This window comes from Bombina bombina, chromosome 5, assembly GCF_027579735.1.
Source record: "Bombina bombina isolate aBomBom1 chromosome 5, aBomBom1.pri, whole genome shotgun sequence".
Taxonomy (NCBI): Eukaryota; Metazoa; Chordata; class Amphibia; order Anura; family Bombinatoridae; genus Bombina; species Bombina bombina.
In genome coordinates this window covers 864,345,327-864,489,505 of record NC_069503.1, presented here as the reverse complement: position 1 = coordinate 864,489,505, position 144,179 = coordinate 864,345,327, and the positions used below count along the sequence as shown (strand labels likewise).

At 37.1% G+C, this 144,179-nt stretch overlaps 1 protein-coding gene across 1 annotated transcript; it reads right to left on the bottom strand.

The window, feature by feature from the left end:
* Positions 1 to 65,079: 65,079 nt before the first annotated feature.
* DSG2 (desmoglein 2) lies at positions 65,080 to 143,832 on the bottom strand. Its single transcript, XM_053714998.1, has 15 exons — positions 143,385 to 143,832; positions 113,679 to 113,714; positions 109,343 to 109,471; positions 108,889 to 109,050; positions 108,246 to 108,390; positions 97,445 to 97,611; positions 95,712 to 95,846; positions 91,146 to 91,331; positions 90,096 to 90,400; positions 89,484 to 89,626; positions 88,455 to 88,682; positions 87,614 to 87,841; positions 83,661 to 83,786; positions 70,402 to 70,754; positions 65,080 to 69,292 (listed from the first exon to the last, which is right to left on the bottom strand). Exons 1-15 carry the CDS (start codon positions 143,430 to 143,432, stop codon positions 68,204 to 68,206), a joined length of 3,480 nt encoding a protein of 1,159 aa, XP_053570973.1. The 5' UTR covers positions 143,433 to 143,832; the 3' UTR covers positions 65,080 to 68,203.
* Between the last annotated feature and the right edge of the window lie 347 nt (positions 143,833 to 144,179).

Sequence of the window (144,179 nt, the reverse complement as noted above, 5' to 3'; positions counted from 1 at the left end):
GAGCGTGACTGAGCCGATACCCGCTCCCTCTACGTTGCCGCCTAGGAAGAAACCTTGCATCTGCCGGAGGATCCACCCGGCCACCTTGCACTCCCGCACCTACATGGTCTTGGTCTAGTATCGTGCACTTTTCTGACCGCTTGCCCCTGCTGCATGGAGGGTCGGGGCTCCGCTCCGATGCGACAGGGGAGATACCACCTGCGATCTTCAGAGACAGAGGACCTGCCGACACCCCCGGTGAACCAACTACCCATGTCAGAAGGCCTTACCAAGTGAGTCCGGTGGTGTGCGGCGGTCGAGACTGATCCGGCGGTGGCCAGCCTGGGACTGAGGGGTTTGCGGCCTGCGGAGGTGCCGGGATCATTTGGCGCGAACATCCGCCATCTTGGGGCCTGTGCCTACACAACATCCCTGCAGCGCGGCCCACCAGCTAACGATCCCTATCTGTCCGGGCCCTTGCTGAAAGTTGCTGCTACAGAGAGGTAAGAGAAAGCGGCTAATAAGACACCACACAACACCTCTCCTTCAAATGTGTTCCACGCCACAGTGCGCCACTAGTCAGACCAGGCCCCATCCAGCCTCCTAACGTACATTACCATAGGGACACATGCTTGGAAGGGGAATCCTCTCATCTTCTGCATAAACCCATAAAGGCTCTCACAATATCCCCTCACAGCTGACTTTATTATTTCTACTAGTCTGTGGGGAGTGCTTCTGCCACATTTGTGTCCCCTCCTTTTGCAACAGGGAAACATTGGAGACTGTTGTTTAAAAGCAAAGTGAAGCTCTGACCTACTGTTCAGCATTATTATTTCTTTCTCTTTTCCCTTTGGAGAAGGAATTTCACTGGCAAGCAAAATTTATGTTTCAGTCCACCTGGCTGCATCACAACAACAACAGGTTCTCAGCAGACTATTTAATTCTCCTTATTAATAAAAACCAAACCTTCCCACTGGTCCAGAACTAAGACCCAAGATTACAACTGCAAGGCTACACCTCAGGACTCTTTTCAAGTCCCTTAAAGCACAGTACCTACTAGGTGACAAACCTTGGTCTTAATTAATGCTGTTCTCATGAACTGCTGTTGTGTCTTATTGTGCTGCTGCGTCAGCTTTTGTTTCTCTGCAGCTCAGCTCAGAGTGGAGTGTCATGTTGTGTACTATTCAATGTGGTGACCTTGCTTAACTTACTCTTTTCCTTTCACAGGTTGGTTGATATTTAACTTGTTTGGATCCGGTTGCTCCTGCCCGTTTGCCGCACCTTTGTAACTCTCTGACTAGTAGTGAGAGCTTATTTAGCTTCTCACCTTGTGCGCTGACTGACAGAAGCAACTGTTTCAGGTACTCTGGGCTTAGTCGCCCATATGTGTGTTGTTTTTAATTTCTACCACTGATCCCCTCCTCACGGACTCATCCTTTCCGGCCTGCTTACGCGGGCTGGTCACCACCACTCTCCTTTTCCCCTTCCTCCGGGTCGTATCCCTCCTTCCCCGAGTCCGAGGGGCCTATCCCCCTCTTCAGACTTTCAGAAGCATCTCTCTACAAGTATAAGGGTAATATTAATAAGATGCCTGCCTGGCCTCTCTCTCCCCCTTAGCTGGCATTCTTTTTTTTTTTGATACATACAAAGTCTTGTGGGGCAGTATGTGGCCCATAAACGCCGCTATGGGGAGATAGAGATTACGGGTGGACGGCTGGCCCTACTCCGTTATGTAACACTACTGTGCATGTGTATTATCCTCTCTTTATTTTTATCAGCCTGTGGGGTTCAATAGCCCTCTCATTTATCTCCAATTTGGGCTCACTGGTTCAGCCAGAGGCTCTCTCTCCTCTAATGAAAATGCCACACAACGCCAGGAGGCATTCGAAGCCGCCAGGTTCTGTGAAAAAAACAGTCCTGGATCATTTCACGCAACACCCCAAAGACCAGAATGAGGACTCTAATGAAGGTCTGAGTGAGTCTGAGTCCCTGGGAGATAGTTCCCAACCTGACCTCACGCCTCAAGTGAAATCACAACACCTAATAACGGAAGCAACACTTAAAAAAATGCTTGCAAACCAAACTATCTCCATAACCAAAGAAATCCAACGCAATCACGCTGAACTCCGTAAAGATATCTCTGAGATAGGTGACAGAGTAGACTCCCTGGAAAGAAAACAGGACGATCTTGCCACTGACCATACAAATCTATTGTCCTACTCAGAATCTCTTGCGGATCAAATCAGCCAGCTGGAGTTCAAACTGGCCGATGTGGAAGATAGGGCACGCAGAAACAACATAAGGTTTAGAGGAATACCTGAGGATATCCAACCGGCAGAGATACAAAGTTTCCTGAAAGATCTTTTTAAAGAACTGCTGGGTCCAACAGAGGGGCTGACAGACACCATGGAAAGGGCCCATAGAGCCCTACGTCCTAGAACTGTCTCTCAGGAGAAGCCGAGAGATGTCATAGTCTGTTTCCACAGTTTTATCTTTAAGGACAGACTCATGCAGGCAGCCTTCCGGAAGCCGCAAACATCTGATAGATTCAAAGACATACAACTGCTGCCCGATCTATCCGCACATACTCTCCAACACCGGAGATACTTCCAGCCAGTCACACAGATTCTTCATAGGGAAAACATCAAGTATAGATGGGGTTACCCTACTAAACTAATAATCACAAAGGACAACAAATCTATCACCGTGACCTCTCTTTCTCAAGGGACTTCTCTCCTTGGCCAATGGGGCCTCATGGCAATAGACCCACGGGGTCCTCCAGCTGTACAATCTAAGCTGAGAGTCACAGCCCCCGAATGGTCGGTTAAGGAACAAAGGCCTAAGAGGATGAGAACACAGCAATCTACTGATGAAACCCGACTAGAGTCTCCACCCTCCTGAACATGAGACAACTTCTGTTATTTTTTACAGGTCTGATAGGATATAATATGCTTCCCCTACTCTCATTGCCTTATATTGATGTGTTAACAAGTAACGGAGTAGGAGCCATAGGGACTGAAAATTGTGACTTCTCACTCATATATGCCCACTTGCTATTGTTTCATGTTTGACTTATGTGTTTTCACTGTCCATTGCCTCCCGAGGTTTCAGGCTAGCTTTTTCAGCCCACCTAGTCTTACATAATACTGACATGACACGATATAATGTCCTCACCTCAGCTCATTCTATCTTAGGCTGACACGCAGACGTGTTACTGAGTGAGGTCTGCATTAACTGCAAATACGAGTTTCACAGCGCTCGTCACATTCTGTCGTTTCATGTCAGCCTTCTGAGCTCACCATGCTATATACTTTCTCAGGTACGACTCGACAAAATGTCCTCACCCCAATCTTCTCACCCTCTGTTGTTATTATGTAGTGCCTTTGAATGGGGTCCGCATTATCCACTTTATGCAATCTTTAATTATATGAAACCAGGTTCTTTTGCTTTGTGTTGGCATGTACATGTTGATAGTTCACTGTATCCAATGATTCCTATCAGGTTCCTGTATTCACCTTAGGTAATTACGCTTTTGTCACGCCCTCTTTGGGGCCCACAGGTTTACATTTTATTGCACTTTGTTTCATTCTCCATTATCTAGTTACTTAGCTAGCGGAGTGGGGCTGGACCTTCCAGCTCCTCTCACACACCTGCTCTTAGCTCCCCCCCCATAGGTTAACCCACACCAGGGTTCCGCCTAGGTGGACTATTTCCACCTGTGTTGTCAGTACATTTCCACCCCACATTCTGAATAACCCTCCCCCCCTCCCATTCCCCCTATATACCTCGGCCCAAGCCTTTAACCTAAACCTTCCGGATATTCACACTACCCGCCCACCCCCCTGGGCTAGAGGTGAACTATGTCCCGACTACGAGTTTGCACACACAATTCCAGGGGCTTAAACTCTCCCTTCAAAAGGAGCCTACTCACTCGCATGCTCAATCACCACAACCCTGATATTGTGTTTCTTCAAGAAACGCACTGGCTGTTAAATACTCCCCATAGATTTCATTCTCGTTCATACACGACCATAGAATGCTCTTCATTTACAAAAAAGGCTCGAGGGACTGCGGTCCTGATTCACAGAAGGATAGCGTATGAGGAAATTGAGGTAATAAGGGACCCCCAGGCTAGATACACCATAGTAATCTGCAAGCTTGATCACGTCACGCACACCCTAGTTTCAATATACCTTCCCAATTCCCAACAGCCCGCTTGCCTTAGAAAAATCCTGAGATTAATTGACCACCACAAACAGGGCAGAGTTATAATAGCGGGAGACTATAACATGATTTGGGACACTAAACTAGACCGCAAGACGTTATCCCCAACCAAGATCACCCCCCAACTAACTCTCCTCTCCACACGCTTTAAATCCATCATGTCTGAATTTGGTTATTTTGACATCTGGCGATCATTACACACCACAGACAGGGACTTCACCCACTTCTCCCAGGTACACAAAACCTATTCTAGGTTAGACCATATTTTCTGTTCGGCAAAGACTCTGGACTCAGTACTCCAATCTAGTATTCCCCTCTGCTCTTGGTCAGATCATGACCCGGTGCTTGTAGATCTTCACACTAGTGACCCCTGTCTTCACAAAAGTAGGTGGTCTCTCCCACATAACATCCTAGCAGACATCCCCTTCAGGGAAGAACTACGCAGAGACCTTATAGAACTTATTCGATTTAATGACAATGGTCAGACATCTGATGATACCCTCTGGGGCGCCATCAAGGCGGTCTCCAGAGGTTATATTATCCGCAAGCAAGCTCGCCTTAGGAAACTTGCTGGACTCTCCTTAGCCCAAGCCCACTGCAAGCTTCGGCTACTTGAATCCTCCAATAGAGCTAAAGTCTCTGAAGATCTGACCTCCCAGATCTCAGCCGTACGCGCACATATTAACCACCTAGAGTTGAGGCGCACCCAAGAGAAACTTACAAAACTTAAGCAATTATTTTATTACAAGGGCAATAGGGCCGACACTCTGTTAGCACACAAATTGCGTCAGCGGAATAGCTCTTCCCGCATACACCAAATCATTCACAACAACAAGACTCATAAACTACCCTCACAGATAGGGGAATGTTTCTCAGACTATTATTCTAACCTATACAATCTTGAGGGCAATGAAATTAAAGCCCCTGCCTCTACACAACAGATTAAAACATTTCTGGAGTCCCTAAAGTTGCCGTCCTTAACCACGGAACAACAAGAGTCACTGTCCAACCCATTTACCCAGTTGGAAATCAAGCAGGTCATCCAGCGCCTTAAACCTCTTAAGGCCCCTGGCCCAGACGGGTTCCCCGCACAGTTCTACAAAACTTATAGTCAAGAACTAATCCCGCTCCTTCTTAGATTTTTTAATACTGCCAGGCAAGAGGGTAGTTTCAACCGAGAATTCTTGGAGGCTGAAATCATCATGATTCCCAAGCCAAATAGGGACCCCTCCTTCTGCCCCAATTATAGGCCCATCTCGCTTATAAATGTTGATATAAAAATTTATTCCAAACTTCTCGCTAATCGGATATGCAAACTTCTGCCCACCCTGGTCAACCCAGACCAGGTGGGATTTGTACTTCATCGTGAAGGGCCTGATAATACAGGCGCCTTATCAATATTACCTGCGAATTGACAAGAATGAACAAGCCCTTCTCGGTTATCTCTCTAGATGCCGAGAAGGCATTTGATAGAGTTAGATGGAGTTACCTGTGGGAAACTCTTGTCGCCTTTAAATTCCCATCTGACATTTGCCTCGCGATCCGAACTTTATACTCTAACCCCACGGCAACGGTCAGGGGGGTAGGGTTCCACTCGCCCTCATTCCCCATTTTTAATGGCACGAGGCAAGGCTGCCCACTCTCTCCGCTCTTGTTTGCATTGGCAATCGAGCCGCTAGCGGAAACAATACGTACGGACAGAGACATAGTAGGAATCACCCTCTCTGGCTCCAGACATAACATCGCCCTGTTTGCGGATGATGTGACTGTATTCTCTGCAGATCCGCTCCGCACTATACCTAGACTTCTGAAGATTCTTGAGATCTTCGGCTCCCTTTCCTTTTATAAGCTGAACACCCCCAAAACGGAAATTTACTTATGGGGCTTCCCCCAACCATATGTCTCAGCCCTCCAGAGTCAGTTTGACTTTAAATGGTCTAGCAAAGGGATTACCCACCTTGGAGTCCGAATCTCTAACGACTTGAAGCAGATGATTAAGGATAACTATTTACCCCTCTTGGCGGACTTGCAAGGGCTAAAACATGTCTGGGATCATAAGAACATCTCTTGGATGGGCCGCACAGCGTCCCTTAAGATGTCATTCCTCCCTCGGCTCACCTACATTTTCAGATGCCTCCCAATCAGAATTCCCACTTATCTTTTGTTGCAGTTCCAAAGTGAGTGCACAAAATTTATTTGGCAAAATAAAACACCTAGAATAGCCCACGGAACTTTGCAGTTTCCTGTCCAACTCGGTGGCCTGGCTTCCCCATCCATAGTAAAGTACTATGAGGGTGCTATGCTCACGCACATCTCTCAGTGGGGAGTGCTTCACTCACAAGACAGGTGGAGAGACATTGAGCAAGCCTCATTACCATTCGATATCTACCTAAAAGACCTTATCTGGACTCCGGTCCATAGCCGCAGAACCCTACAGATACATAACTTTGTAGTATTGGAATGCCTGGCAGTATGGGATAAGATCCGGCACCGTAAACTAATCGCGCCGCACCCCTCCCCGATTACTTCCATTCCAGGCCTCTTTACAGGTCTTACAGAAACACACCCCAATACGTGGGCTAGGCTGGGCGTAAAACTTGTTTCAGACTTTTGGTCAGAAACTAACGAGGATGGATATCTATCACTGTCTAAAGACAGACCAGGCGAAGACATCCCACCCTACCTCTTATTTGAGTTTACAAGGATCAAGAGTTTCCTCTCTAGCTGGGGTTTCTTTCCCTCTGCTCCGCGTCAGCTTACCCCATGGGAGACTGCTTGGAAAGGTGGACGTAGACTCCACAAACCTCTTTCAAGACACTATTGCTTGCTAGACGGTACTGTGCCCCCAGACTTAGCCCCACATTTACGTAAGTGGGACACCATTCTTCACTCCCGAATCCCGGCAGATGCCTGGCAGAGGTCCCTCACCTTAACTAAAAAATCATTACATTGTGTGACAATGTTTGAAACATATTATAAAGTTATCTCCCAATGGTATTTGGTCCCTGCTCGGTTATCTAAGATGTTTTCGACATCTTCTCCGCAATGCTGGAGAGAATGTGGCTCCCACGGAAATATGCTTCATATATGGTGGGAATGCCCTAAGTTGACCCCCCTGTGGAATACCTGCTTCAGTACTCTGTCTTCTTTAGGGATTCAGCTGCCAAAAACCCCTGCCACTGCACTTCTACACCTAAATTTACAGGCCCTTCCTAAACACCAGCAGATTCTCTGCGTTTATCTCCTGTCGTCGGTCAAAACTAACATCGCCAGGCACTGGAAAAAAATCTCCCCCCCCCGCTGGCCTGACACCCTCAAAACAATGGCATACTTACACGCCATGGAAAAGGACATATTTTACAGTCTGGATAAAAGTGACCTTTTTGAATTGGTTTGGGCGGACTGGACAGATATACATAACACCTCATGGCTTCCCCAGGTTAGAGATTAAGATTCCTTGCACTAGGCGCCTCTAGCGATCCCTTGTAGCATCCCCCCCCTCGCCCCTCCCCACCTCTCCCTCCCATCCTCTCAGATGAACCCTCTCCCCACCCCCCCCCACCCCTTTTTTTTTTCCTTCTTTTACAGCTGTTTGGAAAATGTACTGGCTCCATTTCTGTGTCTTGAATACCTCAGTTGTAATTTTTCCTTAACACTTTTCTACATGTTTTGCACTGAAATTTGCAGGGGTCCTGCGAGTCCCCATTTATTGTTATATATTGTTAAAAAACAAATAAAAACTATTTTTAAAAAAAAAAAAAAAAAAAATTATCAGGACAAAACACCCAAAACACTAAATTACAGAAAATAATAAACAAATTACAAGATTTTTAAACTAATTATACCTAATCTAATCCCCCTAAAAAAAAAAAAAAAGTCCCCCCAAAATAAAAAAAGCCCTACCCTACACTAAATTACAAATAGCCCTTAAAAGGGCCTTTTGCGGGGCATTGCGCCAAAGTAATCAGCTCTTTTACCTGTAAAAAAAAATTACAAACCCCCCAACATTAAAACCCACCACCTTTAAGGTCACTTAAAGGTACCTTTAAGTGACGTCATCCAAGATGGCGTCCCTTCAATTCCGATTGGCTGATAGAATTCTATCAGCCAATCAGAACTAAGGTAGAAAAAATCCTATTGGCTGATTGGAACAAGCAATAGAATGCAAGCTCAATCCTATTGGCTGATTGCATCAGCCAATAGGAATTTTTCAACCTTAATTCCGATTGGCTGATAGAATTCTATCAGCCAATCGGAATTGAAAGAACGCCATCTTGGATGACGTCACTTAAAGGTACCTTCATTCAACAAGAAGACGTCGTCAGAAGAGGATGCTCCGCGTCGGATGTCTTGAAGATGGACCTGCTCTGCGCCGGATGGATGAAGATAGAAGATGCCGTCTGGAGGACCACTTCTGCCGGATTCGTTGAGAACTTCGGCCCCGTTGGGTGAAGACTTCTCACGGTAAGGTGATCTTCAAGGGGTTAGTGTTAGGTTTTTTTAAGGGAGTATTGGGTGGGTTTTAGAGTAGGGTTGGTTGTGTGGGTGGTGGGTTTTAATGTTGGGGGGGTTTGTAATTTTTTTTTACAGGTAAAAGAGCTGATTACTTTGGGGCAATGCCCCGCAAAAGGCCCTTTTAAGGGCTATTTGTAATTTGGTGTAGGGTAGGGTTTTTTTTATTTTGGGGGGGCTTTTTTATTTTGTTAGGGGGGTTAGATTAGGTGTAATTAGTTTAAAAATCTTGTAATTTGTTTATTATTTTCTGTAATTTAGTGGGTTTTTTTGTACTTTGGATAATTTTATTTAATTGTATTTAATTGTATTTTGTTTAGGGAATTTATTTAATTATAGTGTAGTGTTAGGTGTAATTGTAACTTAGGTTAGGTTTTATTTTACGGGTATATTTGTATTTATTTTAACTAGGAAGTTATTAAATAGTTAATAACTATTTCATAACTATTGTACCTAGTTAAAATAAATACAAACTTGCCTGTAAAATAAAAATAAACCCTAAGATAGCTACAATGTAACTATTAGTTATATTGTAGCTAGCTTAGGGTTTATTTTATAGGTAAGTATTTAGTTTTAAATAGGAAAAATGTATTTAATGATAGGAATATTTATTTAGATTTATTTAAATTATATTTAAGTTAGTGGGTGTTAGGGTTAGGGTTAGACTTAGGTTTAGGGGTTAATACATTTAATATAGTGGCGGCGGTGTAGGGGGTGGCAGATTAGGGGTTAATAAGTATAATGTAGGTGGTGGCGGTGTAGGGGGGGCAGATTAGGGGTTAATAACTTTATGTAGGTGGCGGCGGTGTCGGGCTGCAGATTAGGGGTTTAATAAGTATAATGTAGGTGGCGGCGGTGTAGGGGGGGCAGATTAGGGGTTAATAAATGTAGGTGGAGGCGGTGTAGGGGGGCAGATTAGGGGTTAATAAATATAATGTAGGTGGCGGCCGATTAGGGGTTAATAAGTATAATGTAGGTGGCGGTGTTGTAGGGGCGGCAGATTAGGGGTTAATAAGTATAATGTAGGTGGCGGTGGGCTCCGGGAGCAGCGGTTTAGGGGTTAAACACTTTATTTAGTTGCGGCGGGGTCTGTGAGTGGCGGTTTAGGGGTTAATACATTTATTAGAGTTGCGGTGGGCTCCGGGAGCGGCGGTATAGGGGGTAAACGGTATAGTATAGTGTGGGTGTTTAGTGACAGGGTACCAATAAAGCTGGGAAAAGAGCAAAGAGCAGCGAGATCGATGACTGTTAGTTAACAACAGTCCACTGCTCATCGCCCCGTACTTGGTGTGCGGCTTTTTGACAGCTTTTTGATAATTTTGGAGAACATATTCAGGTCCGCGGCAGCGATGTTAGGCGATCTTAGGCGAGCGTATTGGTGCCGTCGAATGCAAGTAAGTTGACAGCTTGATAAATAGATGCCTATATCTGTATTGTTTGATAGCACTAAATCCAATATAGCTTTACTCCTAGTTGGCTCCTCTATTAGTTGTGACAAGAAGTTATCCCTGAGAACATTTAAAAAATCTATCCCCCTTAGCTGAATTGCAAGTTTTATTGTTTCTATCAGGGTAATTAAAATCTCCCATAATTACAGCTCTGTTATTAGCAGCCTTACCTATTTGGATTAGTAGTTGAGTTTCCTCCTGGTCACTAATTTTGGGGGGCTTGTAGCATGTTCCTAATAATATTTTTTTAGGATTTCCCCCCCCCCACTCTTTATTTCAAGCCACAGGGTCTCTACATTGTCACTGGTATCATAAATATCTTCCCTTATTGTAGGTTTAAGGTTAGGTTTAATATACATGCAGATTCCTCCACCCCTTTTATTATTCCTGTCCCTCCTAAATAAAGTATACCCCTCTAAGTTAACTGCCCAGTCATGTGAATCATCCCACCAAGTTTATACTGATAACATCATAGTCCTCTTCTGCAACAAGCAGGGCTTTGATAGCTAACAAAACCATATCTTCTCTCCCTGCACCACCTCTCTAACCAAGAGTTCAATTCTATAATACGCTGAATTCTTGCCAACTTCCTGTCCATACACAGGTAAAACAGCAGAAAAGGACACAGATGCAGCCACATGATCTATACAACTCCCTACTTAAAAAACTCCTTTTGTACAGCAACATCATTGCTAGCCAGATCATTTGTACCTAAGTGAACAATAACATCTAACTCCATGTCTTTTCTAGCTGCCTTCACAATTCATTAAATACAATTTAAATCTCTGTGAGCAGTAGAACCTGGAAAACATCTAACCTCTCTCAAATCTCCTTTATCATCATCTATCTGTACATTTCTTAAAATGGAGTCACCTATTAACAAAGTCTTACAGAAATTTACATTTGCAGTTCTTACCTTGGATTTCTTGTTTGCAGATTCAGACACCAGAAACTCAAATATATATATATATGGGTTACGAATGTGGTAGGAATGGTAAAGGAAAATGCAAGTATTCTTGGAGCTCTACGTGCTCCCTAAAAACTCTTAGTAGTGAGTCTAAACAGTGTATTCTGAGGCGTATACTCTAAACAATCAAATATGTGTACCTTGTTTAGAGATCGTAGATCATGCAAAATGTAAAATGGCAATCACACTATTGTATAAAAAACAATGACATATTTATTTCATAAAATCTGTATATATATATATATATATATATACATACAGATTTTATTACATAGATTTGTAATTTTTTTTACCTGATTTTAAAGTTGCTTTCTCCATTGAAGTCTATGAGGAGAAGACGTTAGTGTGGTATCCCTAATTCTGAAGTTAGTGCACATCGACTTTTGTTTGCACGCAAACAATTTACTTTCAACTTGTTAAAAGCTTAGTTCTTGTGGGATTCGTGCATGAACTAAAGCATTAAATAGTGCGCCACTGTTAACTAATACTTTTGCGTGTGAGTAAAACCTGATGCACACTTACTTTAGGACCTTGGATATCGCTCGTGTACTATCCTAACAGGAGTTATTAATATTTCCCATTCCAATGCTCTTCACATACAGGAAAATGTTGTTATTATTTGAAATACATATGTATATATATATATATATATATATATATATATATATATATATATATATATATACCTATATTTCTATTAAATACAACTTGAGAAGAGAGGATTGAACATATATCTAAGTCAATCAAAGGGGGACACTGGCTGCACTGAAAGTCTATCAAAAGCCTTTATTATCAAAAAACTCAAACAGTTTTAACAGGCCGTCTACCCTCCACCCTATTCCTAAAACCGTGCAACTATACCCTAATAAATTACATAAACATTAGAACAAGCCGGCCGGCAGACAAGCCAAATTGCAACCGTAACTAATTATTACAGCTGTGATGTTGTGCAACCGTGAAAATATGAACTATGTATCAATATCGATATCCAAAAGGTCCATTTAAATTTACATGGGGCCCCAAAAATTGCAATTATACTGCTTGTTATGGATAGATAAAAGTCCAGGCACTTAGTGTTGAAAACACGCTCTGGTAAGTTCAATTCCTCCAGGTATCAATGCAATATGGTAACACCTTTCTGCTGTACTTGTTATGCTGTGCATATAACTGGCTCCATCGGCAACTGAATCATTAGGATAAACAACGCACAATGTACTATGGCAGGACAGACCAGGCCGTCCACCGCAAGACTGTCCAGCCTTATACAGGAATAATATCAGCTGTACATGCTTTCCAGTTTGATCAACCTGAACAGTTCTTAATTTACTTTCGGCTTCTTCACTTGCTCACCGCCATGTACGCTTCAGCGTTGTTGTTCGATTTCAAATTCCGCTGGCTCGTTCACAGCTGTTCACCTCCTGTGCATGCTCAATCATGACGCGTTTCTCCCCTCCCACATGGGGCTGAGTATCGGGGCCTCATCAGATGTATTGGTTGAGGGGTGTGTATCTGCTTTTGTACTCTCATTAGCTCAAAACGTCCACCCCTTAAACAGCACTCACTTACTTGACAGCTGGTTTTAAACAACTATTATTTACTACGGTTTTAAAAGTTGCACAGTATCGGAACTGATCATTACTATATACACTATTTATAGTTACCACATCATAGCTTTCATATGCGTAGAAATCTATTGCAGTTTCACATTAGAGAATTAGCTTTAGAAACATTGTTTGTTGTTTGAACTTAGCACATTTGGATATGTGATCTAATTAGGGACATGCTTTTTTGCAGACCCGACCACATTAATATGGACTTTCCTCTAGGAAACCTGAATCTTTAACTCTTTGGATAACCACAGTAGTAGATTTATTACACATCTTATGTCACATGAATATTCAAGTTTACCATCATATCAACATATATCTTATCGATATGCATTTAGAGGTTTTTTGTAAAGTGTTTACTGGATCTACGTTCTGAAAACACATTTAATTCTCAAATTAATCAAAGGGGCTTGCATCATTGCTTTTGTCACAATAAGACTAAAGGGTGTTTTCACCTCTTATATCGCTTATGGATATTAAAACATCTTATCTATATGACAGTATGTTCCTATATGCTTAAATTTAAAGGGATTTTTTTACGATTTGGTGGTCACAGAAAACATGCATACTCTATCTTTTCATTTAGGCCCATTGGGCTTAGTGTGTTTAATCTGAAGATCCACCTTGATTCATGTTGCAAAATAATTCTATCAAGATGACCTCCTCGTTTATTTTGTTTTAAGCACTCAATGCCCATAATTTGCAATTTATTATGATCTGAGCTGTGAAAAGTCTTAAAATGTCTTGCAACTGGGCTGTCCATGTCCTCATTTTTAATGTCATCTCTATGTTCTCGTATTCTGCTTTTCAGCTCTCTGGTGGTCTTTCCTACATAGAACTTGGGGCATGGACAGTTCAGTAGATATATGACATTTTTGGAAGTACATGAGATTCTTTCCCTCACATAGTATGCCTTGCTTCCTGTTTGGGTACTAAAAGTATTAGATCTCTTCATGTATGTGCAATAGACGCAATGCCCACAGGGAGCGCTACCTCCTCTGTGTTGTCTGTCTGTTAACCAGTTTTTAGGTTCCTCCTTTTTAAATTCACTATGAACCAACATGTCTTTGATACTGGGAGCTCTCCTGGCTGTCAGTAACGGGTACTCCGATATGCACCCTTGGAGTGACATATCATTAGATAATATATGCCAGTGGCTATTGAGAATGTGTTTCAGTTTATTCCTGTGTGAGTTATACTTTGTAATTAATCTCACCTGTGTGTCACTATTGTTCCTCTTTTTTGAATAAAGGAGATCACTTCTACATGTCGTCCTAGCTCTCACCCAGGCCTTCCTGATTATATTACGTGAATATCCTCTAGATAAAAATCTGTCAGCCATTATTTGTGCTTGTTCTTCAAACACCTTTGGTGAAGAGCAACATCTCTTCAGCCTTAGGAATTGGCCTATAGGGACACCTTTCTTTTGGGGCTCAGGGTGATGGCTACTTGCTTCCAATAAACTGTTGGTTGCAGTTTTTTTGCGATAAATGTTTGTATGGAGTGTGTTATTTTGCTTGAGAATTTCTAAGTCAAGAAAAATGGCACTGTCAGGACTAATATTATATGTGAGAAACAGATTTAAATCATTTTTGTTGAGGATTTTTACAAAATTGTGAACAGATCCTTCATCTCCTTTCCAGAGGATTAAGATGTCGTCCACGAACCTGAGCCAAAGCACAATGTGCTTATCGACCCATTCATAAAGTTCGTGGAATACATACTTTGTCTCCCAATAGCCTAGGTGCAAACATGCGTATGTCGGGGCGCATGTTGCACCCATGGCTGTTCCTCTCAACTGCCTAAATAGTCTGCCATCAAAAGAAAAAATATTGTTCTTTAGAACAAATTCTAATAGGCATAGAATCCATTCTGTATTGTCCCTGTACTCATCCCCCTCAATTCCAAAAAATATCTGGCTGCTTTTAAGCCTGCTTGATGAGGGATGGAGGAGTACAGGGACTCTACGTCGAGAGTCACCAATAGCAAGTCCTGTTCAACTGTGATTTTGTCGAGCTTTTTTAAAACGTCACTTGTGTCGCTGATATAAGACGACAGGGATTCGAGGAAAGGTCTCAGGAAATAGTCTACGTATCTACTGATACCTTCGGTGGGTCCACCAATGCCCGAGATGATTGGGCGACCTGGTGGACATTTTAAGTTTTTATGCACCTTGGGTATACAGTAGAACGTTGGTAAAATTGGATAGGGGTTAACCAGTGACTGATGTTCTTTTATATTGATTAGACCTTTGCTTCTTGCCTTATTTAGAAGAAAGATTGGTTCATTACATGACCTGTCATAATCTTGATAGGTTACTTTTTCATATTGTTCTTGTACTGACAATTGTCTATTTACCTCCTTTACGTAGGCATCTTGATCTTGGATGACAATGTTGCCACCCTTATCCGATGGCTTGAACACCAAAGCTTTCCTTTTTATAAGATCTTGCATGGCTTTTCTTTCACTTTTATTTAAATTATCACTGACTACCCCGGTGACACCTATTTTGTTAATATCTGCCTCTACAGATTTTACAAAGGTTTGTATGCTGGGAGACAGGGACAATTGAGGCATGAACTTTGATTTTGGTTTAAAACCAGTTTTCATAGGATATTCTTTTTGTGCCTGTTCATTGTCCTGGTCTCCCAGCAAAGAAACCAGATACTCTAAGGCTGACATATCTACTTCAGAAAAATTAGGGTCTATATATATATATATATATATATATATATATATATATATATATATATATATATATATATATATATATATATATATATATATATATATATATATATATATATAGGTATAGATATGCATTTAACATTATCAGATATATATAGAAATCTATATTTAATAATAACAATTACATTTTTTATGTGAAGAACATTGGAAACATATGCGTAACGCGTTTCAGGTTTAATACTTTAAGTATAATGCGGGTAGGAGAAGAATTTCGGCGGTAAGAGCTGCTCGGTGCTAACTTGCAAGTTATTGTCAACGCTCACCTCCCTATAGCCCTGCTATTACAGGTTTGCAAAAACCCGGCGTTAGCAGGCAATAAGTGAGCGTTGAGAAAAATTGAGCTACATACCGCACTCCAATACCAGCGCTGCTTTGAGCTGGTTTACCGCACTCCAATACCAGTGCTGCTTTGAGCTGGTTTTACATGCTCGTGCAAGATTTCCCCATAGACATCAATGGGGAGAGCCGGCTGAAAAAAAGCCTAACACCTGCAATAAAGGAGCGTAAAGCTCCGTAACGCAGCCCCATTGATTCCTATGGGGAAACAAAATTTATGTTTACACCTAACACCCTAACATAAACCCTAAGTCTAAACACCCCTAATCTGCCGCCCCCGACATCGCCGACACCTACATTATACTTATTTACCCCTAATCTGCCGCCCCCAACATCGCTGCCACCTACATTATACTTATTGGGGGTGGCAGATTAGGGGTTAATAAGTATAATGTAGGTGGCAGCGATGTTGGGGGCGGCAGATTAGGGGTTAATAAGTGTAGGTGGGTGGTGGCGACATTGGGGGTGGCAGATTAGGGGTTAATGTCGCCACCACCCACCTACACTTATTAACCCCTAATCTGCCGCCCCCAACATCGCTGCTACCTACATTATACTTATTAACCCCTAATCTGCAGCCCCCAATGTCGCCGCCACCCACCTACACTTATTAACCCCTAATCTGCCGCCCCCAACATCGCTGCCACCTACATTATACTTATTAACCCCTAATCTGCTGCCCCAGACACTGCCGACATCTACATTACACTTATTAACCCCTAATCTGCCACCCCTAACATTGCCGCCACCTACCTACACTTATTAACCCCTAATCTGCTGCCCCCAATGTCGCCGCCACCTGTATTACACTTATTAACCCCTAATCTGAAGCCCCTAACATCACTGCCACCTACCTACATTTATTAACCCCCTAATCTTCCGCCCCCAACGTCGCCGCCACTATACTAAAGTTATTAATCCCTAACCCTAAGTCTAACCCTAACCCTAACACCCACAAATTTTAATGTAATTAAAATAAATCTAAATAAAACCTACTATTAATAACTAAATAATTCCTATTTAAAACTAAATACCGTAATTACCTATAAAAGAAACCCTAAGCTTGCTACAATATAACTAATAGTTACATTCTATCTTTCTTAGGTTTTATTTTTATTTCACAGCTAAGTTTGTATTTATTTTAACTAGGTAGACTAGTTAGTAAATAGTTATTAACTATTTACTAACTACCTAGCTAAAATCAATACAAATTTACCTGTAAAATAAAACCTAACCTGAGTTACACTAACACCTAACCTTACACTACAATTAAATCAATTACATTTATTAAATACAATTAACTAAATTACAAAAAAAACAAAACACTAAATTACGCAAAATAAAAAAGAAATTATCAAATATTATATAAATATATAAATAACTAATTACACCTAATCTAATAGCCCTATCAAAATAAAAAAAAACCTAGCCTAAACTAAATTGCCAATGGCCCTTAAAAGGGCCTTTTGCTGGGCATTGCCCCAAAGAAATCAGGTCTTTTACCTGTAAAAAAAATACAAACAACCTCCCAACAGTAAAACCCACCACCCACACAACCAAACCTCCCAAATAAAATCCTAACTACAAAAACCTAAGCTCCCCTAAAAAGGGCATTTGTACGGGAATTGCCCTTAAAAGGGCATTTAGCTCTTTTTCCGCCCAAACCCTAAGCTAAAAATAAAACTCACCCAATAAACCCTTAAAAAAACCTATCACTAACCCCCAAAGATCCACTTACAGTTTTTGAAGACCCGACATCCATCCTCAACGAAGTGGAAGAAGTCCTCAGTGAAGCCGGTAGAAGTCTTCATCCAAGCCGGCAGAAGTCTTCATCCAGACGGCATCTTCTATCTTCATCCATCCGGCGTAGAGCGGCTCCATCTTCAAGACATCCGGCGCAGAACATCCTCTTCTGATGACGGCTCCTTTAAGTGACGTCATCCAAGATGGCGTCCCTTGAATTCCGATTGGCTGATAGAATTCTATCAGCCAATCGGAATTAAAGGTGAAAAAATCCTTTTGGCTGATGCAATCAGCCAATAGGATTGAGCTTCATTCTATTGGCTGATTGGAACATTGGAGCTTGCATTCTATTGGCTGATTGGAACACTATATATAAATATATATATTCTTTAGAATATTTAGAATTTTTAGAACCTCTATAATTATTATTTACATTAATTATTATAATTTTATAAATACATAACGCATATTAATACAACTCATGATGGGTTATCACACGAGTGTACTCCTGTTGCGTTTGCACAAATTTTATATTTAATATTTCCATAACCCAATAAAAAATATTTTGTGATTTAGACAGAGCAATCCATTTTAAAAAAGTTTCCAATTTACTTCTATTATCAAATTTGCTTTGTTCCTATGATATTCTTTGTTGAAAAGATACCTAGGTGGGCATCTGGAGCTCTACGGGGCAGGAAATAATACTGCCATCTAGTGCACTTGCATATGGATAAGATTCTTGCAAAACTGCTGCCATATAGTGCTCCTGAAATGGGCCAGCTCCTAAGCATATGTCCCTGCTTTTCAACCATAGATACCAAAAGAACAAATAAAAATTGTTAACAGAAGTAAATTAGAAAGTTGTTTAAAATTGCATACACTATCTGTATCATGAAAGAAAAATGTTGAGTTTCATATCTCTTTAAGATAACTAATTCTTCATGTGCAACGTGACTAAAAATGTAACCAAATTCTTCATGTGCGCAAACCAGACACTGAAGACCTAAAGGGGTCAATTTATCAAGCTCCCTCAGACTCAGCGGAAACAGAAGTTATGAAGCAGCGGTCTAAAGACCGCTGCTCCATAACTTGTCCGCCTGCTCTGAGGCGGCGGACAGAAATCAACCCGATCGAACACGATTGGCCGCAAATCTGCAGGGGGGCGGTATTGCACCAGCAGTTCACAAGAACTGCCGGTGCAATGATAAAAGCCGACAGCATATGCTGTCGGCATTTATCAATGTGCGGCGGACATGATACGCTACATTGTATCATGTCCGTACACACTATAATAAATATACCCGAAAGAGTGAAACCCAAAGCGTTTTACACATATTTAACATTCCAATGTTGTTCACGTAGAATTTTTTAATTTTTTAAATATGAAATATATATATAATAATGTTAATGTAATATATATATATATATGTATATATAGGAATAGATATACCTGTATAGGTATAGGTATATACAGATATATACTGAAATATTTATTGGAATGTTACATATTTATAGTAAATACACAGTGAAACACATTATTAAATATTATTATAGAATTATTATTTAGGTGTATATATATATATATATATATATATATATCTCTTTGCAGTCAAATACCTGGTCATGTACCATATACCTTTTGAAAATTTTTATTAATATTGATATGATTATTTTTATCAGATAATGTTAATATGAGTGTAACAGTATATTTTATGTATTTATGTTGTGTTTGGTGCAACTTTTATTTTATCCCTAACCCTTTGTGCAAGGTCTTCAGTCAGCTAACAAAATGCGCATTCAATTCGATTGCACTTGAGTGAACACGTTTACTTATATCTAATATTGCATGTGCACAAACTTTACCATTACTCTTGTAATCTAGGACTCAGTGGTCAGCATACAGACAAGATCATAGTCTTTGTTCCTTTGGGGCCTATCTTCCAAGCTCCGAATGGAGCTTAGGGCCCCGTGTTTCTGGCGAGTCTGCAGACCGCTGCTCCATAACCCTGTCCGCCTGCTTTGATGAGGCGGACACCTCCCTCCTTGCGGCCAATTGGCCGTGAATCTGCAGGGGGTGGCGTTGCACCAGCATCTCTTGTGAGCTGCTGGTGCAATGCTGAATACGGAGAGCGTATTGCTCTCCGCATTCAGCGATGTCTGTCAGACCTGATCCGCACTGTCGGATTAGGTCCGACAGACATTTGATAATTCGACCTCTTTATCTAAACAAAGGAATTTTCACATAGTAAAAATCATTTTGCATAGGCACATTTGTAAAGAACTTCAGAATTCTGCTGATCTTCTTAACCTTCTGGGTAAATTTGTGCAAATATGTAGATATGTAATGCAAGATTCTGTGCTAATTTTCTTTTTATTTCTTCACTTATTATACACTTACTCATTCTTTTTTTTGTATTTTCTGCTTTTCTTAAGAAACAATGCTTTAAGCCTTGCTGAATGTACCAGAGCAACAGATACTGGAATTCCTTTGAGTTTAATTAAATTGCATACCAATCTGACAGCGTAGTCCCTGAATATATGAGGTTTTTTGTAACAACTGCTTACTATTTTGCATTTCCATGTAGCCAGTAAAATAAACACATCATGAATAAAGAAAACAGAACTTTGGTCAGTCAATGGCAAACAGAAGTGATTTTAATTCATCATTACCATTGCTTGTTTTTTTGTAAATGCAAATTTATCATTGAAAACCCTTCTTTGGATCTACCCAAATAATTTATATAACCCAGCCTCCATTAATTAATTATTTAAATATAATTTAAATAAAAATAAACTAACAAATAATAGATCTCTGGACTGAAAGATAATACAATAAAATGGTATATCACCTGATGAAATCAGTATTGAAGACCAAATATCAGGCTATATAACAATTATATACTGTATATAATTATTATATATTGTAATATATATATATATATATATTGATCCAACGATAACCTGCACAACAGAGCGCACAAAATGATCCTCGGTCCAATATTAGGTAGTAGAAGGCTCAATAGGAGGGGAGGGCGGGATATTCAAATCCCTAATCACCGGCTGTGGCAGCTAATAGTTCAGCGTGTCTGTTCCACACGCTAAAAAGAGAATCCAGCATCCAAAAAATGAACCACAAAAGCGCTCAGAGCCCAAAGTGAAAAAGATAAAAAAGTGTTTGTTGGGACATTTTAAAACAAAAAGCGTCCTCTAGGACTGTTTGTAATCCAGGTTGAATTTGCAGGCACACAGAGCAGACATGTTTCATGCTCAGGTAGCACTTGTTCACTGCTTACCTGTGCACCTGCAAAGGCCTGCCTTTTAATTACAAAAATTTAAAGTGATACATCACACAATTTTAAACAACCTGAATCTAAGTTTCTAAGTGCTTGTCTACATAGCCTCTTTACACAGTATACATGGGAACATATATATACAGTCCAGGTGTGTGCACTCTCACCAGCCGTCCACAACTGCCAGGGTGATATAAAACTCTGTAATACTATTTTGAAATAAGCACTCACTGGACTTCAGCCAACTGTGACAACAAGTATATTCTTTAATGTGACGTTTCGGGACCCAAACAGTCCCTTCCTCTGACAAACAAGTGAACAAACCAAACCTTTTATACCTCTTTGTGACCCTCCTCTTACAGTTCAGCCAATCAGAGCTGTCCTAGTGTATATTCAATTAGTGACATCATCTGCCTATGCTATACACATCGTTAAGTGTTAAAAAATCATCAGATATTGTGAAATTCATAATGTGAACAAATATACAGTGAAAAAATGATATAAACAAGATAAACATTAAGGTTGATCCCCTCTGATCCCATCACAGCAGTTTGTATAAGAAAATTACAGGAAATGTAAACAAACTTGATATGCAACCAATAGGGAGCTGGCCAATAGGAAGCTGACAACCTTGTCACACCCCTCCGTATTACCATATAATATCCTGTACAAAATTATATACATACTGTTCCCATCTCAGTCTTATATGAGTATGGATGTTTACAAAATCAATATCAGGCAGACATATCACCTGTCCATAGACCCAAAAGAGCACCAAATTGCGACCGTACACCAAGGGGTGTGTCACTTGTGTTCATCACTCACTCTATAGTCCCGCCCATAGGTGGGCATGTAAAACATTTCCCAACAAATTATGCCTGCACCAAACAACCTGTATTTATTGCATGTGCACAAAACTGTCATCGTTATAAAACTCTCAGTAAGTGCCTTCAGGAGGTAAATAACACCATTTCCATATGTCTGCCATAACCACTGCTTAGCACGCCCAGAGAGCGTGCAGCTGGTCATTCAATACCGCCTCCTCTGGGCGTGTAAAAATATACATTGTAGTGGCCCATGTACATCTCCCTGCATCAATGTGTCAGTGCTATTAGGAACAAAACATCATCTCGATGAATTTCACAATATCTGATGGGGTTTTTTAACACTTAACGATGTGTATAGCACAGGCAGATGATGTCACTAATTGAATATATACTAGGACAGCTCTGATTCTCTGAACTGTATGTAAGAGGAGGGTCGCAAAGAGGTATAAAAGGTTTGGTTTGTTCACTTGTTGTTTGTCAGAGGAAGGGACTGTTTGGGTCCCAAAACGTCACATTAAAGAATATACTTGTTGACACAGTTAGCTGAAGTTCAGTGAGTGCATATTTCTAAATAGTATATATATATATATATATATATATATATATATATATATATATATATATATATATATATATATATATATATATATATATATATATATTGGTGTATGTATCAAAAAGACACTGGAATCTTTTAAAGAAAACTGCATTAGGCTTTACTTGTACAGATGCATCAGCAATATTTAGAACATACCAAAGGACTTGTAAAACGATAGTCTGCACACATAGAGGAGGAAAAACACAATAGAGAATAATAAAACAACTTCCTTCCTGTAAAAAGAATGAACAAGATCACAGATATAAACAATCAGCAATCTAAACTGAACAGCGCCATCCACAGCATTAATGTTGTTCATACATGTGGTTTGGTACATGCTGTTGTATTTCCCAACACCCCTTCTCAATGGCATGTACATAATTACACTACATTCAGTTTCTTTTGAAGAAAACAATGCCGTTCCTTTGGCAACGGTTTTGTGAGTGCATCTGCAGTCATCTCTTCCGATGGGCAGTATTGAATGTCAATAATACCTTGTTCTTGCATGTCCCTGAGTAAATGATATTTTACATCAATGTATTTGGTTCGAGGATTCACTCTTTCTGATTGTGTCAACTTTATACACCCTTGGTTGTCTTCAAGGATTGGTATGGGTTTAGACACATCCAGTCCCATATCTAGAAAAAGTTGACAAATCCAAATTGCTTCTTGACATGCATGTGCTGCTGCTATATATTCTGCTTCCGTTGAAGAGAGTGCAACAGTCACTTGTTTTCGACTGGACCAACTTATTGTTCCTTCTCCATACTGGAAGATGTAACCACTTGTAGATTTGCGGTCAGTGGCATCTCCGGCCCAATCAGCATCAACATATCCAATTAGTTTTGAGTTTGATGTTGCTGGCAGTCGCAGCTTCATCCGAATTGTTCCTTTTAGGTACTGTATCACCCTCTTTACTGCATTCCAGTCGCGTTGACATGGTGTAGCAACTTTTCTACAGAGTATACCTATTGCTGCGGCAATGTCTGGTCTTGTCACGGTGGCAATGTATAGCAATTTTCCAATTGCCCTGCGGTAACTGTCATTATTGGGTAACAAGTTTTCTATTCCGTTGTTTTTCAGGTAATCTGGTTCCATAGGTGTTTTCACCTCTTTTGCATCTTGCATGTGAAACTGCTCTAATATTTCTGTAATTTTCTGACTTTTTGGTTAAGAAGATAGCTTCCATCCTCTTCCCTTTCTATTTGGATTCCTAAATAATGAGTGATGTTCCCTAGTTCTTTAATCTCAAAGTTCTGTTTTAATATATGAACTATTTGGTCACAGTCCCCTTCTTGTTCAAAACAAGTTATGATGTCATCAACATAAATTAGGATGTATATCCATTTGTTTTCTTGATGCCTTGAATATAGACCTGGATCTGCTTTGCTTCTTGAGAATCCTTGTTTCATGAGTACTTCATTCACTTTTTCATTCCACATTCTCGCAGCTTGCTTTAGTCCATAGATGCTCTTTTGAAGTATGCATACAAGGTTCTGTTCCCTCTCAAATCCAGGTGGCTGTTCCATGTAGAGATCCTCCTTGATGTCTCCATATAGGAAAGCAGTTTTGACGTCCAGGTGCCTCACTTGCATTCCCTTTCCGGCTGCAATGCTAAGGAGCGCTCTGATGGTGGAGTGTTTTACAACTGGAGTAAAAGTTTCATCATAATCTTCTCCAAATTTCTGTGAGTATCCCTTTGCTACTAATCTTGCCTTGTATCTGTGGATATTTCCTTCTGCATCGTATTTTACTTTAAAAGTCCATTTGCTTCCTATAGCTTTGCGACCGGGGGGGGGGGGGGAGCTTAGTGAGTGTCCAGGTTTTATTTTCCTGAAGTGATTTTATTTCTTCTTCGGCTGCTTTTCTCCATTGGTTGGCTTCCCTTTTTGGCAGTTTTTCTATATCTTCCCAGGATGTTGGTTTGAGTGTTTCATGTGTCTTAGCAATGTATGACAGCTTGCGGGGTAGTATACCTTTCGTCACCCGAGTCGATTTTCTGATTTCTGGTTGTTCAGTGGGTTCTATTGGTTTGTGAGTAGCTGTCTCCTGTACAGCTTCACTTTGGTCAGCATCTCTTGCTGATTCAGTGGAGATGTTCTCTTTATGGCTTTCGAGGGACATTTTTTCTGATGTATGACTTTCATCAAAATAAACACTGCGGCTTATTGTGATCTTGTTGGTCTTTGGATGAAAAATTCTATAGCCTTTTCATTTGTTCAGTGTAGTCCATAAGAATGCCTTCTATGGCTGTGTTTTCTAATTTGGAGCGTTTCTCACTTGGAACATGGGCATATGCTTTACATCCAAACACTCTAATATGTCCCATACTAGGTTTTTGATCCATTCCACATTTCATATGGGGTACTCTCAATAGTTTTTGATGGTAGCCTGTTCTGTAAGTATGTTGCAGTCATTATTGCTTCACCCCAGTACTGGTTAGGTAAATTGGCGTCTGAAAGCATGCATCTTGCCATTTCTATGAGGGTGTGATTTTTCCTTTCTGCAACACCATTTTGCTCAGGAGTGTATGGTACAGTTGTTTGGTGTATAATGCCTTGTTTCTTCATGTATGACTCCACTTCCTTACTCATATATTCCCCTCCGTTGTCGGTACGTATTGTTCCTGGTTTCCATTGAAATTTATTGCTGAATATAGCTATAAATTCTTGAAGTTTCTCTGATGTCTCACTTTTGTGCTTCATCAGATATGTGTTGTGTACCTGGAATAATCATCAATGAAAGTCAGTAAATATTTGTTCCCGCCGGGTGTGGGGGTTTTCATTGGTCCACACACATCACTGTGTATGAGTTCCATGGGGTGAGTGGTTTTTCTTTGACTGGCTTGTGGAAGTGGGGTACGTGTGGCCTTTGCTTTGATACAACATGTGCACTTCATGAGCATGTCACAAGGCAAAATTATCAAGTCTTCTGATAACCCTTCCTTTGCAAGTGGCCTCTGGATTTCGATGCCCTAATCGCCTGTGCCACAGGTGGATACATTTGTTGTGTGGATTATGAATGGCTGTTTTGGCTTGCTTCCTTTCAGTGATAAGTTTGTACAGGTGTTCGTTCAATCTTCCTTTTGCTAGGATTTGTTTCCTGTTTCGAATTGTGCATTCATTGCCTTGGAACTGAACTGTGAGTCCATTGTTAGCAAGAGTTTTCACTGATAGGAGACTTCCTTCTAAACTTGGGACGTACAGAACATTCTTTACTAGAATGCTTTGCTTATATCCTGATGGTGTGATGCAAGTCAGGAACCCTTGACCATTACCTTCAGCTGTAATACTTTTCCCATTTGCTAGGAAGACTTTATCTTTAGTATTGAAATCAATTTCTGTGAAGAATGTCTCGTCACTTGTCATGTGACTAGTTGCCCCTGAGTCAATGCACCATCCATGTGGTGTACTATTCTGAGTTACTTTAAAGCTGCCGCTCCATGATGCAGCTGCAGTTTGCTTTGTGGCTGCCTTAGCTCTCTCTCTTGTAGGTGGTTCTAACCTTCGCTGCTCAGCTTTCCAGATTGAGCAGGTCTTTTTCAGGTGACTGACCTTTTTGCAGCGAAAACACATTCTGGTTTCTTTGTTTTGTTTTGTGCCTTCTTGTGCCTTCAGAGCTACCTCTGATCTCTCATTTTCTTCACTATGCATGTTTTCCTTTCTTCAATTATATTCATCAATTAGTTTTCCCTTAGCATATTCTAATGTTAGTTCTTGTTCAGGTCTGGTTTCTAGAGAGTTGATAAGGGCACTATATGACTGCATAGTAACAATGCTACTATATGATTGTCTTTAATTTCTTCTCCAATTGCACATAGCTGTTCCACAATCTCTAGCATAGCATTCACATGTTCACACATTTCCTGGCCTTTTTCCAGCCTCATCTTATATAGTTTGCGCAGCAAATATAGTTTACTATTTAAGTTTGAACGCTCATGCAGTTTTTGTAGTGCAGTCCACATACCTTTAGCTGTGTTTTCTTTTCTTATGTGAATGAGTTGATCATCCTCCACTAACAGGCTTATAACTGCTTTTGCTTGCCTGTTTTTCTTGTCTCATTCCCCTGGATTATCAGTGGGTCTGTTTGTATCCAGCACCTCCCATAAATCATCTTTGGATAACAGCATTTCAAGCTTAAACTTCCACAGCTGGTAGTTGGTATTGTTTAACTTCGCTATTGCATATTTCACATCTGAACCACTTGCCATCTTTCAGTAAATTGGATGCAGCTCTTGTTTCCTCACACAGTATTTGTTTGGATCATAGATGCAACACTTACTGACTTGTAGTTTGTTTTTGTTTTTTCAGTGTCTGGGCCCATAACCTGTTGGTGTATGTATCAAAAAGACACTGGAAGCTTTTAAAGAAAACTGCATTAGGCTTTACTTATACAGATGCATCAGCAATATTTAGAACATACCAAAGGACTTGTAAAACGATAGTCTGCACACACAGAGGAGGAAAAACACAATAGAGAATAATAAAACAACCTCCTTCCTGTAAAAAGAATGAACAAGATCACAGATATAAACAATCAGCAATCTAAACTGAACAGCGCCATCTACAGCATTAATGTTGTTCATACATGTGGTATAGTACATGCTGTTGTATTTCCCAATAATATATATATATATATATATATATATATATATATAATTTTTCTATAATGCATTAACCATTAAGATATGCATTGTATATATTATAATTAGACCTAAGCAATTACTAAGTAGCATGTTGCAGGGTTGCAGGCATTAACTTTACCTGTCCCTGCTTATTAATGTCTTAATACTGGCCAACTTTAATAAATAATTAGATGACTAAAAGTAGTTATTTCTCCAAAGGAAATATGCAGTTCTCTGCTTTTGCTAAACATGTTTAAGAGCATATGCAAATCTCAAAAACAAGAATATATGAATTAAGAACTTTGTGTATATATTGTAGTTTGATAGAATTTGTTTTAATTATTTCAACTTTAAAAATTACTTTGGTAAATAAAAAAAGAAGCAACAACAATAGGAATTATTTTTTTGCCTATAGTTATACCAATTTTTTTTTTAAAAAGATTTGATTAAATCCAACAGGGTACAAAAAACTACTGTGAATTCAATACATTTTCAAAGAGGAAAGTGAATACCCTTTGATGCACATGACGAGATATACTCCCGCATCGCAGCCTGTAGGCAGATGACGAGCCCTTTTTGTCATGCATAGGGAATCACTGATCAAATTATGTTTTCACTGATCCCTCGCATTACAGGCTGGGGATCGTTGGTTGCCAAGTGGGTGGCACTCCCAGGCTTCATGGGAATGCTGGTAACGTCACCTTGTCACAAAGGGGCTGAACCAGGATGTACCCGTAGCTGTCAGGGAGCTGGATGGGGGAGGTTCTTCAAGCTCACCGAACTCTGCTTCCTTGAAAGCTACAAACCTCCAAAAACCCTAATTTGAAAGAGAATCTAAAAATCTTATTGATTGATCGTGGATGAACCATTAAGGGAATTATGTTTTATGTTTCTTAAAAAATTATTTTATCTGAATTTTTGGATGTATAGCTGGTTATGGGCCAAACATAACGCTGCTTTGATACGATTTAACTCGGTTAAAGCTCAAACACATGAGTAAATTTAATAAGAGATACTATATGTGGAAGACTATACATAATTTATTTTGCTTTCTTTTCCTTTTCTGAGGTATTGCTGCAGAATATTTTGTACAGGTGGTGCTGGTTGTGAGACTATCACAACATCGCTGATGAAACGATTGAGTTCGGTGAAAGCTCATTAATGTGTGAGTAGTGTGTAGAAAGTTTTATAAATAATTCCCCTGTAAAATTTAATTTCACTATTCTCAGTATATTTTAAATTTTTCAACCCAACAGAAAAACCCAGCCATTATACTACAAAATTCAAAAGGCAAATTTAACTAAAGGGTTACCAGTACAAATATCAAATAAAATAAAATGACATTCCTAATTATACTAATTAATATTTAAAGATGTGTGACCTGCTAAATATCAATGTAAATGAGCTTTAATCTGACCTAAGCAATACTTTTGTAGCATGTTGCAGGGGTAAGTTTAATTTCACTATAGAGAAGCACACAAATTTCACTATACTTTTTTTTTAAGATAATATTTATTTAAGGTTCGAAAGAAAGCATACACATAATATGGATCAATATAACACAGTAATAATAGTGGGTACAGACATCATATGACATAACATTTTAAGTGTGTAATATATATTTCTGATAGGAAACCCATAGACAAAGTATGAAAACAGTATGCTTAATGTTCTAAATACCTCCAGAGTGACAAATAAGGTCACTTTTGAACCTTAACAATAATTAATCAAGGTATAGGAGGTTGTTTCCAACATAGAAGACCACTTATGGATCTCAGATGACAAACCCTTTTTTTTTTTAGTAACATACGCTTTAGTAACAATCTAAAATGGTCTTATAATATAAATGTACAAAAACTTCTAGTATCTGCCTATTCACTAGGGGAATGCAATGCTACAATGCCAACCCTTTATAGTATTCTTACTGTGGTGTAGAAAAAAAAAGATCTTACCTACCATTTAGTACTGCTGGTTAGGTTACAATATGTGATAAAGCTTTGCTAACCAGAACACAGACACAAAATTAAAAGACTGTCCAACAGAATATTTTGGTTAAATGAGCTTATAACTGTATGACAGTTAATGCGGCACAGTTGATTACTAAAGTTTTAATTAAACAGGGTAACGTGACTTCACCAGGGTTGCTAAAGTCTACATATATGCAAGAAAAATATTTTCAAGTTAGGTTGATAGAGATAAATGCACAATTTAGCATGCCTTCTATGACATTGTAAATAAGGTAGTGGTTGTATGGAGTGAATTAACTTGCTCAAATGTTCCCAGTTCATAAAAAATTATATGAGAATAGGGAATAACTTGGGGAATCATTTGACTTTACTAGGTATACTAGAGTATACTAGAGGCATATTATGAACATCTATTTTTATTATAGTATAACAGCTAGTGACCAACAAGGAGATAGTGGAATTAAAATGAAACAAATACTCTTAAATTATAGTATGACAGGAATATGAAAAATAAAAAATAGATAGTCACATTGGCTTGTGCCTTAAGAGTTCTAAATATGGCAAAATGTTGTTCTTCCATAGTTAGGGACATAGTGGGCTTTGCAATTTTAATTAACTACCTGTTTCTATCAACGGGGATAGAAGGTAAAAGACATGGGCATAATACACACAAAAACAATACATATTAGATATAAATGATGAAGTTCAGAGCAAAGGCAGTGCTGACATATCTAACATAGAACATAAAACTCTAGCTAAACTTCTGATATATGCATACAAATATCTCTTCCTCCAGGCATGCAGAAACATTTGGTGATCTACTAATATACATACAACATAACTCTATTGTCTTTCTCCAGCCAAATAACTAGTTTATGATCTTGAGCTTGATGGCCATATATGAGATGATGGGGAGCTATAAAGCAATAACATAGGGAAATAAACAGAATTATCCAACTCCGGTTTTCAGAGGAGACCAACAGCTCCTTAGGAGATCAAATGTTCTCAAGGGGGGCCAACAGCTTCTCAGATGATCTAACAAGCACAGACCTCCGGGATCCCAGTAAGGTCGTAATGGAATAGCAGCGGTCTAGAAACAGGATGATACCCGACCTGTTGGGCCGCAGATCTCAATGTGGTCAGTATTTCCAATTCTCCAGTGCTCTGGACGAGAGCTTCATCTGAGGTCGCCATAGCCATAGGTTGTATCTTCTCCTGACTTGGCCAGCTTATGTTAGTGAGATCCGCACAGACTATCCCTAATGCTGTAGAGCTCTTCAAGCTAATCTCTGTGCTCTCGGGTACTATGGATTCATCCCGTACGTCCGGCGTCTCATTAGTCAGCTTTGGGTCTTCCTGTGGGGTGCAAGTGGTGAGTCGAAAATATTGGGGCTTCAGAATATTGCGACTCCCTTGCTCTAATGGAGTAGAGTTAAACAGAGTAGGTTGCTCAGGGATGCAGTCATCTTCTTGTGCATATATCTTCTGTAGTGTCTCCTCGAAGGCAGCTTGATAGGCACCAAGTAGGCATTGCAGCTCTTTGAGAATAATTGCAGTGACTTCCATTATTGGAAGTTTACTTAGCTTTAGGCAGTTTATAGCATTAGATGCGTGAAACAGTGCACACAAGGCGTTGCTCGACAGTGGAAACCACAGGGTAAGCCACTGGGGGGGATTCGTATTGAGGCCTCTACCTCATGAAGAAAAAAGGCTCCGGATTACGTATGCAAGCAGCGATCCTGTAAACAAAGACTTCTCGTAAAAGAATATCCTCTCAGGATTAAAGTTCTGTGAATTTCAAGTCAAGATGATATCTGTGCCCAGAGAATTTTCAGGATTTAGTAGGAAATCTGCAGCAGATACCTCTAGATCCAAAGTGCCGCAAACTGATTTCCTTCATCACACCGGTAGGTCGGTTTTGCTTCTGCAGACTCCCATTCGGGATATGCTCTGCTCCTGAAATCTTTCAAAGAGAAATGAGTTCTCTCCTAAGAGACCACGTGGGCATGGCAGTCGTCATGGACAACATCTTGGTTTATGGGTCTACATTGGAGGAACATGATCAGCGACTGAGCTGCATGCTGCAGACTATTAGAGAGTGCGGGCTGAAGTTAAATAAAGAGAAATGCCATTTTAGGAAAGCTGAGTTATGTTACTTTGGGCATATCATCAATTGGGATGGCATCAAGCCAGACCCCGAGAAAATTTGTGCTATTGAACAGATGAAAAGTCCTTCTGATGTACATGAGCTCAGACAAATATTGGGCCATGTAAATTATGTGGGCAGGTTCCTCCTAGATTTATCCACTATACTACACCCTATCACAGAGTTGCTAAAGAAAGATGTTGCCTGGATATGGGGACTTCACAGGAAGAATCATTTATGCAGGTCAAATCCCTGCTGGGGTCTGCCCCAGTGTTGGGGTTCTACGACCCTTCCAAAAAGACTGTGGTTAGTGCTGATGCGAGCAGTTATTGGTTTGGGGCCGCCCTCCTGCAGTTGAATGAAAACAAACTACAGCCCATCGCCTACTGTTCCCGTTAACGGCTGCTGAGTCAAAATATGCCCAAATTGAGAGAGTGCCTGGCGGCAGTTTGGGCCTGTGAGCGCTTTCAGTGTTACCTAGTGGGTTTAGAGAAATTTAGTCTGGAGACTGACCATAAACCGCTAGTCCCTCTAATCAACTCCTATGATATTGACAAAACACCCCTAAGATGCCAGAGACTTCTAATGAGGCTTCTCAGGTTCAACGTTCAGGCAGTGCATGTGCTGGGGAAACAACTGGTTGTGGCGGACACACTGTCCAGGCTCCCGCTGGCTGCTGGAGAGTCTTCAACGGAATTGGATGTGAAAGTGTATGTAGATTCAGTTCTGGCCTCCAAGTCCATCTCTTCAGGGAAGCTAGAACAAATAAAGAAAGAGACATATTCAGATACAGACCTTCAAGAAGTTATAAAGTACATAAAAGAAGCTTGGCCTGGGAGTCAGGCAGCCTGGATGTCTTTAAGTTCTTACCAGTCAGAAAGGTTGCAGCTCACGGAGCTGGATGGGTTGGTGCTGTTCCAGGACCGCATTGTTATTCCTGTTAGCATGCGGCAGGAGATGTTAAACAGGATTCACGATGGCCACTTAGGCATTACAAAGTGCAGAGAAAGGGCAGCTACGGCGGTATGGTGGCCTGGAATCAGTTCCGACATTGCAAGCCATGTGTCTAAATGTGCCTTTTGCCGGGAACACCGGCCTACTCAGAGAAGGGAGCCCTTGATTTCTACTCCGCTGCCTGCAGGCCCGTGGCAGAAAATAGCTGCTGATTTGTGCGAACTGCACGGGAAAAAGTTCCTAGTCGTGATCGACTACTATTCCAGGTATTTGGAAATTGCATCTTTGAATGAAATCACAAGTCAAGCTGTTATCACTTGTCTCAAGAGTTTGTTCGCCCGGTGGGGCATACCAACGGAGTTGGTGAGTGAAAACGGAATGCATTTTGCTTCCACAGAGTTCAGTTCTTTCAGCAGAGAATATGATTTTATACCTTCCACGTCAAGTCCACATTACCCGACGGACAACGGAATGGCTGAAAAGGCAGTTCAAACAACAAAATTAATATTGAAGCAATCTGAGCCATACCTGGCCCTCTTGTCCTATAGGGCGACTCCCATTCAAGCCATGGGGTTTAGCCCGGCACAGCTGATGCTAGGATGCCAGATTCACACCACCTTACCCTCTGTGGGTGTCTTCCAGTCAACTAGCTCTCTTCCTCGGGAAAAGTCCTTAGGAGGGATGAAGAGGCAAAAAGGGGCTATTGATTCTTCTATGACAGGAGACATTCTGTGAGGCCCTTGCAGGAGCTGAATGTGGAGCAAAGTTTCAGAATTAAACTGGATGATGAGAAGAAATGGAAGACGCCTGCTACGGTAATTGGACGCTCTCCAGAACCAAGGTCTTATGTAGTCCTTACCGATGTTCAAGTCAGGATGTAATTCATGTTGTTTATATTTTCTGTAACTTATTTGTTATATACTATATAAAACTGTTGTTGTATACCTTGTTATTTGTTATATTCAAATGGAAAAAAATGTGTATGCTTTGTCCTTAGAAAAGGGGGAAGATGTGATGAGAGTGGGAAGTGATGTCACCGGATTGGGGCGGGGCTTAGGTCAGTTTGTCTGTGTCGCAGTTACTTAGTGAGATCAATGCTACCAGATGTATATTTCCATGCTCTACAATAAAATAGAGTTGTACCATCTTTGCTGTGTCCTGCATGTGTCCTGCATCTCATGACACTTTTGTCTTATGTAAAGTACATACTGCAGAGCAGGGTGAGAGTGAGATAGAGTAGTCCCACTAAATATATAAACACTGCATCACTAATACAGAGGTTGTTAGCCCTTTAAAATATATATGTGCCTGATAACCCCCAAAGAGGTTGTACATTAGAGAGCACTTGCATTAACCTGGGAGCCAATGTTGTGTTGGGGCTCTTATAACATCCAGAAGCACAAACATTTATAGTGCGCTGCATTGTCAGATCTGATGCAGCTTGTTTTTAATATGGGAGCTCCAGATCCATGCTGCGTAGGCTGCACTTGAGTATATGAGCTCTGTGTTAGACCAGCGGCCGCTGAAAGTGATGCCAGGAGAATGTGCTCCCCTATGAATCCTCATTAGCGTGCTCCTCATTGCTGAGGAATTTGACATTTTTAGAAAGAGTCTGCTTGGTGAACACACTAGACCTCACTTACAGTGCGGCCATCTTGGTCGATCACCGGCTCCGCCCCCCACCAATTTATTTTTATTTGGGATTATAGCAAGTTGCTGGAGTGATTTGTGATTTATATTAGATTCATTGATTAACAAGTATTAATTAAAAGATCCAATGCACAATTATGGGTTCCTTTAAGTTATACATTATTCTTAGGCATATCCATTGCTAATGATATTAGTTCTACATTTTAATTTTACCTTTGTAAATTTACTAAAACTGAAGGATACATTAAGTAGTACTGAAAATCAAGTAGCACAGGCAGGGCAGAGACTTTTCAAATAAATGCTAATTATCGGTTTGCAGATTAGATAATTGAGTACTGGTCAGCAAATGAGGAGAACAAGACATGAAACAAAAAAACAGGCTTAAACTAAAAAGGCTCAAGGTGGCATGGCTACTGACAACAAGTTAACTGAAAAATACGTTATGGAAATCAAGGTACTGGACACTAAAGGGTCCATTTATTAAGCAGCGGATGCTGCTTCAGAGCCCCATCGTTTCAGGTCCGCCTGAAAAGGAAGTTAAGCAGCAGTGGTCATAAGATTGGCCGCCAGTGAGCAGGGGGCTGCATTGCACAAGCATTTCACCAGAAATGCTTGTGCAATGTTAAATGTCGAAAGCGTATGCTGTCTTAATAGATCTACCCCTTAGGCACTTGATTGATGTGGTATTGAGTAAGAATTTACTTTTCAGTAATACACTGGTCAGAGGGATACTATACAACAGTATATTGAGTGGCAGGTTTCTTGACAGCAGTATACCTGTAACAAACAGCAAACCGCTTTCCTGGCCAGGCATGTGTCTTCACTAGCGTCCAGTGGAAATGCTGTTGTTTCACAAATGTCAGGGAGCTTAAATCAATGGCTGAGAAGCCCACTTCCCAAAATCTCTTACTAGAATACTGCAAGTTTAAACGCACTGTAGCAAAGTAGGAGACAAGGGTAAGAAAGTTATATAACCAAACTGAACTCTCTGTCAAAATTGCATTAACTGGTAGCCTACAATGCAAAAGAAACAACGTAATATTGAAAGACAAACTAAGAGTTACTGTACAGACTCAGTGCCTAACAAATTATATTTATATAAATTTGGTCACATAATCCAGACAATGCAATACTGTTCTAGGTAACGGATGTGCTGGTTTCACAAAATGGGGAACATCTATTGCACGTAACATAGCAGCAACACTGGAACTTAAAGTGATTAAAAAATGTTTTCATCTTTAAAGGGACAGTTATGTCCAAAATCAACTTTCATGATTCCAATAGGGCATGTAATTTTAAACAACTTTCCAATTTACTTTTATCTCTAATTTTACTTAGTTCTCTTGGTATTCTTAGTTCCAGTGACATGCAGTAATAGGAGGCAGGGGAGGCACCCCTGGTTGCTTGATAATTTTCTTAGCTGATTATGAGCTATCGCCACCCAGTGGTGTCTCGCCAGGCCCATACCCCACTCCAATAGAGGAGGTTCTCAAAACCGCCTCTATGATGGAGCTAACCCAGACAGCCAATCAGCTGTCAGAGCTGCCGGGTTGAGATGTGTTGGGCTGCCTTGGGCGTGACGATTGCGTTGGTGCGCGGGAACAGTACGTGAAACAGGAGGGAGCTGCTGCAGTGCCGAGTTCTCTCACATGTAAGTGAGTGTGTCCTCCTGTGTCATCGGGGAGAGCAACTTTTTTTTTTTATATAATAATATAACCACCGGTGGTTTTTCTGGACTGTGATACTTTTGTTTTTATTGTTATCAACTTAAACTGTTCGTTTACATGTGTATTTGTATATTCATTTATTAATATAAATTGCCTTTTACCATATTGCTTGATGTGATTGCTTTTTAGCTCTCTTTTTCTCCCAGACTTTTAGATTTGCATCTTTCCATAGGATTGATTATAGAGGCCGATCCTCTTTAAAAAAGCTATATCGCATTAGGAATTGTGTATAGATAACCCCCCTTTATTTTTCTGTTACCTAGGAGTCAGCACTGATTGGCTAAAATGCAAGTCTGTCAAAAGAATTGAAATAAGGGGGCAGTTTGCAGAGGCATAGATACAAGGTAATTACAGAGGTAAAACATGTATTATTATAACTGTGTTGGTTATGCAAAATTGGGGAATGTGTAATTAAGGGATTATCGATCATTTTAAACAAAAAAATGCTGGTGTTGACTGTATATACACCATATATAAAATCAGTCAAAAAAAAGTGATTACATTTTTTAAGGACGCTTCCTTTGGAAAATATTTACTATTTAGAGATTGCGCCGTTCCTCCGCCCGCATCTAATACTTTATTTAGCTGAGTGATGACGAATCTGGCTTCACCCGATCATTGCGTTTCCCACAAGGTGAACGACGATCAAATATAAATACAAGTTGTAAAGAAAATGTCCAAAATACAAAAGCATTTTATACCAGAAATCAAATAGAAGCACTCACAGCGAAATCATAAAAGTCCCAGAATACAGCACAGAAGAAATACTCAGAACACAATGCTACAAAATAATACAAGCAGAATAAACAAGCAGCGTGTGTGTATATATAGATAGATAGATAGATAGATAGATAGATAGATAGAGCCGGTGAGGTAGCTCCGTTGGTAAATGCCCTGACTACAAAAAAGCCTGTTAAAAAGATCCAAGGTCACAGGTTCAAATCCTGGCAGGGCCGACTCAGCCCTTCATCCTTCCGAGGTCGATAAAATGAGTACCATTAAATTGGGTAATAATAACAACTATTACTATTCAGCTGCCGATTTGGTTAATTCCGAGAGCAAGCGCTTTGAGTCCCACTGGGAGAAAGGCGCTATATAAATACTAGTTATTATTATTATTATATACTGTATATATAAAGAAAAAGAAAGAACTAATGGCACCACCTTGTGGGATAATAGTTAGCCTATATTAAGAATTTTATATATATATATATATATATATATATATATTTTATATTTTTATTTTTTTTATTATTTCTTGCAGAGGATTTTGTTTTGTATCTGCAAATATGAGTAAATAATAGTAAGTAAAATACAAAGGTCTCCACATAACTGAACAGTTGGATGACAACAAATAAATTGTTGTTTATAAGACAACCAGTATTTAACCCAAGCTTAAAGGGACATGACAGCCAATTTTTTTTCTTTCATGATTTAGAAAGAGCATGTCATTTTAAACAACTTTCTAATTTACTTCTATTATCTAATTTGCTTCATTCTCTTGATATCACTTGCTGAAAAGCATATCTAGAAATGCTCAGTAGCTGCTGATTGGTTGCTGCACCTAGAGGCCTTGTGTGATTGGCTCACACATGTGCATTGCTATTTCTTCAACAAAGGATATCTAAAGAATTGAGCAAATTAGATAATAGAAGTAAATTGGAAAGTTGTTTAAAATTGCATGCCCTATCTGAATCATGAAAGTTTAATTTTGACTAGACTGTCCCTTTAATATGTATTCGCTTAGAGTCACTACGTGGCAGATGTATCAAAGCTCTTTCTTGAGTCAACAGAGATGGTACCATGTTAATCCTAGCAAGATAAGTAAAAGATCTATAAATTGTGCATGATTCTGCACAGTGAATGTTTGAAAGAATAAAACTAGATTTGATGACTGAAAGAAAATGTAAAGGTCATTCTAATGTCAAAAGCATAATATAATTTTGCATTATTATCCCTTGCACAGCTCTTAAGCAGAACATTCTGGCAAACCATTTAAGAGCAGCAAACACATGCAGCCACATTCACTGACTCTACTGTGCTCAGTAACTGCAATGTTTTGTGGTTCTTAAATTCTGAAAATTGAGTTTAGCAAAAAGCTTAGCTTCAGTATGTGTTTTTCCTTTTTGATGGAGTTAAACACATAGTTAAACAGAAATGCAATAACACGCTCCAACAAATTAGATAATTGTACGTTAGTATTAAAATATCCTTTTAAGGGGAAGCCATGCTTATATTCTTCATTGGAGATGGGTTGAAAGTATTTCTGTTTTACCAATAAATCCATAAAACTGATTAAAACTCAGTCCAGAGAATGCAAACAAGGTAGCTGGAACAAGATGCATTGCAAGGCTGAAATAATCTAGCTATTCTAGCTTAGTCCACTAAATGACAATGTAGTTAGAACAAGAGATGCTGCAAGGCTTTAGCAAACTATTAGAGATTGAAAAGAATACAGTTCAGCAAACAAAACTGGATAATGTGCAGGTATTAAAGTAGCAATAAGTAAACTTGTAGTAGTATACAATAAAGTTGGTCAATAACCCAGGAAGTCATTCTGGCAGCAAGAGGATAAATGGAATTTGTTGTCATCTTGCAAATTATAAATTCAATGTGAAAATCGGGCAGTATCATATACATGACATTGACAAAGTTAATTTCTCTCCCACTTTGGATAGATAAATAGATGATAGATAGATAGATAGACACACACAAGTTGTAAACATGTATCCATGTTGTGTTCCAAGCTAGATTTTTTTGTGGTCAAATTTTTTATTTTATGTAATAGATTTATTCTACTTTAGCTTGGCTGCCATTTACGTCTTGAGTGGCAGCTAAGGGGTTAAATACCAGGCAGAGCAGTAGGAGATAGGAGGGGCTTGACTTCTTGAGCTAAAATGAATGGCCAGTGCCTGGTTCCTATTCCCTGCTGTATTTGTAGGAGAGCTCCAGTAACCCTGCACAGACAGCTAAGTGTGAGCAGCAGACCCCCCTATCCCGCTCTCCTCTTGCCTAACAGCCTACAGGATACAAGACAGAGGAGCAGTAAATTAGCTTAGAAAACTATCAGTGAGTGCCTGTGCAATCCATATGAGTGTGATCCATGGCAGACAAGCCCCCTAGGATGCTGGGCCCGGTCACAACTGCAACACCTATAGTTACGCCCTTAAAATGATCCACTTTTGAATTTTGAATAAGCTTGCAGAAGCAATTACGGCCATTTGCTCTGTGGAACCTGAGATTTTCAGTAGTTCTTACTTAGTAATGGTAATATAGATATGTAAATAAGAATTATATTCTTTCATAACAGCTGGCATGCTGGCTACATGGGAAGATAAGGTTAGAAGGACATCCTCAGCATGTAGACCAGTTATAAAGCAGCGGTCTATCTGCCTGTTCTGAGCAGGCGAACAGACATCACCGCAATTCAATCCGATCGAGTACGATCGGGTTGATTGACACCCCCCTGCTGGCAGCCGATTGGCCGCAAATCTGCAGGGGGCGGCGTTGCACCAGCAGTTCACAAGAGCTGCTGGTGCAATGCTGAATACGGAGAGTATTGCTCTCCGCATTCAGCAAGGTCTGTCAGACCTGATCCGCACTGTTGAATCAGGTCCGACAGACCTTTGTTAAATAGGCCCCCTAGGATGAAGTCTAGGAATTTGTGAGATTTACATTTACTCGTACTTTTTAGATAGGAATGCACCGTAAATAGATTAAATAATCTCTTGATGAAACTGTCGTGTAATATCGAATGGCATATGGTACATTTGAGAAAAGCACTGAACATGTTTGGATAGTTGCATAAAGCACATATGTTGCTGGAAATTCTATTCCCCTGGTGTTGCTGTTTTATAGTGTTGCTTGCTTTAATGTTGGATGCAATATATATACTGTGTATATATATATATATATATATATATATATATATATATATACACACATTATAATTGTAATGTTTCTAAAAGTTTGGAAGATGGAGAAGTGTGGATGTCCAAGATTCTTGTTGGATTGGGCTGAGTATAAATTCTGCCTCCTGATTCCTTCTCTCTTCCTTCCATTAGCAGGTACTGATTAGGGCACCAGTGTCCCGTCCAGGTGTATAGATTTGCAATTGTGAAAAGCAGTCTTTATCAGGTCAGTGAACAACTGATCCTTAGGTTCAATTGTATACAAATTTAACATCAGTTTAAACAGTTTGTTTACTTTTGAAAACACATTTTGTTTACATATTTAACTTTTTTTTTTTATATGTGTGAGATTGACATTTCTCTAAATGGTTAGATGGGCTTCCTCATATATTATTACATATTCACAATCATATTCAAACCTTTATATTTATGGCATAATATCTAGGTCACAAATTCCTGTAAAACTCAGTAACTGAACATTATCATTAGGTGTTGCGCATTTGCCCATAATAGCTATGAATCTGAATAGTTGTTGATTTTGTTAACAACAGGAATTCTAAGGCAGCAAGGCACTATGTAATTTCTGTGGAAAGGTTTATGCAATTTCATTATTATTGACATCTAAATGATTCATTAACATAAGAATGGTGCACTGTAGTTCCTAATTCCATATTATATTTACAGTAATGTGGCAGGACGTAGAGACATCTTGTGGTCAGTATGGAAAAGAAAATTAGCTCTTTGTTTTCTAGCAAGTCAACTCTTGATTTTAATTTTATATAACAGTAATCAAAGACTGTCATGTGTCTTATGCACTTACTTTATTACATTGGTTAATGTTAGACATGGGCATTCAGATTTAGTTTAATGTAAAAAAAACTATTCTATAAATGATAAAGAAATGACCAATTAACAACAACAACAAAATAATAATAAGAGAAGGAAAGCATGCAACCTAAAAAGTGGTTGATTTGTTATTGAAGTTAAACCTCACTCCATAAGCTCTTCTGTAGGGGGGGGGGGGTGATATTAGTCAATAAAATACAGCAGTATCCTTGTTAATTTATTGATTCCTTTTTATTTTATTGTCAGCAAGTATGTATGGGAAGCTTTAGTTTTGTCCCTGGCAATCCTGACCCCATTACAAAAAAAAAATATATGTTTTGTTGCTGGCTTGTAGTATTAGCTACTTAGCTACTACACTGACTTTATTTTAATTTAAGCTGTTATTTCCCTATAGGAAATAATGGACTATTGGATTTTTGTAAACAAATTCTAAATGAAAATGCAAATTAAATCACAAATGTTTCATCTGAAACAACTTTTTTACTGTGCAGATATCTAGTTAATAATAATTGGTTAACAATAAGGAAGAAGGAAATACTTTCATTGTAATGTAGCCTCTTCGGATTCGGATACCTCCATATTCCTTTGCACTGTTTTCCTTGTTTATTTTTCATTCCTTCACAACGTCCTTCTTCATTCTATTTACATTTCATCTTTTATTCCAACCACAAAAACAAATATCTCTTTTATTTATCTTTCCTTACATTAAAGTTTCACCTTTCTGTGATCATTATATACATATAAATAAATACTACATCCTCCATTTGCACTATTTCCACTGCTTCCAGCTTCAGGAGGTACCTTTAAAACCTTCCTACTCATTCATGCTTCCCCCACAAGCAAGCTACAAATCAATCACATCCTGTTGATTTATTTGTTCCTCCAACACAGAGCTTCATTTTCTGTCCCCTCTGGAATGCTCAGTCTACATAAAAGTGTCTTTCCATAAACTCTCATTCTTGAACTCTGTTAACCTCCTCCTGAGCATCATAGCAACCTAGGTCTATCTGCTACAGAAGGGAGTGACAATAACAACTATTGTCTTGGTTACAAAGTCCGAAAATATAGGCATTTTACTTTCTTCCCACTCTATGATTCAATGTTTTGCCACTTAACATCCTTCCAATTTTACATTTTTAAGCAACTTTCCAATTGACTTCTATAACATTTTCTTTGTTTTTGGTATCCTTTGTTGAAAAGCAGGAAGATACGTTCAGGAATGTGCACGTGTCTGCAGCACTATATAGAAGCAGTTTTCCAAAAATGTTATACATTAGCAAGGACACTAGATGGCAGCACTTTTTTTCTGTCATGTAGTATTTCAGACATGCACGCATTACCTATCTAGATATATCTTCAAGAAAGAATAACAGAAAGTGATAATAGAAGTAAATTGGAAACCTTTTTAAAATGATCTGCTGTCTGACTCATAAAAGAAAAATGTTGTGTTTCATGTCCCTTTAAACTAAAAGCACATGCAATCTGCTTTCTCTATGTTTTCTCATTTATTTAACTGTTATATTTTCCTTTTTTAGGCTTATGATTCCATGATTTATTACTTTATTGCCTTTCTTTATTATGTGCTATTAACTGGTACCCATTATTTTATGTAATTTCAATAATTTAATTGATAATGCAGAGTCTGTAGCATAAAATTATTTTTTATCTTATTCCCCTCTCTCCATAAGAATGAAAAAATTAAATTACTCAACAATACATAGTTATGCCCAACTTTACACATTATTGCTATAACATAGGAACCTAACAAAACAGCATTTATGAAGTCAGGAGAATGTTAAATCCAGCACATATGCTGAGCATTGGTTGCGCTCGGGCAGGAGAAGGCATTGTCCATGAAAACTACCGCTCCAGTCCGACGCTGGCTGTAGACGCCACCGGAAGTCACAGGGGGAAGACAATAGGTGTGAGGAGGCATTGCACAAGAATCCTGTTGTGCCACAATAAATTTTGCCTCACAATAAAACATCGCAAGTGGATATTGCAGGCAGATAGGTTCACTACTTGCGAACCTGTCCATCTGCAGGATGGTAAATTTGCTCCTTTATTGTTGTTAGTGAAAATCTTACTTTCTATAATTTTCATATACTCTGTGAATGCAAGAAACTGAGACCACCTAGGACGGTCAGCAGGTTTCCTAAGAGGAAAATTTATAAAACCCCAGGATTAAAAAAACAAAAAAACAACTACTCAAGCAAACAAATTCAAAGCGAAGTGGAAGGGGTGGTAAATATTGTCTTTGGAACTGTGACATAGAAGACAATACTTTATTTTGAAATAAATCTTGTACTGTATCAACTCCACATTCACTCCACGAATCTGGATGGGAATTTTGTAATGCGCATAATAATCCCCTAAAGGAATGAATATGGGACGGATGGGTAAATTTGGAATTGTTCCAAAACTTAAAGGGACAGTCATCAGCAGATTTTTTGTTGTTTAAAAAGATAGATATTCCCTTTATTACCCATTCCCCAGTTTTGCATAACCAACACAGTTATAATAATACACTTTTTACCTCTGTGATTACCTTTTATCTAAGTCTCAGCAAACTGCCCCCTTATTTAAATTCTTTTGACAGACTTGCATTTCAGCCAATCAGTGCTGACTCCTAGTTAACGTGTGTGAGGTCAATGTTATCTATATGACACACATGAACTAATGACCTATAGTGGTGAAAAAACTGTCAATATGCATTTAGATAAGAGGCGGCCTTCAAGGTCTAATAAATTAGCATATAAGCCTATCTAGGTTTAGCTTTAAACTAAGAATACCAAAAGAACAAAGCAAAGTTGGTGATAAAAGTAAAATGGAAAGCTGTTTAAAATTACATGCCCTATCTGAACCATAAAAGTTTATTTTGGACTTGACTGTCCATTTAAGATTAGAGTTAAAAATATAGTTTTAAGCTAAATTCGGATTCCAAACATACTTTGGGATCTAAATTACATTATGGAGCAAAATCTTTTTAGTTAAAAAAGCATAACGTTAATGTAAAAGAGATAGCTATACCTATGTCAAGTTAGCGCATGAGCAGTAGGTGTTACGTTTTTTATTCTGCACTCTCCATTGACTTCTATAGGGAGAATATGTTAATGAAGTTGTGATATTTGGCAAGCGCAAGCTGGGTTTCTCTCGCGTGCTAAATTTATTCTTTCAACTTGTAATACTCACGCAACCCGACGTGCCTGAAGATTACTTCTAGCTAAGTTTACGAACCAGTGAAGGGCACTAAATAGCGCACCACTTGTAATCTGGTCCATAATCAATATTATTACATTATTTTCCTTAGGTATACACCAACAACTTCAAATATCCATTAGGGGTTGCCAGCATTATGGTGATGGATCCTATTTTTAATTCATCATGTATCAGGTATCCAAATCTATTTACTTTTAGTAAGTAATCCCCAAAGTACTGCAGCTTAAAGGGACAGTCTACTTGAAAATTGTTATTCTTTAAAAAAGATAGATAATCCCTTTATTACCCATTCCCAAGTTTAGTATAATCAAAACTGTTATATTAATATACTTTTCACATCTGTGATTACCTTGTAGCTAAGCCGCTGCAGACTGCCCCCTTATCTCAGTGCTTTTTACAAACTTGAATTTCAGCCAATTAGTGCTGATTCATGCATACATCCACGGGAGTAAGCACAATGTTAACTATATGGCACGCATAAACTAGCACTATCTAACTGAGAAAAGCTAATAAAATGCACTGAGATAAGAGACCCGGCCTGCAAGGGCTTAGAAACGGGCAGAAATTTAGAGGTTTAGAAGTTATAAAGTACTGTATATTAATATAACTATGTTGGTTGTACAAAGCTGGAGAATGGGTGATAAAGGCGTTATCTATCGCTTTAAACAATAAACATCATCAAGTAGACTGTCCCTTTAACTGTGTTCTGTTATGCCTGGGATCAGTCAGAAGCTAAGTATTCTCAATTTCTATCTTCAAATCCAACTGTACTTGGCCACAGTGCAACCTCTGCCGACATTAATTTGTCATCTGTTGTCTTGTCTCCTGCCACTATACACTATTACAATTACATTACATTTTTAAAATTAAAATGGAGCCTAATATCTATACAAAGTTTAGTGGATAATGAATACAAGAACAACCCAGTAAAATTTCAAGAAAGAAGAACCAACCATAGTTCTAATTATGAAATTACAGCAAGTAATGAAAAACTGACAAAAGTGAATTGGAATTACAAGACATTTCGTTCCTGTTGTCTTGCAACAGAATAATATATCAGCCAGATCTTAAAACACTTTGAAAACCAATTAACATCTTGCTTGCTGCTTTTTTTTTAAAGGGATAGTAAACACCAAAAATGTTATTGTTTAAAAAAGATAGATAATCCCTTTATTACCCATTCCCTAGTTTTGCATAACCAACACTGTTGTATTAATTCACTTTTTACCTTCTTCTGACAGCCTCCTTATCTCAGATCTTTTGACAGACTTGCATTTCAGGCAATTAGTGTTGACTTTTAAATAACTCCACGTGCGTGAGCACAATGTTATTTATATGAAACACATGAACTATTGCCCTCCAGCTGTGAAAAACTGTCAAATGCATATGCATTCAGATAAGAGGCGGCTTTCAAGGGCTTAGAAATTAGCATATGAGCCTACCTTGTTTTAACTTTCAATTAAGAATACCAAGAGAACAAAGTAAATTTGATGATAAAAGTAAATTAGAAAGTTGTTTAAAATGACATGCCCTATCTGAACCATGAAAGTTTAATTTGGACTTTACTATACCTTTAAAGGGACATTCCGGTCAAAATTTCAATGCACATAGGTGAATGACATATTTGAATAGGAACCTATTTGCAATATACATGTATTGGCAAACATGCTTCTAGTAAAATGTATCACTGTTTTAATGTTAAAATGTTTCTGTGCATTTGCATGTAAAACATAGCTAGGTAATCTTAGTGTGCCAGCATATTAAAGGGACAGTCTAGGCCAAAATAAACTTTCTTGATTCAGATAGGGCATGAAATTTTAAACACATTTTCCAATTTACTTTTATCACCAATTTTGCTTTGTTCTCTTGGAATTCTTAGTTGAAAGCTTAACCTAGGAGGTTCATATGCTAATTTCTTAGACCTTGAAGGCCACCTCTTTTCAGAATGCATTTTAACAGTTTTTCACCACTAGAGGGTGTTAGTTCACGTATTTCATATAGATAACACTGTGCTCGTGCACGTGAAGTTATCTGGGAGCAGGCACTGATTGGCTAAACTGCAAGTCTGTCAAAAGAACTGAAATAAAGGGGCAGTTCGCAGAGGCTTAGATACAAGATAATCACAGAGGTTAAAAGTATATTAATATAACTGTGTTGGTTATGCAAAACTGGGGAATGGGTAATAAAGGGATTATCTATCCTTTAAAACAATAACAATTCTGGTGTAGACTGTCTGGTGTTAAGAGCGCCAATAAGGCTTGTACCATGTTAGTAATTAACAAATTCCATTACCAGACAGTGCAAGCACCTTAGGCTCTTTAAACATGTGCTGTGTTTAAAATGCTAGTGCACGGTGCATACATAAATACACTTTTGAAACAGCTATAGCTTTTATTAGAAGCATTTTTGCTAATACATGTATAATACAAAAATGCTTCTATTCAAAACTGAAATTCATCCATGTGGATTCCAATTTTGGCTGGAATATCCCTTTAAGCCAAACGTCACTTATCACTTGCCTTCTTTGGAGGAGCCAATCCGAGTATAAAATCTGCAGCTGTAAAGTGCATTGTTTTGTAGTTATTATCTAAAGCTAATTGGAGAAATAGATGTAACAGCTCTGAGAGCTAAATTACATGAAAAGGGGCAAACTGAAAAGTGAAAGTATATTGTAAAGTTGTTTTACTACACATAACAATACATTTTATATAAAAATCTCAAGGTGTTCACTGTCTCTTTCATAACTTTTTAATCAAAACAGCACTATAATAGACCTTAAAAATAGTTTAGTGCTATAAATGACACTAATCAAGAAATGTAATAATGCCAAGCACAAATACATGAAGATTCAGATCTCATGGTTTATATAGTTTATTTAAAGAATCAAATATAAGCTGTGCATAGGAAATTACACGGTAGTCTTTAAAAAAACAGTACAGAGAGATTTTATAAATTAAAGGGCCATAATACCCAAATGTTTAAACACTTGAAAGTGATGCAGCATAGCTGTAAAAAGCTGATTAGAAAATATCTCCTGAACATCTCTATGTAAAAAAGAAAGATATTTTACTTAAAAAGTTCCTCAGTAGCCACCTCCCATTGTAAAGGATTTCTAAGCAGCATTTTAGTGTGTTTGTCCTGGGACATCTGAAGGGACTAGCATCGTGTACTCTCATATTATTTCACCAATCAGGTAAAGGAAGCTTACTATGAAATCTCATGAGAGTTAAGTCAAATCTCATGAGATCACAGTAAGAGTTCATGACCTCAGCACTGCTGATGCTGATTGGCTGCTGTTCATTTCTTCATTTTTTTAAATTTTTTTACCTGCAGCTGGGAGCAGCTGAGTATAACTTTTTACACAGAACTTACTCTGCTGAGCTGAGGAGATTGTGAGGTAAAATATCTTCCTTTTTTACATAGAGATGCTCAGGTGATATTTTCCTGTCAGCTTTTTACAGTTATACTGCATCAGTTTCAAGTGATTTAGCATATGAGTATTATGTCCCTTTAAGTAAATTCTAAAAACCAAGGTAATATAACACAACAAGATAATGTATTGTTTACAACGCAACAAAGAAATGATAACCGTTACTCAGGCACACGATTTTAGACAACTTACTTTTACTTGTTTAAAGAGACATTAACATGCAAAAAAGTAAGTGAGCCTTTTGAAAATGGTGTCCCTTGTATTCCTATTGGCTAATTTGATTTTTGAAATTCAGGTCAGCCAATAGGATAAGAGCTACTGAAATCCTATTGGCTGTTCAAATCAGCCAATAGGATGAGAGCTACTGAAATTCTATTGGCTGATTTGAACAGTCAATAGAATTTCAGTAGCTCTCATCCTATTGGCTGATTTGAATGTCAAAAATCAAATCAGCCAATAGGAATGCAAGGGACGCCATTTTCAAATGGCTCCCTTGCATTGAAGATTCAGTATACGGCGGTGATCGTGTGAAGAGGATGCTCCATGCTGGATGTCTTCAGGATGGACCCGCTCCGCGTTGCCGGGATGAAGATAGAAGATGCCACCTGGATGAAGATAGAAGACGCCACCTGAATGGATGAAGACCTCACCGCCTGGATGAAGACTTCTCGCCGCCTGGATGTCCGAACATCAAAAACTGTAAGTGGATCTTCGGGGGTAAGTGTTAGGTTTTGTGGTTGGGTGGTGGGTTTTACTGTTGGGGAGGTCTTTGTATTTATTTTTCAGGTAAAAGAGCTGATTTCTTTAGAGCAATACCCTACAAAAGGCCCTTTTAATGGCTATTGGTAGTTTATTTGGTAGTATTTTTTTTTTCTTTTTTTTGGGGGGGGGGGCTTTTTTATTTTTATAGGGCTATTAGATTAGGTGTAATTGTTTTTATTTTGGATAATGTCGTTTGTTATTTTTCATAATTTAATGTTTGCTATTTTTTTGTAATTTAGTATTTTTTGTAACTGTAGATTTGATTTTTTTTAGTAATGTTATTTTTTTTTTAATGTGTAATTTAATTTATTTAATAGATAGTTATTTTAATTTTAGTTTAATAGTAATGTTAGTTTAATTTATAGTTTAAAGTTAGGTTTTTTCATTTCCCAGGCAAGTTTTTATTTATTTTAAGATAAGGATCTTGTAATTTTAATTTAAATTTAGGGGGTTTAGTGGTTAATAGTTTAATTTAGTTTTTTGCGAAGTGGGGGCTGTCGGTGTAGGGGTTAATAAGTGTATTTAGTGGCAGTGATGTGGGAGGCCAGAGGTTTAGGGGTTAATAACGTTATTTAGTGACGGCAATGTCAGGGAGAGGCGGAATAGGGGTTCATATCTTTACTATAGTGTGGGCGATGTTGGGGTGTGGGGGAATAGGGGTCAATAACTTTATTATAGTGGCAGCGATTTTGGGAGCGGCAGATTAGGGGTTAATAAATTTATTTCGGTGGCAGCAATGTCGGGAGTGGCAGATAAGGGGTTAATAAGTTTATGTAGGTGTCGGCGATGTCGGGGGAAGCAGATTAGGGGTGTTTAAACTTGGGGTTTATGTTAGGGTGTTAGGTTTCAATGTAACTTTTTTTCCCCCATAGACATCAATGGGGTTGTGTTACGGAGCTTTTAATTCCGTGATCGCAAATGTTAGTTTTTTTCCTAACACTCTCTGATGGCTATGGGGAAAGCGTGCACGAGCACGTCAAAGTTATGGAGCTCATTGCCACCATACTGCACGCACAAGGCAGCTTTTAAGAAACTCGTAGTGGCAGTGCTATGGAGGGTGAAATAATGCAACTTTTGTTGCGTTCGTTTCACACCCTCTATAGTGCAAAACTTGTAATCTAAGTGTATGTGAATGCTGAAAATCCAATAATGCCTTTTTTTTTTTTTTTTTGTAGAGTCATTGAAATTTACAGAATATGTACACCTTGGCTATTCAATGGTTTCTAAAATAGGGACATTAGGAGACAAATTTGATAAATGATCAACGGAAAGGGTGGAGCCAAGCCGTGAGTTGAAGCAGAGCGCTCGCATTCGGGAGAGGCTGCAGCAGTCCCTAGGCAGAAGGAGCCAGGCCGGACGCCAGGACACAGCCGCCGACATCATGGCAAGCAGCACCGTCCTTCTTGATAGACGTGGGACCAGTGGTCAGGGTCACAGCCCGACAGCCGACGGAGCATCTCTGGTTTTCTCCCGGAGCAGAGATCCACAGAAGGAGTCCACAAAAGAACCAGGTGAGAGTTCACCGCCGAAGCCAACACTGCTCTCAGGATCCCTGGCGGAGACCGACAGGAGCGGTTGTGGCCGCAACTCCCTGTACACAGTGACCGTTTTCCAGGGTGGGAGCAGTGGGTGGAGCTACACACAAGGCCTATGGGCAATACAGGTGAGCCAAGCTGTTCAGCCTGGCCTGGCTGGGAAGAATCAGACTCTCTTCTGGCAGTCCCGGAGACCGGAGAGAAAGTAAAGGCTTTGGCAACAAGGAGCAACCAGATTAACAGATAAGTACGGTTGTGGGGGGCCCAAGCTGTACACAATAACTCTGATAAATAAGGCTGTATAAGAGGGCAAATTCTGCCTCATAGGAACATTGCCTATCAGTTCTTTAAGTAGAGGAAACAGGGATATTTCGTTATATGCCATACATTGTTGATCATTAATATACTGGAGAAGAGATTTAGGAGACACAAAGTCTGTGTTTTCATATAATATGGACAACAGCAAAATTATAAGGTCATGTTCCCTCTAAAAAGTGAAGGGAAACAGTCACAAAGGTCTGGTGCTGTACAAGACATATATATTTAAAGGAGAAGAAAAAGGGATATCCCTTCGATATTCGGTGTGCACCACAGAGGAAAATTTAAACAGCTATACCTATATTTGAGAATAACCTAAGAGATTCAAAATTGGCACTTATCTTCACCATTGATAATAGTAGAGCCATAAGGAAACATCCTCCCCAGTCAAAAAGAAAGAAAGAAGGGAGAGAAGGAGGGAGAGGGGAAGAAGGAGGGAAGAGAGGAGAAGAAGAAAGGGGGAAAGAAGAAGGGGGAAAGAAAAAAAAGAAAAGGGACTATAAAGGAGAAAAGTACTAAAAAGCTGCAGCTGGTTGGGTGAGGGAGAGGGGACTGGTAGAAGCCACTGTCTGGAAGGATAAATGGACACAAAAATAAGACATCCCTTACAACAAATTGGGAATAAGGACTTTTGTGCTGATACTAAAGTTCAAAAGGGTTAAGTGGACATACTGCTAAAATGTCTGGCTGCAAAGTGTCTAAAATATTGATATAATTGTATCTTTTATTTATTTATTTTGCTGTTTTTTTCTTTTCTTTTTACAGAGTTTATTTTGATTAATAGATACTGTTTACTGAGTCTATACTGAATAATAGATACTGTTTGTATTATATACGGATCTTGGGGTACCCCATAATGGGGAACAGTTGAGATAAGGCCCAAGTAAACTAGGCATAGGAGTAGAAACAGTGTCAAATATAAGTTGCAATTATAAACCACAGGAACCTAAGGCTATAGTTTTTAGTGATTAAAGCTTTAAATAGTAAGCAGGGAGGTACCCAGAGCACACCACATTGAATAGCACTGAGCAGTGCTTAACACAAGACTAAAAGAAGTTAGAGCACACACTATTTTTACCTCAGGTTAAATCCTGTGGTAAAGGTCACAAGATTCAGTGATCTTACAAAAGAGGAATTTTTTGGATAGTTTCACTTTTATTAAAAAAAATAAAAAAATTATATATATATATATATATATATATATATATATATATAATTATATATATATATATATATATATATATAAATATATATATAAAATACAAGAGAATGCACTCACAGGACTTTTTGCAAAAGAAACCAATTTAATGGAATGTTTTCAGGGTTCACAACCCATCAGCATGCAAAACAAACAAAATTCAACTCATTTATAGTGTTACATATCAATTACATCACATCAACCTGAGTGTCTCCAAAGGAAAAGTGCGCCAATTTTTTGAATTTGGAACGCATCTTGCGTTCCACAGTGCTACCCGAAACCGGAAGTTGTGTTGCCTCACTTACGGTTTGCGGATTAGATAAACAAACATAAAATTAACAGTGAAATTATACACTCTACAATTTTAAACGTATTAGGGTGACATACTAATGTAGAGACTTGTTCTAACGAAAATGTGCCACATTATCGTAAGTGCCTAAAAAATTTGTGATAAATATACGTTGTCAAATGTTACTGCGTCCAGTCGGCATGGAGACAGTCACCATGGTGATCATATACAATCCGGTTTACCCGAAAGTGTCACAACTTGTGTGGAATTTATAGTTATGTGCCAGCTAAATGGGACCACAATTCACTTAGTGTCAGAAATAGCGTACTATCAAGCTGTATACGATCATATCGCATATTGAAAGTAATCGTTAAAAAATTAAAAAATTAAAAAGTTGGACCATATAACAGTACATGTGATTAGAGTGGCAAATTGTAAATGAGAAGAAAATACAATATTGCAGATATGGGTGCTGTGTCTTACAATGTATCACCAGTGTATTGAAGCAGAATGACGTTTAGCATGTGTGCTGCTACAATGTATGTACAAACAAATAGATATATCGAATGGGAACAGTATACAGAAAAAGGAATATATATAATGTATGTAATATTGTAGGGCTGTGCTGTTAGGCTGCTATAACGCTGGGGCACCATTTTCATATGCATTCAATTTGGCCATTAAAGGATTATAGCTTGCATCAGTCAAATGTGGATGTAAATGACTATGCACAAAATCGTGTAAGGAAGAAAAGCTTATTTTCAAATTTTATCCTCAAATATAATTGTAAAACAAATGAGGATCTGCAAAAAAAGAGGTAGTTATGGTAATGGTCAAAAGGACATATAGCTCATGTGGATACTGTCCACCTTTGGGATTTGTCCAAGTGGGTGAAATAATTTTTTATGTCCATTTTTAAGACTGGTGGTGCATATTAAAGCAGTGGGTAATGGCTCCCAGCGGACCAGGCTTCCACGGAGAAGGTGGAGACAGACGTCCCCCCCCTAAACCATGCCGTTAGGCGCACAACACCTTCCCCTACAACTAGGGGAGAGTGGAATGTGTACCAAAACGGAGCCACAATGTCCACCTGGCATACCCCAACTATGTAGCACCCCAGTTGTTGATCACATAATGCTCTTAAAGTCCTGCAGGGGAAGGTGTTGTGCGCCTAACGGCATGGTTTAGGGGGGGACGTCTGTCTCCACCTTCTCCGTGGAAGCCTGGTCCGCTGGGAGCCATTACCCACTGCTTTAATATGCACCACCAGTCTTAAAAATGGACATAAAAAATTATTTCACCCACTTGGACAAATCCCAAAGGTGGACAGTATCCACATGAGCTATATGTCCTTTTGACCATTACCATAACTACCTCTTTTTTTGCAGATCCTCATTTGTTTTACAATTATATTTGAAGATAAAATTTGAAAATAAGCTTTTCTTCCTTACACGATTTTGTGCATAGTCATTTACATCCACATTTGACTGATGCAAGCTATAATCCTTTAATGGCCAAATTGAATGCATATGAAAATGGTGCCCCAGCGTTATAGCAGCCTAACAGCACAGCCCTACAATATTACATACATTATATATATTTCTTTTTCTGTATACTGTTCCCATTCGATATATCTATTTGTTTGTACATACATTGTAGCAGCACACATGCTAAACGTCATTCTGCTTCAATACACTGGTGATACATTGTAAGACACAGCACCCATATCTGCAATATTGTATTTTCTTCTCATTTACAATTTGCCACTCTAATCACATGTACTGTTATATGGTCCAACTTTTTAATTTTTTAACGATTACTTTCAATATGCGATATGATCGTATACAGCTTGATAGTACGCTATTTCTGACACTAAGTAAATTGTGGTCCCATTTAGCTGGCACATAACTATAAATTCCACACAAGTTGTGAAACTTTCGGGTAAACCGGATTGTATATGATCACCATGGTGACTGTCTCCATGCCGACTGGACGCAGTAACATTTGACAACGTATATTTATCACAAATTTTTTAGGCACTTACGATAATGTGGCACATTTTCGTTAGAACAAGTCTCTACATTAGTATGTCACCCTAATACGTTTAAAATTGTAGAGTGTATAATTTCACTGTTAATTTTATGTTTGTTTATCTAATCCGCAAACCGGAAGTGAGGCAACACAACTTCCGGTTTCGGGTAGCACTGTGGAACGCAAGATGCGTTCCAAATTCAAAAAATTGGCGCACTTTTCCTTTGGAGACACTCAGGTTGATGTGATGTAATTGATATGTAACACTATAAATGAGTTGAATTTTGTTTGTTTTGCATGCTGATGAAGGGGTTGTGAACCCTGAAAACGTTCCATTAAATTGGTTTCTTTTGCAAAAAGTCCTGTGAGTGCATTCTCTTGTATTTTATTTCACGATATATCATTGCACCCAGGCGTGTTGACCATTGGTGGGCTGAACTGGAAATCGTCTACTAAATATATATATATATATATATATATATATATATATATATATATATATATATATATAAATATATATAAATATATATATATATATATATATATATATACACACACACACTTAAATTGAATTGCGTTTGCACATTTATATTCACGATTCACTTTGTTTTGTTATTTTTTTTATTTTTTTCCCTTCACAACTCTTTGTTTCTTTTTCTTTTGTTCACATTACACTAAACTCACATACACAAATATTGTTGGTTTTTTCCCCTATATCTTGTTGCATATTTAAATAATCGGAAGAAGAGAGCTGGGTAAACTATTTCTTTGTACCTGCATAGCTACAACTTCCTATTAATGGACAAGTATTTAAATTGCAACAAGTCTAGATCACCAGGTATGCCTCCCAAACAAAGAGAGAAGAAAAACAAAAATCATATTGAAGACTCAGTAGAAAATAGTATTGAGACCAACAAACAAATGGCGTTTATAGATTTGCAGATGCTTGCAACACAACTCACAGAAATGATGACACCACAGTTTGATAGCCTAAAAAAAGAGTTTATTTCACTGTCACAAGACATAAGACAGTTTACAGTTAGAATAGCAGAGGTAGAAAGCAGGGTGTCCGACATAGAAGATATATCACATACACAAGAGCAGATAATCAAAAGTCAGGAAAAAAAACTAAATATATTACAATTTAGAATAGATGAGATGGAAAACAGATCAAGGAGAAACAACATTAGGATCATAGGTCTCCCTGAAGCCATTGAATACCAGGACCTACTACAGTTCACGTCAGTTAAACTACCAGAAGTATTAGGCATGCAAAATAATCCCCTCCTAGTGGAAAGGGCGCATAGGATAGGTCAACTTAAAGAACAAGATATAGGTAAGAATAGAAGTCGGACAGTAATAATTAAATATCTGAACTTCCAGGACAAGGTTAATATCTTAAGAAATTATAAAAAAAAACTTCCTCTTAAATTAGGGGAAGAAACAATTCTACTGTTTCAAGATTTTTCATTGGACACGTCCAATAAAAAGAGAAATCACGCCAATATGTACACAACTTATTAATATGGGAGTTCAGGCGACAGTGCTTTACCCGGCCAAACTGAGAGTGTACCATAATGCAGAAACACTGTTTTTTGAATCCAGCCACCAAGCTAAAAAAAATTGTAGATAGTCTGAAGCAATAAGGGAAAGATAAGAGGTAATTATCTCCCAGAAATTTTGAAGATGCCGTTTATAAGAGACAAGATGTGGTATAACATTAGTTCAATTAAAGACAAGGTCCCAAAAATTAGAAATGGCTCTTGGTTTAAATTACTTAAAAAGGGCCATTATACACTTATTTTTTCTTTGCATAAATGTTTTGTAGATGATCTATTTATAAATACCATAAAGTTAGTTTTTTTTAAAAATGTATAGTTTTGCTTATTTTTAAATAACATTGCTCTGATTTTCAGACTCCTAACCAAGCCCCAAAGTTTTATTTGAATACCGTCAGCTACCTTCTCCAGCTTGCTCTTGTTTGTGTAAAGGGTCTTTTCATATGCAAAAGAAGGGGGAGGGGGGAGTGTCTTATCTCCCACTTGCAGTGGGCTTTCCAACTGCTTTTTCAACAGAGTTAAACTGAAAGCTTCTAAGTACGTTTTTAAACAGTTTTATACTGGATTTTTAGATCAGTATCTGTGCATCTTATTCTTTATAGTCGTGTCTATTACATGCAGTTATATGAAAATTAGTGTATACTGTCCCTTTAAGGGCCGCCATGCCGCCCTGGTTTTGTTTTTATGGTTAAGTTGGTTGTTATCCAAAGATAATATAGCAAAATTGAGATGTTGTCCTTTTTTTTTTTTCATTTATCCCCCTATAGAGGTAATCAAGGATAAAACGAAAAAATAAACACAAATACATTGGAAATTAAAAATATATTTTATAAATATTTCCAAAAAAATCTACACTAAGCCTAATATAAATATTAGTGAAAAATAATTATTTTGGGGGGAAATTCAGGTCCCAAAATTAGAAAGGGGGCAACTTGAGATATTGAATGCCAATATTGAATTTTATTGGGACTGTCGATATATTTCCTATACGTGTTATTCAGTGCCTTGGATAACTATAGCTCTCAATATTTCATCACCCTACTTCTTTTAACCAGTCATGCTTTAATTTCTCTACGAAAAAAGGCCTTTGTGGTTTCCCAAAAAATTTCCACCTTATCTTTATATAAACTATTCTATTCAACAAATTCATTCCATTTCCCCCTCATCCAGTTCTGGAATTTTAGATCATTTACTAAATATCTGGGTAAGAAAAAATTATTAGTCCCCTCTTCTCTCTGTTTCAGGAAGAAATTTCTTAAAGTATTCAGAAGGCAGCATTAAATAAAGCACCGGGCCCTGACCAACTTCCCATTGAATTTTATAAGATTATCAAAGATCAGATTACACCCAACCCTACAACAATTATTTAATCAATATTTTATACAAAATAAGATGGAATCTCCATAGTTTACCGTCTTTATTATTAATCTTATCCTAAAAAAGGATAAAGATTTAGAAACATTGGAAGCCTACAGGCCCATCTCCCTATTAAATAATGACTACAAAATATTAACCTCCATTTTAGCTAATAGATTAAAGCAAATTCTAGATCCTCTAATCCATCAAAACCAAACAGGCTTCATGAATGGTAGAAACCCCTCAAAGAATATGAGTAGAGTTCTATTGCTAATAGAACATTTATGGTTAAAACACAAAGTGGAGGCTAAAATTAAAAAAGATGCATCCTTGATTACAATAGACGCAGAAAAAGCATTCGATTCCATCATATCAGACCACCTGTTTACATCTTTGGGGAAATTTAGAATCTTAGGTAATTTCAATGCCTTTGTCAGAGTAATGTATAGAAACCCAACTTCTGCACTGCTGGTCAATGGGACAGCAACACCTAAGATAGCAATAGCAAAAGTTACTAGACAAGGATGTCCCTTATTCCCACTGCTATTTAATGTAGCGATAGAACCCTTGGCAATAAGACTGAGGAAATATTTGGAAGGTATTAGTATAGGAAAGAGTTCTTTAATCCTCTCATTTTATGAAGATGACCTACTGCTCTTTATGGGCAATTCAGGGAAGAATATACCCATTTTACTAGATATAATTTATAACTTTGGCTCCTTCTCAGTATATAGGATAAATACGGCCAAATCAGAGACCATGTGGTTACAGTGGCGTCATTAGGGGGGTGCGGGCCGCACCTGGGTGACACCCTCCAGGGGGTGACACCAAATTTTTTTTTTTTTTTATTGAAATTCAAAGAAATACAATGTTGAGATGCATAGATTATTTTATTAGAGGCTGGCATTTGTGACCATTAGTGGGACTGGGGACGTTGTAGAGACACAATTTTTTTTGCCCCTTGAGCCAGTGCTGCAATTTCAACAAATAGTTTTCCCGGCTGCTTTTGCTTGTTTGTACTTTGCTCCTCCCCTGCCCAATTTCACTATGAATGTTGTGGGTGTGCCGTGGGGCTTGCAAAGTTGCGCTGCTAGCCTAAACCTGCCTGCCTATCTGTGCTCACTGCTCAGTGACATGCGGCTCAGGACTGTGCACTGACAGACTTGGAACAGAGTCAGAGAGCAGAATTTTCATAGTTTGCGTGCCTAAACCTTTTCTTCAGTGATTTATTTTAGAGTGCTCCGTTTATCTTTCATTTGATGTTCTGCTGAGCCAGGGAGCAACTCTAGGCATGAGCTTCATAATTAATGCAGTGCAGTTTACATATTTTGTATGTGTGTGTCTGAGTTTTTGTGTGTCTCAGTGTTTTTGTGTGTGTGTCTGAGTGTGTTTCCGAGTGTTTGTGTGTGCATCTGAGTATGTTTTTAAGTGTGTCTGAGTGTTTGTATGTGTGTTTGCCTGTGTTTTTGTGTGTGTCTCCTTTCTGGGGGGGGGGTGACACCATGACTTACCGCACCGGGTGACACCAACCCTAGTGACACCACTGTTTATTTCTTCTGTGTAGTGTAATTCAAGACAAATATAAATTAGGCAATAAAAGAGAGTGTGCAAACAAGGCTGTGTGGAATATATGATTATTTTGATAACTAACAGGATTTCTGCATAGCATTGTTTGCAAACTTTTTTTTAACTGTCCTCAGCAGAAGAGATATATAGGGGAAAACTTGGGTTCCAATATGGCAATGTTGATTACCTTATAGAACAGACGTCAATAAATGTGTTTAAAATTTAGGAGCCTAACAGTGGTATCTGTATATGGATATATGGAGCATAAACCAAAAAGTTAGGAGCCAGGGGTAAAATTCTAGGACATATGATTAAGGTTGTCTAAACCGAAACGTTGCGTTTTACTTTGGTAATGTTCCACTAAACCAGATTTGGATATACTGAGGTGATGCTTGTTTGTTACATTGAGTTTCTCTAGGGGAGTGCAACAACCCTATTGCGGGCACCTACTTGTCATTGGTGCTAGACATTTAATCTATACGTAAAATTCTAAGCCCTGCTATAGAAACTCAAAGGAATTGAGAAAATCAACCATTATCAAAGTTATCTTACAGAGAAGGGGTACAAAATAAATAATGAAATATTTTTTCACTACACTTTTTAAATACTTGATATTAGGATCTCAAGCTGTTTAATGCCCCTTTAACTTATAAACCGCCAGATTACAAGTGGAGTGCTATTTAATGCTCTTGCTCGAGTAAGCTTTTTGTGCTAGTATTATGAGTTCATCTACTTAACAGCAAAGGGCTCGTAAGCACTTCTATATATGTATACATATGTATAAATGTGTTTATATGTGTATAGAGTATATCAGGCCCATTTATTAAGCTCCGTATGGAGCTTGAAGGGCCGTGTTTCTGGCGAGTCTTCAGTCAAGTCAAGTCCAAAAAAACTTTCATGTTTTAAATAGGGCATGCAATTTTAAACAACTTCACAATTTACTTTTATCACCAATTTTGCTTTGTTCTCTTGGTATTCTTAATTGAAAGCTAAAACTAGGAGGTTCATATGCTAATTTCTTAGACCTTGAAGACTGCCTCTAATCTGAATACATTTTGACCACTAGAGAGCATTAGTTCACATGTTTCATATAGATAACATTGAGCTCATGCACGTAAAGTGACCTAGGACTGAGCACTGATTGGCTAAACTGCATGTCTGTCAAAAGAACTGAAACAAGGGGGCAGTTTGCAAAGGCTTAGATACAAGATAATCACAGAGGTAAAACGTGTATTATTATAACTGTGTTGGTTATGCAAAATTGGGAAATGGGTAATAAAGGGATTATCTTTCTTTTTAAACAACAAAAATTCTGGTGTTGACTGTCCCTTTAATCTTTTGTATGTACACTATGTTCGTACCTTCTTGTCGTTTTTTCATCTGAGGATATATTGTCCACTTAACATTTGGTGATTCCTGTTGGATACAAGACTGCAGGCCTGAAGATACCTATACAGACAAGCTGCTGGGGAGAGCCCCCTCCTCGCAGTACACTTACCTCATAGGATTGAGGGTACCTCTTATGAGTACATATATTGAACTTTTTACATCATTTGAATTCTACAAGCAACACAAACAGTTGTTTGCCACAGTGTTTCTTATAATTCTATTTTGCTACATTTTGCCTTTCTGCTACATATTCCACTGGTTCCTATTTCAGCAGGGACGTTTTGTTCATAGCTGATATCTCTTTATTGATAGTACCTCAGTTTATGATAGTTAGCACTGGATGTATACTTTTCTCCTCGTCTTTTATATAAATGCATATGTATACATATATAGACATCGAGATACATACATATATACAGTTGTGCTCATAAGTTTACATACCCTGGCAGAATTTATGATTTCTTGGCCATTTTTCAGAGAATATGAATGATAACACAAAAACTTTTCTTTCACTCATGGTTAGTGTTTGCTGAAGCCATTTATTATCAATCAACTGTGTTTACTCTTTTTAAATCATAATGACAACAGAAACTACCCAAATGGCCCTGATCAAAAATTTACATACCCTGGTGATTTTGGCCTGATAACATGTACACAAGTTGACACAAAGGGGTTTGAATGGCTATTAAAGGTAACCATTCTCACCTGTGATCCGTTTTCTTGTAATTAGTGTGTGTGTGTATAAAAGGTCAATGAGTTTCTGGACTCCTGACAGACCCTTGCATCTTTCATCAAGTGCTGCACTGACGATTCTGTATTCTGAGTCATGGGGAAAGCAAAAGAATTGTCAAAGGATCTGCAGGAAAAGGTAGTTGAACTGTATAAATCAGGAAAGGGATATACAAATATATCCAAGGAATTGAGAATGCAAATCAGCAGTGTTCAAACTCTAATAAAGAAGTGGAAAATAAGGGGTTCTGTTGAAACCAGACCACGGTCAGGTAGACCAACTAAAATTTCAGCCACTACTGCCAGGAAAATTGTTCGGGATGCAAAGACAAACCCACAAATAACTTCAGGTGAAATACAGGACATGTGGTGTGGCTGTTTCAAGATGCACAATAAGGAGGCACTTTAAGAAAGATGGGCTGCATGGTCGAGTCGCCAGAAGAAAGTCATTACTACGCAAATGCCACAAAGTATCCCACTTACAATACGCCAAACAGCACAGAAACAAGCCTCAAACCTTCTGGCACAAAGTCATTTGGAGTGATGAGACCAAAATAGAGCTTTTTGGCCACAACCATAAATGCTACATTTGGAGAGGAGTCAACAAGGCCTATGATGAAAGGTACACCATTTCTACTGTGAAACACGGAGGTGGATCGCTGATGTTTTGGGGATGTGTGAGCTACAAAGGCACAGGAAATTTGGTCAGAATTGATGGCAAGATGAATGCAGTATGTTATCAAACAGAACGACTCATTTTCCACTTCTTGATTAGAGTTTGAACACTGCTGATTTACATTCTCGATTCCTTGGATATATTTTTATATCCCTTTCCTGTTTTATACAATTCAACTACCTTTTTCCCACAGATCCTTTGACAATTTTTTTTCTTTCCCCATGACTCAGAATCCAGAAATGTCAGTGCAGCACTGGATGAAAGATGCAAGGGTCTGTCAGGAGTCCAGAAACTCATTGACCTTTTATACACACACACACTAATTACAAGCAAACAGATCACAGGTGAGGATGCTTACCTTTAATAGCCATTCAAACCCCTTTGTGTCAACTTGTGTGCATGTTATCAGGCCAAAATCACCAGGGTATGTAAACTTTTGACCAGGGTCATTTGGGTAGTTTCTGTTGTCATTATGTTTTAAAAAGAGTAAACACAGTTGATTGATAATAAATGGCTTCAGCAAACACTAACTATGAGTGAAAGAAAAGTTTGTGTTATCATTCATATTCTCTGAAAAATGGCCAAGAAATCAAAAATTCTGCAAGGGTATGTAAACTTATGAGCACAACTGTACATATACATGCCTAACGATGGCTATATATATATATATATATATATATATATATATATATATATATATATACACACACGTTTCACAAATGCAGGCACTCACTGGTCTTAGTAAAATATGCAAATTTATTAGGTCATTTAAAAGAGATACATAACGTTTCGGCACGGCATTGTGCCTTTGTCAAATGTCAACACATATTCAAAACATGTACAACACACTTAAAATCATCTAACACACATATTAAAAACACACCGGCGGTAATTTGAATCTCCAGTTCACCTTTATAAGGGGTATGTTTTTAATATGTGTGTTAGATGATTTTAAGGTTGTTGTACATGTTTTGAATATGTGTTGACATTTGACAAAGGCACAATGCCGTGCCGAAACGTTATGTCTCTCTTTTAAATGACCTAATAAATTTGCATATTTTACTAAGACCAGTGAGTGCCTGCATTTGTGAAACGTCTGGATGATAAGCAGCAGAGTACCGTGGCACTATTTGGATTGGTGAGATTGTGCTTTCCCTAAAGGAACTTTATATATATATATATATATATATATATATATATATATATATATATATATATATATATCACATGAGACCTGATATATTTGAGTCCTTATAACTTTTGCATGCAAAATATTTTTTTAAATTTTTTTGTCAGATGGTGTTATTATGAGGGTAAATGTACTTTGACTTCAGAGCTCTGGTTAACTGTTTTGTGAGACCAAAAAAAGTACAAACTAATCATGGTAGTGTAAGTCACAATTGTGCTCAACCGACAGCGTTTACTTTCAATGCGTAATTCCAGGAGTAACCTTATGGGCGCAAACACCTGAAAAAACAACCCCTTATAACATGCAGGCAAACATTTGTGCTTCACTAGTAATCTGGCCCAAAATGTTTTGAAGTAAAAAAGAAAGAAGAAAACTGATATCTAAGAGAGAACAGCACAAGGGTTAGATAACCTTACCAGTTTAATGCTCTAAATGGCAAAAAGTGAGAACTTACTAACATTCAATAAAGAGAGCATAAACATGTCAAGTTTATTTTTAATGTTATGAAGTTTAAGAACAAATACAGAATCATCAAATACAAAACCAGTGCAAAAACATATAAAAAGCAAAGTAAATATGGTAAAAAGGCTAATTGTTAAAAAGAACACTAGTACCAAGCTTCTGAATTATTTTTCATCAGTAGCCTAAGGAAAGGCTTTTTCTTTCCCACAGTGATGAAATCTAATAAAATTGTGTGTGTGTGTGTGTATATATATATATATATATATATATATATATATATATATATATATATATATATATATATATATATATATATATATATATATATATATATATATATACATATACATACTAGAGAATTAGGAAAATCAAAGAACCAAAATATTCAAAATTATGCACTAGACATTTTATTTTTACTTTAAAAATGAAAGTAAAAGCATTAGAACATAAAAAAATGTCACATCATTAAAAAGACGGAAGTCTATTCAGTAGCTGAACATTCTATATAATTGTATGATTTGAAGACATTATTATATAAAAGTGTTCATGACAAGAAGCTTATGAGGTTAAAGAAAAATGTGCAATCATGCAATATGAAATAATTTTAATAAGGATGATCCATGGAATATTTTCTATACAACCCCTATAAACAAGTATTACAATCCAGTCCAAACAGCATCATGTTGAGTATGTAACAAGTATCTCATAACTGATGTGTTGCCACAATTTCTGTGTAAATCTTATATCTTTAGGTATTAAGATCACTTGAGTCTGAGAACCTTCTAGGTTCTAAATAAAACATGTTGAAGCCTAAGCATCATTTCTAGAGTAGCATGTCAACAGTTAACCCCATAATCTTTTTATGAGGATATATTACCTTTCTGCACACTGCCAATACTGTGTATGCAAAAGTCAGTGATGTTATATAGTGAGAAAAACTACATACTACACTATAGATTCTAGGCCAAGTTATATAGACTTTGTGCAAACTTGTTCTTTTCTCCACTTAATATTATTTATACGGATACTTTCATCAAGCTTTCAACACTTCTCTTTCTCCATCGATACATGCATGAGAGTTGTCCCTATAAACCAGTATATAAGGAATACACAGGTATTTAACCTATATTTTCAGTTTGTTTGACTCATTTTTTGGCTTTATATTAACAAATTGTAACACTGAATTAATGCAATTTCAAGTATGTTACATTTTATTTACATATAATGTCTACTTAACGCAAAATATTCATGCATTTCCAAGATCAAGATGTCCTAACTTACACAAAATAAAACATTTTGGCGATTACATTCTACTACTTTTGCCCCTCTACCCCAATATAGTTCAATTTAGCTTTAAAGCTAAAATTTCCAAAGCTTCCAGTAAGCCCATCTTGATCTGTATGTAGTACCGTCTTTAAGGATTTCCATAGGAAAAGTTTTAGTAAGACTGCAGTTTAACAGTTATTATCTTGATTTGCTTTTTTCTTAATTAAAAATATTGTTTTCTTAATATAACTATGGGACTCCATCTATAGATGTGTGTATTAAGGCTTATTTACAGCTTACCTTCTAAAAAAACAAACTTAGGTGAATTAAAAAGTACTATAAAAAAAAAAATCTATACATGAATATCTAATTATACTGGCATTTGCTCTATGGTAACAAAATTAAATTGTATTTATCAATTAATAGAGCACACTGATATATACATAAATATATACATAAAATAGTAGATCCAAATAAGTCTGGACATTTTCCCTTCTGGAAAATAGATTTTGGTTACCTAACCCAGAACAGAGTAATGAAAAATGCAGTAAGTTACAAAGCTTTTGAAGCACAATTTTGAACAAGGTTAGCATGTTGCATGTCCACGGTAACTTATCTGTTAATTTGTGCATCATGTACATCTAAACAATATATAAAGTAAACAACCAAAGAACAAAAATATTCTCTAATTTTATATACAGATTTATAAATCATATAATTCTATAAAATTCTCAGGACAGGCTAAACAGCAATATATTACCCCATGTCCCAAATATGCCACCATAAGATTTTAGAAAAATGCTGCTCAGTTATGACTAATTTTACATTTATTGTAAATATACTTTCATCTTATTAACTTCTGTTCCTTAAACCTTTAGCTATAAAGGGCTGAACAACAATGCACTGCAGCCTGCTTCATCAGCCAATGTGTTAATATAAAGGGGAATGTAATGTTGACGGGGTTTGTTTTATGCCATATGTTTGATTGTCTGAACCTACATGAACAATATAAGTTATTTTTCCTTTGCTAAAAGAATGTATTTTTTGTGATTTGCTCATTACCACATAGATATTTGCTGTAAATGCATTAGCTATTATCAGAAAAAATAAATATCTAAAGAATACGGCATTTAAAACAGTATTTAAATGGATATTGCAAACACAAAAGAAGAGAGAGCGCAGCCACGACTCACGGTAAAAGTTTTTAATACATCCTTAATGCGCAACTAAACATATTGCACTTACAAACGTTAAAATAAAAATAGGCGTCTCTTGGTTCACATTAGTTGTAGGTTACTGCGGTGAAGCTGTTCAATCCTGTCCCGCTGTGTAAGTTCAATTGCCAAGGAGTCTTGATAAAGTCCGCAGAAGACGGAAGAAACGCGTAGACGGCACAAAAAGGACAGTCGGTTAAAGCACCGCTACAAAGAGTAAGAAATCGAGAGGAGCGTGACTTGGGGTGGTTCAAGGATTGAAGTTACACAGCGGGACAGGATTGAACAGCTTCACCGCAGTAACCTACAACTAATGTGAACCAAGAGACGCCTATTTTTATTTTAACGTTTGTAAGTGCAATATGTTTAGTTGCGCATTAAGGATGTATTAAAAACTTTTACCGTGAGTCGTGGCTGCGCTCTCTCTTCTTTTGTGTTTGCAGTTTTCCCCAGTCTGATACACTCCTTAGTGTTCAGTGAATCGAGCAGCAGCGCCACACTTGCAAGAAATACAGAGGAGAATTGAACAAAGAGAAACAAAAGAAGTTTCCGGAGATTCGAGATTTATCTACCATACTCCCTGAGACATCAAGGTAACATAGATCAGTATAAGAAAACCCGATAATATATACACATATATTCTAATGTGGGGGTATCTATCTCACAAATTGTGGACCAATTACATGCATTAATATCTATCATACAGTAAAGATTATTTATTAAAAAAATTGTTTAAGAGGTGTATATAGTAGACACCCTACGAACAAGAAAAATAGGCTGAAGATAGTGGCAGTTTATATCTATATTTATTGTTTGTATAGTCATCTGGGGTACAGTTAGCGCTGTTTTTTTAGAATTTGTGTAAATGGATATTGAATAACAATTGGAAGCTGCATTATATTGCAGAATCGTCCCTAGACCAATTCGGGATAACAGGGGATTTTTTAAGAGCGTTAAAAGCAATATATTCCAGCCCACAGGCAGCGATACTGGTAAATGGGATACCATCCCAGCCATTTGCCCTGGGTAGAGGAACAAGACAGGGATGCCCGCTTTCGCCTCTCCTCTTTGACCTCGCATTAGAGCCCCTTGCAGCGAAAATTCGACACACCACCAAAGGTCTCAAAATAGGAGACAAAGTACTCCACTTGTCTCTTTTTGCAGACGACATGGTGCTTTATATTCAAGACCCCAGACTTAACGTCCCATTATTAATGTGACCGCTGCTTCATAACTGCTGTTTCTGGCGAGCCTGCAGACTCATCAGAAACACGGGGCATCAAGCTCCATTCGGAGTTTGATAAATATGCCCCAAAGACTGTGAATGAATTAAAAAATGCCTGGGACATGCATAAGGCTATCCTAGGAAAAAGGTATCATGTAATATGGGTAGACTTGATGGGCCTTTTTGGTTCTTATCTATCGTCAAATTCTATGTTTCTATTGCAAATGATTTTTGTGCTTCTCATGAGCAGAAATGTTGATAATTCACCTTATGGGAAAACAAACCTTGGGAGACTGTGAGAGAGTTGGGGTAAGGTTTGAAGCTGAATGCTGGTTCATAAGATGGCGTCAATAACATAATAAAATGCTTCTCTCTAAGATGTAAAAATATATCACTTTTTTTTTTACTGCAAAATGGTATTTAAATAAAGATATTATTCTACTACACAATATTCTAAAATACAGATAAATAAGCTGTATAAAAAAAAAAAAAAGATTAAGAATATGTAAAAGTATTATGTGCCAAGTGATTTTACAACCATCTGTAAATTAGTGGGACCATTAAATACAGTAGAATTGCTTAATCAAGAAATGCATAATAGACAACACAATAGCAGTTAGTCTGAATTTTAAATGAGCTGTAGATTATTTTCTGACAAAGTTCAAAACTAACCTCAATTTGCTGTCCATCTGTATCATGTGACAGCCATCAGCCAATCACTGACTCATACGTATACACTGAAACATCTTGCACATGCTTAGTAGGAGCTGGTGCCTCAGGATTTGTGCATATAAAAAGACAGAGCACACATTGAGAATGCAAGTAATTTGGAAAGTCTTTTAAAACTACATGAAAGTTTAATTTTGACTTTAGTGTCTATTTAAATTAACTACTATTATAAAATTCCCTTTGTTCTCTTGGTATTTTTGATGAAAAGCTTATTTACATGTGCTTCTGGGAGTTGGTTATTGGTGGCTACACATATTTGTCATTTGCCATCAGTTCACCAGATGTGATTAGCACCCAAGAGCAGGGGCGGAACTGCAGGGGGTGCAGAAGTCGCAAAAAACGTTGACCTGCCACTGCCTGCACTGATATTATGTGAGTGTGACATGATGCTTCACTAGTGTCTCTGACTACAGGGGTTAGTCTCTGTTTTACCCATTGATGTTTATGTGTGTGTGTATGTGTGTGTATTTATGCATGTGTGTGTGTGTATATATATGTGACTGTGTGTGTATTTATGCATATATGTGTGTGACTGTGTGTGTATTTATGCTGGATGTGTGTGTGTGTGTATATGTTTGTGGAACCAGCAAATTACAGACCTTGTTACTACATCATGGGGGGTAAACAGTGGCACTATACAGTACCACTATATACAGTAAGGGGAGGCTGGACCATGTCACAGACTACTGTGGTCACTTTATAAAGTACTGGGACGGGTAGGGTCAGACCAACCATCTCACCGGCAGATTACAGACTGTGTCACTAACTCACTATATACAGTACGGGGAGGCTGGACCATGTCACAGACTACTGTGGTCACTTTATAAAGTACTGGGCCAGCCATCTCACCGGCAGATTACAGACTGTGTCACTAACTCACTATATACAGTACTGGTGGGTTAAACAGTGCACTATATACAGTAATAGGGGGTCAGACCATCTCTCAGACTGTGGGCACAGGGTACCTCCTATTGCAGACATGTAATCGGATTCACATTTTTTTTTCTGGGTTAAATGTAAAAAAAAAAAAAAATGATATGTATCAAATTCACCTTTTTTTGGAGCGGGGCGGCGGGGGCTTCTTAGATTTTTGCACCTGGGCCCTGTGGTTTCTAGTTACGCCTCTGCCCAAGAGTACATTTATGCACCGGAACTGACATTAACCATGTATTTAATCTATTTGTAGGGGTTAAACAAAGCTATATGGAAACTATAGAGCAATAATAAAATGCTCTAACAACGAACATTTTCTTTTTGCACTTTTATGTCGCTTTATTAGCTTTGATATATGGATCCCGTGAAACAAAAATTTCAAAGCTACATTTTTTAAAAATGAAAAGTAGTTATGTGTTGTTAAAGGGATGCTAAAGTTAAAAAAAAACTTTTATGATTTAGAAAGAGCATGCAGTTTTAAGACACTTTCCAATTTATTTCCATTATCAAATTTTGAACAGTCTTTTTATACACACACTTTCTGAGACACCAACTACTACTGAGCATGTACCCAAGTTCAAAGGGTGTATATATATATAATAGTCTGTGATTGGCTGATCTCTGTCACATGATACAGGGGATCAGGAAATGGGAGAAAAAATAAGTTTGCCAGAAAAAAATATTCTGCTTATTTGAAATTGTTATTAAATGTTATTGTATTGTCAAACTTTACATGGTTGAACATCATGTTGAAAAATACTACAACATTCAACATTTTCATTTCCTTAACCAGATTTCTTCAATTTTCTGCAAAATGTTTTTTAACTAATTTACATACATTTATTTTAATACAACCTGTTGCAGAATATACATTTTTAGTTCTTAATAAAAACATTAATTCTTTTTTACATTTCTTTTGTCAGCTGAAAGATTGTTTATATATCAAACTAGTGTTTAATGCACAAACAAGATAAATGAACTAAAAGTTAATATAAAAGTGTAATCTGTAAGTGTAATCAAGAATTTATGAACGTGTATACTGTACATTACTGTATTTTGTGACCCTGCTAGTAGATTTGCCTATACTGCTGATACTGTTACTAGAAGATGGCAGCTCTTCCACTAAGTAAGCTCCTTGATTAATAAGTGGAGGTGTATTTACAAATCGACCTTGTATTTCCCCTTCTTTGACTGCTATGCTCTCTTTCACTGTGCTTTCCCCGCTAGAAAGATCTGTTGGAATTACTACCTTACTTTGTATTGTAGATATAGGGGTGTAATGCCTCTCTGTCACTAGCACATTTTGTCCTACAGACAAGTCAGGGATACTCAAAGATGCCTGGAGGTTAGAGTTGGGTGCAAGAACCCTCTCTCTAACAACCATATATTGGTTGTCAGAAAAATCACCAGCACTCACAAAGTTTGGCATCCCAGCATCAGACTGGATCACATGCTCTGTAACTAGAACATTCTGCCCATCAGCTACATCAATCAGGTTATGCAGACTAGATGCAGGACGAATAACTCTCTCTGTTACCAAAACATTTTGTGAACGCACTGGCTCAAGACGCAGCATAGGGCCGGTGGTGTATGATTTTTCAGTCACTAGGACACCACCACGTAGCATTGGTTCATTCACAAACCTAACAGGTGCAAATGATTCTTCAGAAACTACAGTTTCTTGAAATGTGACCTCAGGTTCTACTGTGTGGAATTTGGTTTCAGCAGAAGAGTAGGAGTTTTCAATAGTCATATCACTTTGTTCGGGTACTATCGTGTTGACGTTTGTTTCAGAAGTGTAGAATTGTTCAGCCTCAGCAACCCTTCTTGCCTCAGTTTCTATCATCTCTCTACTGGGAATTTTGCTTTTCGCCTCATATGACCTATAACTGTCTACTTGAACACCAGTGCTTATTTCACAACCCATACAAACTTCTGCCAAGGCTTTGAACTTTAGTCCTAAATCATCCAGGAAATTTTCTTCAATGTCACTTTCAATAAAGCTACAGCAGCCGACTGATCCTGAACATGAACCGTATTCTTCTTGGGAATAGAGTAGAATGCAATCTTTTGCGGGTTCAGCATCATCCTCATCTGCATATGCAAAGGCTTTCTGAAAAACACAGAACGTAAATATTCTTTTAAAAACATTGTTTCGAAACAGAGAGCTGCTCTTGATACAGCGCATGTTCTAAAAAATAAAGAAACACACTGAAAGAGCAAGAAAGGCTTAAAAGTCAATGCTTAGTGGAATCAATTAAAACAATGATTTTATATGCAAAATATATAGATTGGCTCAATTTAAACTGGTCTAATGTGTTTCACTCTATATAATAATGCTTTCCCAGTTCCTGTCCTCAGGACACATAACAGGGCTGCTTTTCAGAATATCTAAAGTAGAGCACAGGTGACATAATCAGCTGCTCAGTAGTAGATTTTATATATATATATATATATATATATATATATATATATATATATATATATATATATATATATATATATATATATATATATATATATTCATTGCCTTTAGTAGGTTTTTAAGCAAAATTTTTAATTATAAAATTATTTAAGGGACCTTTCAGTACTGATAAGACTTTTTAGATAATATTTCCAGACCAGAGAGCTTTAGATTATCAGGCCCTTAGACATTCAACTTACAAACACACTGCTGTGTAGTGTTTGATACTGTAATAATAATAATAGATTTAAATTAAATATCACCTTATAAGATTTATGGGCAACTGAAGGGCTTTAACAAATAGCACAGTAATGATAGGTCCGTTTTACCTATGTGTCTGCTCTAGCCTTGGTTTTAAAAGTTAAAAGAAGCAAAATAAATTTGAAAATATTTTTGGCCTAAGAGTATGAGTACAGTTAAATAAGATGGTGTGCTGTGACAGGGCAAACTCAAAACACTGTCCTGCCTGGGTCAAAGAATGAAATTAAGCCTACCAACTCTCTTTCCATTATAGTCTAAATTCTGCAAACTAAAACATTAAAATGTAGTAGATTGAAACTCCACACAAGAACATGCTGATACCTAGTGGATTGACCCCAAATTAGAGTAATTTCTATTTAACACTATAAGCTGGAATGCTATCCATGTCAAATGCTGTTTGGGTCCTATGACCCCACCTGGTCAGCAGGCTGTGTCTTCTAAACAATAAAGGTTTGCAAGACTGTTGTTAGGTTTTCTTGAACCACCAAAATACTCACATCTTGAAAGTAACCTCTTATGAAGTCTTCATTTAGAGCTGCCATTGACCCACCAGCATCTCCGCCTCTAAAATTTCCATGAGCACCAGCTCCTGAGCCACTTCCAGCACCTAAAACACCTAGAGATTTAATAGTATTTCCAGCGGCTCCTCTTCTTGCAATCTCTCCAGCTGTGAGAAGTTCTCTAGACCCTTCAAATCGTCTCTCATACATACTATTGGCATTGTACGTTTGATTCGCGTTATACTCATAGCCTCCATTTCCTTGGAAACCCAGAGAATCTCCTTTTCCTGCTGCACCAGCACCAGCACCTCGTCCTGAAAAGCCAGAAATTACAATCGGCTGTGGAGCAGCTGCCTAATCAAAGTAAGAAGATAGAAGTCTTTATTTACAAAAATAAATGTGATAATTTTAGACTTATGTAGCATATAATGTATAACTACAGTAAAATAATATATGTTTTACATTTTCTATTAGTTACAGCAATACATTTGTTTAAAGCATTCAGAACCTCTTTTGGTGGTCTCCAGTCTGTAAAATGTGGCCTTATCCAATTCTATTGATAAATTTACACCAAATGAACAAAATATATATGATATTTTGTTCTGTCCTTTTATGTACTTTTTTCTCACCTCTTACCACTTTTATATTTAAAGGGCATTAGACTCAAAATTAATATCCTCATATAGGGCCAGATTACAAGTGAAGCAGTATTAACACTCCCGCTCGCATGCTAACTCAACTAGAAGTAAGCTTTTTGCGTGTGTCGGGTAGCGGTTACCGATGCGTGGAAAAAGTCGAAGTTAGGAAATCGCTCGTGCGTTAACGTATTCCATCATAGAAGTCAAGGGAGCAAAAAGTGAAATAAACCCTACTCGAGCGCAAACCGGATTGCATATTTTAAAATGCGCTAACCCGACAATGTTCTTCACATAGCAGAATACAGTATGTTCTATTTATTCATGAATACATATTTCCATATATATATGATGGTATTTTGGTATAATATATATCTATACATATATATATATATATATATATATATATATATATATATATCACATGATTATATATAGGTATAGATATATACAGATATATAAAAGAATATCTATTTATAAATACTTAGAACATATTTTGCTATGTGCAGAACATTGGAATGTGTAATATTTACAGTATATAAGTATAACACTTTATTTAATATGAATATTGCATAAATAGGATTTTACACGTTTTCATCTACTTAAAGGGACATGAAACCCAACTTTTTTCTTTCATGATTTCGAAAAAAAACAAATACATACTATTTGAGATGTTATTACAATATAACTGTATACAATGGGAACAAAACAATACTCCCCTCTATGGTGGACCGCTGCCTTCTTACAGTCTCTCCCAGGGGACTGTTAAATATGTATAGTGTTCAAATGTAGATAGCGCAGGTCCTCTTTTCTTCTCAATATAGTAAATACCACAATGGATATCAATCTCAGGCGTCAAAGAATTGATTCCAGATGTCACTGGGGATGAAACTTCACTGGTGTATGTAAAAGCAAACCAAGTGATATAAGTGCAGTATACTCACTCTGATAAATATCAGAAGTCGGCCTTAAAGTTGGATCCCTCCAGTCCACAGTAGCTTTCCTCCAGTCCACAGTAGTATTCAACTTAAATTTAAAGGGTGCTCCAATATTAAATTTGTAGCTACTCAGAGAAAAAAGTAGCATATACTCACTTCCTTGGAGTCCAATGTCCAGCGATTTCACAAAAATAGCAAAAATGGTTTTCGATAAGAGGAACAAACATTTACCAATACAGCTCTACGCGTTTCAATGATTACATTGTCTTTTTTAAGGGCAGAATTTAAAAAGCAACTTTTTACCTCTTTTAAATTCTGCTCTTGAAAAAGATGATATAATAGTTGAAACGCGTAGAGCTGTATTAATAAATGTTTGTTCCTTTTATCTAAAACCATTCTTGCTGTTTTTTTGTGAAATCGCTGGACTTTGAAGTATATGCTACTTTTTTCTCTGAGTTGCTACAAATTTAAAATAGGAGCACCCTTTAAATCCCCAGCTTGAATACTACTGTGGACTGGAGGAAAGCTACTGTGGACTGGAGGGATCCAACTTTAAGGCCGACTTCTGATATTTATCAGAGTGAGTATACTGCACTTATATCACTTGGTTTGCTTATACATACACCAGTGAAGTTTTTATCCCCAGTGACATCTGGAATCAATTCTTTGACGCCTGAGATCAATATCCATTGTGGCGTTTACTATATTGAGAAGAAAAGAGGACCTGTGCCATCTACATTCGAACACTATACATGATTTAGAAAGAGCATGACATTTTAAACAACTTTCCAATATACTTCTATTATCTAGTTTGCTTCATTCTCTTAAATGCTGCCGATTGGTGGCTGCACAGATGCCTCGTGTGATTGGCTCCCACATGTGCATTGCTATTTCTTCAGCAAAAGAATCTAAATAATTAAGCAAATTAGTTAATAGAAGTAAATTGGAATGTTGTTTAAAATTGTGTCATCTATCTAAATAATGAAAAAAAACATAATTTATGTAAGAACTTACCTGATAAATTAATTTCTTTCATATTAGCAAGAGTCCATGAGCTAGTGACGTATGGGATATACATTCCTACCAGGAGGGGCAAAGTTTCCCAAACCTCAAAATGCCTATAAATACACCCCTCACCACACCCACAAATCAGTTTAACGAATAGCCAAGAAGTGGGGTGATAAGAAAAAAGTGCGAAAGCATAAAAAATAAGGAATTGGAATAATTGTGCTTTATACAAAAAAAATCATAACCACCACAAAAAAGGGTGGGCCTCATGGACTCTTGCTAATATGAAAGAAATGAATTTATCAGGTAAGTTCTTACATAAATTATGTTTTCTTTCATGTAATTAGCAAGAGTCCATGAGCTAGTGACGTATGGGATAATGAATACCCAAGATGTGGATCTTCCACGCAAGAGTCACTAGAGAGGGAGGGATAAAATAAAGACAGCCAATTCCGCTGAAAAATAATCCACACCCAAGACAAAGTTTAAATCTTATAATGAAAAAAACTGAAATAAGCAGAAGAATTAAATTGAAACAGCTGCCTGAAGTACTTTTCTACCAAAAACTGCTTCAGAAGAAGAAAACACATCAAAATGGTAGAATTTAGTAAAAGTATGCAAAGAAGACCAAGTTGCTGCTTTGCAAATCTGATCAACCGAAGCTTCATTCTTAAACGCCCAGGAAGTAGAAACTGACCTAGTAGAATGAGCTGTAATCCTTTGAGGCGGAGTTTTACCCGACTCGACATAAGCATGATGAATTAAAGATTTCAACCAAGATGCCAAAGAAATGGCAGAGGCCTTCTGACCTTTCCTAGAACCGGAAAAGATAACAAATAGACTAGAAGTCTTTCGGAAATTCTTAGTAGCTTCAACATAATATTTCAAAGCTCCAACTACATCCAAAGAATGCAATGATCTCTCCTTAGAATTCTTAGGATTAGGACATAATGAAGGAACCACAATTTCTCTACTAATGTTGTTAGAATTCACAACCTTAGGTAAAAATTTAAAAAGAAGTTCGCAACACCACCTTATCCTGATGAAAAATCAGAAAAGGAGACTCACAAGAAAGAGCAGATAATTCAGAAACTCTTCTAGCAGAAGAGATGGCCAAAAGAAACAAAACTTTCCAAGAAAGTAATTTAATGTCCAATGAATGCATAGGTTCAAACGGAGGAGCTTGAAGAGCCCCCAGAACCAAATTCAAACTCCAAGGAGGAGAAATTGACTTAATGACAGGTTTTATACGAACCAAAGCTTGTACAAAACAATGAATATCAGGAAGATTAGCAATCTTTCTGTGAAAAAGAACAGAAAGAGCAGAGATTTGTCCTTTCAAGGAACTTGCAGACAAACCTTTATCCAAACCATCCTGAAGAAACTGTAAAATTCTCGGAATTCTAAACGAATGCCAGGAAAAATGATGAGAAAGACACCAAGAAATGTAAGTCTTCCAGACTCTATAATATATCTTCCTAGATACAGATTTACGAGCCTGTAACATAGTATTAATCACAGAGTCAGAGAAACCTCTTTGACTAAGAATCAAGCGTTCAATCTCCATACCTTTAAATTTAAGGATTTGAGATCCTGATGGAAAAAAGGACCTTGTGACAGAAGGTCTGGTCTTAACGGAAGAGTCCACGGTTGGCAAGAGGCCATCCGGACAAGATCCGCATACCAAAACCTGTGAGGCATGCTGGAGCCACCAGCAGAACAAACGAGCATTCCTTCAGAATCTTGGAGATTACTCTTGGAAGAAGAACTAGAGGCGGAAAGATATAGGCAGGATGATACTTCCAAGGAAGTGACAATGCATCCACTGCTTCCGCTTGAGGATCCCTGGATCTGGACAGATACCTGGGAAGTTTCTTGTATAGATGAGAAGCCATCAGATCTATTTCTGGAAGTCCCCACATTTGAACAATCTGAACAAATACCTCTGGGTGAAGAGACCATTCGCCCGGATGCAACGTTTGGCGACTGAGATAATCCACTTCCCAATTGTCTATACCTGGGATATGAACCACAGAAATTAGACAGGAGCTGGATTCCGCCCATACCAGTATTCGAGATACTTCTTTCATAGCCAGAGGACTGTGAGTCCCTCCTTGATGATTGATGTATGCCACAGTTGTGACATTGTCTGTCTGAAAACAAATGAACGATTCTCTCTTTAGAAGAGGCCATAACTGAAGAGCTCTGAAAATTGCACGGAGTTCCAAAATATTGATTTTTTTATTATTTTTTTTTTTTTTTTTTTTTTTTTTTATTATTTGCTATGTGTAGTTAATAGTTGTCTGAAATTGGGACAACATAGGAGGAGAAAGGATGAGAAAAAATATTTCAACAGAAAAACTTTAAAGATCAAGGGTTAATAGATTAAAACTCACTAGTCAGGCTAACAGAGATCAGATTAACTCATAAAATATTTGAAGTTTATTTTTCTTTTCTTTATGCTTACATGTATAATATTTTGTGGAATCCCTAGGGAAGCCTGGTTTTTCAAATGTTTAATTATTTCTTTTACTTGTTTCTTTGAAAATATACGAAACTGTATAAATGTGTTGAAATATACAATAAAAATGATTATGGAAAAAAAAAAAAAAAAAAGTATGCAAAGAAGACCAAGTATGCAAAGAAGACCAAGTTGCTGCTTTGCAAATCTGATCAACCGAAGCTTCATTCTTAAATGCCCAGGAAGTAGAGACTGACCTAGTCGAATGAGCTGTAATCCTTTGAGGCGGAGTTCTACCCGACTCAACATAAGCATGATGAATCAAAGACTTTAACCAAGATGCCAAGGAAATGGCAGAAGCCGTCTGACCTTTCCTAGAACCAGAAAAGATAACAAATAGACTAGAAGTCTTTCGGAAATCTTTAGTAGCTTCAACATAATATTTCAAAGCTCTAACTACATCCAAAGAATGCAACAATCTTTCCTTAGAATTCTTAGGATTAGGACACAATGAAGGAACAACAATTTCTCTACTAATGTTGTTAGAATTCACAACCTTAGGAAAAAATTTAAATGAAGTTCACAACACCGCCTTATCCTGATGAAAAATCAGAAAAGGAGACTCACAAGAAAGAGCAGATAATTCAGAAACTCTTCTAGCAGAAGAGATGGCCAAAAGAAACAAAACTTTCCAAGAAAGTAATTTAATATCCAGCGAATGCATAGGTTCAAACGGAGGAACTTGAAGAGCCCCCAGAACCAAATTCAAACTCCAAGGAGGAGAAATTGACTTAATAACAGGTTTTATACGAACCAAAGCTTGTACAAAACAATGAATATCAGGAAGACTAGCAATCTTTCTGTGAAAAAGAACAGAAAAAGCAGAGATTTGTCCTTTCAAGGAACTTGCAGACAAACCTTTATCCAAACCATCCTGAAGAAACTGTAAAATTCTAGGAATTCTAAAAGAATGCCAAGAAAAATGATGAGAAGAACACCAAGAAATGTAAGTCTTCCAGACTTGATAATATATCTTCCTAGATACAGATTTACGAGCCTGTAACATAGTATTAATTACGGAGTCAGAGAAACCTCTATGACTGAGAATCAAGCGTTCAATCTCCATACCTTCAAATTTAAGGATTTGAGATCCTGATGGAAAAAAGGACCTTGCGATAGAAGGTCTGGTCTTAACGGAACAGTCCACGGTTGGCAAGTAGCCATCCGGACAAGATCCGCATACCAAAACCTGTGAGGCCATGCTGGAGCCACCAGCAGAACAAACGAACGCTCCTTTAGAATCTTGGAAATCACTCTTGGAAGAAGAACTAGAGGCGGAAAGATATAGGCAGGATGATACTTCCAATGAAGTGACAATGCATCCACTGTTTCAGCCTGAGGATCCCTGGATCTGGACAGATACCTGGGAAGCTTCTTGTTTAGATGAGAAGCCATCAGATCTATTTCTGGAAGTCCCCACATTTGAACAATCTGAAGAAATACCTCTGGGTGAAGAGACCATTCGTCCGGATGTAACGTTTGGCGACTGAGATAATCCGCTTCCCAATTGTCTATACCTGGGATATGAACCGCAGAAATTAGACAGGAGCTGGATTCCACCCATACCAGTATTCGAGATACTTCTTTCATAGCCAGAGGACTGTGAGTCCCTCCTTGATGATTTACATATGCCACGGTTGTGACATTGTCCGTCTGAAAACAAATGAACGACTCTCTCTTTAGAAGAGGCCACGACTGGAGAGCTCTGAAAATTGCACGGAGTTCCAAAATGTTGATTGGTAATCTCGCCTCCTGAGATTCCCAAACCCCTTGTGCTGTCAGAGACCCCCCAAACAGCTCCCCAACCTGTCAGACGTGCATCTGTTGAGATCACAGTCCAGGTCGGAAGAACAAAAGAAGCCCCCTGAACTAAACAATGGTGGTCTGTCCACCACGTCAGAGAGTGTCGTACAATCGGTTTTAAAGATATTAATTGAGATATCTTTGTATAATCCCTGCACCACTGGTTCAGCATACAGAGCTGAAGAGGTCGCATGTGAAAACGAGCAAAGGGGATCGCGTCCGATGCAGCAGTCATAAGACCTAGAATTTCCATGCATAAGGCTACCGAAGGGAATGATTGAGACTGAAGGTTTCGACAAGCTGAAACCAATTTCAGACGTCTCTTGTCTGTCAAAGACAGAGTCATGGACACTGAATCTATCTGGAAACCTAAAAAGGTTACCCTTGTCTGAGGAATCAACGGACTCTTTGGTAAATTGATCCTCCAACCATGTTCTCGAAGATTCGTATGAGATTCTGCTAAATGTGAAGACTGAGCAAGTACCAAGATATCGTCCAAATAAGGAAATACCACAATACCCTGTTCTCTGATTACAGATAGAAGGGCACCGAGAACCTTTGTAAAAATCCTTGGAGCTGTTGCTAGGCCAAACGGCAAAGCCACAAACTGGTAATGCTTGTCTAGGAAAGAGAATCTCAGAAACCGATAGTGATCTGGATGCATCGGAATATGCAGATATGCATCTTGTAAATCTATTGTGGACATATAATGCCCTTGCTGAATAAAAGGCAGAATAGTCCTTATAGTTACCATTTTGAATGTTGGTATCCCTACATAACGATTCAATATTTTTAAATCCAGAACTGGCCTGAAGGAATTCTCCTTCTTTGGTACAATGAAGAGATTTGAGTAAAACCCCAGCCCCTGTTCCAGGACTGGAACTGGCATAATTACTCCAGCCAACTCTAGATCTGAAACACATTTCAGAAATGCTTGAGCCTTCACTGGATTTATTGGGACACGGGAAAGAAAAAATCTTCTTGCAGGAGGCCTTATCTTGAAGCCTATTCTGTACCCTTGTGAAACAATGTTCTGGATCCAAAGATTGTGAATCGAATTGATCCAAATTTCTTTGAAAAATCGTAATCTGCCCCCTACCAGCTGGGCTGGAATGAGGGCCGCACCTTCATGTGGACTTGGGAGCTGGCTTTGGCTTTCTAAAAGGCTTGGATTTATTCCAGACTGGAGATGGTTTCCAAACTGATACCGCTCCTGTAGGGGAAGGATCAGGCTTTTGTTCCTTATTGTGACGAAAGGAACGAAAACGATTAGCAGACCTAAATTTACCTTTAGATTTTTTATCCTGTGGTAAAAAAGTTCCTTTCCCCCCAGTAACAGTTGAAATAATAGAATCCAACTGTGAACCAAACAATTTATTACCCTGGAAAGAAAGGGAAAGCAAAGTTGACTTAGAAGACATATCAGCATTCCAAGTTTTAAGCCATAAAGCTCTTCTAGCTAAAATAGCTAAAGACATATACCTGACATCAACCCTAATGATATCAAAGATGGCATCACAAATAAAATTATTAGCATGTTGAAGAAGATTAACAATGCTATGGGAATTATGATCTGTTACTTGTTGCGCTAAAGCTTCCAACCAGAAAGTTGAAGCTGCAGCAACATCCGCTAAAGATATAGCAGGTCTAAGAAGATTACCTGAACATAAGTAAGCTTTTTTTAGAAAGGATTCAATTTTCCTATCTAAAGGATCCTTAAAAGAAGTACTATCTGCCGTAGGAATAGTAGTACGTTTAGCAAGAGTAGAGATAGCCCCATCAACCTTAGGGATTTTGTCCCAAAACTCTAATCTGTCAGATGGCACAGGATATAATTGCTTAAACCGTCTAGAAGGAGTAAATTAATTACCCAAATTATTCCATTCCCTGGAAATTACTTCAGAAATAGCATCAGGGACGGGAAAAACCTCTGGAATAACTACAGGGGGTTTAAAAACCGTATTCAAACGTTTAGATTTAGTATCAAGAGGACCAGATTCCTCTATTTCTAATGCAATTAAGACTTCTTTAAGCAGAGAACGAATAAATTCCATTTTAAATAAATATAAAGATTTATCAGTATCAACCTCTGAAACAGAATCCTCTGAACCAGAGGAATCATTATCAGAATCAGAATAATGATGTTCATTTAAAAATTCATCTGAAAAATGAGAAGTTTTAAAAGACTTTTTACGTTTACTAGAAGGAGGAATAACAGACATAGCCTTCTTAATAGATTTAGAAACAAAATCTCTTATGTTAACAGGAACACCCTGAATATTAGATGTTGATGGAACAGCAACAGGTAATGGAACATTACTAAAGGAAATATTATCTGCATTAAAAAGTTTGTCATGACATTCATTACAAACAACAGCTGGAGGAACAGATACCACAAGTTTACAACAAATACACTTAACTTTGGTAGATCCAGCATCAGGCAGCAATTTTCCAGAAGTATCTTCTGACTCAGGGTCAATCTGAGACATCTTGCAATATGTAATAGGTAAAAAACAACATATAAAGCAAAATTGATCAAATTCCTTAAAAGACAGTTTCAGGAATGGGAAAAAAATGCCAATGAACAAGCTTCTAGCAACCAGAAGCAAATAAACAATGAGACTAAAATAATGTGGAGACAATAATGACGCCCATATTTTTTAGCGCCAAAAAAGACGCCCACATTATTTGGTGCCTAAATGCTTTAAGCGCCAAAAATGACGCCACATCCGGTAACGCCGACATTTTTGGCGCAAAAACGTCAAAAAAATGACGCAACTTCCGGCGACAAGTATGACGCCGGAAATGACAAAGAAAATTTTTGCGCCAAAAAAGTCTGCGCCAAGAATGACGCAATAAAATGAAGCATTTTCAGCCCTCACGAGCCTAACAGCCCACAGGAGAAAAAGTCAAATTTTGAGGTAAGAAAAAATTGATTATTCAAATGCATTATCCCAAATAATGAAACTGACTGTCTGAAATAAGGAATGTTGAACATCCTGAATCAAGGCAAATAAATGTTTAAACACATATATTTAGAACTTTATATAAAAGTGACCAACCATAGCTTAGAGTGTCACAAAAAATAAGACTTACTTACCCCAGGACACTCATCTACATGTAGTAGAAAGCCAAACCAGTACTGAAACGAGAATCAGTAGAGGTAATGGTATATATAAGAGTATATTGTCGATCTGAAAAGGGAGATAAGAGATGAATCTCTACGACCATTAACAGAGAACCTATGAAATAGACCCCGTAGAAGGAGATCATTGAATTCAAATAGGCAATACTCTCTTCACATCCTTCTGACATTCACTGCACACTGAGAGGAAAACCGGGCTCCAGCCTGCTGCGAAGCGCATATCAACGAAGAATCTAGTATAAACTTACTTCACCACCTCCATGGGAGGCAAAGTTTGTAAAACTGATTTGTGGGTGTGGTGAGGGGTGTATTTATAGGCATTTTGAGGTTTGGGAAACTTTGCCCCTCCTGGTAGGAATGTATATCCCATACGTCACTAGCTCATGGACTCTTGCTAATTACATGAAAGAAAAGCATTGGGTTTTATGTCCATTTAAGTGCAAAGGGCTCTAATGCACACACACATATATATATATATATATATACATATATATATATATATATATATATATATATATATATATATACACACACACACACACACACACTCACTGGCCACTTTATTAGTTACACCTTGCTAGAACCGGCTTGGACCCCATTTTGCCTTCAGAACTGCCTTAATTCTTTGTGGCATGGATTCAACAAGGTGTTGGAAACATTCCTCATAGATTTTGGTCCATATTGACATGATAGCATCATGCAGTTGCTGCAGATTTGTCGGCTGCACATCTGTGAGGCAAATGTCCCGTTACACCACATCCCAAAAGGTGCTTTATTGGTTAAGATCTGGTGACTGTGGAGGCCATTGGAGTACAGTGAACTCATTGTCATATTCAAGAAACCAGTTTGAGATGATTTGAGCTTTGTGACATGGTGCATTATCCTGCTGGAAGTAGCCATCAGAAGATGGGTACACTGTTGTCATAAAGGGATAAACATGGTCAGCAACAATACTCCGGTAGGCTGTGGTATCTAAACGATGCTCAATTGGTACTAAGGGGCCCAAAGTGTGCCAAGAAAATATCCCCACCCCATTACACCACCACCACCAGCCTGAACCATTGATACAAGGCAGGATGGATCCATGCTTTCATATTGTTTACACCAAATTCTGTCCCTACCATTTGAATGTCGCAACTGAAATCGAGACTCATCAGACCAGCAACGTTTTTTTCAGTCTTCTATTGTCCAATTTTGGTGAGCCTCTGCGAATTATAGCCTGTTTCCTGTTCATAGCTGACTGGAGTGGCACCCAGTGTGGTCTTCTGCTGCTGCAGCCCATCTGCTTCAAGGTTTGATGTGTTGTGCATTCAGAGATGGTATTTTGCATACCTTGGTTGTAATAAGTGGTTATTTGAGTTATTGTTGTCTTTCTATCATCTCAAAGCAGTCCGCCCATTCTCCTCTGACCTCAACAAGGCATTTTCGTCCACACAACTGCTGCTCACCGGATATTTTCTCTTTTTCTGACAATTCTCTGTAAACCCTAGAGATCGTTGTGCGTACAAATCCCTGTAGATCAGCAGATTTTGAAATACTCAGACCAGCCCGCCTGGCACAAATAACCATGCCATGTTCAAAGTCACTTCAATCCCCTTTCTTCTGCATTCTGATGCTCAGTTTGAACTTCAGCAAGTCGTCTTTACCAAGTCTAGATGCCTAAATGCATTGAGTTGCTGCCATTTGATTGGCTGATTAGCAATTTGTGTTACCAAGCAATTGAGCAGGTGTACCTAATAAAGTGGCCGGTGAGTGTGTGTATATATATTTTTTTATTTGTTTATATGTACATATGTCTGCATGTATATGTATATGTATATATATATATATATATATATATATATATATATATATATATATATATATATATATATATATATATATATATATATATATATATACACACACATATACACACACACTCACAAATACATAAAAACACACTTATAAATATATATATATATATATATATATATATATATATACACACACACACACATATACACATACATATATATTTTTTTATATACAGACACATATTTACACATGTATATGTACGTTAAAGCCCTTTGCCTGCCTTTTTTTGCTAACACCTGAGACCTCATATCTTTGAACCCTTTTAACTTTTTTATGCATTTTTTAAAATATATATTTTTATTAGATGGTGTTATTTTTAGTGTAACTGTACTTTGTAATGTATTTTTGTTGTGTTTTGTGACACTTTTTTGTTCAGCGAAACAGTTAACCAGGACGCGCTATCCTGACCCACATTTACTCCAATTGCGCTCGCAATCACGTTTACTTTCAATTTGTCAGAGCAATAAATCCTATGTGCGCAAACAGCCACTATAAACCTCTTTTTGATGTTAATGCACCACTCGTAATCTGACCAAAGAGGTTTAAACGGACCAGAAACATTAATTAACACAAAGGGATACATTTATGAAGCTGCATTTGCAGCTTTTTAGGTTATGCACATGAGTGAGCCTGCAGCAACATATTTAGGAAGCAGAAACTGCTTCTTTTGCCTCTCCAACACCTCAGAGGTGATGAAATCAATTACCCCGCCACTTGCTCATTTAGAGTGATTGACATGCCCTGCTCTTGTTCAATGTTAAATTTCGCCATGCGGTGCACCATTGCAAGTGGCGTTTGCAAGTGGACAGGTTCACTTCTTGCAAACCTGTAAACCTGCAATGATGATAAAGTTTGCCCAAAGTGTTCAGGATTAAAGTCATTAGTTGCAATAATGTACAAAATTATGTCTAAACATAATGGTTTAGAATAAAAATGTCGCTTTTTTTATTTAAATTTGCAGTGAGTGGTTCTGCCTATAAGAAGGTGACTGATTGCCACAAGCTTTTCCTTAGCAGCACCATGTGCTCACAGACACAGAGCTGTCAGCAGTGAACAACGTGACAGCTTGAGGGATGTTACTACTATTTAAAGGGAAATTGCTTACTATAAGAAATAAATAAATGGGCAATACAGAGCTGAAGGAACAGCAAATATGTAAACCCACAAAAAAATATTACATCCAGTATTTTAACATGTTCTTAAAACTATTTCACTGAAAAATAAAAGGTTCTGCCCAAAATGCTACTTAAATATTTTTGTAATGTGTGTGTGTGTGTGTGTGTGGGGGGGGGGGGGGGGTCTAAGTACTGCAGCAGGGAATCCCTGATTTATTATTTGCTAAAGAATACTTGCCATGTCCTCAGGCTCTGCCCCTTCATTGTTCCATTTCACAAAAGAAGCTTCTGTACCATCTGGGACAGCAATAAATCCTTTCCCTTTTCCACAGTAGCAGAGGAGCAACAGAAGTGGTACCACTAATGAAAAGAATCCAAAAAAATAAAGAAATAATGAGCTATAATTTATAGAAAGAAGCAGTTGTGGTGCTGCAAAGTATATTTATAACTATATATGAATAATTATTAACTCCAGGTGCTGGTATACACACACGTGCACGCATGCGCACACACACACAAAAACACGCACACACACACACACACAAACACAAGCACACACACACACAGCTATGTAACAATAACAATAAAGAGAGGAAAAACTCAAAGTAGTAGAACAGAATTATAGCACTAGAGAATGTAGATTACTATATGATTTTTATATTTTTAAAATGGTAATAGGTATTGGTACTTTTCCAACAAGGGACAACAACACCTAGATATTTCTATATGAAATTTTTAGTTGTGCATATTAAAACAACTTTGTGATATATATTTTTATTATTTATTTTGCTCCCTTTTCATGTAGTTTAGCACTGGAAAAATTATCAATTTCTAATTCTCAGAACATGAAATTAAGCCTGCTGACTTCTAAAGGCTAATCATGCTACATATCTGTCCCAGATTGGCTTTATCAGATAACAACTGCAAAATAATGGTCTTTATACTAACTTTATGACAGTGATGTGGTGTGTAGACTAAAGCCCAGATTGGCCCCTCTAAAATAAGGTAAATGATTTGGCAATTGAAAAATAATTTCAGTAAAAAAAGATGTTAGTTTGTTTTAGACTTAGCAGATATATTATTCTATAGCAACACAACAAAAATGTCTTAGTAATTATAAAGTGCTTACTGCCCCTTTAAAATAAGTCTGAAAAAAGGATATAGAATATAAATGACCAGATAAAACATATAATTACAATAAAAAACTAAAAATATTTACTTTTCTGTTTCCCTTGAACAAGTTATGGATATTTTTATTTTAAAAATAAAATAAATTAAACAACACATATTTATGATATTGATGAAATACAGCTAAAGACCCATGGCTTTGAGCAATGTCTACTAATGCCAGTCCTCAGTACCCACTAACAGTACAAGTATTTTTTTTTATGCTCACACTGTGTGAATCATAATTTCAGCTGCCATGTCTCTTAATATCTTTATGAACCATATGGAGGGAAGTAAGAACGTTTTTTTATAAAGTTGTAAGTAATTGCATACAGATCTCTATATCTATATCATTGATTCTCAGATTTGTTTTTTCAGAGGTTATGTATTTGAGTATGTGGAAGATATAATATGTATTATGTATGGGGGATTGTTATTTTGACAGTCCTTTTTATTACCATAAACAGATTTTGTAATATAATGAACCCACATTGTTAACATGGACACCAAAATCTAATGTTATTAACTTTATTTTTTTTAATGTCTAAACTGAGGCATCAGCTGTCTTCAGGATTGTAGAGGGAAACAAAAGGTCCCACCGTTTCTTCTTTTTATATAACCTTTTATTTTTGTCTAGGTGAAATGTTAATACTGTTGCAAAATCACCAGTTTTTTTAAACTCAGGTCTGACTAAAAAGAACTGCCATACCCAAAACAGAAAATTTACATTTTATATCTAATAATTTTCCTTACAGAGTCAAAAAGTGGAAAAACAACTATTTTGAACAATAAAATAAAGGTAAAGATGATCTTTGTAAACAACTTGATACACTCCATTAGGTAAAATAGATCACTGGGAACACATTAAAGGGACACTAAACCTATTTTGTTTCATGATTCAGATAGAGCATGCAATTTTAAGCAACTTTCTAATTGACTCCTATTATAATTTTTTCTTTGTTCTATTGCTATCTTTATTTAAAAAGCAGGAATGTGATGAATAGGAGCTGGACCATTTTTGGTTGAGAAGTTGAACCTGGGTTATGCTTGCTTATTGGTGGGTAAATGTAAGCCTCCAATAAGCAAGCACTATCCAGGGTGCTGAACCTAAAATGGGCTGGCTTCTGAGATTTACATTCCTGCTTTTAAAATAAAGATAGCAAGAAAAACGAAGAAAAATTTATAATAGGAGTAAATTAGAAAGTTGCTTAAAATTTCTTGCTCTATCTGAATCATGGAAGAACAAAATTTGGGTTCAGTGTCCCTTTAAGGGGGAGACATTTTTACCTTTAAGTAAAATAAGTTTAAATTTAAACTATCAAGAAATACATGGTGCATACTGTACTTATTCTTACAGGTTGTCAGGGAGAACTCAAAGATGGATATTGTGGTAAGTCTAATAGGTAAAGTGACAATATTTACACTATGCATTTAGCTATGTTGGTAGAATGAACAGCTGTGCATCATCTTTTATTTGCAAGCTTCTAAACAAAAGCTTAAAGGGACACTAAACCAACATTTTTGCTTAAATGATTCAGATAGAGCATGCAATTTTAAAGGGACAGTCTACAATATAATTTGTATTGTTTTAAAGCTTACTGTACTTAATCCCTTTATTTACTATTCCCCAGTTTTGCATAACCAACACAGTTATATTAATACACTTTTTACCTCTGTTATTACCTTGTATCTAAGAACCTTCTTCCAGCCCCCTGTGACTGTTTATTATTATCTATTGACTTGCATTTAGTATTGTGTTGTGCTAAATCTTAAATAACTCCCGAGCATTAAAGGGACAGTCTAGGCCAAAATAAACTTTCATGATTCAGATAGAGCATGTAATTTTAAACAATTTTCCAATTTACTTTTATCACCAATTTTGCTTTATTCTCTTGGTATTCTTAGTTGAAAGCTTAACCTAGGAGGTTCTTATGCTAATTTCTTAGACCTTGAAGCCCACCTCTTTCAGATTGCATTTTAACAGTTTTTCACCACTAGAGGGTGTTAGTTCACGTATTTCATATAGATAACACTGTGCTCGTGCACGAGAAGTTATCTGGGAGCAGGCACTGATTGGCTAGACTGCAAGTCTGTCAAAAGAACTGAAAAAGGGGCAGTTTGCAGAGGCTTAGATACAAGATAATCACACAGGTTAAAAGTATATTATTATAACTGTGTTGGTTATGCAAAACTGGGAAATGGGTAATATAGGGATTATCTATCTTTTAAAACAATAAAAATTCTGGTGTAGACTGTCCCTTTAACACAGTGTTATCTATATGGCCCACATGTACTTTCAGTCTCTTGTGAAAAGCAATTTAAAAGCATGTTAAACGAGGCAGCCCTCAATGGCTTAGAAATTAGCAAATCAGCCTACCTAGGTTTAGTTTCAACTAAGAATACCAAGAAAACAAAGCAAATTTGATGATAAAAGTAAAATGGAAAGATGATTAAAATTACAAGTCATATCTGAATAATAAAAGTTTAATTTTGACTAGACTGTCCCTTTAAGCAACTTTCTAATTTACTCCTATTATCAATTTTTCTCCTCTCTCTTGCTATCTTTATTTAAAAAGGAAGGAATCTAAGCTTAGATGCCAGCCCCCTTTTTTGGTTCAGCGCCATTTAACCACCAATCAGCAAGTGCTACCCAGATGCTGAATCAAAAATGGGCTGGCTCCTAAGCGTATATTCTTTCTTTTCAAATAAAGATAGCAAGAGAACAAAGAAACATTGATTATAGGAGTAAATTAGAAAGTTGCTTAAAATTGCATGCTCTATTTGAATCATGAAAGAAAAAAATGTGGGTTTAGTATCCCTTTAACTGCAGCTAGCAGGTTTATGTTAGAGGGAAAAAAATAAAATAATAAGCTTATTTTATTTTAAATATATATTGATGTAAAATATTTTAGAAACAAAAATAATAAAAAAAAAAAGTTATAATAAAAAGTTATAATACATTTCCAAATGATATTAACAGCACCTTAGCGCATTACTATAATGAATAACACCATACTTACATAGCAGTAGTATGCAAGCCAGGATCATTAGGCCAATTGCACCGGCTCCAAGCCCTACTGAAGTCTCAATCCTTCTCGAGGAGCAAGCATCGCCCCCTTCACAATCACATACAGCCAATTCAAGGATCTGCATTTCTGGACAACTTAATCCTTCATTATCAGTCACCAGAACCTGAACCTTATGTGAGCCAGGCCAGATAGCTTTTGGTATGAGTTGAACACTAACATCTAGGATAAATGCAAAAAGAATAAAAGAAAATACCTTTAGTATAAATGTCAAATCCAGTAAAGGAGCTTTTCTAAATTTATTATTTGTTTTACATTTATTAAAGGGATACTAAACACCTTTATTTTAACCCCTTTTCATGCAATGCAAATTTGGACATTGGAGTTTTTCTAATTCTCAAAGCTGGAAATACACACAGAAGACTTCTCAAGGCTAACTGCAAAATATCTTTCCCAAACTGGCTTTAGCAGATAACTGAAAAACAGCACAATTTATACTAACATGATGACTGTGGCTAGCTTTGTCTGCAACAAGACTGGATTCGCTCCTCCAAATAAGGCAATTGGTGGGTGAAGTTTGGGTATTAAAAAACCATTGCCCCAAGATGTTTATTTAAAAATGTTTCAGCGTGGTATTCAACATCGAGACAGCATAAATGTATTGCAATTACAAGGTGTTTAGTGTCCCTTTAATAGGTGAACTTTGTTTTATTGATGTATAGTTACTCATTGCTTTAATAGCAGGATCATAGATAGATGACTTGTATTGAAAAATGTACAACATATTACTGGATAACATGTATGAAAAGCAAAATTCTAATGAAGGATTTCTTACCATCTTTCTTTCCAATTTCCCAGTTCTTAGCAGTTCCTACAGGAACATCAACAACTATAAATGTTAAAGGCGCGCCAAATGGAAAGCTGTCTCGGTCCACAGCAGTCACATTCACAAACTTAGAGTTGTCGCAAATTGTTCTAATTGGTTCGAGTATAATTGGACAGTTATCATTTACATCTTCCACCTCAATGGCAATAGTTCCTGTGGCAGTTTTACCTGGAAGCACTAAAAAAAAAATAATAATAAATAAATTCTAAGATCAGGTTTATTTTATTATATATAAATAAAATGTGAATTATTTACCATAGTCTATATGCTTTATACCAACCTAAAAAATCATTTCAATGATCCATTGTTTTCAATTAATCAATCATGAGTATGTAATAAGTTTAAATATTATTGGTTTTATTGAAAAATTAGCATAAAGATATGCCACAATAAGCAAGGTTGCTATGGCTATTTATCATGAAAAGAACTTTAAAATTCAAAATTACATCCTCCACAAACTATTTAAATATGCATAGAAAAATGTTTTATAAATACTTTCATTATTTTGCCTGCCAGAGGAATTGCCTGATCTGTACAAGAGCTCCATTATATCAGTACCTAACTAGCCACAGAAAAGGAGATAAGATAATCATAATCTAAAGGCCTTTAAAGAGGTGTTTTCCTTTAGCTAACAAGATGGCAAAATACTTCTAACCCCTTTATTTTTTATACAGATCATTTGCAACGCAGTGTAAATTAATTTATTAAAAAAATTCATTAATGTCATGGCTTTTGAAGCAGATTATTTTTTTGATGATGTGAAGTTCTAGTTTATCAGCACAATATACAGTACATTATAACTGAGTCGAATATTTATTGTTTGTATCAAGAGAAAGTATCCATAAGACACTTGTAGGTCTGATCCCTGTATCATCTAAGTTAAACCTTGAAGCAACTTTTTGTTTGTATTGTGTGATAGATGATAGATAGAGATAGATAGATAGATAGATAGATAGATAAGATAGATAGTGTTCTTACCTTCACTAATAGCCAAAATCTTTGCAATGTAGGTACCATTAACTACATATGCAGACTCCCGATCTGGTATTTTTGAAAGTTTGATCTCTGCTGTAGTTGAATCAATTATAAACCAGTTATCTGGATCATATTCTTTTGCATACCTGTTAAAAAAAGAAGGGCATTGTATAGTTTCAACTTAATATTGAAAAGAATGTTGGTCTCAGAACTTTAACTCTATTATTTTAGTTTAATTTACACCATGAATAAACCGCTACCACAACTATACAACTGTTTTTTTTTTCTAGCGATACTTTTCTGGATGAACAGATTATGAGGTGTTTACATGAACTCTTGAAACATTTGCTGGATTATGAAAACAAGAAATTAGATGGTGCTGTTCTACAATAAACGTTTATGAGTTACTTAATGTATTTCCATATGCAAAATATTTACTTAAGAAGTTATGTAGCACTAAACACTATAGTTATAAAAGTTACAAATAAACCCCAAAGTTTAATTAGAATGTTAAACTTCAGAGACATACTACATATATTAAAAAAGTATGTGGTTTATTAATGCATTTAATTTTTTTCTGCATAGTAGAGGAAATGGATAAAACGAAAATCTTACTTGACATTTTCAGCTACTTTTCCGGTGTCTCCATCAAAAGCTTGATATGATCCAATGATTTGACCTATTGTTACTTTTTTTCCCTCACTAACAACAAGTTTCTTTCTTTTAGGCTTAAACACTGGGCCCTCTGGAACATTCTTAACTTTTACTTTGATAGGAATTCTCTTTCCACCTCCAGCGCCACCACCTGCACCTCCAGCGCCGCCACCTCCACCTGAGGAAATTATGGAGCTGTGATATTCTGCTCTGTTTGAAACAACTACGCTTAACTCAATATTCTGGAGCTCCTCATAATCGGCTTCCTAAAATAAAATAAAAAAATACATTTATTACAGCGTAAAGCACAAATTCAATTTTAACATTTAAAAAAATAGCAAGACTTTTTACTTATAGATACATTTATTCACATTCACTGAGAACTTATGTCAATCATGACTGTTGGGTATCTTTTATTTCCCCAACCCATATAAATAGTAATCACTCCCCCTATTTACTTCTCGCTAACTCTTCTTACACAGGATCACTTCCCCATTACGTCCCAAACAACTACTAGCTAAGCTAGCTGTGTCTGCACTTCCATGTTTAACATGAATTGGAAAGCTCATCAATTTCAGAATTAAATTACAGGGAAGGAGAATAAAATAAATAATGGCAAAGCTGTTTTATTACATGTAATTAAACAATTTATATTCGTATCTTGCGGAGTTTAATGTCCCTTTAATAAAAAACTGTGTAACTAAGTTTCTATATTTTTATTGAAAGGGCATGATTATTATTTTTTGGGCCACAGTGAAATAAAGAAAATAAATATTTTGATATACATAAATTAATACCATTTTTTTTTGTTTATCAGTATTTTATTAAACATTCAGCTCATACCCCCACCAAGATAATATATGGTGGTATAATCAAATGTCTTACTCCATTCTGATACATTTGAAGGATTCCATCATATTGCATCACTTCTTTTATTTAAACAATCAAAATTAAGATAACATTTAAAAAAAAAAGCTGTAATGGCTGAAAATCTAAAGATTTCAAAATTACCTTAACAATCATCAGAACTCCCTCATTGGTTGCAGTGTCTGTAACAACTTCAAAATATCCATCTTCATTGCCAGAGACAATAGTAAAATTTGCCCACCAATTATCAGTGAACTCTTCATCATCGTCAAATGCTTTCATGCGTAAAATTTCAACATTAGCTACATTCTCTTCCACAGACCCCTCATACTGAAATGTAATATAAAACATAATGAGACTATAGTACAATATATATCATTCTTAAAACTTATAAAAAGACCAGTAGTTTAGTTCTAGTTTAAACTAAGTTAGCACGGAAAAAATATATTTCTGTTAAATAGCTCTTCCATGTTCAAAAATACTCATTTTTAGTTCACAATTTGCTTCAAGTTGTTCAAATCGTAGCAGATTTCAAAGAGATGTTTTTTTAAAAAAAGGTCTGCATGTGGTATACTAGCCTGTTTTTGTGGGGGGAACCTGGTTTTAAAAAGAGGAGATTGGTTCTAATGAAAGCATTACAAGCACATTAATTGGACATTTTTTTCCATTTGACTTTTATCATCACATTTTCTTTGTTCTCTTGTTATTCTTTGTTGAAAGCTAACAGAGGTACGCTCATATGCTAATTTCTTGAAGGCCACCTCTTATCTCAGGGCATTTTGACAGTTTTTTTTTTAAAGCTAGACAAATTCATGCTAATTCATGTGTGATATATATATATATATATATATATATATATATATATATATATATATATATATATAAACATTGTGCTCACTCCTGTGGAGTTACCAGCACTGATTGGCTAAATGCAAGTCTGTAAAAAAAACTGAGATAAGGGGGCAGTCTGCAGAGGCTTAGATACAAGGTAATCACAGAGGTAAAAAGTATATTACTACAACTGTGTTGGTTATGCAAAAATGGGGAATGGGTAATAAAGGCATTATCTTTTTTTTAACCAATAACAATTCTAGAGTAGACTGTTCTTTTTCATTTTTGAATTTAATTTAGGGCATTTTAAAGTGTATTAAAGTATTGATTTTTTGTAAATGGATGTTTTTGTGCAGAAGTTTGTTTTTGTAGTTTTGTGCTTGTGAGGCAGGTCACTGTCCAGAAATAGAACAATAATAGATTTCTGCTTATCAGCCAGTGACAAATCAGTAAGATACAAAATGTCCAATTGGACACAAACATGCGGTTCCTGAAAGCTTCCAAATAAAAATCGTTTTTACATCATTTTTTTATGACAAAAAATATTTAACATTTAAAGGGATACTGTACCCAAAATCTTTCTTTCGTGATTCAGATTGAGCATGAAATTTTAAGCAACTTTCTAATTTACTCCTATTATCAAATTTTCTTCATTCTCTTGGTATCTTTATTTGAAATGCAAGAATGTAAGTTTAGATGCCGGCCCATTTTTGGTGAACAACCTGGGTTGTCCTTGCTGATTGGTGGATAAATTCATCCACCAATAAAAAAGTGCTGTCCAGAGTACTGAAACCACAAAAAAAGCTTAGATGCCTTATTTTTCAAATAATGATAGCAAGAGAACGAAGAAAAATTGATAATAGGAGTAAATTAGAAAGTTGCTTAAAATTGCATGCTCTTTTTGAATTACAAAAGAAAAAATTTGGGTACAGTATCCCTTTAAATAGTGCTCTTTAATTTGCATTATAAACATTCACTGTAAGTACTTTTGTTATGTGGAAGAAAACAGTTGCATAGTTGTGCAGGTTTAATGTACAGGGTAGTGGAAGGGAGTAACAACCACTTCTTAAAGGGACATGAAACCCATTTTTTTTTCTTTCAGGATTCATACAGAACATGCAATTTTTTTAAAACTCTTCACTTTACTTCTATTATAAAATCCTGCTTCATTCCCTTGATATAATTTGCTAAAGGAGCAGCAGAGCACTACTGAGAGCTAGCTGAACAGATCTAGTCAGCCAATCACAAGGGACAAATGTGTGCAGACACTAATCACCACTAACTCACACTAGTGTAGGATTTCTACATATTCTTTCAACAATGGATACCAAGAGAACAAAGTACATTTGAAAAGCGAAGTGAATTTAAAAGTATCGTCAAAAAACATGTTCTGTCTGAGTCATATGTGTTTACTTTTTACTTTCCTATCCCTTTAATAAACACATGTTTTAAAAAAAATGGTAATAAAGTGTAACAAAGCACAATAAGCAAATGCTGCCTAGTAGGACACTGTTAAATGCTTATTGGCAGGTTACACATTGTATTCACCTGGTATAACAGGAACAAATATATATTATTTGAGAGCAGGGAAATTGTAAGCTGATAATGTCTGCTGTGGGATCTAGTACTGTATTGGTTATGTGGTTCTTGAGCTTGCTGTATAATAGATGCAGGATTACCAAACTCACAGGAGAGATGCCAGAAGTTGCTATAAAGAGGCAAAAGCTTAAAAGGATATAAAACACAAACATTATCTTTTTTGATTCAAACAGAGCATCCCATTTTTAAATGGTTTCCAATTTACTTCTATCATCAATTTTGCTTCTTTCCTATGATATTTTGTGTTGAAGGGATACCTAGGTAGGCATCTGGAGCACAACATGGCAGGAAATAGGTCTGCCATCTAATGGTCTTGTAAAAGGATAACATTCTTGCAAAGCTGCTGCCATATAGTGCTCCAAAAATGGGCCGGCTCCTAAGAATATGTCCCTGCTTTCAACTAAATATACCAAGAGAACGAAGACAAAAATGGTAATAGAAGTAAACTAGAAAGCTGTAAAATTGCATTCTCTCTCTGAATCATGAGAGAAAATAATGTGGGTTTCATATCCCTTTAAGAATATCTGGGCTTTATGAAGGGTATTTCTTTGCTATGTAGCATTGCTAAGGTTCATAAATCTCTGATTTATTTTTAAGTTAAGGCAATTCATTGCTCAATACACCAAGAATTAAAAAAAAAAATATCTGATCAGTGAGTAAAGCATGTTACACTGTGCATTGCTTTCAATATATTGCATAGCCTACATGGAGAGGATGAAGAGAAGTGAAGAAATGCCTGTGAATACACACTTGTACTGTTTAATGACTCATTTTGCAGAGGTATAATTCCCATATTTTTATGCAAAATGAACGTTTAGTGGTGCTTTAAAGGGACAGTGAACTGTATATGTTTCTCCTCTTTAATCTGTTCCCAATTATCCATTTTACCTGCTAGAGTGTATTACATTGTTTGCAAACAGCTCCTTTACCTTTAATTTGGTATTTGTAATAGCTGCTTTTGTTTGTGGTATCCCCACCTATAATGAAAATGTAAATACTTACGTACTGGCTATAGAAATGCTATGTAAACATAGCCAGCAGAAAAAAATTACACTCCCAGTGGGGGTAGCAGAGATAAGTAATAAAATACTAATTTTCAATTGTTCTCTCTAAGTATTGGGCTTTGGTATACAGAGAAGTGTGTGTATATAGAAAGTGATAATATAAGGAGCTATGATTTCCCTGCAAGATCTGACCATTTTAATGTGTTGTGTGGTCAGTACAAAACCAACTATTTCAAATACAAATGTATACATAAAGGAGTGGTTTCTCATACATTTTAAAATTTGTTGCTGGTATAGCAAGTAATTTGAAACACATTAAGATAAATCCAATTTTACAGAATACTGTCCCTTTAAACCTGCTCTTTCATATGCATGGTAACCACATTAAATGTGTTGTTCTTTTACTTATAAACAAAAAAAATGAAAACTGATATTTCTATAAATCTCAAAATCAAATCTCAAAATGTGGGTTCTGTGTATAAGCTCTGTGTTTATGCATTTTAGTGACATTTTAAAGCTAGATTCATATATTAATTGTTTACAAAATCTGGTATGTTTGCTTTTTACTATGACACAATCTATCACAATTTATCACTGAACAATATATTTTATCATTAAAGTGAAGGTCAATTTTGATGAATTAGTGCCCGGTTTTTAATAATCCTATTAAAAACAAGGGCACTTTAATTCATCAAAATTGACATTTTACTTGTTTTCTTCAAAAATGTACCTTTTAATCCTGGCAGCCGCTCCAGCGATTCCCCCGGCCGCCGGAAGCCTCTGCAGACGTCAGAAATGACAAATCCAGCTTCCTCCAATCATGGTTTCCCCCCCCTCGGGGGAATCTTGGCCTGATGCAACGCCTTGATTGGAGAAAGCCGGATTCGTCATTTTGGACCCGCGAAAATGGCTTGCTGGAGCGACTGACAGGATTAAAAGGTACGTTTTTGAAGAAAACGAGTGAAATGTCAATTTTGATTAATTAAAGTGCCTTTGTTTTTAATAGGATTATTAAAAACCAGGCATTAAATTATCAAAATTGACATTCCCTTTAACATCTTACTATAAAACTTCCAAAGCTGTATACATGGTTATCTGACAGTACAAGACAGTTGGCCCCATACAATAAGGCACAAATGGGGAAATATACAAAGCAATTCAAATCTTCGTCCACAAGTCCATATCTGCTGCAGTAAATAGTCCATGTCAGCTAACATTTTAGATAAATATGATCTTATTTACAAAAGAGAGACTGTGCAAACAATTTCTGACATACCGCCTCCTTTTCCAGCCTTGGGATATTATCATTTACATCCTTAACCTTTATTTTCAGGACACATTTGCTAGACAGTCCAATCTGTTCTCCACCTCTGTCTTTTACTTCCAGCACCAGCGAGTAGCTACTTTGTTGCTGAATGAAAACAAAAAAGTATTTTTTAATTCTCAGTTTCATTTTTAAAGGGATATGAAACACAAAAATGTTCTTTTGTGATTTAGACAGAGCATAACATTTAAAAAAAAAAAATTCCAATTTACTTCTATTATCAAATTAGCTTTGTTCCCATGATATTCTATGTTGAAGAGATACCTAGGTAGGCATCTGGAGCACTACATGACAGGAAATAGTGCTGCCATCTAGTGCTCTTGCAAATGGGTAACATTCTTGAAAAATTGCTGCCATATAGTGCTCCACAAATGGGTCGACTTCTGAGCGTATGTGCCTGCTTTTAAAAAAAATGTACCAAGAGAATGAAGTAAAATTGATAATAGAAGTAAATTAGAAGTTTAAAATCGTATACTCTATCTGAATCGCAAAACAAAAATGATTTTGACAGACTTGCATTTTAGCCTATCAGTGCCCTCTCATAAGTAACTCCATGGGTGTGATTGCAATGTTATCTGACACACATGAACTAATGCCCTCTAGCTGTGAAAAACTGTCAAATGCATTTAGATAAGAAGCGGCCTTCAAACATACATAGAGGGACCCCACAGTACTGACAAGACTTCTTAGATAAACTTGCCAGAGACCTATAGGGGAATGGGCCCATGGCGAAGAAAGGGAATTTGTTTAAAATGTGCTAGGGAAATAGAGCATTTTATTTTTTTACACTAAAATGTCCCTTAAAGGATCTCTTACCAATAGAGGTAACAATATATTAGTGGTAAATACATTTAGATTTGCTCACCCTTGCCTAATTTACTTATGTCTACTGAATACAGGTTAATCCTGTAAAGATCCATTTACGTGTATTGCATAAATGTAACTATTATATGGTCCTTAGTAAATTCACATATGGTTTAAAATAAATTCTGATGTATTAACTTTTTAATATTTTGCATTGGTCAGCTCTTATACACTTGCAGTGCACATTCTTTGGTATTGAGAGCAGGCACACCTAGATCCTGTTATCTGATAGGGTGTAGCTCAGGCTTGTCTTAAGGTTTGTCCTTGAGGGATGAGAGAGATCAGCTTTTGAGGATATCCCTATGTGAGCACAAGTGAGTTAATTAGTAGCCCGCACACTTAGATTTTTCTCACACAGGAATATCCAAAAATCTGACCTATGTCAGCCCTTGGGACATCACTAGTGTAGCTGATCATTTCCTCACACCTATAATACATAAGGAATACAGAACCTTTTTCTGTGATTCCCCCAGACACTTTCAAAAAGTACATGGAAAAATATAAAGCCTGCTGCGAAAAAATAAGGCCCTTTTCATTCTTTGAATACCAACATAAGTCTCACTATTATTGTTATGTTCTACAGAACTGATAGATAAGAGAATAATGAAAGATGCGATTTTTCTTATTACATTTATTCCAAGTTTAAAGTGCCATAAAACAGGTTGAGATCTGTGCATATCCTAAAAGGGCTAATTAAGTAAAAAATAGTTTGAATAAAAAGATGGTTTAAAAATTGCTGGCAAGTATTTGAAAATAATGTTCAAATATCTCTATCCCAACTTGTTTTATGTCCCTTTAAAAAGGAAACATTTTCTCATTACCTCTCGGTCAAGGTTGGATACAGTTGTGCGCACTTCACCAGTATCTTTATTAATTATGAACAGTTGTGACTGTCCTGGCTCTTGAGACAGAATTCTAAAGGCAAGCTTAGAATTAATGGTATTTTCTTCATCCGCATCTGTTGCATTTAATCTCAGAACGAGAGTATCTGTAGAGAGCAAAAGTGATAGTAAATCAATCATTGAGCGTCGATACTTTATACTTGACAGACTTGTGAATGTTATAAATTTAAGCACAATTATATTTTGCAGTTTACAAAATGCTCAAATGAGAATATATAATAATAAATAGAACACTATAAGGACTATTTTTAAATATAAAATGTTCTCCTGAAATAAACAAGTTTATTGTACCAAGCAGTTATATGGCTATAAAAAGTTATTGTTTGCAGTGCTAACTATAAATCAACTATAGGAGTACTAAGCACATTTGCAAACAAATTGGTTAGAAAATCCCTGGTGTCATTAAAGTGATCGTAAATCCTAGCATTTGTGAAATGCTAGGATTTACCAGTGGAACAAAAAAAGGGGACTTTCAGTTATGAAATATAAAATACTTCATGCTGAAAGTTCCTTTATTTGTCTGCAGCGTTCGCCCCACTGAGCATCTCAGGTCGCCCGCAGCATAATGCTATTTTTTCAATGAGGTGACGTTTACACCTCTTGGCCAATAGCCATGCGGGACAGCTGGCATTACGCTGGATAGCTAGCACGCAATTGGCCAAGATCACTTTTGTGATAAAATAGCGTTCTACCATGGGCAGCCTGAGGCGCTCTGTACGGTGAACACTACAGACAAATAAAGGAACTTTCAGCATGAAGTACTTTATACTTCATGACTGAAACTCCCCTTTATTTGATGCACTGGTAAATCCTAGCGTTTCCCCAAACGCTAGCGTTTACTATCACTTTAAGTGCAAGAGTACTCATGGGGGCAAAGGTATCAACCTGACTTAAAAGTTATAAGGGGGGGGGGGCAGAGTAAAAGCTGAGTTTGAATAGGAGTAGCACAATGCAGTGTGAGGTAAATTACAATACATAGGTGGCACAATGAATGCGAGTCCATGAAGACTTTATTCAGGAGGTACAGATTAGGTTATATATTGAAGTAGCAAACATTGATGTTTTCAACCAACAAATGTATCTCATCTAATATTTAATAAAATCACTAAAACATGATTTACACTTGAAAAATGTCTTCACACTCAGAACAGAACTATTTCAACACTGGTGGGCATATAGCCATTTAATGACGGGAATAGGTTGAAACTTTTACTGAAGGTTTGAGGTGGTAGGTACCACAACATGTACCCCTCCCTTTTCTGCTTGAGTTGGTTCTCGCATAGGGAAGCATTACCCTATTTGGAGAAAGAAAGGAGAAAGATGGTTTCACCTCAGAATTACTCTAAGGGATAGACACTATACTATGTAATAAGCAGAGTAGGTCTTTGAGTTGAAAAAAAATTGACTTGTTGGAATCAGTACTTCTGTACCAAAGTATGCAAGGAAGACCAGGTGACCATCTTCATATAACTTTTCCACTGAAAATTTATGATGATAAATTCAGGTTATCAGACTTCCTGATCTCCTTAGTAACTTCCAAATAATCTTTGAGAGCTCTGACAATATTAAAACTGTGCAGAAGACATATACAAATAAATAATTATAATGTTGATTCATAGGATTCAAACAGAATGAAGAAATGGCTTTCTCCAAATTCAAGGGGCAAGAACCTTTGGCTAAAGTACAGCACCATAGAATATTGTACTTTTTGGTTCTAATGAGCCACAACAGAAAATAAAAAGGCAAACCAGTATGTTTACATTTATGCCTATACTGCCAGAGACGGCTGCTAGACACAACTGTGGGACCTCTCAGAACACTGATCCATACATTTTAGCTGCATTTTCTGTAAAGCTGATCCCGAAAGGGACAGTGAACTTCTCACCCTGTAAAGGATTTCTTGTCCTCTAAAGAAGTAGCAGGAATAACAAGACCCTCTACCTTTGTAGATATATTCAAAAGCACACAACAAACCTGCTCGCAATAAAAAAGCAACTTAAGTGCTATTATCTGTAGCAGGTACAGGGAATTAGGCAGGCAGAAATGACTGGGAGACTGCAGCAATTTCTATTGCAAATTCATTGCAGTGACTAATACAAAGGCACATAATGTTGGGAAACACTGAAAAATTATATTACAGTGATGATATTACAAGAAATGCCTCTCAACTTGCCCCCTGCTAATCCTAGAATAAATAAAATAGCATTTGTACAGCAATAAGAGAAGCCAATATAAACACTGCACTGCACATGTACTTTTCTGTGTATGAGCAGTGTTCAAAATTGCATCTAAATTGTAGATATGTGCATTTGAAGGATTCGGATACCTCTGAATACAGAAGGTGGTGTGGCTGCTTGTGCTGTTCATCTATTTTCGGAGCCAAATTTATTCTGCAACACTGCAACACACTAAGATCTGGATTTGCACAGAGCTTAGTGTGTTGCACATTCACAAGAAAAAATTTGGCTATTTCAATAACCGAACAGCACAAGCAGCCGCCCCACCTTTTGAATTCAGAGGTATTAGAAACCTCTGCATTCATATATCTGCTAAATTGCATGTACTAAACCTTTACAGGGAAGCAACATACTGTACAGTGGTGAAATTAACTAATTACAGGTTAGACAAAAAATAAATAAATAAATAAAATATATATACTATATACAGCTGAGCACTGGCTCTGTGAAGCCTTGGCTCTGAGCTTCAAAGTGGCTCTGGATTATAAGTGGCCGAGTTAACAACTGGAGTTTAGGAACTGGAGAGGAAAATGTAGACCCCACTAACAGGTAATCCTTACTAACTATACACCTGCACAATGCTCTATATGTCCTTTCTGCTCTGTCTGCCATTTTCCTAAAACTCACTGCATGCCCTTATAACATCAGTAATCCCCACACTATCCTTATCTCTCCCTCCCTTCTCTCATCCCCTATGCTGTCCTCTCATGAACTTCTCTGCCTCCTTAGAAATACTTCCCCATCTAACTCTCCTGTCTCTAATCAAACATGCTCCTACAAGTCTCACTCTCACCTTCTGTCACTCACACTCCTACTACTGCTTGCTGCTGGTGACATCTCTCTTAACCCTGGCCCTGCAGCAATCACCACACTTTACACTCTCACTCAGTCTCTCACAATACAAACTCCAGGTCACGCAATCCTAACATTCTCATCTCCATTAACCCATGGCGCTTATCCTCTCTCTTTTCTTGTGCCCTCTGGAATGCTCGCTCTGTCTGTAACAAACTTACAATGGTTCATGACCTGTTTGTTTCTAACGCTTTCAATCTTCTAGCATTTACTGAAACCTGGCTATCTTCCTCTGACACTGCTTCCATTGATGCTCTCACGCACGGCGGTCTCCATTTTAGCCACACACCTAGGCCAGGTGAGAGACATGGTGGTGGTGTTGGAATCTTACTATCCCCCTCCTGCTCCTTTCAGCACCTGCATCCTCATCCATCTCTCTCCTTCTCCTCCTCCTTTGAAGTCCACTGCATCCGCCTTTTCTCCCCCCTCTCCCTCAAGGTGGCAGTTATCTATCGCCCCCCTGGACCAACCTCCAAATTCTTGACAACTTTGCTGCCTGACTTTCACACTTTCTCTCTACAAATACACCTGCTCTAATCCTAGGGGACTTAAACATCCTCATTGATAACCCATCTGCCCCTGCAGCCTCTAAACTTCTCTCACTTACAAACTCCTTTGGTCTCTCACAATCCACCCTATTCCCTACTCACCGAAAACGGACACTCTATCGATCTGGTATTCTCCTACCTCTGCTCCCCTTCTGATGTCACCTGTCGCCCATTTCCCATCTCAGACCACCATCTGCTCACCTATAATCTCAATGTACATGCTAAACCTATTTCCCCCCCGGCCCTGTAGAAATCTGCACACTGTGGATCCTCTCCAACTTTCTAACCTTATTCAAAAACGCCTCTCCCACACTTCCACGGTATCCTGCCCTGACCTTGCTACAAACCACTATAACAATACTCTCTCTCCTCTGCACTCGACACCCTTGCTCCGCCACAAATACACAAAACCCCACGTCATCAGCTCCAGCCTTGGCTTTCTCAGCAAACACGCTATCTACAAAAATGCTCCCATGCTGCTAAACGTGCCTGGAGGAAATCCTTCTCTGAACCCGATTTCCTACACTATAAGTTCAGTATTTATTCTTACTCCTCTGCCCTTCTCTTAGCCAAGCAAAACTACTTCTCTTCTCTCATATCTTCTCACTCCTCAAACCCTAAATGTCTCTTCTCCATTTTCAACACTCTCCTCTATCCACCTGCACCACCCCCTTCATCTGCCTTTAGTGCTCAAGAGTTGGCAGACTACTTTTTCAACAAAACACTTACCATCCAAAGTAACATCCCACCATAAGACTGCAACCTTCCATCTCCGCCCCAGTCACCCCCGCCATCACTGAGAATGAAGTGAGTTCCCTAATGTCTTTCTCACACCTCACTACCTGCCCTCTTGACCCTATCCCTTCACATCTAATACCTTCTCTGTCTTCTACCCTCACCCCAGCTCTTACTCACATAGTCAACTGATCCCTTACTACTGGTTCATTTCCATCGTCCTTCAAACATGCAAAGGTCACCCCCGTCCTCAAAAAACCCTCCCTCGGCCCCAATTCTCCTGCAAACTACCACCCCATATCACTGCTTCCGCTAGCTTCAAAAGTTCTGGAAAAACTAGTTTTCAATCACCTGACCCACTTCCTATACTCCAACTCATTGCTTGACCCCCTGCAATCTGGCTTCCATCCCCAACACTCAACTGAAACTGCCCTCACCAAGGTTACTAACGATCTTCTTTCTGCTAAAAACAATGGCCACTATTCTATACTTATCTTACTTGACCTGTCTGCTGCCTTTAATACTGTTGACCACCCCCTCCTCCTATGAACTCTCAGCTCCCATGGGCTATGTGACATTGCCCTCTCCTGGATCCACTCATCTCTCTAATAGGTCCTTTTCTGTCTCATTTGCTGGCGACTCTGCCTCTTCATTGCCTCTGTCTGTTGGAGTACCTCAAGGCTCTGTTCTAGGCCCTCTACTCTTCTCTATTTATACTTCCTCACTGGGTAAACTTATCAGTAGCCATGGCTTCAACCATCACCTATATGCTTATGATACTCAGATCTACCTATCCACCCCTGCACTCTCTCCTTCTGTCCTTTCCCACATCAGCAACTGCTTATCTGGCATTTCTTCCTGGATGGCCTCTCACCACCTAAAAATCAACATGTCCAAGACTGATTTTCTTTTAATCCCCCCATCTAATTCTACTCCAGTTTCTAACTTTACTATCACTGTAAGTGACACCACTATCTTCCCATCACCCCAAGTCCGCTGCCTAGGAGTTACACTTGACTCCAATCTGTCCTTCATACCCCACATCCAATCTCTCTCTTCTTCCTGTCGCAACCACCTATGCAATATCTCCAAAATTCATCCTTTTCTGAGTGCTGAAACTACTAAACAGCTAATTGATTCTCTAGTAATTTCCCGGCTTGACTACTGTAATAACCTACTAACTGGCCTTCCTCTCTCCCACCTCCCTCTCTCCCGCCTCTACCCCCTTCAATCCATCCTAAATGCCTCTGCTAGGCTAATCCACCTCTTCCGATGCTCTGTATCCACTGCACCCCTCTGAGTCCCTTCACTGGCTCCCCATTCACAGCAGAATTAAATTTAAAATTCTCACTCTGACCTACAAAGCCCTTACCAATGCAGCCCCCCCTACCTGTCCTCACTAATCATCAAATATACTCCAGCCCGTCCCCTAAGATCCAACAACGATCTACTCCTTGCCTCTTCTACCATCACCTCCTCCATGATAGACTACAGGACTTCTCTCATGCGGCACCAACCCTCTGAAACACACTTCCTCAAGCTGTAGACTTTCCCCCAACCTCTCCTCCTTTAAACGCTCCCTAAAGACCTCCTTATTCAGGGAAGCCTATCACCTAATCAGTAACTAATGAATTCCACTTGCCTAATAGTTGCACTCATCTAACTCCACATTAACATCATTCCCAACTTTGCAGTCCCCACCTCCAGTTTCTCACCCTCCTATCCATTTAGATTGTAAGTTCCCACGGGAACAGGGCTCCCAATTCCCCCTGTATTTGTTTGTTAAATTTTGTCTTGTGTCTCATATTGTACTGTCCTTTTATCTTTGTTAACCATGGACAGCGCTGCGGAATCTGTTGGTGCTTTATAAATAAAGAATAATAATAAATAATAATAATATATATAAATATAAAAATGAACACCTAAATAAAAGTTTATCAATTACAATTTACCATAAATAGAAAATAAACATACAGTCTGATCTCTAAGGTAAATCCCCAAACAGGACTAGCCCAACTGGATAGGCAAAGGGTACAGAGAACATGCATCACAGTACAAACTACAGATAAGCTAGAGAACCCCTGAAACTCTTATGCTTCCTATGTCAAGTGTTCTAGTGTGTCTGCACATGGGATAATGTTTAGGCTCACTGGCAGTTATCCATATTCCAGACAATGTTCAGGGCATGGTTTTCCTTTGCAGAATATTGGTCAAACTTTCTTTATTCTTCTGTGCAAAATATCAAGCATTTCTGCTGAAGAAAATCTCAGCTCCACCTTTCTAGAAACATAGGTAGAATATTAACTTAAAGGGCTATTATAGTTATACAATTGCATGTTTTTTTTTTAGTAATAGTGATACTGCAAAGGGGCTAAACGTATAGTTAAAGTTCCACTTGGGACCGGCAGAGCAATGCTGGTCCCAAGTGGAAACAGCCACTAATTCAATAAGCAATGCTAAACTAGCACTGCTGATTGTAGTAACTTTGCTAGTGATAAAATTAGATGCTCTAACAAATTAGAGAATGTCATTGTATCACTATAATAGCCATTAAAGCATGAAAGGGAAGTGTACATCAATGAGATGCCTATTCCACTTAGTCTTCTAGAAGGGAATTTCTACCTACTTAAATAGTTAGAGGCCATATACCACCAGAATTTAAATGGTTCAAAAAGAATGTGAGAAATACTAGAAAAGGAGGAAAACGGTCACGTATATTATATTTACACTGCCAAAATGAGTCACACAAGGCCTTCAATTTATTATTGTCTTTATTTATTTTATAATAAAATAGCAACCACCATACAGTGAGTGTATTTACCAAGTTCTCAGTGATATCTTGTTAACAGTAAATATGTAATAAGATCATATTTGCTGGGCTATTTAATTACCCTAACAAATCGCTCCATTGGCAGATTACTAACACCTAGATTACGAGTTTTGCGTTATGGCTTTTAAACGCTGAAAAAATGGCAATTTCAGCGTAAAAGCAGTAACGCAGCTATTGCGAGTCATGTCGGTATAGCTATACCGCAAGCATTTTAGCCTGTAACGCATCGTCCATTCCGCTCTCAAAAAAATGACATGTTGCATGGGATTTTCATAGCGCCGGTATTACAGCTTGTGTGTTAAGGCTAAAATGCTTGCGTTACAGCCTATACCGATACGATCCATACCACCATCTGAAAGCAGTAGTTATGAGTTTTGCCCCACAATTTTTTTTTCACAAAACTCATAACTAAAGTGTTACAAAGTACACTAACACCCATAAACTACCTATTAATCCCTAAACTGCCACCTTCCTGCATCGCAAACACTATATTAAACCTATTAACCCCTAATCTGCCGCCCACCCACCTCGCGACTATTAAATAAATTTATTAACCCCTAATCTGCCGCTCCTGACATCGCCGACACTAATAAAAATGATTAACTCCTAGTCCACCGCTCCCTGACATCACTGCCACTATAATAAAAGTTATTAACCCCTATTCCGCCGCTCCCCAACTCTATAATAAAGTTATTAACCCCTTAACCTCCGACCTCCCACATCTCCGCCACTAAATAAACCTAATAACCCCTAAACCATGGCCCCCCCCACAACGCAAAACACTAAAAGTTAAACACCCCCCCATCTTTAAATTAAAATTACAATATAACTATTTAAATAAATTTAAAAAAAAAAAAAAAAATCTTACTTGTGAAATAAAAACAAACCTAACATTAAACTATAAATTAACCTAACCTTACTATTCTAATAAAATAAAAAATACTACCAATTAAAAAATCCAAATGACAAATTTAAAAAAACCTAACACTACGAGAAAAATTAAAAAATCCAAAATTACAAAAATAATAAACACTAAGCTTACAAAAAATAAACGAAATAATCAAAAATAAAATCAATTACACCTAGTATGATAGCCCTATAAAAATAAAAAAGTTTCCCCAATATAAAAACACCCCCTAGTCTACAATAAACTACCAATTGCCCTAAGTTAAACAGCTCTTTTACCAGTAAAAAAATACAAAGTCCCCCCAACAGTAAAACCCACCACCCAACCAACCCCCCAAAATAAAAAAAAACTAACAAAAAAAACTAAGCTACCCATTGCCCCTAAAGGGGCATTTGTATGGGCAATGCCCTTAATAGGGCATTTAGCTCTTTTTCAAAAACCCAAACCCTAATCTGAAAAAAAAAACACCCCAAAAAATACCTAACATTAACCCCAGAATATCTACTCACGGTTGCTGAAGTCCGGACATCCAGACGGTGACATCTTCATCCATCATGGGGGCGTCTTATCTTCATCCCGGCGGAGCGGCAAAGACATCCAGAGTGGAGCGTCCTCTTCATACGGTCCCCATCGTACACTAAAGCTTCAATGCAAGGTAGCCATTTCAAAATGGCTTACCTTGCATTCCTATTGGCTGATTTGATTCTTCAAATTCAAAACAGCCAAAAGGATGAGAGCTACTGAAATCCTATTGGCTGTTCAAATTAGCTAATAGGATTTCAGTAGCTCTCATCCTATTGGCTGATTTGAATTTGAAGAGTCAAATCAGCCAATAGGAATGCAAGGTATGCCATTTTGAAACGGCTACCTTACAAGGTATGCCATTTTGAAACGGCTAAGCTTCAGTGTATGGCGGGGACCATATGAAGAGGATGCTCCGTGCAGGATCTGGATGTCTTTGCCACTCCACCGGGATGAAGATAGAAGACATCCCCGCGATGGATGAAGATGTCGCCGCCTGGATGAAGACTTCTCGCCGCCTAGATGTCCGGACTTGAGTAGATATTCTGGGGTTAGTGTTAGGTTTTTGTTTTGCTTTTTTTGTGGGGTTTTTTTTTTTTCAGATTAGGGTTTGGGTTTTTGGAAAAGAGCTAAATGGCCTTTTAAGGGCAATGCCCATACAAATGCCCTTTTAGGGGCAATGGGTAGCTTAGGTTTTTTTTAGAGTTAGGTTTTTTAGTTTGGGGGGTTGGTTGGGTGGTGGGTTTTACTGTTGGGGGGTATTTTGTATTTTTTTTTACAGGTAAAAGAGCTTTTTAACTTAGGTCCTACAAAAGGCCCTTTTAAGGGCTATTGGTAGTTTATTGTAGGCTAGGGGGTGTTTTTATTTTGGGGGGCTTTTTTATTTTTATAGGTCTATTAAATTAGGTGTAATTGTTTTTATTTTTTATCATTTATGTTTTGTAAACTTAGTGTTTTTTATTTTTCGTAAATTTAGTATTTCTTATTTTTTGTACTTTTAGTATTTTTAATTTTTCTCGTAGTGTTAGGTTTTTTAAATTTGTAATCTAGATTTTTTAATTGGTAGTATTTTTTATTTTATTAGAATAGTAAGGTTAGGTTAATTTATAGTTTAATGTTAGGTTTATTTTTATTTCACAGGTAAGTTTTTATTTATTTAAATATAGTTATATTGTAATTTTAATTTAAAGTAAGGGGGGTGTTAGGTTTAGGGGTTAATAGTTTAGTGTTTTGCGTTGTGGGGGCGGCGGTTTAGGGGTTAATAGGTTTATTTAGTGGGAGGGGTGTGGGAGGCCGGAGGTTTAGGGGTTAATATGTTTATTTAGTTGTGGAGATGTGGGAGGCTGGAGGTTTAGGGGGTTAATATGTTTATTTAGTTGTGGAGATGTGGGAGGCTGGAGGTTTAGGGGGTTAATAAATTTATTATAGTGTCAGCAATGTTGGGGAGCGGCGGAATAGGGGTTAATAACTTCATTTAGGTGTCGGCGATGTCGGGGCGGCAGATTAGGGGCGTTTAGACTTGGGGTTTATGTTAGGGTGTTAGGTTTCAACGTAACCTTTTTTCCCATAGACATCAATGGGGTTGCGTTACGAAGAATTTTCATTCCGCATTTCAGGTGTTATTTTTTTTTCTAACACTCTCTCCCCATTGATGTCTATGGGGGAAAGGGTGCACGAGCACATCAAAGCAGCCCTTGGATTTTGTGTGGTATGGAGCTTAACGCCACCATATCGCACACATATAGAGGCTTTGCAGTAACTCGTAATGGCAGCGCTAAGGAGGGTGAAATAACGCAACTTTTTTTACATTAGTTTTACACCCTGTTTAGTGCAAAACTCGTAATCTACCTGTAAATGAATTGAAGACTCAGTTTAAACAAAGAAGAAACAAAATGTAAAAGTTTACTCTTAAAATAAAAGTTTAACCTCTATTCACTTAGCAGAGATAGTCTACGAAAACATATTCTTTGTAGAATTTAGAGATAGTTTTGGGAATTCAGAAAAAGAGAGAATTTCTTATTCCATTCCAATTTATAATCAACAAACTTAATTGTCAATGTTTAAAAAAAAAAAAAAAAAAAAAACTTACTTGGTGAACTCAGCTCTTCCACAGTTCCAACAAACACTTCCTGGGTAAATACTGGGTTATTATCATTGATATCAATAACTTTCACTCGAAGATCGATAGGAGGTTCAACATCCTTTCCATCCATGTCCAAAGCATAACCTTTCAGCTTAAATAAAGAGGATAGAAATATAGGAGGGTAATTGTCAGATTATGAATCCTGCTTAAAGCCAATTCAATATATTTTTTTATATACAGGTGAATAATTAGAACATTTACATTTGTTTTGTTCATAACTACAATTCAAGTTAAGACGTGGAATTCACAAAAACAGAACTAAAATAAGTGAAAAATGACATGCTCTAATTCATTAGCCATAGATAAAATGCCACCAGGGGACTGCAGGGCACTGCTAGTACAGAGTGGACATAGCTGCTGAACCAATCATGACATCTGTGCAACTAGCGCTGCTGATTGGGTAACCAGCAGTTTCCACTGGGACCATCAGTGCTCTGTGGTTCTTGAGCGATAAACATGCATTGCAGAGTCGATAGTGTTAAAATTCTTCTCTAAGGAATTAGATCATGTAATGTTTTCTCCTACAATGCCCCTTTAATATTTAATGCTACTATATTTCAAAGGTTTAACTTTTCTAAGCAAAACTTACAAAGAATATTGGAGTTGTTTCTCTGTCGACAATACCAGTCACATTGAGTTCACCATTTCTTTCATTAATAATAAATAAGCCATATGGAGGTTCTGTCACTCCTTTACCAGTAATTTTGTACGTAATTCTCTTATTGAATTCAATCTGATGATCTGATTGTATCTGTTGATATAAGGAACATATGAGTGTATATACATGTGCTATATGTAATTTCATTTGAATAAGACAACTAAGTAACAAATATTAATACAGAACTCTGAAAAAGCAAAATAAAAATAATAAATTATAAGTTTTTCATATCAAGCACTATAATATAGGTAAGCTCACTTCAACCAAAACAGAAAAATATTGAATGAAAGTAAAAATTAGTGAAATGGTTTTATATTAAAGAAAAATATTAATTGAAATGAATAGCAATGCAGCATGAAAATATCAAAATATGAAGAATACTCACTCGTGCAATAGGGTTCTTCCTAGAATTATCCTGCTCTTCAACGATTGATACTGGAGGAATGACCCATTCTCGTTTATTTCTCACCAAACTTGCCAAATTGGCTTTATTTGATTTACTTTGTTTTAAAATCTTTAGGAAAAACAAAACATGTTAAAAAACATAAAAAAAAATAAAAAAAATAAAGAGACACAAAACGTTAATGTAAACTTTTAATATTATTTGCAACTGAAGACAAAACATTTTTATTGCAGCAATAAATCAATTAAAAGAGTCTGGTTGACAAGGTAAATAAAAGGATATTCTACAGTAAAAATAAAATGATTTTTGGATTTACTACAGTATTGTCATTAATGTTAACTGTTTTGTTATGTATGTATTGGATTCTATTCATAAATAAAGTAATAAAAAAAATGCTTTATTTGAGTTTTAAAACAAATGCACCCTTTTTGAAGGGTTAAACAAGTAGTTAAAAAGTCACACACCTGGCAGCAATACATTGCTGCTCATATGACAGACACAACTGGCAAGTCATATGGCGTGATTCTTGTATGTATCCACTAATCACCAGCTATATGCTGCTCAGAAACAGCATTGAAGCATGCCAACTATGAGTTTATCCTCTGCAGGTTAAACACATAGGGAAAAAAATAGAGTATATTTTTAACCATTTGCGCCATATAGACCTAAGTACTACATCACACAGTACTTTGCTCAGCATACTGTGATGATGTAGTAGCTACGCCCAGCACAGTAGCGCATGTTGTAGTCCCCGCTGTTAGCTTAGACAGTGAGAGCCGTAACCAGGGGGCAGAAGGCATCTGCCTTCATATGGTAAAGGAGCACTGATTGTGACTGTGTCACTCTCTGTAACGATCTTCCTTGGTGCTGAGTGGGGAATGTTGGAAGGAAAGAGGGAGGTGGGTAGCCGAGAGCAAGATGGCGGAGGGTGGGTGGGGTTCCCTCAACTACAGAAAATGCTTTGGAAGTGAGAGGGAAGGAAAGGTACACTACAGAAAAAAAGAGATATAATAATAAATGTACAATAAAAAATATAAAAAAAAAGAATAATTTGTCAATGGCAGACTGGCTGGCAGTAACAAATATGATGTGGAACAGTGGGATGGTGAAAAGGGATCCTTACACTACAGAAATGTAAAAAAAAAAAAAAAAAAAAAAACAATAAAACAAAACAAATAAAAGTGCATATTGGCTGACTGTCTGCCAGTACCTAAGATGGTGGTAACCAGTGGGAGGGAAGGAGAAGAGAGCTGTTTGGGAGGGATCAGGTAGGGACCAGGGGTGGGAGGTGTCAGGGAGGGTAATCCCTACACTACAGCAAATATTAACCTTACAAGCTAACCACTTCACTGCCAGGAATTTCAGAAGTATTGTGCATAGCGCAATTAGTGGCCTTCTAATTGCCAAAACCAATGGCAAAGCCATGCATGTCTGTTGTTTCTGAACAAAGGGGGACCCCAGAGAAGCTTTTACTACCATTTGTCTTATGACAGCAGTAGTTGTGTGTAAATAATTTCAGTGAGAAACCAAAAGTCTGTGAAAGAGTTAACGATTTTTTTGGGCACCCAAAAAGTGGCATCAAATATACCCAAATGAAGGAGTTAAAAATGAACTCTAGTGAAATAGAGCATTTTATTTTCACACTTAAATTTGCTTTTACAATTTTTAAACCTGTCTCATGTGTTGCTTATTTTCTAAATAGGGATAGAAAGGCAAGATATGGATTCAACTTTGTTCTTGTGTGCAGTGACTGTATTCCTTTATAAAAGCAGATTAAAAAATAAAACAAAAATAAACAATAAAACTCTGTTGTAATTGTGCTTCTTTTTAGCACAAAATATATTAAAATTTAAATCCCTTGTCTGTGTTATGCAGTTATATATTTGCAAGCATTCCATTTTTTTCTTTCAGAATATTATGTCAGCTGGAAAACCCTTTTACCTATCTAGTTTTATGTTATTATTATTTGGGGGTGAAAGGGAAAAGCTTTTATTTATGGAAGAGAATGGAATGCAAACGGATATGAAAGTGAAACTAACTTTCGTGATTCAGCTAAAGAATTCATTATAAAAATGACATATAAGTCACATACACCTAGATTACAAGTTTTGCGCTATAGAGGGTGCAAAACGAACGAAACAAAAGGTGCGTTATTTCACCCTCCATAGAGCTGCCATTACAAGTTTCAGAAAAGCCACCTTGTGTGTGCAATATGGTGGCGATAAGCTCCATACCACACAAAATCCAAGGGCTGCTTTGACATGCTCGTGCACCCTTTCCCCATAGACATCAATGGGGAGAGAGTGTTAGAAAAAAAAACCTGAACCCCTGAAGTGCAGAATGAAAAGCTCCGTAACGCAACACCATTGATGTCTATGGGGGAAAAAAGTTAAGTTTAAGCCTAACACTCTGACATAAAACCCAAGTCTAAACACCCCTAATCTGCCGCCCCCGACATTGAAATAGAGTTATTAACCCATAATCTGCTGCTCCCAATATCGCCACCACTAATAAAAAGTTATTAACCCCTATTCTGCCGCTCCCCGATATCACCACTACTATAATAAAGTTATTAACCCCTATTCCCCCACACCCCAATATTGCTGACACTATAATAAAGCTATTAACCCCTATTCTGCCGCTTCCCGACATCGCCACCACTAAATAAAGTTATTAACCCCTAAACCTCTGGCCTCCCACATCACCGCCACTAAATAAACCTATTAACCCCTAAACCATGAAATTCTATTGGCTTATTTGAATAGCCATTAAAATTTCAGTAGCTTTCATCCTATTGGCCGATTTGAATTTCCAAAATCAAAATCAGCCAATAGGAATGCAAGGGGCGCCATTTTGAAAAGGCTCCTTGCATTAAAGATTCAGTGAACAGCGGTGACCGTTTGAAAAGGACGCTCCGCGCCGGATGTCTTCAAGGATGGACCTGCTCCACACCGCCGGGATGAAGATAGAAGACGCCGCCTTGATGGATTAAGACCTCGCCGCCTGGATAAAGACTTCTCACCGCCTGGATGTCCGGACTTTTAGAAACTGTAAGTGGATCGTCGGGGGTTAGTGTTAGGTTTCTTTTAACTTTTTTGGGGTGTTTTTTTTTTTTTAGATTAGGGTTTGGACTTTTTTAAAAGAGCTGAATGCCCTCTTAAGGGCAATGCCCATACAAATGCCCTTTTTCAGGGAAATGGGTAGCTTAGGTTTTTGTTAGAGTTAGGTTTTTTATTTTGGGGGGTTGGTTGGGTGTTGAGTTTTACTGTTGGGGGTCTTTGTATTTTTTTTACAGTTAAAAGAGCTGATTTCTTTAGGGCAATGTCCTACAAAAGGCCCTTAAAAAAAGCTGCTGGTAGTTTATTGTAGGCTAGGGTTTTTTATTTTATTTTGGGGAGCTTTTTATTTTTATAGGGCCATTAGATTAGGTGTAATTGTTTTTATTTTGGATAATTTCGTTTGTAAGTCTAAAATTACAAAAAATAACAAATACTAAATTACGAAAAATAACATTTTTTTAGTAGTGTTAGGTTTTTTTAATGTGATGTCGGGGAGCGGCGGAATAGGGGTTAATATCTTTATTATAGTGTTGGAGATGTTGGGGTGCAGGGAGATAGGGGTTAATAACTTTATTATAGTGGTGGCGATGTTGGGGAGTGGCGGAATAGGGGTTAATAAGTATTAAATAGTGTTTGCGATGCGGGAGGGCGGCAGATTAGGGGTTAATAGCTTTAATATACTGTTTGCGATGCGGGAGGGCGGCGGAATAGGGGTTAATAGGTAGTTTATGGGTGTTAGTGTTCTTTGTAACATTTTAGTTATGAGTTTTGTGAAACATTTTTGTTGCGCAAAACTTATAACTACTGCTCTCAGATAGCGGAATGGATCGTGTCGGTATAGGCTGTAACGCAAGCATTTTAGCCTCACCGCACAACTTGTAATACCGGGGCTATTGATATCCCACACAAAAATTAATTTTTTTGAGTGAGGGATTGACGTTGCGTTACAGGCTAAAATGCTTGCGGTATAGCTAAAATGCTTGCGGTATAGCTAAACCGACAAGACTGCGTTACTGTTTTTATGCTGAAATGGATATTTTTTTCAGCGTTAAAACCGTAACACGAAACTTGTAATATAGCCGATAGCTAGGTAAGGCTGCAGTTTTTAACATTAAGATATCAGGAGTGTATAACTTGTTGATGGGTAAACATATTGAGTCTCCAATGCAAGTTGTAATTATTAGAAGTATAATATACATAAATACATATGAACACATTAAAAAAATCCTTTATCCAAATGTTTGAAATAAATTACTTACCTCCAAATGCAGACCATCTCCAATACCAACAGCAAACTATTAGAAGAAGAAAAAAAAAAAGGGAATAAAGATGACGAGCAAAAACACCTCTAAAATGTACATTCACCACATGCATTTATAGTTGCCACAGTTACCTGGTGCCCTGTATTTGCTGAGGCTTAGAATACCACATTAGGACATTTTATGATACAGGTGTAGAAAAATAAAAAGTCTGAGCTACTGATTAGTAAGTACAAACTGTAGATGACTCTGAGTGACAGGCAAGCATGTGTATCAAGGCCTACCAGGATACCAGGAGGAGATTTCGTGGTGGGCTGCAGCAGCTGGGGCTGGAAAGCTACAATTTAAAGGGTTGATTAATGGATGCAATTTGGGTTGTAGGGTGCCTAAATAATCTGGCCCTTTTTAAAATAATATAATTTAATTCTGAAAAAAATATTGGGAGAAGAATATCCCAGTAATCTCCTTTGAGAAAAATGGAGAGTGTGCATTCTACTGACTCAATGGAAAATAGGGCTGGTCTCCAAATTTCCCAGGGCTGTGTTTTATTCCCAGTTCGTACCTGATGCCATGCAGCTAGGTAAGGCAAACTGTAGCTTTCCAGCCTCCCTGGGGAATTAGAACAAGCATATTTTGCAGCTGAATTGTACAGCTAACAGCAGGCAATATAAATAATGTGTTACACTATGATGTTCAATTTTCCTTAAATATGCTTTGTATTTATATTGGATCACTTACAGATGCATAACCCTTTAAATAGGGTGAAAGAAGTATTGCTGCTTTAAAAAGGGATACACATGAAAAATACATATATCAGGGCTGTTTAAAGCAATATTTGTATAATAACCCTGACATATGTATTTTTCATAAGTGTCCCTTTTTAAAGCAGCAATATAGTCACCCTACCTTTAAAGAAACAGTACACACCTTGTAATTACGTGTTTCTGTAGTCATCTAGGCTGAACATTATTAGAACAGATTAACACTTTGTTTGCTGCAATTATTTGTTAATTGTCATAATGCACAAACGTCATTCCAGACTTGCATCTGGTTAAAACAGTCCTTACCACAGTCATCTGTTGACAAGTGTTTACTGTCCCTTTAAGTAATCAGAAAACTAAACCCCCTGTGTTCTTTCTCTGATTTTTATTGAAAAAGTAAATCACATACTTTTGCACAACCAACACGGATATGTTTGATGCTTGTGTTTCCTCTTTTAGATCTAGAGAGCTTTGAACTATAGTTATTAGCAACTTCTAATATTTAAAAAGTAAAATAAAAAAAATAGTGGTAGGAAAAGATGAATCACAAGTTAAAGACACAAAATTAGTTAAATTATAAAATGTTATAGACTTCTAGAGTTTTACTTTCTAAACCTACTTTTCTAATGATAGGCTATCAATGTGCAGTGAAGGAATGTCATGTGTCCTAGGATGACTGGTGATAACATTCCAACATCCTTTGCTGTGATTTACAGTTAGACATAATTTGAGGGAAGAGCACAAGAAAGAAAGAGTATTTTAAATGGCAGATGGATTGCAATAAAACCTATAAGATAGTCAGACTATCAATCTGATATTACTTAAAAGAGGTTAAAGGGTTAAACGTTGTGACATATATGTATGTTTGTGTGTGTATAATCAATCTCTCTCTGTATATGATAGATAGATAGACCGATAGATAGGGTCATGGCTTCATGGTTCCCAGAATTTGGTCAAACTTTAAAGCCCATGGAAATATTTTTTCAAATCAATACGAGTAAGCTTTATCCATTTACTCCCAAAACGAATAATCAAACCTTGGGATAATTCGAGATTAAGCCCTTATTAAGATGAATGAATGATGAAAAAAAATTACATAAATGATGACACCTTTTATTTCTTTGTGCTATATGTATTTGGTGCTTTTTGACATACTACTTTACAGAGTTATAGAAGGACCATTAACCTTTCCATTACCATTGGTTTTAAGTCCAGTAAAAAACAGTAGATTTGCATAATCAACAAATGCATGATAACAAGACAATGCAATAGCACCTAGGGGTAGATTTATCAAGCAGCAGATGCTGCAATCTACCCCTGAAGTTTCAGGTCCGCCTGAAACTTAAGAAGCAGCGGTTGTAAGAACACCGCTCCTTAACTCATCCACTACCTTTGAGGTGGCAGACAGCAATCCTCCCAAATCGGATACGATTGGGATGATCAACACCCCCTGCTTGCGGCAGATTGGCCATGAATGTGCAGGGGGCGGCATTGCACAAGCATTTCACCAGAAATGCTTGTGTAATGATAAATGCCAACAGCGTATGCTGTCGGCATTTAACGATGTCAGGCGGACATGTTCGCCACAGTTAATCATGTCCCGTCCGACATTTCATAAACTTACCCCCTAGTCTGAACTTCAAATGAGTAGTACATTTTTCCTGACATTTTTTTTAAAAAAGTTTTTTTTCCACTCCTCCTGTAATCATAGGACAGCCATCAGCCAATCATAAATGCATATACGTATATTCTGTGAATTTTTGCACATGCTCAGTAGAAGCTGTAAAAGTGTAAATATAAAAGACTGTGCACATTTTCTTAATGGAAGTAAATTGTAAAGTTGTTTTAAAATGCATTATCTATCTGAATCATGAAAGTTTAATTTTGACTTGAGTGTCCCTTTAATGTTTAGCTAATTTCTTGCATATTGTCTAACTAAGTATCAATATATTGCACTGCTTACGTCCCAAGAATAAAATCATGACCACACATCTCTCAGCCTACAACAATCTAAACCCACCCTTAGTTGGTAAATTCAAAGAGCCTCTAGTTGGTTTACATTCACATGGAGTTCAAAACAAATAATACTACTACATGAACCATTCCCATCAAATCTGACCTACATTTCAGTATAGTGGGCCAAAACACTTGCCCACGGCCATGGATATCTAGACACACTGCAACATAGCTAACATATAAATAACAGAACAAAACATAGGAACCAATATAATGAACCCCTTTACAACAGTAATTCATTCAATGAGTCCTAACCTAAAAAACAAAACAAAAAAACAATTGAACTAAACTAAACTTTGGGCAAAATGTATCATGATTACAGATGAACAGGTTTGGAAGTAAAGAAGCTTTCCACCTGCAATCACCACTTGAGATGCTGCATCACATGGCAAAAATTTAGCATTGCACAAGAGCCTTCTTGTGCAATGCCACCCCCTAATCTGGTGCAACCAATTGAGCAAGAGCAGAGCATGTCAATCACCTCAAACAAGCGAGTGTCAGGGTGATTATTCTCGCCACTTCTGAGGTAGCAGAGAGGCAACAGAAGCGGTTTCTGCTTCTCAAATGTGTGGCTGCAGGCTCAAGGGAGCCTGTTCTGCAAAGCCTCAAAAGCTGAGAATACAGCTTTATACATTTACCCCTTCAAAGAGGTATTTCTATCATGCTTAAAATGGTTACAAATGACACAGTCAAACATATAAATACCCAGGGACATAATCATATATGCATGGTATGTTAACACACACAGACACACACTACTGCATTAATGGACACATACATAAACATATAATAAAAAAATAAAAAAAATATTTAAAGAAAACCTGAAAATATTTGTGATCCATAATTTATATACGAGAGAACACACTTTATTGTTTTTCCCTCACTAATAGGATATTAACACATTTTACATATTTTATGTTACATATGCCTACTCCTAAAAAGGTACACTATTGGCAATAAAACCGACAAATATATACTGTATGTAAGCACATACAGAGTCATAGGTAAGATAGAGAAAGGATAACCATCAGCAAATTGCTGAGAAAGGGAGGTATCTGTTTTGCTGTTGGGAGGAAAATGTGAGTAGGCCAGACAGAATGTTGTACAGCCATGCTATTAATGTGTATGACGCTGCTGGGTATGGTATACTGTTTACAAATGCCTAGATTACGAGTCTTGAGTTAGCCTTAAAAAGCAGCGTTGAGGGGTCCCAACGCTGCTTTTTAACGCCCGCTGGTATTAAGAGTCTGGCAGGTACAGGTGTACTGCTCACTTTTTTTCCGCAATTTTCGCATACCGCAAATCCCCTTACGTCAATTGCGTATCCTATCTTTTTAATGGGATTTTCCTAACGCCGGTATTACGATTGCTGGAAAAAGAAGGTTCCTTTAAGTGACGTCATCCAAGATGGCGTCCCTTCAATTCTGATTGGCTGATAGGATTCTATCAGCCAATCGGAATTAAGGTAGGAAAAATCCTATTGGCTGATGCAATCAGCCAATAGACCTGAAGTTCAATCCTATTGGCTGATCCAATCAGCCAATAGGATTGAGCTCACATTCTATTGGCTGTTCCAATCAGCCAATAGAATGCAAGCTCAATTCTATTGGCTGATTGCATCAGCCAATAGGATTTTTCCTACCTTAATTCCGATTGGCTGATATAATCTTATCAGCCAATCGGAATTGAAGGAAGCCATCTTGGATGATGTCACTTAAAGGAACCTTCATTCTTCAGTCGCCGTCGAATGGAAGAGGATGCTCCGCGTCAGATGTCTTCAAGATGGACCCGCTCTGCTCCGGATTGAAGAAGATAGAATATGCCGCCTGGATGAAGACTTCTGCCGGTCTGGATATCCTCTTCTGGCCGGATCGGATGAAGACTTCTGCCCCTCTGGAGGTCCACTTGTGCCCGGCTGGGTGAAGACGTCTCAAGGTAGGGTGATCTTCAAGGGGTTAGTGTTAGGTTTTATTAAGGGGGATTGGGTGGATTTTAGAGTAGGGTTGGGTGTGTGGTTGGTGGGTTTTAATGTTGGGGGGGTATTGTATTTTTTTTTACAGGTAAAAGAGCCGATTACTTTGGGGCAATGCCCCGCAAAAGGGCCTTTTAAGGGTTATTTGTAATTTAGTATAGGGTAGGGAATTTTATTATTTTGGGTGGCTTTTTTATTTTATAGGGAGATTAGAGTAGGTGTAATTAGCTTAAAAAAATTGTAATTATTTTCTGTAATTTAGTGTTTGTTGTTTTTTGTACTTTAGTTTATTTAAATTGTAGTTAATTGTAGTTAATGTAATTAATTTAATGATAGTGTAGTGTTAGGTGTAATTGTAATTTAGGTTAGGATTTATTTTACAGGTAAATTTGTACTTATTTTAACTAGGTAGCTATTAAATAGTTAATAACTATTTAATAACTATTCTACCTAGTTAAAATAAATACAAAGTTGCCTGTAAAATAAATATAAATCCTAAGATGGCTACAATGTAACTATTAGTTATATTGTAGCTATCTTATGGTTTATTTTACAGGTATTTATTTTTAAATAGGAATAATTTAGTTAATTATAGTAAATTTATTTAGATGTATTTAAATTATATTTAAGTTAGGGGGTTGCTAGGTTTAGGGGTTAATAAATTTATTATAGTGGCGGAGACGTTGACGGCGGAAGATTAGGGGTTAATAAATTTTAATATAGTTGCGGCGACGTTGGGGGGGTAGATTAGGGGTTAATAAATAAAATGTAGGGTTCGGCAAAGTTGGGGGCATCAGATTAGGGGTTTATAAGTATAATGTAGGTGGCGGCGGTGTCCGGAGCGGCAGATTAGGGGTTAATAATATAATGTAGGTGGCAACGATGTCAGGGGCGGCAGATTAGGGGTTAATAAGTGTAAGATTAGGGGTGTTTAGACTCGGGGTTCATGTTAGGGTGTTAGGTGTAGACATAACTTTTCTTTCCCTATAGGAAACAATGGGGCTGCGTTAGGAGCTGAACGCTGCTTTTTTGCAGGTGTTAGGAAACAATGGGGCTGAGCTGGCTGAAAAAAAAACTATGGGGAAATCGTGCACGAGCACGTTCAGCCAGCTCACCGCTGACTTAAGCAACGCTGGTATTGAGGTGAGATGTGTAGCAAAATTTTGCTCAACGCTCACTTTTCTGAGGCTAACGCCGGCTTGCAAAAAACTGGTAATGCCAGCGTTGTCTTAAGTGAGCGGTGAGAAAAAAAGGCTCGTTAGCACCGCACACCATTACTGACAAAAACTTGTAATCTAGCCGAAAGTTAGGTAGCTTGTAAGCCTCCCATAGCACAAGTCATTGAGAAATGTATTATATAGGTTGGCTGCCATATGGTATCTTCTACCAGTCAGACATATTTTTTATCAATCTTAGGAGTCACCAAAAATGATGAGGTGCCAGAAACAAATTGTACATGAATCAGGGAAAAATTAGATAAGAGAATAAGCCAAAAACAGGGACACTATGACCAGTGCCTAGTTCATGAGGTGTATAAAGCTAGGGCTAAAATATATCCTTATGATTCATTTTTGTGCAGAAGATGTGAAACTGTTAAAGAATATTGATACATGGCATTTTTAAATTATGTATAACAGGGGCATAATATCAGTTTTAACATCCCAAAGAAAAATAAAGATACACTATTATAAATAAGGTTTTAGATTTTAGAGACTGTATATTTAATGCCTAAATATGTTGAAATGAGTATTGTTTTTTTCTTTTTATGTGGGGTCTCCTCTCAGGCAAGTGCATTAACCTTTTAACGCCAATATGCCGTTCTATTCCGTCATAATTATACTGGGCTTTAGTGCCGTTGTGACGAAATAGAATGTCATAACCGTTGGCATTTCTAGAGCCAACTGTGCATTTCTGATGATGTGATTGCGGTCTGGAGGGTGTGCCTAGCTTCACAGGGATGCCCCCCTGACCCGATCCCATCATTGAAATCTCACGATCGCAGGATTTAAATTTGTTTACATCGGAACGTTGTTCCGATGTAGACAAATTAACCCCGTCATCAAAGGGTTAAAAGGGGACATTAAACCGTATATAAATGTTTCATAAAATAATGTATACAAAGTAAAGCTTAGCTTGAGAATAATATGCAGTTGCATTCTTTAAAATTAAAAACTAAAGTTTTAGTTTCTATAAAGTAATGGTCCCTGCCATGTTAAAACCTAGGTTTACTATATCTAATCTCTTCTGCTGAAAACAATTAGGGGATTTCCAGCTGCTAAAATGCAATGGGTGCTGCCACATTATCTAATCTCTTCTTCTATATTCCACACAGCAATATTTGCACAATTTATCTATCCCCAACAGTCCTCAGCAGAAGAGTTTTTTTTTTTAATTTTGCAGCGCCCATTACTTTATAGAAACTGGAAATCCCAATTTTTTTGTTTAGTTAAATTACAGGAAATCAGGACAAAAAAAGAAAAAAGTATAACACAAAAGTTTTTTTTTTTTTATATATATATAATTAAACATGTTTTATTACAATTTCAAAGTGTTCAATGATCCTTAATGTGATGGTTATTCTGAGCGTTTAAAAACCATTAGGATTTACCATTATTAAAATAAGGTGGACTTTCAGTGATCACTTACTAAAACAAAAGGGTGCTAAACTCACCCTTTCTGCGCCGCGACTCTTTGCTTAAGTCAGCGCCTTCGGCTAACCACAGCACAGCTCTCTTTTCTCAATGAGGCAATGTTTCCACCTCTAAACCAATAGCCGTGCTAGTCATCTGACAGTGTTCTGTATGCTAGCATGGCTAAAGAGGGCTGTGCCATGGGCGGCCGGAGGCTCTGACTTGAGCCGTGGCACAAAAAGGGTAAATTTAGCACCTTTTTTTTTTTTTTTTTTTAGAAACTCATAACTGAAAGTCCAGTTTGTTGTTAGTGAAGGTAAATCCTAGCGTTTTTAAACATGATTTACCATCACTTTAATTCTTAATAAATAGCGTGTTCGCTTATTTTATGTTTCATTTAGACAAAAAAAATGAATTCATAAAGAGATGCTGTTTTGGAAAATTATACAAATAACACTTTTTGAAAGTGAAAAAAAATAAAAGCTAATGAAATATTAAGATACATTTTGTGTCAACAGATAATTAAACAATTCTCGGATGTATTTTTTTCTGCACTACAAGTTTTATACAAAAGAATTTTCTCATGTTATCAGACATTTGGAATCTCACTGCCTGCAGTGTAATGTTAATTCTTCTGCAAGATAATGTAGCTGAGTTGCGTGGGTGTGAATGCAGACTTGGCCTTGCTGGTGAGCAAAAAGACAAGGGAAGAAAAGTAAATGCCTTTTAGCAAGAAGTATAAACTGTCACTTTGTGCTGATAATTGCAGATTTGTAAATATTACTAATAAATTGGAGGATCTTTTTTAAATAATATTAATTTCACTTAATCATAAAAGCTGCAAATTAAAAGACAAAATGCAATAATGTGCATAGCCAGAAGACTGAGGGAAACGTCTATTAGCAAGTGAAATCTTGGTAAGTCTTTTTGTGCTAGGAGTGAACGATTAATCAAAGGCTTCTATTCTGATGTTGGTTTTTTAATTTTTCAGCCAGTCTGCATAATAGGATTAATCATTTCCTTTATTCAGTTCACTGAAAACATTGCATTGCAAAACAGACATGGTTTACTTATAAAGTTGTGGTAAAAAGCATTGCTTAATTAACCTTTAATATTTTGCACAACAGCTTACAAAAAAAATTACATTTAAAACTACATTGTAAAATAAATATTATAAATACAGCGGTTTTATATATATATCGTGGAACAAGGAAAGAAAAGGATTATATCAATTAACATAAAGTATACAATTCTAATCAACTTTATAATTTGCTTCTATTATCACATTTTCTCTTTGTTTTCTTATTATTTTGTTGAAAATCAGGGACATAAGCTCAGGAGCATGCACACGTCTAGAGCACTATATGGCAGCAGTTTTTCAAGAATGTTGTCCATTTGCAAGTCCAAGAGATGACGGCTATTTCCTGCAATGTAGAGCTCCAGACACCTACCTAGGTATCTCTTTAACGAAGAATACCATGGGAACAAAGCAGATCTGATACAAATTTGATAGAATAGAAGTAAATTAAAATCTTTTTAAAAATTGTATGCTCTGTCTGAATCACAAAAGGACAGTTTTAGGTGTCATATCCCTTTAATGGTCCTTTAAGAAGTGAACTTAATTGATTAAAATTTAAATGAGTTAGCATATGCATTTAGCTATTTGTTTTCTGGTGTCCTGTATTTATATTAATGTAAAATAAATGTTTTATACTTTTTTTCAAGGTTTGCAGTCTTTCCATATCCTTGACTGAGCCATAGTAACACAAGCTTTTGGTATTAAAGGGACAGTCAACACAAATAATGTTATTGTTTAACCCCTTAATGACCACAATGTACCCTGTATGTCACTAGTCATTAAGGTTTTTTTCAGGACATAATAGCACAAGTCTAGCAAGAAGACGCTATTAATACCCTCCCTCCAGCCGGCTTTGTGGAATAGAGCAGTCTCAACGCTGGTGGCAAGACCGCGCTATAAAACAATCAAGTCCCAAAAAAAGGGGTTAAAAAAAGATAGATAATGCCTTTACTACCCATTCCCCAGCTTTGCACAACTGGTTATATTAATATAATTTTTAACAATTTAACAATTTAACCTCTACATTTCTGTCTGTTTCTAAGTCTCTAAAGACAGCCCCATGATCACATGCTTTTGTATTTGCTTTTTACAACAGGGGAAACTAGTTCATGTGAGCCATATATATAACATTGTGCTGACGCCGAGGATTTTAACAACACAGCACTAATTGGCTTACATGCAAGTCAATAGATAATACATTTAAATTCATGTGATCAGGGGGACATCAGAAGATGCTTAGAAACAAAGTAATCACAGAGGTAAAAAGTGTATTAATATAACAGTGTGTTCTGCGCAAAACTGGGGTAATAACAAAATTTATGCTTACCTGATAAAAAATTTTTTTCCTGGCATGGAGAGTCCACAAATCCATTCAATTACTAATGGGAATTCAACTCCTGGCCACCAGGTGGAGGCAAAGAACACCCCGGCAAAGCTGTTAAGATCACTCCCACTTCCCATAAACCCCCAGTTATTTAGCCGAGGGAATACGGAAAGAGAAGAGGACAAAAAGGTATAAAGGTGCCTGAGGTTTAAAAGATTAACACCATTTTAAATATAAATCAAGGGAGGGTCATGGACTCTCCTGGCATGCAGATAAACATAAATTTTGTTTTCTTCCAATGGCATGGTGAGTCCACAAATCCATTCAATTACTAGTGGGAACCAATACCCAAGCAAGAGGACACAGAATGGAAGGGAGGAAGAACAAGACAGGCAGACCAAAACAGAAGGCACCACCGCATGAAGAACTTTCCTCCCAAAAGAAACCTCAGCTGAGACAGAAAACATTGAAATTGAATATCTTTAGAAAAAGGTATGCCACAAGGACCAAGAGGCCTCCCGCATGATCTGGTCCACAGACACCTCATTTTTAAAAGGCTAAGAAAGACTCGCGCCAAAAATTTCCGGTGCCCATTTTAACCCTTCGAAACCAGGGAAAAACTACAGAGCCCAATAAACTTTATACATATAAAGTTAGACTCCACTAGCGACTGTAAAAACACACAGCCCTACAAACTAGTCAGTGTCAGGTCTCTGACACGGCGCGGCCATAACCCAGACTAAGGCGGGAAAAGATGTTAACCCCACTGCTACTGGGAAAAAGAAGACCAAATAAGTCTAAAATATAACCCTGAAGCTTTACCGTAGGGACCATATGTAATAGAGACCATAAAAAATGTTAGCTTGTCTAAGAGGGCAATAAATAGACAAAAACCGCAACCAACCCCTGACTGCAAGGGATCTTTAAGATGCCGGTATGCCCCATATGAGGGATCGAAAACAAACTGTAAAAAGCCATCTGTGTGCAGCTAGATACCTGTCTCCTACTTGTACATCTCATTGCTATATGCATTTGTAGGTCAGGAAGTGGTTAACTCAGGAGATTTTCTTCACCAAACCAACACAATGCTCTGAATACCCATGGCAGGGATTGCTTCTAGAAGAAAAAAAAACACTCAAACAACCATAAGGACAGATTGTGCAGGTATAGAAAGTGTGATGTACTTAAAAAACACACTACATAAAGCCTGGGTCAGGACAGCTACTTTGAACATTCATATGGGCATCAGGAGTGGCACAATTCCTGAAAATAGCTGGGTACCAGTAAACTACTCAGCCGCAACATATTTCAATTAATATATATATATATACTCACTATCTCAGTCCTTCATTTATGTACTTGTGATGAAAATATATAAAAGGACTTACCCTCCAGGGTCTTCTGCTGTGAGGCAGTCACAGCAGCTCCAGGTGTTTTAGCCTCTCTGATCGCTGACAGGGACCTGAAGAAACATGAAAAACAGAGTAACCAACCCTGGTTTTCTTTATAGGGGTAGCATAGATGTTGGAAGGTAAGCAAGGATTACCTCGCCATCTTCCAACTGCTAAAAGCCACCATTACTCTTACTAAAGAGATGTACATGGACACAGCAGAGCCCCAATCCTTACTTGCAGGGAAATTACCCATAAAAGGATTAAATATCTTCAGACACCAACTTCGCACATACACCCGATGAACTAGGTAAAGAATGACTGGGGGGTTTATGGGAAGTGGGAGTGATCTTAACAGCTTTGCTGGGGTGTTCTTTGCCTCCACCTGGTGGGCAGGAGTTGAATTCCCACTAGTGATTGAATGGATTTGTGGACTTTCCATCCCATAGGAAAGAAAAAGAGATTATCTATCTTTTTAAACAATAACATTTTTTGACTGTCTCTAATTATAGCTGTATATGAGTAGTGTTTTCTATAAACATTGGTTATACACTAAAGGCCTACAAATGCATTTCAGAAAGAATGTAGTTGCTTTGAAATCCCACATTACTTTTATAAGAGTTTATAAAAATTCAATGTTAAGGGCATTGTTGTCAAGTTCTGCTTCCAACATTCAGCTCTGTTTTTGAGAAATCAGTATTTATTACCTCTGGAGCCATAAGGGAAACCAGGAAGGTACTCAGCAGACAGGATAAAAATTCAGTACGTAATAAATTACATTAGGGGTGTGAAAGAGTATAGTCATGTTCCAACATGATTATTTTACAACATGAACAAAGAGATCCAGCAGCAATAAAAAAAAAATAAAGCCAATAATAATTCAGTTTTATTTATCATTATATAAGCATTGTGCTAATAATAAACAGTATAACACTGCAATTAGCTCTTTCACAATACTGTTTTTATGCACAGGAACTTTAGTGTGTTGAGAATTGCATGAGGGTGTCATTTTTGCACCGATCAACCTGTAGCCAATCAGAAGCTCTAGTTGCATAGTTGGGTCGTGAGACTAGTGCTGGTTATGTCAGCTTCAGATTCCGCTTGAGACCAGAAATTTTCTGCAGCTCCCAATAGTGAATAAGAGCATATTATAATGGCTCTTTAAAGTATTTGAACATTTTTTAGTTGCTAGTAGGTAAGTATACAGCTGTAATATGATCTACCCTTCTGTAATATATTGAGAATTAGGATTATCATTTGTTCCCAGGCTCTGTTAGAAGTGGTTATGAAATACTTTTTATTCAAAAGTGTACTACTATGGATATCTTGTATCATGTACTTACGAGGTTTTCTGTTCTTTGAACTAAGATCTTTACAAAGAGTATCTGCACTTGTTGATAAGATTAAATTGATATCAACGAGTAAATGTTAGTGTACAACCTGTCCTTATGTGTTAATTGCTCACTGGCTAATAAAGACAACTCCTATAATTCTACTGGTGTGCAGTTATACAATTCCACAAAAAATATAGTTTTATTTTCAGGTCACAATATGCCTGCTTTATGAAACTGATAAGACTTAACCATAACTATTTACTTCTAAAATGACATTCCTTTTTTAATAAATGAATAGGTGATTTGAAAATCATCTGCTAATTTGACAATGAGTTCTAATTAAATTAAAATGAACATAAAAAGAGAGCTAACTATATATGTACTTTATTTTGCTGATTTTCCTACAATTTAAAAGGGACATGAAACCCACAATTTTTCTTTCTTTCTTAAAGGGACATTGTACACTAGAGTTTTCTTTGGATAAATGTTTTGTAGATGGTGCATTTATATAGCCCACCTGGGAGTGTTTTTGTAAAAATATATAGGTGTGCTTATTTTTTTTTAATAACATTGTGCTGATTTTCAGACTCCTAACCAAGCCCCAAAGATTTAGATGTATACTGATGCCTAAATATTCCTGTAGCTCCTGTTTGTATAATATGTATTTTAATATGCAGGGAAGTGTGGGGGGGGGGAGGCTGTCCCAGCCTAACCTCATCAACAGTGCTAAACTGGGAGCTAATAAGTAAGTTTTTAAAGGTTTTATACTGGATTTTTCTATCAGTTTCTGTACATATTCTTCTTTATAGTACTGTCCCTTTAATTCAGATAATGCATTCAATTAAGTTAAACAACTTTCCAATTTACTTCTATTATCAAATTTGCTTCATTCTCTTTTTATTCTTAGTTGAAAAAGCAGAAATGCACTACTATGAGCTAGTTAACACATTGGGTGAGCCATTAACAAAAGGCATATATGTGCAGCCACCAAACAGCAGCTCCTCCATAAGAACCCTTTTCAAAAAAACAAATGAGATAATAGAAAAAAATTGGAAAGTTGTTTACAATTGAATGCTCTACTTGAATCATGAATCATGTCCCTTTAACTTTAAAATGTAGTTGCTACTTTAGGCGTTAATTTATGGCTGCCCCTTAATGGCCAAAGCAAATGAGGTACAATTAGCAATATTACAGCAATGTAGATTTGTGTAAGAAAAGGGACAGGTTTACATGGTGCTAAAATATGTATTTTGTTCACTAATCTTTTTCAATGTTGTGCTTTATTGGCTATGCATTATTCAAGTTTACAATGAACAAGTAAATAGTTTGGACAACAGATGGCAGCACCTTGTAGCTGAAAGATGCTTTTTCTTCAACCAGCTTTACCTAGTGTTTTTTCAACTCTCTGGTTTTCGGTCAGAAAATATTTTCATTCTCCGTTGGCAGCTACCAGCGTGTTAATGAATTCATACCTTTTAAACTAATTTAAAGTGGCAACAATGACTAGATACAGGAATGAGGATTTTGCACAGCCTGAATAGACACCTGCAGAAATTGTCCTGTTATACCTCCGTGTGACACAAAGGATTATCACATGACCTCTCCATGCATGCAGCCTTATAAGCAGATAGACTAGTATTTCCTGGAAGCTAACAACTGAAGAAATTCAGCACTGTACGTTACTGCTGATTGCCATTGGCTTAGAGATATTTGAAATGCCCCACTCACTATTTGCCCTTGCTAAACTGGTTGTTTCATGAAAACATCACACATGGAATTCATGCCATTTTAACCAATAAATGAACAGTAAAAAGTGTTTTCTTCCATTGTTGCTTGTCAGACAGATGTTAAAATATTACAGTTTATTTTAAAAAAAAAAAACAATGTTCCTCTACTAAGATAACATATTTTTAAGGCTGTGAGGTGTGTCCACTAACAGGGCAGCGGTTATTCTGTTTATCAGCCAATGAGCAAAAAATTCTTCATATAAAAATAATGCTCTTACATATATTTAATAGAAATAGCTTTACTGAGTCTTTTTTTTTTTTTTTTAATAGAGACACGTATAATAATTTAAAAAAATCTTAGGAGTCACAAGTAAAATTTTTACAAGACCTGGGTCCCAGAATTCCTCAAGCTTTGACATGTTCTGTGGTCTTCTGTTTCGTTTACTTTTAGCGTTGTTGTTTATTTCACCTTATTAGTATTCTCCAGTAGATATCACTTAATTAGAAATATAATTTAAGAAAATATTAACTACTTATCTTGCATAATTTGGTGGTCACGACAGTGGTGCAATATTTATTCTAATTTTATGAAGTAGTAGTAAGGAGCCAAGAAGGGATTTGCTACATTATATGTAGAATATTCCAAAAAGAACAAGGTCCCAGTAATAACACTTGTGGAATTGTCAAGCCTGCAAACACCTGTGTATATGGGATTTTGACTGTCCTTTATACTGTCAGCTGTGTGCTAAACACCATCTAATTCAAATTCTAATAAAAACGTGTTCCAGGTAATGATGGTAGATTGTCTTTATCCTGTATCAGGGTGGATTTGATTTAAATCACAATTTAAATCACTAGCTAGTAAGACAAATTTAAATCAATTTAAATCATGGTTTTTATTTTTTTTAACAATTTTTTAGAGTATTTTTCCGATTATATTAGACCATTACTGATTTGGTTATATATCATTAGATATGCATAAATAGATCATTGCAATGAATAACATTATTTTTAGGTGAACTATCTCCAGTTTAATAGGATAAATATTAATATTTAATCAGCTATACTTTATTTGAAGAAGAAAAAAAAATGATTCATTTTTAATGCTCGCCCCTCCCTCCTTACACTTGTGCAGATCTATTCCGCTCGCAATCTTCTATTTAGTGAGCTTCTTGATTCTGGTTACATAGATTTGCAGAGGAACAATGGCATTAAAAGGGATAGTAACGTCAAAATTAAACTTTCATTATTCAGAAATAATTACTTCTATTATCTATTTTGCTTCATTCTCTTGGTAATTATTGTTGAAAAGCATACATAGGTAGGCTCAGAAGCAATGCACTACTGTGAGCTAGCTGCTTGTCACTTGTCTTACCCAATGTGTTCACCTATGCTACAGTAGAGCAGTGCTCTTCTTCAACAAAGGATACCAAGAGAATGAAGACAACTTGATAACAGAAGCAAATCTGAAAATTGTGTGCTCTATCTGCAACTCAAAATTGTTCGTTCATGATTATGTCCCTTAAATGTATATTTCTCAACTCTGTATGTTTATTTTATATATACATTTTATAACATTTTTGCTGTGAAGAAGAGGCATTTTATTTCTGCAGACACAAATTGATTTGAGAACTACAAAATCAATAATATGCGATATCTTCTAGATAGAAAATTGCCCAAAATTATCTGATAGAAACGCCTGGGAGAGAATGACATTGTAAATGGTTTAATGGAATTAAATTAATTCCCCCCCCCCAAAAAAAAAAAAATATCACAGCAATGAATATACAGCATCTTGCTATATAATTAATTAAAAACTATTTTTTTTTAATTTATTTTTTTAAATCATTGATTTTTATCCACCCTGTCCTGTATTGAAGGTTCGTCATATTTGCATCAGGTATACATGAGATAACTTTCATACAGGTAGATTACGAGTTCCGCGTTCGTCTTTTAACGCTGAAAAAATGGCCATTTCAGTAGTAAAATAGCACTGCAGCCATTACGAGTCTTGTCGGTATAGCTGTACCGACCACTCATAAAAATTATGTTTTTTCAGGGGACTTCCATAACGCAGCCATTACAAGTTTTGCGGTGAGGCTAAAAAGCTTGCGTTACAGTCTATAACGACAAGATCCGTACCGTCATCTGAAAGCAGTAGTTATGAGTTTTAGGCAACAAAACTGTTACATAAAACTCATAACTACACTGTTACAAGGTACACTAACACCCATAAACTACCTATTAACCCCTAAACCGCCACCCTCCTGCATCGCAAATACTATATTAAAGTTATTAACCCCTAATCTGCCACTCCCAACATCGCCGCTACTAATAAAATTGATTAACCCATATTCCGCCACTCCCTGACATAATCACCACTATAATAAAATTATTAACCCCTAAACCACCACCCTCCCACATCACAAACACTATTTAAATATAATTAACCCCTAATCTGCCGCCCGCTCACATCACCCCCACTATACTAAAGTTATTAAGCCCTACACCACCGCCACTATAAAAAACCCACCACCCAACTAACCCCCCAAAATTAAAAACCTAACAAAAACCTAAACGGCTCCATCTTCATCAAGGCGGCTCAATCTTCATCCAGGCGGCAGGTGGCATCTTCTATCTTCATCCCAGCGGTGTATTCTATCTTCATCCCGGCGGCACAGAGCGGGTCCATCCTGAAGACATCCGGCGTGGAGAATCCTCTTCATACTGGCTATTGGCTATTCAAATCAGCCAATACAATTTCAGTAGCTCTCATCCTATTGGCTGATTTTAATTTTTTTTATTGATATTTTATTCAGTTTACATCATACATAAGCAGATATTGAAATACATCCATAACAAAAACAAGCAGAAACAACTTCACAACCCGTTGTTCCATAGTGTCAGATTACATAAACATAGCGATTCACCGCTGCACCACTTTATACTTTCCATCTCATCACTTCTACAACAGTTTAAACTACTGTTACCAATATTCCTATATTGTACATGCATTTATTTCCTTATAAATTTCCAATAGCGTGTTTTATTCAGTTAAGAGTTTCTTTTCAGTGTTCCCAAAGGAATAGTATGGAGTGATATTCTTCTATTCGATTGGTCTGTTGGTAATGATATTTTTCAAGGGATAATAACCTTGATACCTGTTCCCTCCACTCTTGCACTTTATGGACTCTTGTGCTTTTCCATAGTCTTGGGATTAGTTGTTTAGCACAATTTATCATAATATATAATAACATTGATCTTAGTTTACATTTTATTTTAGGTACCTTATTGAACAGAAATACAAATGGGTCGTTTCCCAGTGGAGTTGTTATTATTTTCCCTATTTCTGTGTGTATGTCATTCCAATATGTTTTTAACAGGGGTACCCCCACCATATATGTGAGAGAGTTCCTTCCCGGCCACATCCTCTCCAGCAGAGTCTGCTGGCGCTTGGGTATATATTAGATAATCTTTTAGGGGTAAGATACCATCTGGTAAGTAGCTTCATATTGGTCTCCGTGACATTCATAGAAGATGGAGCTCTTCCCATTTGGTGGAAAATCATTTGCCACTCATTTGGTGTTAAAGATTTATGTAACCCCCCTCCCACACTTTAGTATATGAAGGTAACTGCTTCAAGTGCATCGCTAATAAAAAATCTATACGACTGTGATAACCCCTTCTTTGAGGTGCCTTCTGAATAGCACATGGATTCAAACGGAGTAAGTGGTCTCGCTAGATCCGATTTATTTTTATTATGGTTAATGTAATGTGTGAGTTGTAGGTACTCATACCAGCTCTGACAACTAAATATATGTTTGTCTGCTATTTCTTTTTTTGTGAGTATCGTACCGTTATCTAGAACTGAGCGTGTCGGTACCCAACAGTGTATGCTCATGGTGTCACCCTCTATGATATTGTGTTTCATTGGAGAGTCAGTGTTTACTAGTAGAGGAGTCAGGGGAGATGGGATAGATGAGATGTCTTTTTTGTTCTTCAATATTCAATCCCATATCTCTAATGTTTCCAATACAATTTTTGGAGTTGAACTACAAAGTTTCCTTTGCGGCTTATGCAGCCAACATTGACCACTCAGGCTTGATGTATTTGCTAATTCATGCTCTAATATTACCCATTCCTTATCTTTAAAATGTTTACTCCAGTCTATTATCCTAGTCATGACAGATGCTTGTTTATAGTATGTTAGATTAGGTACAATTAGGCCCCCATTATGTCTGTCTATCTCTATATATAATTTTCTTTGAGACCCTAGGCATTTTGTTCTGCCATATGAATGAGTTGACATTGTTTTGGAGTCTATTTAAATATGTTTTTGAAATCAAATCAGCCAATAGGAATGCAAGGGACGCCATTTCGAATCGTGTACCTTGCATTGAAGATTCAGTATATGGTGGAGACCGTATGAAGGAGGATGCTCCTCACCGGATGTCTTCAGGATGGACCCGCTCAATGCCGTCTGGATGAAGATGGAGGGGTGGGGGTTTGTAATGTTAGTGGGTCTTTGTAGAAAAAAATTCAGATAAAAGAGCGGTTTAACTTAGGGCAATGCCCTACAAAAGGCCTTTTTAAGGGCTATTGGTAGTTTATTATAGATTAGGGTTTTTATTTTGGTGTTTTTTTTTTAAAATGGGTATTAGAATACGAATAATTGTTATTATTTTGGATAATTCGTTTGTTAATTTGTGTAACTTTTTTTTTTCATTTTGGGGTGGGTTTTTCTTTTTAGAATAGCCATTTTTTATTATTTTTAATGGTCGGCAAAAGAGCTGAATGCCCTTTTAAGGGCAATGCCCATACAAATGCCCTTTTCAGGGCAATGGGTAGATTAGATTTTACTTTATTTTTATTTTGTGGGTTCGGGGGGTGGGGGTTTGTATACTGTTAGGGGGTGTTTGATTTTCTTTTTTAGCAAAAGAGCTGTTAATTTTAGGGCAATGCCCTACAAAAGACCCTTTTAAGGGCACACAAATGGTCCTTTTAAGGGCCCTTGGTAGTTTATTTTAGATTAGGGTTTTTTATTTTGGGGTGTTTTTTTTTTAAAAGGGTATTAGAATAGGAATAATTTTTATTGTTTTGGATAATTTCGTTTGTGATTTTTTTTTTTGTAATGTTAAGTTTTAGTGTAAAGCAGCTTAGGTTTTATTTCACAGGTAAGTTTGTGTTTATTTTAACTAGGTAGTTAGTAAATAGTTAATAACTATTTACTAACTAGTCTACCTAGTTAAAATAAATACAAACTTACCTGTGAAATAAAAATAAAACCTAATCTAGCTACAATATAACTATTTGTTATATTGTGGCTAGCTTAGGTTTTATTTCAAAGGTATGTATTTAGTTTTAAATAGGTATCATTTAGTTAATAATTGTAACTTTAATTTAGCTCTATTTTAATTATGTTAAAGTTAGGGGGTGTTAGGCTTAGGGTTAGAGTTACGTTAGGGTTAGGTTTAGGAGTTAATATAGTTTAATTTAGGTTGTTGCGATGTGAGGGGCTGGCAGTTTAGGGGTTAATAGGTTTATTTAGTGGTAGTGATGTGGGAGGCCAGAGGTTTAGGGGTTAATAGCTTTATTTAGTTGCGGCGATGTTGGGGAGCGGCAGAATAGGGGTTAATATCTTTATTATAGTGTGGGCGATGTTGGGGTGCAGGGGAATAGGGGTTAATAACTTTAGTTAAGTGGCGGCGATATCGGGAGTGGCAGATAAGGGGTTAATAACATTATGTAGGCGTCGGCGATGTTGGGGGCGGCAGATTAGGGGTGTTTAGACGTGGGGATTATGTTAGGGTGTTAGGTTTAAACGTAACTTTTTTCCCCCATAGACATCAATGGGGCTGCGTTACGGAGCTTTTCATTCCGCGATCGCAGGTGTTAGGTTTTTTTCTGACACCTTCTCCCCATTGATGTCTATGGGGAAAGCGTGCATGAGCACGTCAAAACAGCGCTTGTATTGTGTGTGGTATGGAGTTCAACGCAACCATATCGCACGCACAAGGCGGCTGTTTCAAAACTTGTAATGGCTGCGCAATAGGGGGTGAAATAATGCAACGTTTGTTGCGTTCGTTAAATTCCCTATAGCATGCATAACTCATAATCTACCCGTCTATCTGCCATTAACTTAAGGTAATGGATATCTGACTGCTATTTTTGTATGTCACATTTCAGGTAAAGGCAGAGTTAAAGGGACATTGCACTGTAAAAATGTCTTTCCTTTCATTTGTAATAATTGATAATGCATGTTGGAATCAAGTTTTAGAAGACTTGAATAAAATTAACTCTTAATCAGCTGCTTGCTCCAGTATATTGTCCATTTAACATCACAGAAGTCATAAGTCAGGATAATGCTCAGCTTTGGCTATGCTTTTATATTTGATAATAGAAATGTTAGCAGCAAACACAGTTTTTATATAATAATGTGTGTGTATATAAATATATAATCAATTTAATTTGAATTGATTTGACGGGTTCTGGGATCCAGGTCTTGTAAAATTTTACATGTGACTCCTAAGATTTTTAAATTCTATTATATGTGTCTATGTTTGATTGAAGTTTGTTCATTATTGAAATAGATGACAATTCAGATTACTTTTCACATTGTCCAAACCATGTAAAAAGTCTGACCAAATATGGTAGGGTGTTCTATAAAACAGGTACAGCCAAGAAAACGTATCCACAGGTGATGATGTAAAACAACATGTGTAAGTCATGGACATAATAAAAGGTCCTATTACAGGGCAATTGAAGACAAAGTGAAAGGAATGTGGAGACATCCAAAAAAATTATATGACTGAAATACTTATACTAGGTGAAAATACACTTTGAATGTTTGCTTCACAAGTGAAAAATAAGTAATATTGTAATTTACACTTCAAAGGTAAGGAAGAATATGTGGATATTTTTTTTTCATACATTTTTTTTTGCAAGCAGTTTCTGTACTCCCACCCCAGAGGCAGCATTTCACATTCCTTTTCAAAGTGGTTGGCATTTATTCAGTGGTGTTTTTGCTTTTCTTTATATAAATACTGGTGTTTGATAAATATCACAGCATGAATAGAAGTGCTCCTGAAAGCCAATGCAAATCAACTTCCAGTTTAATCAAGCAAAAAGGATACATCAGTATGTTCTTCCTCAGCAAAAGTCTATTTAAATGAATACCAAAGTAAAAGAATGACTCATAGTAGTGCTTGCCATTAGTGAATACCTCATTGTCTGCAGCCACTTCTAACTCTTCGTACTGAGGGTAATGACACACCCTGATACATTCATTCAGCGCACAACACTTTTTTGTATAGTCGCTGAGCAACTTGATAATGAAAAGTACTGCAATGAAAGTATTTCTTTAGGCATTATGAAGAGCAGATACATTTTCCTTTATCTATTTACAAATTACAAAGTAGATGTATTTAAATTATATATATATATATATATATATATATATATATATATATATATATACATATACATATATATATATATATATATATATATATATATATATATATACATACACACACACATACACATATACACACACACATACATACACAGTACTGTGCAAAAGTCTTAGGCCACCATTAGATTTGTTGTTTTAGCAAAGTTTTAATGACCATCCATATTTATTTTCCAGTCTCAATTAAGATACAAACAGAAAATACAGAGAATATGTACACAAGATATAAACCCCCCCCCCCCAATTTTCAGAACAAAATGGCTTCTTCAGGGAAAAGTCAGTGTTTAGTGTAACCTCCCTTGGCACCAAGCACATCTTGAACTCTTTTGGGGAGACTGTCCTGAAGTAACTTTCAGCACTTCCCAGAGTTCTTCTTTAGATTTTGGTTGTCTTTCATTTCTTTCTCTGTCCAGGTGATCCCATACTGTCTCTATTCATTAATTAATATTCAGGTCTGGACTCTGTGGAGGCCAGTTCATGACTGTCAGTTTTATCAGCTGTTTTTCTCTCCAAATATGATTTCCCTGCATTAGCAGTGTGCTTGGGATCGTTATTATACTTAAAAATAAAACCAAATTACAAACCAGATGCTTTCCAGAAGGAATGGCAGGATGAATTAAAACCTGCCTGTACTATTCTGCATTCAGAATCCCATTAATTCAGACATTATCACCAACACCACTGGAAGAAATGCAGCCCAAAACCAGGACAGACCCACCACCATGTTTCACTGAAGGATGCAAGCACTCCTTCTCCAACTCGCCTGCTCATATATTGTTGACAATTGGACCCAAAAAAAATCAAACTTGGATTCATCACTCCATAATACTCTTTTCCACTAATCTTCATTCCAATCTTTGTGAGCTTTAGCATATATTAGCCTTTTCCCCATGTTCCCAGTCTGAAAAAGTGGTTTATTGGCTGCTACACTTCCACAAAGACCACTCCTGATAAAGTTTCTTAGTACTGTAGAAGGGTCACCTTGGCACCCAGATGAAGCTGCCAGATGCTAAGCCAGGTCCTTGCTGGACTCTGAGAAACTTCTCATCAGATTTTGAAAGTTTTCTTAGCCTTCCAATCCATTTTTAGTCCTTGACCTCACCTGATTCTTCAAATTTCTTTATAACAGCTTGAATACCATGTCTTGAGTATCCAGTTTGTTTGCCGATTTCCCTTTGAGAGTGGCCTTGCTTGTGCAAAAGTATACTTTTATGACTGTCAAATTCTGTGATGTTTGGCATTTTGAATGGAATGATGCGATTGAAAGTTGTTCTTATTAGCAAGCTTCCAATGAATTAAACTCATGCCACATGTGTATGTAATGGTGAAGCATGTATTGCACAAACCTGGTGTAATAGACCTTTTTCACAGCAGTCATTTTTACATGAAAATATAGGACAAATACAGGTGTTAGCAATGACTTTAATAAGGGTTCCATTCTATTTAGGTTTACGAGAGCCAGGTTCCAGCTATTGCTCAAGTGTAAGGGGAGGTCCCACTAAATACTTGCCACTTTAGACTAAAGAAGCAGTTTTTTTCAGATTTGTTTCTGTTTTTTAATACTGCATAGAAGTATCCTGCATTTTCTGGTTGTATTCTAATAAAGAGACTGAGAAATAATTATATATCATTATACAATTGATAAAACAACAAATCTAATGGTGGCCTAAGACTTTTGCACAGTAATGTTATATATATATATATATATATATATATATATATATATATATATAAAATAAATCAATGAAAACATTGTCTGTACAAGGTTTAGGAAACTAGAACCAGGTTAATTACATTTCTGTTTAAATGGAGTGATAGCAAAAATGCTAAAAATGCTCTGGTATTTTGGGCAAGTTTCTGTCTGGAAGTCCCGGCAGTGAAGGGGTTAAAGGGATAGTCTAGTCAAAACTAAATTTTCATGATTCAGACAGGGCATGGAACAACTTTTCAATTTATTTTTATCATTAAATTTGCTTTGTTCTCTTGGTATTCCCGGATAGGCTATATAAATGGATCATCTACAAAACATTTATGCAAATAAAAATCTGGTCTACTATGTCCCTTTAAGTGGGAAAGACAACAATGTGTGGGGGGGTGCTTTCAGAGCTCATTGCGGGCCCCCTTTGCACTTACCCCCAATACCCTGGCAGTCCTGTGGGCCGGCATCTCTGGGAGAATTTAGGCATGCCTGTGACATCACTACTCCCATGCATAGTGACAACACACAGCCCCCTGGAAACCAGGAGGTGACGCTGTAGCTCTGTAGGACTTAAAGGGATATGAAACCTAAACATTTTCGTTTGTGATTCAGAGCATAGCTTTTTTAAAAAAAAAAGTTTCAAATTTTCTTCTAATATCAAGTTTGTTTCATTCTCATGATATCCTTTGTTGAAGAGGTACCTAGGTAGGCATCTGAAGCACTGCATGGCAGAAAATAGTGCTGATATCTAGTGCTCTTGCAAAACTGCTGTCATATAGTGCTCCAGAGATGGGCCGGCTGCTAAGCATACCTCCCTGCTTTTCAACTAAAGATATCAAGAGAATGAAGAAAAATTGATATTAGAAGCAAATTTTGTTGTTTAAATTGCACGCTCTATCTTAATCATAAAAAAAAAAAAAAAAAAAAATTGGGGTAGGGAGCTAGATGGGGGGGGGGGGGGGGGTAAGTATTTAAACCCCTCGATCCTGGCTCCCTTAAGTCCTAGAAACCCCCAAGACCCACCATTTGAAAGGAAATCACCTGCTGTATAAATTAAGCACAAGTTTATAAAATAAAAAATCCCTACACTTCCCCAAACTATTTGCCTAAAAAAAGGCCTAGAGACTGCCATTACCCCTTGTTTTAACACCCAGAAGCTCCTCTTTAAAATAAAGCCCCTAAAAACTGTTTTTTTATAGCCTGGTTATCACCGTAGTAATAGTGATCACCTGGTGTGTATAAATGTACATTTTTTGGAGCAGAGGATTATGGGAGCCACTGTGTGCACATCAAAGTTATATACATATATCCAAATGGTCTTTTTTATTTTTAGATAACCCCTTTTTTTACAACAGAGTTAGGAGAAAAAAAAACACCCACACACACACTATTTTTTACAACCTTGTTTTTACGATATATACATAAAATAATAGCATAGTGTGAATCTGCTGGGTCTGCTAAAAAAACTACACATAATATGTGTGGGATTATCACTGAAAAATACTTTACCTTGGGGCTTAAATTTAAGAATCATTTAAAAGCTCCAAAGCAGCATTTAACTCCAAAATAGCTCTGCACAGGGGTGAAAATGCCTCAGCAGTTAAAGGGTTAAATACATCATTTTTTTTTATTATTATTTAAGCCAATCCCTTTTATGGCGTAATATTCAAATTAAACTTTGCATTGCACTTTACTTAATACTAAATGTAAAATAATAAAAAAATAAATAAAAAAAAGTTTCTCAAGTCATACAAATCTTAAAGGGACCACTTTAATATAGGTTTGCTGTCTTGGAATCAACCTTCCGAGGCTCATCAAAGTTTAAAATCAAACTTTCATGGCTCAGATAGGACATGAAAAAAGCCACATTATACGGTGTTGAGCATATCTAGGTAGGCTCAGTAACATACATGTGTCTTGAGAAGTATACATACCATTACCTATGTATGGTCTTTAACAAGGAATGCAAAGAGACTTTTGTATTAGATTTGTGTAAATAGTTTATTATTAAATGTAACTACTAACTCTTGATACATCAGGCTTTATTTGTAGACAACAGGTAGTGGAGCTAAGGATTCTTTAGAATCACTTTTTTCCCCCCAAAATAAATGTATCATGCCTCAATCATGTTTAGTAAAAATGCAACATAAGTAATGTAATAGTTTACAGAAAAAAAAAAGATTCACGTTCAAGTACAGGAGACACAGATAAGTGATCTGTTCTTGTACGATTCTCATGTAACACAACATAGAAAGCATTTACATGCAAATAACTGTAGTTTAATCAAAATATTGAAGCAATACGCGCCAGTAAACTTGAAATTTAATTTTTTCAAATAAAATGACACATCCACAGATATTTCTAATCTAAACTGAACCTACAGTTTTTTTTTTTTTTATCCTGCTGATGCAGTATTTCTTCAAATAGAGTATAAATAGTTAAAGATCAACATCCTCATACAGGGCTAGATTAGAAGTGGAGCGTAAATTCATTGTGAGTCTGCAAACGGACAAATTCGCCCATTCACAGGCGCGCAATAAATAACCAGCAAGTTGCTGGTTATTGCTACCACAAGCTTGTGGTAGCAATTAGCGCTCAAAATATTAACCAGAGGTCAGACGTCTGGTTAATTTTATAAATGTCCCCCAATTGGCCCCAAAATACCTTCATCCAGACACTCATTACAGGCTATAGGAAGCGTCTAGAGGCTGTTATTTCTGCTAAAGGAGGCTCTACTAAATATTGATGCAATATTTCTGTTGGGGTGCCCAAATTTATGCACCTGTCTAATTTCATTATGATGCATATTGCACATTTTCTGTTAATCCAATAAACCTCATTTCATTACTGAAATATTATTGTGTCTTTCAGTTATTTAATAGATCAAAATGAAATTGCTGATCCAAACACCCAATTATTTATAAATGAAAATCATGGAAATTGTCAGGGGTGCCTAAACTTTTGTCATGGAAAAGGAACTAAGTTTCAACAAATGAGACCAAGAGAAACTAGTAAATATAATAACAGTAAAGTGCAGCAGTTAAAATTGTTAATGTTAGTTTTGCATGATACAAATGTTAAGTAAAAGCCGTTTATCAACTAATACCAAGTTATTATTGTTCATGTTCTTGACGGAAAAGCCATAAATAAGCTACAGAGCAATAATAAAATGTTCTAACAGATTAGAGCTTTTATTTTTGCACTTTTAAGTTCTATTGAAGTCAGGTATAAAAATGCATGTTATGTTAAAGGGATACTGAACCCATTTTTTTCTTTCATGACTCAGAGCATGCAATTTTTAGCAACCTTCTAATTTACTCATATTATCAAATTTTATTCGTTCTCTTGGTATCTTTATTTGAAAAACAAAACCAGGAGTATAAGCTTAGGAGCCGGCTCATCTTTGGTTCAGCACCTGGGTAGTGCTTGCTGATTGGTGGCTTAATGTAGCCACCAATCAGAAAGTGCTACCCAGACTCTTAACAAAAAATGGGCCGGATAATAAGCTTACATTCTTGCTTTTTCAAATAAAGATTCCAAGAGAATGAAGAAAAAATTGTTAATAGTAGTAAATTAGAAAGTTACTTAAAATTGCTCTATTTGAATCATGAAAGAAAACAATTGAGTTCAGTATCCCATTAAGCTCTGTAAATGATATATTGTAATCATTTTTACTAGCAAAGTGGCTATTCAGGTAATATCTCATAGACTAAATGCCTGTGTCATTCATATGGGCATCTTCTGCTAAATTGTTTCAAACATTCAATAACATAGCAAGAGAAGAACACTAACAGGGAAAATGCAAATATAAATAAATATAACCCTTGTGAATATTCAAAATAGAATGTTGCATCCTTGCACAGCACTTCCTCATTGATCTATTTGGTATTTTTAAAGCAGCGCTCTTCTGGACACAGACTGTGTTTTAAGAATAACCCTATGTGAGCACAAGTGAATCAATTAGTAACTCAAGGATCATGAATTTCTCACACAGTTAGATCCCAACAATCAAGTCTGTCATGAGCCTCGAGGACAAACTATGTTTGTATTGTATACTGTGTAGCAACAATATTCATTATATTTTCTTTCCAAATTTTACATGTGTATGTGGCATTTTGCTTTAGACAGTTGCCAAATGATACAATGGCCACAACTATGTGTCACCAATCACTCTATACAGGTGTTGCTAACATACCTATGCTTTCTAGCATGCACATGAAAAGTTAGTACTGGTGCATAAAGCCATGGTACCCACAAGGCAAAAGCAGAAAGTACCGCAGAGGATGACTAACAGGAAACTACAGCTGTTGCAGTGAAGTGGGAAAGGGGATGAGATGGACAACTTCATAAAGCAAAATAAAAGACTAAATTACAATTTGCAAAGAGATTATTTTGTGTGTGGATTTTTTGTGCTGTTGATCACTGCATTCTATTTCATTAACATCCACTTTAATGTCCCACTAACATTAGAAAAATAATAATTGATAAATACCAGGCTTTTTTTTATTAACTGCTTACTACTAAGAATGCACCCTACATAGTATAACAAATATAGATAGTTAATACATTCTAAACCAGACTAGACTGTATGCCTGTAGTCTGTCCGATAACATAATGGGCAATTACAAAATGAAAGGTGAGACATGGTTTAACATTTTCAAGTACTGAAATTATTATAAAAACAGACCTACATAGGTGTCTTGTCAGTTATGACAGCAGTATCTACAAATATATTTCTATAAAATGATGTATATTTATGAAATAGTCTGTAAGCATAAATATAGTTGTCATTAGAGCTTTTCTAAAGTGTTCAGCTTCAGGTCATCCATTATTCCAGCAAGGCAACATGTGCAAACCTGAATTCCTGAATGACACTTTCTCCCACCCCCTTCTGGCAGTCTGTATGATAGCTATGCACTCTGTGATTGTGTTCCTTTAAAAAAAAATGTGTTTTTTCATGTTTTCTTTAAATTTGTAAAATGCCACTTTGCATAAGTAGCATTATATCACGTATATCATTACTTGGTACAAGGGAAACAAAACACAGCTCAAGCTTTGTTTAGACCATTTAACAAGTGTGTTTAAATAAAGTATTATTCACAAACACATTAAAAAATATATAAAATTTGCCGGGGAATATAAATTCAGTAATGCTAGTTTTGTACATTGTGTATATCTAAACTAAGCCACAAGGTATAATAAGCCAATACATTCTTTCTTGATCTAATGCCACATATTTAAAGCTCTATTTCTATTCACATGACATATTTTTGCAACTGTGAACTACTTTTATGTATGTACTATTATTCTAGATTCTTGTTGCATTGTTGTGTTACACACACACACACACACACACTTCTGATACATTGTATTTGCTAAATGCCATTCAAATAAAATCCAGATTAAAATGGGTGAAATTGCAATGTTAGTCATCAAAACAAAAATACAGGTCAATTTTATCTCTGTCTCCTGACATTTTTCAAACATTGTAAGAAGGAAATATAAAACCTTATCAGTGGTGATAAAAACAGACAACACACAACACAGGGACATATTTCTGCATTTTTCTAAATCAAAATACATAGAATATAAATGTGTGGTAAAGTATTGCTACAAATAAAGAACAAATATAAAAATACTTTTACAAATCAATTTTTAAGCAAGATTATTTAATCATCAGGTGTTTATATAATATTTACAACTGGTTATTGCTCTAAACTCTACATACAATAAGAACTTTTTTTCAGGTATAGATACAGTTTTCAAACAAAACTATATTCATTGTATTTAATATGAATTAAAGTTACACATGTATCATGGGAGTGTCCACCAACAATAGACTTCGTGCTAACAATATTGTTTTACATTTACAGTAAAAACGTACAAGCAACATTTTTATGATTTCAATTATATTCCAGACAGCAGATTCACTCACTTTGTATATTATCTCCATAGAATAGCAGGAACATGATTTTTTTTTTTTTTACTTTATTGTTTCAGGAATTCCTAGTAAATACCAACTCCTCTATTCTCTCTGGGTGTGGTTAGACCAGGCAGGTAGGTAATAAGTACATAGAGGGAGTTTATATGAGCCTTGGGCTACAGTTTCACTATATATGTTTTTAATTAAACTGTTCACCCTGATGTTGGCTTATAAACTATTATTTGTAAACAGACCCTCTTGGCACGGTCTGAACTGCAGACACTGTGGGGCATCTACTGCGTTTATTAGAAACTGAAAGTGATCCTGGGCTGTGCAGTTACTGTACACAGAATGTCCCATATGAGAAGCTTGTCACTTACCATTAGCAGAAACAAGAAGCTTCTTCCTGCGGTTAGGGTCCAAGGCATGGTGACTGTTATCCTGTCCCCGCTCCAAGTGACAAAAGTTTCTAACAAGGCAGCAAAATGATAGCAACGGGACTAGGGCAGAACCAAAGCCCAAAACAGGAACAGAACAGTATCCAAAGTGCACAGCTCCCACCCGGTTAGAAAATGGAGCCTTTTCTGTGCAGGAGAGGAGGGGAAAGGTGTTCTGACTGGGGGAGGGGGACAAGGCAGGGACAAGCAGGGGAGGTTTCTGTGTAAGGGAGGTTGGGCTTGGTCCTTTCACTTGTTTATCTCGCAGGTAAACGGTATCAAGATACTAGAACGGAACACTGTTCCCAGCCCTGTATGTCACCGTGACGTCACGTGTACAGTGCCTTTAGGTGCGCCACAGACTGGGGGCAAACAGATACCAGGGGAACACCTGACTATATGTCATTATTTACCTTTTGTTTAAGGCAGTGACTTATTTGTGACTCTGATGTACATCATTTTGGTAATGATTTTTTTGGACTGTTAATAACCTTCGTATATACTCGGGCCCCCCTCTATGTTGTTTAATTAGTGTGAATAAATGCACAGTGAAATCTGGAGCAAAAAGTACTATGTTAAAATAAAAAAACTGGAATAAATAAGCGTCTGACTGAAAAGTTATTTGCCAATTAACTTATAGTGTCACCTTCTTAGTTGCTTGTGGAAAACTATATTTTTTATAGTTTGTTGTTAAATTTTCAGTTTTACAAATATTTTGGTACAGACATAATGCATTTT

What these genes read in the sequence shown, in the direction of transcription:
- DSG2 (XM_053714998.1), bottom strand. Translation starts at nt 143,432, where the DNA reads ATGCCTTGGACCCTAACCGCAGGAAGAAGCTTCTTGTTTCTGCTAATG. An exon ending in GCTTCTTGTTTCTGCTAATG is followed by an intron (nt 113,715 to 143,384) that starts GTAAGTGACAAG and finishes TTCTTCTAATAG; the next exon opens with TTTGCTGTTGGTATTGGAGA. An exon ending in GATTTTGGCTATTAGTGAAG is followed by an intron (nt 88,683 to 89,483) that starts GTAAGAACACTA and finishes TTTTTTTTTTAG; the next exon opens with TGCTTCCAGGTAAAACTGCC.